The sequence below is a fragment of the Saccoglossus kowalevskii genome, chromosome 19, assembly GCF_978046115.1.
Source record: "Saccoglossus kowalevskii chromosome 19, keSacKowa6.1, whole genome shotgun sequence".
NCBI classification, from domain to species: domain Eukaryota; kingdom Metazoa; phylum Hemichordata; class Enteropneusta; family Harrimaniidae; genus Saccoglossus; species Saccoglossus kowalevskii.
In genome coordinates, this window is record NC_140659.1 from 20,281,222 (window position 1) to 20,402,350 (window position 121,129).

At 35.1% G+C, this 121,129-nt stretch overlaps 3 protein-coding genes and 1 long non-coding RNA gene across 6 annotated transcripts; 2 read left to right on the forward strand and 2 right to left on the reverse strand.

Annotated features, from left to right (window-relative positions):
* Positions 1-20,588: 20,588 nt before the first annotated feature.
* LOC100373451 (uncharacterized) lies at positions 20,589-32,905 on the reverse strand. Its single transcript, XM_002741800.4, has 15 exons — positions 32,825-32,905; positions 31,745-31,924; positions 31,121-31,261; positions 30,646-30,706; positions 30,303-30,468; positions 29,263-29,466; positions 28,847-29,114; positions 26,779-26,972; positions 26,079-26,247; positions 25,296-25,450; positions 24,447-24,657; positions 23,661-24,154; positions 22,813-22,961; positions 21,843-22,047; positions 20,589-21,199 (listed from the first exon to the last, which is right to left on the reverse strand). The coding sequence occupies exons 2-15, from the start codon at positions 31,863-31,865 to the stop codon at positions 20,948-20,950; spliced, it is 2,790 nt and encodes a 929-aa protein (XP_002741846.1). The 5' UTR covers positions 31,866-31,924; positions 32,825-32,905; the 3' UTR covers positions 20,589-20,947.
* A 958-nt stretch (positions 32,906-33,863) lies between these two features.
* LOC100373897 (RNA-binding protein Musashi homolog 1-like) lies at positions 33,864-117,258 on the forward strand. Of its 3 annotated transcripts, none has more exons than XM_002741803.4 (10): positions 33,864-34,164; positions 88,241-88,281; positions 104,672-104,799; positions 106,080-106,241; positions 108,621-108,752; positions 109,496-109,628; positions 111,557-111,586; positions 112,099-112,404; positions 113,588-113,694; positions 116,731-117,258. In XM_002741803.4, exons 1-9 carry the CDS (start codon positions 33,917-33,919, stop codon positions 113,653-113,655), a joined length of 1,248 nt encoding a protein of 415 aa, XP_002741849.1. In that variant the 5' UTR covers positions 33,864-33,916; the 3' UTR covers positions 113,656-113,694; positions 116,731-117,258. The 3 variants fall into 3 exon arrangements, with proteins under 3 accessions (XP_002741849.1, XP_006825377.1, XP_085350081.1); XM_006825314.3 differs by having other exon boundaries at positions 109,496-109,607; XM_085493955.1 differs by lacking the exon at positions 113,588-113,694.
* Positions 93,629-96,004, forward strand: LOC144356317 (zinc finger protein 862-like). Its single transcript, XM_078011180.2, has 2 exons — positions 93,629-93,697; positions 93,848-96,004. Exon 2 carries the CDS (start codon positions 93,848-93,850, stop codon positions 96,002-96,004), a length of 2,157 nt encoding a protein of 718 aa, XP_077867306.2. The 5' UTR covers positions 93,629-93,697.
* Positions 101,948-102,782, reverse strand: LOC146730618 (uncharacterized). The gene is made up of 2 exons (XR_014927429.1): positions 102,619-102,782; positions 101,948-102,126 (listed from the first exon to the last, which is right to left on the reverse strand). It is a non-coding gene; the product is annotated as an uncharacterized LOC146730618 (long non-coding RNA).
* Positions 117,259-121,129: the final 3,871 nt, after the last annotated feature.

The window sequence follows — 121,129 nt, forward strand, 5'->3', positions numbered from 1 at the left end:
CACGTTAATGTAACTTGAGATTGCCCGTGAATGTAGACTTGTCACATGTGTGAGTCAAGGCTAACACGAGGCAGTAGTGTTTAGACCACGGAATAAAGTAGTCATCCTTTTCAACTCGAAGTAACTGACTTGTTATCTGATTCTGTAAAAGATCCTATACCCCACAGCGATCAATAACGCATTGTGACGATCAATAACCAATTTCAGCAATCAATAACGTATTGCGATGACCAATAACGCATTGCGACGACCAATGACGCATTGCGACGACCAATGACCAACTTTGACGAATACTTACACAAGCTGTAGTTCGTGGACGAACGGAGTTAACTCCATGGCGGACGCCATTGAAGTGTGCAAAGCGTTGTGGGTCCATCCTTTAAAATAAATCGCTGAAGTTGGTCATTGGTCGTCTCAATGTGTTATTGGCAATCGCAATGCGTTATTGATCGTCGTAATACGCTATTGATCCCTGAAATTGGTTATTGATCGTCACAATGCGTTATTGATCGCCGCAATGCGTCATTGATTGTCGCAATGCGTTACTGATCGTCGCAATGCGTCATTGATTGTCGCAATGCGTTATTGATCGTCGCAATGTGTTATTGATCGCCGCAATTTGGTTATTGATCGACGCAATGCGTTATTGATCGCCGCAATGCGTTACTGATCGTCGCAATGCGTTATTGATCGTCGCAATGCGTTATTGATCGTCGCAATGTGTTATTGATCGCCGCAATTTGGTTATTGATCGACGCAATGCGTTATTGATCGCCGCAATTTGGTTATTGATCGACGCAATGCGTTATTGATCGTCGTAATTGGATATTGATCGTCGCAATGCGTTACTGATCGTCGCAATGCGTCATTGATTGTCGCAATGCGTTATTGATCGTCGCAATGTGTTATTGATCGCCGCAATTTGGTTATTGATCGACGCAATGCGTTATTGATCGCCGCAATTTGGTTATTGATCGACGCAATGCGTTATTGATCGTCGTAATTGGATATTGATCGTCGCTATGCGTTATTGATCGCCGCAGTGCGTTATTGGTCGTCGCAATGCGTCATGGTTACATTGAGGTGAGATGCATTTTGGAGTCAGACTCTAATAAAAATACTAGTAGTAGCTGGCACATTTTACGGAGTCCCTGCCATGAAAACCTCGGACGAATCCCACCCTACCCCAAAATGGCCCATTCCTTAATTTCGTGAAAACTCGTGTTTGATTCAGTTGTTTTGAATAATACTCCCAACTAATATACGGATATCGGTGGTGTTATCAGGGGTTATTTCTGCAGTGTAAACCATTAGGTATATCGGCCAAGGACAACTGTTTATTTTTTGAGCAGTTGTTGTTTTGACTTAATTGTGAAACGTAGTCAACCATATCAAATAAATTATTATGTTTTGGCTCTAAAATAGTATTCAGAAACTCCGAGTTATATAAGATGGCGATAAGTGACAAAAAGCTTACTTCGAGAACCGACCCGGTCAAGTTACAAGAGCTGTCAAAATGGATGATTATTAAGGGCGAGCCTCGCCATGGCCTACTTTCCAAGTGTGTCCCGAGGGCATGGTTGCTATGGTAACACTGTAATAAGTAAGGGAGAGCGTAATAAGCATGATAAGTAAACTAAATAATCAATGTTATCGGAGCTTTTCGCTCGAACACCATCGCTTTTTTTTTCTTGGAGAGATAGAGAGAGGTTTAAATTCCAAATTAGTGAGATTATCCAGTAAGTTGACAAAGTGTTTTTGTCACCAATTCGCTGTAATCTAACCACAGGGGTCTAACAATCTATTCGTGTGATTGGTATGACTATGGCCCGGTAGAGGACCTAATTCTTGCTCAAAATACTAGAAATGATAGAGTTGGGAATGTTATGCAAGCATATGCATATGTATCACTAAATTTAATCATCTGCGCTCCTCAACCTCCAAAATACATGTTTCTGGCTATTGATTGTGTCACCTAACGGTCAAACCAATCAAAATGCAACTTGGTTGTTGACAGGTTTTATCGAGATATCAAATTCTGCCTAGTGTACAAGTAACCTGTAGAATGCTGTGTGGGTAATATTTTTATATTGATTTTTGTTGCACTTACAGTTACCAAACAATGAGAAATCTATAGGATTGGATATACCTCTTAGCTGGTTCCACGTGCATGGTTCAAACCTGCCTAACTGGTGCTCATACCAGGATTTAGTTACAGCACCTAGACGGTCTGTGGTTACAGCTTCATCTTCCGAGTAATCGCAGGAAATTGACATTACAATAGAAAATAAAAGACTGGCACTCCCATGCAATTAATAGCAAGTGAAATTTTGAAGTCACTGGTGTAAGCAATGAATAACTTCAAGTTGGCATAAAGACGGGGTAGTGCTGAACTAGAGGCGGAAATTATAATTACCCTGAAGTTCGTTGTCATATAATTTGTTTATTTCAATTTCTCCAGAAGTCAAATATAATACACTAGTGAAAGGATGTTTGGGGTGTAGTGTATATGAAGGGTAGGGGTGGGTGTAATTTGTTCATTTCCAACTCTCATGAAGTCACATAGAATTTCACTTAATTTATTTTCGCTGAACATTTTTCAAGCATTACATGTGGATTTAATTTTCACTTTGCTGTGTCAAGTCTCAATAGAGCATGAGGGAAATGGCATTTTCACTGGAATTTCTTTTAGCGGAAAAATTTTTTCAGTAAAAATGAAGTATTCCACATTAGTACATATGTACTGCAGTTTATTTTAATTCGTCTCAGAAATCAAAATCGGTATTTGCCGTTGCCATAGCAACAGCCAAACAACTGTTTTTAGATAGTTTCGCGCCAAATGTATCTCCTCCTACAAATTTAGGATAAAACACCTCAGACATAGCTCATTTTACTCAGCTTGATTGTGGGCACAAAGTTACTATTTGAATTTTTGATATCTTTTTTTCATCATGATTAGTGAGACATTTGACTCAACAGTTGGGGTAACTGTTCACCAGGAATGGCTTCTTAGCTCTTCTGTGATTTTTTTGGCTGGCCCGATTTGGTTCAAACTTAGCAGGTAAGTCACACCTTTACTCTAGTTAGGTTGTAAAATCTGAAAACAAATTCTGACCCACCGTTTCCATGGCAATAAGAAAATAATGATTTTTTGAATACCTTCGCGCCAAATGTGTTACATCCTACATTTCTACGATTAAACAGCATAGACGTAGCTCATTCTACTCAGCTTGAGTGTTGGCAAAAATTTACTGTTTTTTATGTCTATTTTCATTATCGAGAAAATTTACCTTAAACTGGGGTAACTTTTCACCAGCAACGGTTTTTATCTCCTCTGTGATTTTTTTTTTGGCTTGGCTGATTTTGTTCATACTTGACAGGCAGGTCGTAGCGTCACTAATTGAAAAAAAAAACAATCCTGGCCCACCGCTACCATGGCAACAGCCAAAACTGTTTTTTTTTTTTTTAATTTGTTTGTCCCAAATTTATTACCTCCTACCAGTCTTGTGATAGCAGTGTTCAAATGATCACGCCTTTTATTTTGGCTACGTTGCACACTGTTAAGAAATCACCGGCGCCGACATTGTTATACTGCATCAACTAATCCCAACGCAACTTTGAACTTTGAATGAACTGTAAATGCTGCCTTCAATCACAGTCCCTCTAAAAATTATGGCTAAAATAAGATGAAAAAACTCTCGGGAAGAATCATTAAACGTACTTACCAGAAAGAATTACTCTTCGTAATGGTAGAAATACTTCTATATTGATTATAACAGGTGAGATTGGGCTCAGACCACTAATTTAGTGGTCTGGGGATTGGGTTAAAAAACGTTGGAGAACAAGACAAGGCGAATATTGGCAGGAACTAAACTGACAATTGACGCGATGCTTATTTAATAGCTATGCTTCGCGGAACGCCGTACGCGGTTGGTCCCAGGGGGATAAGCCGTTTCACACCTAAAACAATAGTCGTTGCCAGACCGATGATAGAGGGAGTGTTCTTCAATCTAGAAAATACTATTTCAAAACGGTTGGAATGTTTTGCGAACTTCTTATATGGTGCCCGGTTTTAAGTTATAAACCGGCGTTAGCATCACGTTCATGTCCTACCACAGCAATAGCCGAAAACATGTTGCTTGTTTTTTGAGCGGAGGGGATTGCTAACCAGCCTGCCGGCTTGTTTGCATTGGCAACCGAACTATTTTTATTTTGTAAACAAATTTTCGTCTGCTATTTTTATCCGGTTCAAATCGTTCAGCAATATTTTTTGGTATATTAGGTGTACACTACATGGAACACTACGACTGAGAGGACTTGATGTATGTTGAGTTTTATAAACCTTGAAGGGCTCTCCAAAGATCCACCCACAGTAAAATGCCGTGGAGGCGCAACCATCAACATCAAAGTACCTGGAGGTTTCTGCTGGCAGAAAATGGGAGTGGGAGTGAAACAAGTTCGAATTTGCTATTAAAAAATAGGGGTGTTTTCAGCAAAAACCGAATAACCCTGGAAGGCACACAATACACTGAGTTTCAGAACAAATGTTGCATTAGTTACAGCATCAGAATACCACAGAAATATCAGACGAAACATGAAAAGACTATATATTGTATTTCGGCCTGAACCCTCTCTATTGCAATTCCAGGAATTACCCCCATATATGCAACCATTTTCCACCTTGGTATCACCCACCCTGAAAACAATCTCTTAATACCACGCTGAAGCGTTTGGTAATAAGCGTCGATTCAACTGGTATTTAGGCGACTATGCGATACGCATGAGTATCACGGGTAAATCATCAACTTTCAATGTATCCCGACATCCTTTGCGCGAAACGAGTTTGATACTTGATACGGATAGCGTATTCCTATGGCTATATGCTGATAGGAATAAATAAATATAACTAATCACCCCAGGAAACATCTTTCTCTCAGCTCAAACGACCCACGTGTAAATTTACTGAGCACATAGATTAATCTTTATATGGAATATACTACCGGTAGTATAGTGAACAAATAACATGAAAACACGAAAATCTCATACAGAGAACAAATTAGCAAAGCGTGGTGTTAGTACGTCAGGTTCTGTGTCATTCAAACAAACTGTGGTTTGTGGTAATTTGGTAATGTGGTAATTTGAAGCTTCCTAGCATACTAAACTAGTCACCAAATTTAATAATTGTTTCTGGCTTTTACACTGTAGTCTGCATGAGCGTAGTCAAGTAGTCTAAATAGGTTTCGATTGCATACAGGGCCACCAATGGCTATTCCAAGCATCCACACTGTCCCAGCCTCATATAAACACATACGGTGGTTGTCGCGCCGCGCCGCGCATGTGCGACATTTGTGTTGATAAACATCGATTTTGCCACAATAAAATGCGTGCTTCTAATGAGTTCGAGTTTTGACCAGTGGCGGATTCATATCATCTGGATTGCGCATAGCCTATTTGCGATTTACGCTCCATATATTTTAAGCTGAGCTTGGACCATTTTGCTGGATCCGCCACTGGTTTTGACCTGGGCGCGACTTGCACCAATTACCACCGGTGATTCTTTCGATACCTTCCAATCGCCTAAAAATACCTAATTGTCCCAGTTTGCACTCGTTGATACGCGCAACAGTCAAAATCGCTATCTACAGAGGGACTGTGCGCTATCTTTGCTTACACGAGACCAATATATCGCGCATGCGCGGTGGAACCGCGTTTTAAAGCGCGGTAGTCGTCGCGCTGCGCATGTTCGACATTTGTGTTGATAAACATTGATTTTCCCACAATCCAATGCGCTCTTCAAATGGGAATCACAAGTATGAGGTTTGACCTGGGCACGACTTGCACTGATTACCGCCAGTGACACCTTCGATACCTTCCAATCACATGAAAACTACCCAATTAAAGCTTGGAAACGTGTCAGTTCGTATTCGTCTGCGCAACAGTCAAAGTCGCCATCTTTGTTTATATGAGAGCCATATATCTCGCACATGCGCAGCGCGACGACTACCGCGCTTTAAAAAAACAGATGTGAACATTACTGTGAAAACAAATTAGTGTTGATGACATTCAGTGACAGTGAATTTACCAGATGACCAGTCAATGCCAAGTGAATTATCATTTATAGTTGGCTCCATGTTTTAGCCAAGTTCAACAGTAATCGTAAACTATTAACTCTGGCATAATTTCTAGTTTCAACGCACTCAGTGTTAAACCCACACCCATACAATTCAGTAGTTTAAATGGATGTAGCTAAAAATAGGATATCGTTTTTTAATCCCATGATGCCACAACTGTTGATTTGAAATTCAACTTGGGAAACGTGTATGCAAACCACAGTGTAAATTGATACCAGCTATTCAAATATATAGCGCTGAGAATGAATGCGAAAACGAGACATACCAAATTCAAGCCCAGTCCGGACGCTCCGTGACCTCACCAGAACGGCAATCAAAGTTGTGTTACACTTACAGGACCGAAGCTCAATTGATCACAAGATATGACTGCACATTGCAATCAACTTTAGATGTGAGGGCGCATCTCATCGAACGTTAAACTTAAAACACTACTATTATCGCAGTCCCTCTATAGAGGGTCTGTGCTATTATGTTTTTGTAGAATGGAAACTTTTTGAGGTCAACCACCCCACCCCCAAACTAAAGCAAATCATTTTTTTATCCGACATCGATCTTTTGACGATGTCCCTTACTGCATCCTTCCCTGAGCGAATAACAAACCGTGCACGAAGATGATGATTTATAACATTGATATCATGTAAACAATTGCCGCTCCTAATCTCGAGTTTATTGTTTCTGGTAGTAGATGAAAAACAGAACGCGATAAACATGAACTTCGGCGAGTGATAGTTAAATCGCCCCCTCAAATAGTTCAAATACCACGAAAGTAGGTTGCCTGATACAGTACTTAACCTTCAAATTGTTGAGTGACATGTGGTATTTAAGTTGCAGAAATGCTGCGACAGATGCGGGATTTTTGGGATAGTCGCATTGTAATATGTGACATGAATATATGAGTAACGACGTTTTTTGTGTGTGGTTATATTCCACTCTAAATCCGCTACTGAGCTAAAAAGTCATACAAAAATATGCAATATGCACGACAATATGTAGTTTATTATATTACGTTTTTTATACCGATTGTTGATGAATATATTTGATATTAAAGCGGGAGGGTCGTCACCTGCGCACGCGCGGGAATTGAGTCCCAAGCGACGATAACAACCACGTGGATAACAACACGCTAAAACGCAAAGGTTCATGGGTAGACGCTTGTTTGTAAACAATGGCACGCTATAGCCTTCTGGCGCATGCGTAGGTGACGACACTCCCGCTTTAATTTATCATAATCTAAAAACGTTATTCCCACAGTATTCGTTCATTAAAACAAATCCAATTTCTAATACGCATGTGCAAAAATTGTTACGGTGCATACAATTTAAAGTCTCTTTACCCATGAGTATTAGCCGTGTGTGTACAACAGAAATACGTCACAACATAATCCAAATTGGGTTCGACAGTATCAAAATATAACATTACAAAAAATGTAATTTCGTGCCTACATTGCACCTTCCTCGCAAAGACCTTTAACACTTTAGGGAGTCTCGGGTTTCGTTGATTTTAGTGACGAATACCTGAATCATTTGTTACATTTCCCTCACCTCCTTGGTACATCGAAAGACTTTATCTCAGATCATTGAATCTTTAAGTGGTATGTGCTTGAATTGCGGATTAAAGGGTGGTAGTCGTCGTGTCGCGTCCTGTTCGATACATTGTTTATTTACATGAAATTTTAACACGCGCTGCGCGACGACCACCGCTCTTTAAAAGTACAGATAAAACTGTAAAACGGATGAATGCGATTTCCACTGGAGGTCACGAGTCAATAATCGACTTGTCAGAATATGTGAAACAATAGGCATTGTCTTATTTATTTGTACTCATGGTACAGATCGAAGCAAAGACTATAGTCTTTGATCGAAGTCATTAAAAACATTAACGCACAGAGTTGCCTTGGTTACAGATTGGCTCCAGTTGATGTGACATGTCTTGGTACTACCCACTTTTTCACGACAAAAAACAACAACAAAGCAGCTTCAGCCGCGGTCTTTGTGGCCAAAATCATCATATAATCGATTTACAAACGCAGCACACATTGACAAACCACTATGTACTAGTAATTTTGATTAATTTAGTTTAGTTACGATTTATTACCCCTCGCTTCCAAAAAACAGTCATTATACTTGACCCATTAATCACGTGTCGTTGTGATGTTCAATCTCATCCATGATTGGCATATTGCAATATTCAGCGGGGTGTGTCAACGTTTTTTTTTTATGGGGGGGGGGGGTCTGTTATCCGTTGTTTTATGCAGAAATAACACCAGCAACATTAAACATGCGATGTTGTTGGATGTATGACGAAAAAAAGCCAAGCATTCTAGTCTTACGTCATGGTACAGGGATCGTTCGAATAAAAAGTGTAACTGCCACAGACCCCGGCCTAGACTTTCAGACAGTCTGAGTCACACATAATATATTCAAATGGATGGTGTCGTATAGAGGTTACTATGTGTGATCATGGAGGGCACTAACGTTAGTACCTTCCATGGTGTAATATTGAGTCAGTAGTTTGGCGCCTATAACACTGAGTTACAAACTGATCATTGATTATTGAAATATTTTATTGCATTGCAGAACATAATCCAGCCACAAAAATCAAAAACATACATAAAAGGAATGAATTCAACTGTAAATTGAAATCGCGTGTAAACATCCCGCGAAATGGATATTTTCTAAACGACAGCCCAGATGTCCAGATTAAACAAGAAAGCTGCATTTTCTTTGTACACATGAATATCTGTGATAGCAACATTTCGCGGCATAAAACACCACATGGTGACGAGGGGTACAGCACCCACCAACAGGGAATGTGAGCTGGGTTAGACCGTCGTGAGACAGGTTAGTTTTACCCTACTGATGAGTAAGGAATGACTACCATCGCGTATCATGACTTGCATGTATAAAGCCAAAAAACAACAACTTATGATGCCCTCAAGTCGGAAAATTGAAAAATTGGATCGGTCGGTCGGATTTTTTTTTAAACTCGTGAAAACTAAAGGTATCGTAAATAGCCGAGGTATACGTGAAAAAAACGCGACCCGATATTTCATGTTTTTCGGTCGGTCGCCGAGGGTAACAAAACAATTTTTTGGCCTAATGTTCGTTGTAGCGTACCGTTACAGCGTTTGGAAGTAAGGAATGACTGTTATAATCACATTGATTGACGATGCCATAAATCAGTCCATGGATAGTCATGGTACCATCCTACAAAGGCAATAAACATTCCACTAGTTGCGGTCTTATCTTTCCTGAAGACTAGTAGCTTCGCGGTGAGTGGCTTTCGCGGTAAGTGGGTTTCGTATCTGGTGGGTTTCGCGGGGAGTAGGGTTTTGTCTCAGTAACTGGTCCTTTCATCCTTGTTGAGAATTAAAGTTTTATGTTTCTTTAACAACTGGCGCTATTCTGGGAATATCATCCTGGCAGGAGTTCCAAAATAAGACCCATGTTCTGATAATGCCTCTCGTTTCAAAGACCAATAAGCGTTATTACCATTATGATCTTATTGGTGTTGCAAAGGATAACCCCATAACCGTTCTCTAATATAGGTAAATTGTAGCACGCGACAAACTGTATAACTCAGTCTCAACAATGAAATAAAGGAATATATTTATATATATATATATATATATATATATATATATATATATATATATATATATATATATATATATATATATATATATATATATATATATATATATATATATATATATATATATATATATATATTTACACTATTACTGCAATACAACTAATTCAAATTGAAAGAAATGGTAATATAAAATATTCCATCAGTAATACTTCTCAAAGGCGTATTACGCAGTCAGTGTTATTTACGAAAATATTTGTTTATAATTTTATAAACTTGCTTGGCAATACCCACCTCAATTAGATATAATGTGTACCTATTTTAATAAATAAAGTTATACAAACAAAAATGAAATATTAATTATTTCAGGACAGAAGTACAGGACAACGACGATAAAATAATCAAGAACCAACACAGAGCACGTACCTAAGCGGCCATCCCCCAGCAAATAATTAAGCCAACGCCTTTTCGATATTGTGATCAGAGATCTCTCCGTTTTTACACAATCTGGGAAGTTCGAATTACTAAACGAACTACAAGACGACGAAGAGATTAAATATCCAAGAACCAACACATACCAAAAAATATATCTCAAAAGTGAATATTCGTGGTGAATTTGTAATTTGTAAATATCCAAACATATATTAGGTAGTAATGAAGTATGTTTTAAATTAAAATTGTTTGAAACATTTTGAGAATCATTCTTAAATACTTTTGACTACAGTCACTGACTGATACGTCCCACTTAACATTCTAATAGTCACCGATGACATTGAACTTGTCAACGTCACACAATCAATCATAGTTCATGACGTCAGAGACGATAATTGCCAGTTACATTCGAATGGGTTTTCCCACGGTGACTTGATGTGAACTTAAGTCTCGGTGATTAGTTCAGTCGATGTTTGAATTGAATGTTAATGGATCACAACTAAATCAAAATGTAATCAAATGCTGTGGTTGACGCCTGGTAGATACTCAGTAGAGTTACCGTCAAACAGGCAGGAAAATATATTTAAAGGGCGGTGGTCGTCGCGCAGCGAGTGGTCGAATATTTCATGTAAACAAACACTGTAATTTACGCGCGTTGTATACGTCGCTATGAGTCTCATATCGAACAGGACGCGGCTCGACGACCACCGCCCTTTAAATTTAGTGCGACAAATCTATTTCCATACAATTGATTGATTCTTTTCTTTGAGCGAACCTGTGCCCATTCCGGGTGGTGTCTACTGAAACGAAGTCGTCTATGAATTCCTGAGAACCAATAGACTACAAAGTGCAGGACTGAAGTTTTACCCACTTGCAACAAAACTGTGTATACCCTTTGCATTCACATACAACGTATCGGTAATCCAAAGCACAGTTTTATTTGGTATACTTCGTCATGTCGGATATTATTTGTGTCACCAAATTAAAATATCAATCCCCTAATAATGTATCAGACGTGTTATATGCCAGGTGTGTATCGCAAAGGATCACTGTGAATCGACATAACTTGGCCTCGTTGAATGGAAAAATGATTTATTACTATCGCGGAGTTAATCACCTCTTGTTTTAGGTCATTGACCAGTGAAGATAGAGTGCTGAAATCGATACACGTCACTTTCGTCGAAAAATAATATGCAATATGTGCCCGTTAGAAGGCGCTCACACTGTTACATCTGTTAGATACATAACAGCAGATACATTTGTTTTGTTGGCGTTTCAATGGCTATGTTAGCGGAATCACAGTCGCTCACTGGTCATCGAAGATTTGAACAACAGGTTTGAAAAAAAAACAAAAAACAATTAATAAATTATATACGGGTATGGGTTGAACATGTCTACTACATTTTGAAAAAACAATCATAAATTTGAAATAGTTTATAAATAGTTACTTTTAAACTTGAAAACGCAATATTAATGAGAACATTTCAATTTTACTATTGTTGTTGACACTGCATGTTGATGAATAAATTGGACTACGATTAATCTTAACATGAAACGCTGTTCTTGTTGTACACACCCGCCCTTTTTTCGAAGAAACAATGAAATTAATTATTACGAATGTTGTTTTGGTACGTACAATATCATTCTTTGCACATGTATAAAAATAGATGATATCGTACAAATATCATCTTGAGAAAAGTCGTTCAATGTTGACAGGTTTTTTGTACTATGTCGTCTGTGTGATAAACCTGAATAACAAGAAAGTAGGAATAAACAACTTGAAGTTTTTGGAGCATAGATCTATTTTAACGAATCACCGGAAATCGACGACGTGGCCAGGAGTCACTCCCCCGAGGGTCACTAGTAGAAACTTACCAACGGGTATATGAGGCATCCAAGGGTTCTGTGATTTAGGTTTGAAAATTGCAAAGAGGTACACTTTTGACATTTCCAAGGGTCAATGAGTCCTTTTTTGAATTGTTTAGGAATCAAAGCTGTGTTTATATCACTTGAAGAGGTGGATTTTCCTTGAAAACTAGTTTCAAAGGGTAAACTTTTAAAGAATTTGGCTTTTCGAGCAGTGATTTTCACCAAAAGTTGGTGCCTCGCATCCCCGTATAAAAATAATATAAATGATCCTCCCGGGGGTCACTTATGTTGGTCAGCTGTTATCCTCGGGGGCGGAGCTACGTCACAAGACGTTCCACGTTGCTAAGACGCGCACCACTGTACCATGCATTTCTATGGGCTCTTTGCGCACTGCTGTGGAACGCCGGTCGAGCCGGTGAAAATTCGAGAAAACAACACAAACTCAACTTTGAAGTAATCCCGAACAACCAAATTTATATATGTTACACACGTAGGGCTAATCTTGTTACACTGTTCAGAGGAGTCTCAACAATCACCCCCAAAGTACCGTTTTCTGCGAGTTTTGAGCCTTTGTTTTCACCGCCGCGGGTTGCCAGGCGGTGAAAATGCCCGGATGTCCGCCCCCGAGGATATGTATATGCGATGGTAACTGTGGGGAGTGGGTAACTGACGGGTAATCTCAGCCATCCTCAGTACAGTTGTTTAATATGACAAAAACACAGATAGGTATGTGTGCCCTTAGTCTGGAGCCTGGTACCGTTTTGTTCCACCTCCGTCTTGTACCTTAGTAGATCGGTATTCAAATCTGACTTAAGGTAGCGAGAAGGGAAATTTTCACTTTTTTCTTGATTTTTCAACAATTGATAAAACGGTTACTTTAGACCTTGATACATCACCCCAGGTTTACAAAAGATCGAAATTGCGAAATAACGTTGCTCAAATTTGTGTGTTAAAACACTAGCAGAAAAGACTACAACTGCCGTTTCGTGGATATTTGCATAGTGTTTATCTTTGGAAGGAATTAAATGATAACATCTTATCTGTATACTCTGTTGTTGACGATTCTGATATAACGGGTGATAAGCTTCCAGTTGCAAACAATGTGTGTTTATCTAACGTCCATCGTCAGCATTATTGTCAGTCGAGACTTCGTCGGAGCAGGGAGCTGTAATGGTCGGAGAAACATGGTCATACAGTACTCATTTCGCCCAACCTTCCGCTTTTACATCGACCGCTTATTGCTTAATTTCCGACCATGCGGTCTTGTCCGACCGGAAACCGACCGCATGTTAATCGCGTTTTTTTTTCGCTCGCTCGCTCATTGAAAACATTGACCGCTCGCCCAAACACTGAAAACTGGCACATGGGTGGTCGAAATGGTGGTTTTGATAGTAAAGTGTGAACATACAACTAGTATTAACTATTATTACATTCTGAACGACACTTCAAATCTAATAGCTGTATTACACTTGTATCGTGAAAGCAACTGAACTGGAACTTCTTGTTACGTGTTTTGGGTGCTTGTTCTAGATGTAATATTTTTATTTTTATTTTAATGAGACAGTTACGTGAAAAAAAGCCTAGGTAACTCCTTTTGACAGAGCAGAGAAACGAGGATATGTTAGTGATTAATTCCAAAAATAACGATATCGAATCCACGTCGGTCCACGTCTGGTAAAATTTGACATTCAATTTTTAAAATTAAGTCACGATCATTGAATGAGCTCGGTCTATACCGTATACGTACCGCAAAAGTGTTCCCACAAAAAATATTTTCGACTAAAAACGGCCACATGCCCTGAACAAATCGAACAGAGCTTGACTTGTATGAATAATTTATTGGGCTTAAATGAAAAACGTGTCAAATTTTAGTTATAGCCATAACTATTTGGTGGCCAGTCGATGAACAATTCAAAGTCCTTCAGGGCTGAAAATCATCGACGCTACTCTGGTTTACTTTATTTCACAACTTGCAGAGAAAACTGATTCGCGTGAGCTCTAATGTATCTTAGCCTAGTATTTTCTTTTTGAACTAAGGTCAAATTCCATCAGTTTGTCAAAATATATGTTTTTCAGCGAATAATTTTGAAGCCTGTCACAGCACAAACAACTATGTAAATCGACGCCGGTGATTGGATTGTACGACGACCCTTCAATTAGCGTCAAATATGCTTTGTTACAACATCATTGATTGGCTGAGAGTCACCTGATCGGAGCACGAACTGGGTCACAGAACCTTATTTGTCCGTATTATCAACAGGACTTTGTGAAATAACCACACCCACATTTTCAATCATTTTTAGCGCGGAAGTTGCCAACAAATGTAAAAAAAATCGTGAATTTCATTGATTCGAATAAAATAAAGCAAGCGATTGATAAGGATGATTATTAATATTTTCCTCGATGCTCTTCGAATTTTTATTTTTTTTATTTCAAGGTAAGAAATGGCTAGCTGAAGTTGCATCGTCTTCAATGCGGTTGTTTCACCGCGAACAACTCTAGCTCTGTTTTGGGCATGGTTTAGTTTTGCGATGTAAAATAAAATATATATTAAAATAATAATACTTGATTAATTATTTGGGGTTTCAGCCCACAAATTACGGACATGATCTCCATGAATTACGGTCAATGTTTGTCTTCTCTCGGCTGATTGTCACGGTGTTGATCGACGCCCTTCCTAAACTCAGTATGGAGAAACCAACGGGGATCGACATTCCAAACAAACAATCGAAATTATCAACGAAAGACGAGATTTTTCTAGATATTTACAAACACACTGTCATGACAAACATATATAAAATTAACAAATACACAAAGAGGTGTAATATTAGGTTTTATTTTAGGCTTAGAAATATTTTCTTTCACTCAGCCCATGCATGTAACTGCCATTTAGCTTTACGGTCCTTCAGCATCGGGGGAAAACAACAATAATTATACAAAACACATTGCGAAGACTCAGCAATCAGGAAAGAAACCCCAGACAACCCTGTCGTACTTGTGTTGAAATACATTTTGTATTTCACGTCAGAATATTGTTTAAAATAAAATATTCAGTCCAAGCCAAATCGAGGTCAAATGGTCAGGTTGCGTGCATATAATTATATATAGTTAAAACAAAAAGTATTTGAACTTTTGTCAGCTGTTCAACATCTATAAAAACCAGAAAGACAATTATAAGACAATTATTCTGTTAGTCACGGTCCGAATTTTAAATGCGCGCGAGCGAGCAGGTGGGCGGTGATATTTCGGGGTTTGCGCGGTCGAAAATAAAGCGGAAATTGTTCGGTCGAATTCAACAAGCGGTCGCAAAAGCGAGAGAAAAAGGTGATTGGAAAGCGAAAGCGGGCGGGAGGTTGTGCGAAAGGAGTACTGTAACATTGCACAACTTTCTTTTAAATCGTTTTATTTTCCAAGTCAATATTCTATTTTACTAATAATTTTTTTTTCTAACGCAATGGCGAAGAAAAGAAAGAAAGCGTTGACAGACGAGGCAAAGAAAAATCTGCCACTCAGTGTCGCACTCTGACACAGCAATTTTTTTTCAAACATCGGCCATTTTATTTCACCATGAAAACCGTTTTATTAGATGTCTTATCTGAGACACTTGAAGGATTAGCTTGTTTGTAAACTGTCAGCGTGTACGATGGGACAGTAATGTTTGTCAGATAATTATCCCTCGTTGTTCGTTTGCATAACAATGGAAACCCGAACGTTCCTGGAGTACGGACTCAAATGCCAGCAGTTTTCTTCATTTTTCGCGCTCGAGCTTGAAATTATTCATTATCTAACACTCTTTATGAGTTCTATGATATCAGTGGTTAATATGTTTGGCCATTTTTAGTGTATATTTATAATAATGCAGTGAATCTACAGTGTTTTATTAACCAAAACTGTTTTTCGCGTTTTTCTCGAGTTGAATTTTGATCGAGAACGACTCATTGGGACCGCCGCCAAATCAAGTGCGTTCGGACTAGGACATTCAAACTCGCAGTTATCGTTCAAAAGATAATGATGGTGCGAAATATGTCTGGGTTTTTAAAGAAAATGCTTTGTCACAGAATAATAGTCTGTTAAAGGTGCCAAGTATGAAATAATTTGGGGACAAAAAAACAAACCTGCATAGAAATCGGAATAATAGGTCTTTTGATTATCGGAGACGCATTTCAATGGACTTGATTACGGACAATGCATAACTTAAATTTCACCAGGAAATTCCGCAGTGTGCTCTCGCAATCGCGTACTTAGTCATTTTTACAAGGTTCGCCATTTTTGATGTCACGTGATAATTATGTAAACAATGTCTGTCCAGTTTGTGCGAACTTGCACCTCTATACTTAGTCTTTTGATATATATAACCTAAATTACTGTTCTGAACGAGACAACAGACAGAGAATGTTTTATTTAAAAACGTCACAAAACCTTCTCGCTACCTGTTTTTACCCTGTAATTCACACTGCCCGAGCTAAGGATCATGTCAGCACCGAATCCTACTAATACAGTATTTACTAGTGTGTTATATAGATGTTATGCCAAGTGTTGTTTAATGGGAATGACAGTACATGCCCAGCATTTCCACATGTAATTGGGTTATAGATATTCAGTACCGTCGTCTGTCAGAATTTGGTTCCAACTTTATTTATGTTCGGATAAATTTACCTGCAATAAAGTGGCCTCGACCAGGCGATAGAGGGCAGTAGTCGTGATTGCTGTAAAACATGTTTGAATAGCGATATTTTAGCGATTTGACTCCATGCATGAATTAACTGAATCTTAAAGTGCGGTGGTCGTCGCGCAGCGCGTGTTCGAATTTCATGTAAATAAACAATGTAGTTTACACGCGTTGTATACGTCGTTATGAGTCCCATATCGAACAGAACGCGGCGCGACGACTGCCGCCCTTTAATTTAGCTAAAGTGCCAACAATCTCATTGTGAAAATATACTTTATTTTAAATTAGCTACATCTTGAATAAGCGTAATTACAGATTAGCTAAATTAGCTAAAAAGACATGTTTTACAGTATTTAGTTTGTATGCCAGGTATATGGTTAGTATTGCTCTTGTAGTTCTAAAAAGGTAACACACGCTGATGTGTATGTGGTATGACATATCATATCATAACATACAGAAAGCTTGAAAATAAATATATATTTTTGTTCATCTGACTAGGCGTTATTTGCAAGTGTTTATTTGGTAAGACTTCCTAGTGGATTAAAAAAAACGAAACCCTGTGCATTGAAGACGATGCTATTTATAATATAACTATCAGAACTGAAGTGAAAACTTTGAGATCGTAGATTTGGAACATGTGAGTGAAATGTCTCCCACTTTTTGGCATTTCTGTGTGATTACAACGACTCAATACACGTTTGTAATGATTAGCGCCATCTAACGATGAAGTGCTTCTTTGATGTTAAAATTACGGAGATGGTGTGAGCGATGAGATGTCATCTAATATACGATTGTATCGCTTAGAATATAAGAAATTTCTGACAACGTTTTTTTTTTTAAATATTGACTAATGACAACAGATGAAAAAAAACTATTGATCCTGTGAATAATTCTCACCTCCTCATTTACGACACAGAGGCACTTCATCGCTAGCGGGCGCGACTCATTCATCCGATGTGGGGACCTAAAATTTGGCGCCTTCAATGACATCAAAACCAAAAACATTGCAATTTTTTTTATTTTTACATATGTTGCACTGAATTCAACTTCCATCATCATTGCAACATGACAAGAAATACACATCAATACACATTTAAAATACAAAATGGGGAACTGATTAGAAATAGATGTTCGATATTGAGTGAAAATGGCAAGGTTTGTTTCGGACATTTTCCATTTTCTCTACAGTAAAGAAATATCTAAAAACTCGCATGGGTGTTGTGCCGGGAGCAACAAATCCTATAAGTTGTCCTACGAGGTATAGATTGATGTCAAAATGTATTACAGAATTAAAACTATTTTGAGTAATTTTCTTTTACTAAAATCCACCATGCCTACGGACGCCAAAAACTGTTGATCAAACAAGATAGCTGTCTTGTCAAGATAATTGTGATAGCTGACTACCTAATGTTCTCTTAGGCTATCTTGGCCATGAATAAATGGTCACGTCATAGTATTCTCCTAGGCTATCTGGCCATTGCACCATAATATTATCTTAGGCTACCTTGGCCATGAATAAAGGGTCACGTCATAGTATTCTCCTAGGCTATCTGGCCATTGCATCATAATATTATCTTAGGCTATCTTAGCCATGGATGGAGGGTCACGTCATAGTATTCTCCTAGGCTATCTGGCCATTGCACCATAATATTATCTTAGGCTACCTTGGCCATGAATAAAGGGTCACGTCATAGTATTCTCCTAGGCTATCTGGCCATTGCATCATAATATTATCTTAGGCTATCTTAGCCATGGATGGAGGGTTGAACCATAATGTTCTCTTAGGCTATCTTGGCAGAGAATGGAGGGTTGCGCCATAATATTATCTTAGGCTACCTTGGCCATGAATAAAGGGTCACGTCATAGTATTCTCCTAGGCTATCTGGCCATTGCATCATAATATTATCTTAGGCTATCTTAGCCATGGATGGAGGGTCACGTCATAGTATTCTCCTAGGCTATTTGGCCATTGCATCATAATATTATCTTAGACTATCTTAGCCATGGATGGAGGGTTGAACCATAATGTTCTCTTAGGCTATCTTGGCAGAGAATGGAGGGTTGCACCATAATATTATCTTAGGCTACCTTGGCCATGAATAAAGGGTCACGTCATAGTATTCTCCTAGGCTATCTGGCCATTGCATCATAATATTATCTTAGGCTATCTTAGCCATGGATGGAGGGTCACGTCATAGTATTCTCCTAGGCTATTTGGCCATTGCACCATAATATTATCTTAGGCTATCTTAGCCATGGATGGAGGGTCGCACCATAATGTTCTCTAAGGCTATCTTGGCCATGAATAAAGGGTCACGTCATAGTATTCTCCTAGGCTATCTGGCCATTGCATCATAATATTATCTTAGGCTATCTTAGCCATGGATGGAGGGTTGCACCATAATGTTCTCTTAGGCTATCTTGGCCATGAATAAAGGGTCACGTCATAGTATTCTCCTAGGCTATCTGGTCATTGCATCATAATATTATCTTAGGCTATCTTAGTCATGGATGGAGGGTTGCACCACAATGTTCTCTAAGGCTATCTTAGTCATGGATGGAGGGTTGCACCATAATGTTCTCTTAGGCTATCTTGGCCATGAATAAAGGGTCACGTCATAGTATTCTCCTAGGCTATCTGGCCATTGCATCATAATATTATCTTAGGCTATCTTAGCCATGGATGGAGGGTTGCACCATAATGTTCTCTTAGGCTATCTTGGCCATGAATAAAGGGTCACATCATAGTATTCTCCTAGGCTATCTGGTCATTGCATCTTAATATTATCTTAGGCTATCTTAGTCATGGATGGAGGGTTGCACCATAATGTTCTCTAAGGCTATCTTAGTCATGGATGGAGGGTTGCACCATAATGTTCTCTTAGGCTATCTTGACCATGAATGGAGGGTCACGTCATAGTATTCTCCTAGGCTATCTGGCCATTGCATCATAATATTATCTTAGGCTATCTTAGTCATGGATGGAGGGTTGCACCATAATGTTCTCTTAGGCTATCTTGGCCATGAATGGAGGGTCACGTCATAGTATTCTCCTAGGCTATCTGGCCATTGCATCATAATATTATCTTAGGCTATCTTAGTCATGGATGGAGGGTTGCACCATAATGTTCTCTTAGGCTATCTGGCCATTGCACCATAATATTATCTTAGGCTACCTTGGCCATGAATAAAGGGTCACGTCATAGTATTCTCCTAGGCTATCTGGCCATTGCATCATAATATTATCTTAGGCTATCTTAGCCATGGATGGAGGGTTGCACCATAATGTTCTCTTAGGCTATCTTGGCAGAGAATGGAGGGTCACGTCATAGTATTCTCCTAGGCTATCTGGCCATTGCATCATAATATTATCTTAGGCTATCTTGGCAGAGAATGGAGGGTCACGTCATAGTATTCTCCTAGGCTATCTGGCCATTGCATCTTAATATTATCTTAGGCTATCTTTGCCATGAATGGAGGGTTGCACCATAATGTTCTCTAAGGCTATCTTGGCCATGAATAGAGGGTCACGTCATAGTATTCTCCTAGGCTATCTGGCCATTGCATCATAATATTATCTTAGGCTATCTTAGCCATGGATGGAGGGTCGCACCATAACATTCTCTTAGGCTAAAGTAGCCATGAATGAAGAGTTGTATCATGATCTTGACCATGAATTGAATGTCGCATTCGCATCAAATACCATACGACCTAACAGATTATGGAACATAACAATACAAAACATCAGACATGTGAAAATACTTTTTTTTTTATCATTCATTGACAGGAAGCCTGGAGGGTAGGGTGGTGCTGTAATTCTCAATCAAATTGATGGAAGCAAAAGAAACTACAGATAATTGCCAATCTCAATTTAACTGTAACTAGACAAAAATTGATGCATTTAAATTTTTATTAAAACTTTATTATGAATACTTTGACATTTACACTTTTTTTGTAATTGATAACAAATGTCACTGTTTTTAGATTAAAATATGTACATTGTTCATTCTTCATTATATCAAACTTGCATCATATACAGTTAATCTTTTTTCTATACATACTTCAAACAATTACAATAAGAAAAAAAAACCTTAATGATGTGAACGGTATATGCATTATGTGATGTAGGAAAGTCTTGTAACATCAGAAAAACAACTTCTTGAGAAATATTCAATTTAAATTACTAAACCAGAAGACAAAATATACACCAGTTTTACAAGATTTCATTTTTTTCTCCATGCATAAGGATCATAGTTTATGGTTTTCTCCATTCGAAATGTGCAAGCTCATAGATATTGTCACAGAATGCGATGTAATTGACATCATCCTTATCGCCGATCTTCACGTCATATTTTTTGTAAAGAATTTGGAACTCTCTCTCATTAACCATGGAGCTGAGTTCTAGTTCGGTGAGAACTCTGCGGAACTGGGATCTTGACACGGTACCATTGTGCACTCTGTCGTAGTCTTCAAATAGAGGGAAAAGCTGCATGCGCCTCATACGTACCTAATGATGAGAGCAATTAAAAAGTGATTAGACAAGAACAATACTTTTGTTTAAGGGGTGTATCATTATTTTTACTCAGGGTGGCTGGGTGTGAATTATCTTACATTACAGCACTTGCTGTCACTTTGTTAAAAACAGCATGTACAATAGGGGCAGATATGTTTATTTGCTCCAAAAACATCTTTTTTTAATCTCGCAGAAATTTGTTTCACCTCTCAAATTTCAACCTTAAAATTGATTAATAACTGAAGTAACAGTGTACTAAAGACTATGGATTAAAACAGGGTAAGAGGAAAATAAAAAATCGAGCATGCTATATATACTGTATATATTGTTGGTGAGATTTTTATTTACAGGTTTCTAACATGTTTATGATCATTAATATTCATGAGTGACCAACATTCCCATGGGTGAGATTCTTGTCACAGACATAATTTAATCTTTCAGAATTTCACTATTACCGATAACCTCACCACAAGTAAGTATGTTATTAACAGTATCAGAGGGAATTCCAAAACAGAAGTTAAAATTAAATCTGTACAAGACTCTTGCAATCTACAAGGAAATGTTATGATATGACACATACGATTTGATTCATGGAAATAGCCCAGCCACTTTAGAATAATAAATATCACACTCTAACCTTCTCAGACAATTTTTCCATTGTTTTATTGTAGACTGGTTCCTCTACATCAGTGAGCACATTCTGGTCAATCTCAATGGGAACTGAGAACTGCTTTGGCGTGACCAGCGGATCTTTTTCTAGATTCTTTATCGTAAAGATGCTTTCAATTTCATCGTTGAATAGCAAATATTCAACATAACCTGGATCTCTCTGTGATTCAAATCTACAGAAAAAAAACACAAAAAAAACAGAATTACTTTTGTGTCAATCTTTCAGAAATGGCTAGATTTTTGAAAAAAAATGTAGGGAATTAATGTAGATATAAATATTACATGTAAAGCCAAGTCTCCCACATAACCTCACAAACAATATGGATTCCAAAAACAGAGTTCAACATAAGTTTCTTTAAGAATCTTTTGACTTATTAATTTACTCATAGTGTTAACCTACTCTGGCAGCCAATTTAATTGTAAATTGGTTAAAGCGGGAGGGTCGTCATCTGCACACGTGCAGGATCTGAGTCCCAAGCGACGATAACACACGCTAAAAATGCAGACTCATGGATAGATGCTTGTTTGTAAACAATGACACGCTATGGCCATCTGACGCATGCACAGGTGACGACTCTCTCGCTTTAAATACCGGTAATAATATACTTTTATGTTTCATTCAAAAAATTCGTTATGGTACTCAGTTATAGACAATAATTTAGCCAAGTTACAGGATATTCTTGGCTCAAAAGTGTGTTAGCCACTCCCATGTATGCGTACTTCTAGTTTGTCTATTTCACTTTCTGTGGATAAAATCTCCAGACATGCACAACTCAAGTATTCATAATAAATCACTACTGTAATATTCATAGTTACATGTGGCTATGTACCAACCTAAAAGTCAATTTAAAGCGACTTGATGGGAGCTGCTTACAAGGGGCCTTTAAAATGCGCTACAAATGCAACAATTACCATAAATGACGCAGAGGTTGACTTACGCATTTTCCAATATAGACACTTCCGAACCTTTGAGGCCGAGATTGGCTGGATCCAACGCACGACGGAACGTCTCTTTCTTCATGCGACCAGTACGTAGTTTGTCATAATCGCGCAGGAATTCCAAAATACGAATTCTTTTTTTCATCACCTGTGACATCAGTGAAAGCGAGTTGCATTAGAATACATAATATAAATAAAAGTAAATAAATTTATGTCTGGCACCCTCTAGTGGCAGAGTTGTTTCCTTCTTGGCACAGAAAATGTATTTTTGGGTTATTACCTCAAAACACTGAATTATCACAGATTATAAAATTGTGAAAATCTTCTTGGCCAATTCAGACAGTTTGAACAAATTTTATTTTGTAAATTTTCTATATGAACATTTTACTGGGTTTGATTAAAAATAATGAAAATAAATCATATACTGTTAAATACTTGCTTACTCGCTTGGAATTAATTTTCGCTGAAGAAATGCAGTGATTCAGTGAAAATAAAATCCAGCGAATATACTTTTTTTCCTATATTTTACATTCAACTTACCAAAAATCAGTGAAAAAAAATTCCATACAAAACACCCAAAATGTTTTTTCAGCAAAACTAATTACAGCTAAAATAAAGTATTTACAGTAGTATGGAACCATAAAATGTAATACGCAGTCACCATGCTGTGTTGTAATCAGTATGAGTCCCATGTAACATACTAGTATACAACGCATGAGATGTACATCGTTTGTGTAGACAACATATGCTGTATGATTGTGGCACTTAACAGAAAGTGGAGAAAGTTTATTGATAAAATATTCATAATTGATTCAATTTCAATCTCACTTTTGTTTCAGTGACTGACCTGTGATTTGATTTTTGTGAGGACTGCGTCAAGATCTGTACATGAATTCTTTTCCAATGAAAACACACGATTGTTAACAAGCTCCAACTCCTTCAACCGAGTCTGGTATTTCATTTCTGGCTTCTCTGACGGCTGGAGATCTTCTAGAAATCGGAGATAGTTAAACCCAGCCTGGTCGAAATATTTTTTCTGTAACACTGCAGCCTCTTGCTCGGTAGCTGACAAACTGAGATACGTCAGACACTGGCGGAACTGTGACCCGGTGACGTAACCACGGTTATGGCGGTCAAAATCTTGAAAACATGGTTTCGCAAGTACCCTCCTCTGCATGGCACGTTGGCGCATGCGGTCCATTACAGCCTCAACGAGCTGGTTTTCTTCATCAGTCACCCTCCGCCAGTCCAAAGTACCTGGTTTTGACACCATGAAGCTCTCTGGCGATGGCACTTGCACGGTTGGGGTCTTTTCTAGGTTTGGTTTCACCTGGGTAAAAACTGAAAACAAAACATTGTAACCTATATGACAAGGGAAATATCTTTTTTTGCCTGAATAGAGGCCGAATACCCAGAACAAATATAATCAATCACATACAAAATGTATGGAACGCATGAACAAAATTGCACAAATATTTTGGGGGCAAAAGGTTGATAACAAAATCAACACTGAAATAGGCATGTGTTTTAAAATCACCAAAATACATGTTTGTTTCATTGTATTTAAGTGCAACATATACTTAGAACTACTCAGAGCTATGCCAATAAGGGCAATAAATAGAAATCAACTCACCTGTTTCAATTTCAACCATGAAATCCTGCCAAAGGACGTTACCAGGTTTGTTGGGATCAGAGTAGTGATAAGCCAATGCCAGGAAGTCAGAGTCGGTCAGGTTCAGTTGTCCAATAGCGCTGAGACCCATGGCGCTGAGACCCATGCGGAAACGAGTTTGAGAGATGGATCCAGTACGCAGCTGATCAAAGTCTTGGAAATATTCATTCACCTATCAGAAAATAATAAACTGAATTAGATATTTTGACATGGAAAGGTAACCATATTTGTGGCCATCATTAGTTTGTTTGCATTCAACCAAAACATGGTACTGGTAGTCATGGTGATATGTCAGCTGTCATCATGGCTTCATGATTTTTTTCATTTTTTCACAGTTCGACAACCACGGTTTTGATATGAAATATTACAAACCAGCTGTCAGGTACTGTAGAATTTGGGGTCTATCTTTTACATACTAAAATTATGGATATATTATAGATATCATGGATAAAAAACGTATTTAATAAAGGTTTTTTTTTAACTGTTACATGCACAGAATAAATGTAACTTTGCGTTAATTACAGAAAATTTGACCTAAACATTTAAACTTCAGCAGTGTAATACTAATAACAGGAAATACTAGTAACTTTGTTCCAACATGCCAAGATTAATTCTTGTTTTTAATGACCTACAGTAATTAATAAACAAGGGCTGGCATATCTTTAAATACTTAATAATGAATCTCGGTCAGTTGAATTAATATAATATAATATACAAGTACAAAATTTACATATTGATTTTCACAAGCAAATATTATTATGCTTTATGCTCAATCAAAGACATAGACATCCACCAGAACATTACACTTACCCTAATTCTATTGACGAGTACGTGGTGTCGTATTTTACCAGTGAGTTCGGGAATGCTGATTTTACTTATATCGACAGGTTTCATGTTGATAGGCGTCTTGGGTCGTTCAGCTAGCTTTGGTGCATCATTCGAGTCGATGGTGAAACCAACAAACTCTACGAAGAGTGAGACAAGGGTGACAAGATTAAAATAAGCACACATTCTGGGAAATCATTTGCATTTTTGTATAATTTATGTAGTTTGAACCAAACTAAAATATTGCTCTACTGAGAATGTTACTCCACATATATGCAATGCATTATGGGAGAAAACTTCCCATTGTATATAATGGAAATCATATTGGAAACTCGCTAAATTATGTAAATTTTTTGACATTTTTAAAAATACTGGGATTCGTAAAAATAATAATATATGATTTTTTCATTCCATTTCACCAAACCAAATTTTGAAATATGAAGAAATAACTTCACTATAGGCATCAGAGCAAATATGCTACTTTTGACAATTTTCCTTGACATTTCAGACATTTCCAGTGACACCAATTTGTTTTTTCAATTTTGGTATCCTGATGGCATTACTCATAACAATGAAAATAAGACAAAAATTACTTATTTTCTAAAATTAGACTCAAGTTTTATGGTAACGGTAACAGGTCATTTATATATTGTTCATGGTAGATCTTTGTAGTGTTTTGGGGAGATGCAGCAACTCCTTAGTAGTCAAAACAATCTTTCCTGACACTTTGCAAAATCAAAGCAGTAGTTCATCAACCCAAGAACTCACCTCTGTCCACAGCCTGCACAAAAGCTGGATAGTTGACGTCACCGCGACGTTCAGGGTCCTCAAATTTACGACACAGTAGTTTGAAATCTTCACTCTGAACGTGGAGACTCAAGAAGTGAAGAATACGACCAAACTGAGCGAACGTGATGTTTCTGGTATACGCCTTGCTCTGTGGTAAACAAGATACATATAATGTATTATTATCAGGATTCAGTTAGAGAAAAAAGTACATTTTGACTTATATATTACTGATCTTATTTGATAGCGAATTACAGCGGTTCTGAGAATTATTCAAACAGTCAGTCAGTCAGCAAGCTGGCTTGCACCTTTGCGAAACACTTGGCTTTTGCTTGAAAGCTCTGTTTGACTGATATTCAATAACTAGCCGTGAATGTCTACAGTGCATGTGATTCAAGAATGAAAAAACAAATCAAAATAACATGTTCTTATATTCTTATGAATGCACATCATTTTGAAAAACTACACTTAAGCCACGTTTACTTCGATAATGGACTGTACGTGTGTCGATTGAACGGCACCATCTAGATTGAGAAGAAGTTGCAAGTCATCATGCTAATTGATTGTCCGAATAATTCTCAGAACCGCTGTAACTCAAGGTTGAGCAACTAAAGTGAAACTTTCTGGTGAAATAAAAAACAAAAACATTTATTTCTCTCAGGTGAAGCACAGTTTGACATACCCTATCATAGTCTTTGAAATAAGCATACATCATAAGTCGTCGCTTTTGGCAAGTTTCTGACATCTCTTGTAAAATGACGGCCACCCTCGCCTCCTCCTCATCATTCAATGGATTGAGATATCTTGATAACGCTCCTTTAGCTGGTCTCTGCACGTCAAGAGTTGGGTTTTTTTCTAGACCAGGCTCGTTGAAAGCTATAATAAAGAATAAAAATAATTAGTTATTTGTACTGGGAGTATTGCTGATAGATGGTGAAGCAAGTAAATAACACAGAATACGTAGCAATTTAGGTAAATACTACCCTATGTAAATAAAAGTAAACAAGTTCACGTATGCCAGCAAAAGCCGAGCTACATGTCAAACTTTCCCTTGGCTACTAGGTAATAATTTCAATGACCTCTTTGAATGCTATTTTTCCTATCAGCATTTTGATCCAACATTTGCACAATTATGTAGGTTAATTTTAACTTTTTTAAAAAAGATGAATTAAATGAGTTAGTTGGATCCATAACATTACATAAATCTTGTGGTTCAGCGAGAAAGAGTAATCGATACAACCCTGAGAAAAAAAGCCAATTATAAAAGCTTAAATTGGACAAGCCGACATGCAGGAAATAGAGTAAGGAAATTCTGACAACAGCCATTTGATTTAATCACGGAGAAAACACAGGCCTGCACTTTGAAAAAAAAAATGTTCTGTGTTTGGATTATCTGACCATGAAACAAAAATACCTGTAATCTAATTCCTTTTTAATGAAATCAGAATGGCTGTGGCAGAGATCGATTTAATAGGATGGCAATGACAGGTCGTAATGCGATTATTGATGAACTCTCTTATCTTGATTTACGATTGCGACTATTTGCTTTGAATATCAGTGTGACACAAAATGAGAACACAGTCCTGAGTGAGTCACTGAATGGTAAACAGTTATGGAGAAAAACTAATCGTCAGTTGTAACATCTGATCACCAACTTTTGTTGCTTTTCAAAAAATAAACCATTTTTTCCATATTTAAAAAAAAAGTTGATCAAGATGTATAACTGATGAGGAATTATGTAAATTTTGCCAAAAAAAATGTAGTTTTCCAAAACTTCAGTAGAAAGTTGCTCATGTTCTTCATATTCAAAATTCATCAATAGACGATTTATTTAAGTGAAATTCTACAAAATAGAAAATAGTATCATAATGGACATATAAATAACCCCACTAAATTCTGGAATTACTAAGGAACACCCCTTATGAAATTTAATGCAAGGATTAGGTCAATGACCCCATCGTGCATCTTGCCACAAGAGTGCACTGGTAATTTAATTGAGGAGTAAATTGAAATTCATTGTAGAATTTTTTTTTTTACTAATATGACTTGAAAACTTACAACACTACTATTTCAGGACAAATTTACACATATTCTCTCTTCATATATTCATACATTTCTTAAATTTTAATGAATTTTGAGTAATTGGCCAGAACTTTTTACCGCAGTGGGTTTTGAGGTTTGCATACAGGTAATAACATAAAAGTTTTAAAGTAAGTGGCACCTTAAAGGGGAGCAGAGCTGTGGCTTTTGACACTTAGTTTTAACTCATACAATATTTATTCACTCACTGTTTACTATAGCCAGAACGCTGTACGTGTCTTCACTTTCAGGTTAGTTCTTCTGCCGATTTCTCGCAACCAACAACGTGATTTTTTATTTGAGATTTCGAGAAACATAACATGAATCGTTATGGCATTCATAACACAACACTTCGCCATGTTTCAAGTTTTAAGTTGTCAGTTAACAAGGTCTTTCATAGTAGCATAGTAGCATTTCAATTATCAGTGTTTGACTGGCCCTCTAGAGGCGAAATGACGCCAGGCAAAGCAGGAGTTTGTCGTCTGCTTCACAGTCTGTTTTATACCCGATATTTAAGGCATTTCGCAGCACATACAAGTTGTTTTCATCGACAGAATTCATTCATAGATCTCAAATTTCATGTACAGAGTGTCAAAACCCACAGCTCTGCTCCCCTTTAAGACTCAGGGAAAATAAAAAAATAAGTAAAACAAATAAAGTATAAAGTTTACCATTTTCCATGAGGTCGCAGAATTCCTTGTAACGAACTCTACCGTCTGGAATTTTATAGAAATCCACCACTTTCTGTATGTCGCTACGAGACAACTGAGCCTCCTTGCCAACAGCTAATGACAGACCACATATAAACTGATTTTCTGTGATGATGTAACTGCGCAACTTGTCGTGGTCACGGAAAAACTCGGTTGTTCGAATTCCATTCTTGTAAACTGCGACTCGAATTTTATCAAAGACGTCTTCAAGTGAGCGGGGCTCTGCAGTCTTCAAAAAAAATTTGTGAACAAAACAATTTTGTCAGAAATAAATAAATTTAATAATGTGATTCCCAAAAAAAACTTATTTCACGATGAGACCATGGAATCTGTGCATTCAGATATGTTAGGGTCCTCCCTGATTTGGCTGTACATACCTTGCCTGGAATATTATATCCTGTCGATGGTGGACTAGTCTGGTACTCAAAGTCTTCTACCATTTGGGATTTCAAGGCTTCAACATCATTATGAAAATTAAGATAATTACACAAACTAGCTTTACTTGGATCAAGATACTTAGAAGCCAGTATTCTCATTTCTTGTTCTGTCACATCTGGTGGACCTGGGAAACTACGATAGAACTAGAGAGGAAAAAGAGAAAGTTGAGAATTCCATGATAAAAATATTTTACATTATTAGTCCAGCAAAACTAAAATATTGAGCAATTTTCGTTTTACATATCACATCAAAGATTTAGAACTTTGTTAAACACTTTTATCTTGCAAAAAGGAGTTGAATGGGACTATTTTGTGGAAGGAGACAAAAGTAATGTGAGTGAACGGTTATTTAAATTAAAAAATTTGACATAGAGGCTGCAATCTTAGATTTCTAAAGCTTTATTGGGACTACGATGTGACATATTGACAGAATTTGCGAGAAATATTCAATTTCTCAATAAGTTATTTGTTTGAATTTTATTACTTCATGCTTTGAATAGTGTTTCAATGTGAGTGGATTCATGAAGTTTTAGCTCTGTTTCAAAATACTCCTGCTTACAGTAATTCAGAGCAATTACGATCCGTAATATTTCTCAACTTTTGCATGTGTTCATAACTATCCACTGTGTCAAGATTCAAATCAAGCTTCATAAAAGATTTCAGTAAGCTATAACCCAATGAACACTATCATTTTCTTTTCCTGTACTTTCTTTTGGATTAAAATATTTGGAAAAAATATGCAGTTAATTACGCTGGTTTATTCTGTGAAAAACACTGAAAGATGGAGATGACGTTCAAAGGGTTAGCATCCATTGTCATCTCACAATAATATGATAGTGTTGTGCATGTGCAAAGAACTATGTACATTTTTCACAAAAATCATGAGCTGTTTTAGTTCCATATACGTATCTTTAAACTTGACAAATGTCAACAAATTTCATCGCCTTCAATGAATAGAACTCACTGTCATCCGTTCTTACCTGACTTTCGGTGACTAGACCATTATGGTGTCTGTCGAAATCTTCATAGCAAGTTCGAATATTGATACCGTGGTATTTATAGAAGGGTATCATTCGGTGTAATATCGCGTCACACTGTGATTGGGTAGTTGGACTTAAGAGACGCACTGATCTCTGGGTACCCAAGCTATACAGAAAATAAAATACAAAATAATTAAGCGACTTTCAACGAATTTAAACATGGACACGTTGACACTGTCACACATATACCTTATTAATTTATAAATTTAACACTGAAAATTTAATTTTAGTAGAGACGATTTTCCATGACTTTTTGGAAAACAAATTGAATATATATACTCACTATGGAGCTGGTTCCACAGTCTTGGCCATGGGATTAGTTTTCAGATCATTCGGTTGAAATGCTGTAAAATAGAACAAGACATTTGTGAGGTTTTTGGGACTACTTTATTGCATGCATCAGAATACATACTTTTGTAATGTTATATGTCACCTGATCAACCCAAGTGTATTGCTATGTAAAAAGTAGTGCTGTTGGTGTAACTGAAAATGACAGAATAAAGAAGGAGTTAAACATGGAAGCTCCATGGTTTCTTTGATGTTTCATGTGTTCATGAGTCAACAAATCACAACGTTGAACAGGTGAGGTCTTGTTATAAACACACCCTAATCAAATGATAATGATAAAGTGTTTTTTAGGGCCTTAAAAAACGCCAAGCCTTGAAACACCTTCTCATCAGTACATCATGTCACAAACTCACACAAAACTACACAACCTCAACATCTCAAGAAAAAATAAGTGCGTGAAATTAACTTACAGGCTTCAATAACTTCTGAGAAGTAACGATAGTTGACTGTCCCATCGTTTTTATCAGCATACTTATCCAACAAACATTGTTCATCTTCTGGTCCGAGCTGAATTCCAAAACTTTGGTCAAGAACTCGCTTGAACTGAGATACTGATAAAAAGAATTGAAAACAAATCAGTTTGATGTTTGCAAAATTTGTAAATAAATAATTAATTGAAAGACAACAATTATGAACATGTATTGAAATCCATCAGACAAATAGCAACAATAGATGTTCTAATTTCATTTTCACGTGTTATATTTTAAAGCGTGGTGGTTGTCACATTGCATCAATATTGTAAACAATGAATTTTAGATGTGTGCCATACAATGAATGAGCCCCATATCAAACACAACCTGTTGATACTACCATACAATTTGTATGATATAGAGGTCATCTTTGAATCCCACAGTGTTCAAATTATGTGTTTTAATTCTGGTATTTAACATATAACATGGCAAGAAATGGTACAACCCTCAAACCATAAATTATGAATATGGATTAAATTAAACACCAGATTCTTAATATTTATAGATATCGAGGGTTGTACTAATTCCCAGATACCATTGTACTAAAATGCATGAACAACTTACTGGTCATGTAACCAGATCGAAGACGATCATAGTCTTTGAAGAACTCAGTTACACGCACACGTTTTGATAGAAGCTGTGTCCGTATCTGGTCCTCTAAATGAGTAACCGATCTTGCAGGCATGATTGAAGAAAGATGTGCTTACTGGCACTCTTCTCTGCTGACTGATGCTTATCAATTATCTGTTGGAATGAATTACAGGTTACAGAATTAATGATCTTAATTTTAATCCACAGGAAAAAACAGATAATCTGATTGGTCAGACCAAAATGTGATATATGATAAAGTTGGCTGAGATTAGAAAAGTCAAGTCAGTATACATAATCAAATATCTTCATACATCTAAATGTGCGTTGATACAAGTAAATGTTGGCTGCAGGCTTATAGCGGATTCATCACAGTTAATATTTGCATAGCTGTGGTGAGAATATTGTACTCATTTCTGTGATTTTCAATGTTTCGATGCTAATACCGAAATCACTTTAGCAATTGTCATGGCTGCATGCAGTGTGAAATGATGGGTCCATTTTTGTTATGTGCTGCAAATATTGGATTTATTTTGGTGATTTTCAGTACAGTGGTGCAAATAGTGGATTCATTTTGGAGATTTTCATTGCTGAGGTGTGAATGGTGGATTTCTTTCTGTTATTAGTACTGTGACAATAATTAATATTATTTAAAAAATTTAATTTTACAACATGATAATATTGACAGGAGAGCAACTTCAAATATGGGATGACACAGGTCATGTCAAAAACAAAGACGTGACCAGTAATTACATGATTGTTGCAACAACAAGTATTAAAATAAAATGTGTAGATTCGAAAGCGACAGGTCGTATCCTTCGTATTTGTATAAAAAAGACGTGATCGCTGGGCAACATCAGATTTGTAAACATGGCAGCCATGATTGACAAAAACATCCACAACCGCAGCCCAATCGGCCTCTGATGCCTGAATGAAAATTAGAAACAGAAAAGTCCATTCTGCCGAGTTTTGACGCAAGAGAGTGCTGGTTTAGCTGGTTGTGTGAAATCGTATGTTATACGTATGGATCGTGGTCTTAATTTTAACCGAAATTACCTGTTATCGCCGGGAATCGCTCTCACTGTAGACTTCGGAGCCTCTTTGCTTGAACCTCGATTAAGGCAAATCAACTGTTTTAGCTTGTTGCATAGCAACTGGAACAGCAGCTCCAACTGCGCATGTCCACTGTCTGCTCACGCCAGGTCTCGCATTTCACGAGAATTCGTCTGCACGTGCAAAACGCGCCACATTCGGAAAATCAAAATAAATAGTTGTTCATTTCCATCAAAAGTTATTTTGTATAGAACCATGACGTCGTCCTGGGACGCAGAAGAGCCTAAGTAAGTATTGTTTTATCAAATATTCAATATCAACTTATTCTTACTGAAGTTTTCTTGGGATTGCTCGCTGTGATGTTGTTTTATCGAATGATGAACACGATTTCTATGAAATATACAAAGTGTACGGAAGACGTGTATTAGTTTGATATATCTGAAACGGAATATCGGTGTGTGGATGAATTACCGCTTTCGTATTATTGGATCGACACATTTGTAAAATATCGACGGTGGTAGCAGACGGGAAAGTATATGCGCGCCATCGCCTGATCGGGATGTGGTGATGCTGATAGGTCATTGTGTTGTAAAAACGTGTGGTAATATTTTTGAACTTAGTGTCTCATATTTTAGTGTTATTCGTCCATTTTGGGAATTGCTGAAAACTTGTTCCGCAAGTATATGTCACGGAATGCATCGAACCCGTGTTACTTTGTTTTTACGATAAAACGCTATTCAAGGTGTTGATGGCGCTAGTCATTCACATGTATTTACCTGATTTGTGAGACATGAACTTTTGATCACGTGAATAAGAAAACCAATCACCGCGAGTTCAGCCTACGACCGCGAAATCACCGTAAAATTGAGTCAGACATAATCATTTCCTGGTTACCGCCTAAGAATCGCCATTTTCCACCGACTTTTTCGTTAAATTTGACTGAAATAATAGGCGATTAGCTCTGATATTGCTAGTGTCGTCGTTGTTTTGGTTCGTAGAACGACCACGTGATGAGTATTGACTGTATCATTTGTATGTAAATATATGTAAATGAGCTGGCGTGGCGTGTAGGTGATTTTACGCTGAGTGACAAAAATGGCGGAGGCTGAGTTAGCAGTGAATTTCTGTGGCGCGCCAAGAAGTACTGAAACTTTCCTTATTCCAACACAAGGAACACTTCTCAACAGTCAGCACGTTCTGAAACCAGTTATTAACGGCGAACCACCACACAATGGTGATCAACAAGCTATGATATCACAACTTATCGAGGCGAAAGGGGAGGACGACTACGAGTGCGCACCAGGCGAGCGGATAAATGCGTCGAAAAACCAGGACGACGACGGGTATATATTTATATTTTATTTTTTCCCCATTCAACTCAACAATTTTCCCATTTTAGCCGCTACTTACTTGCTAAGTACAATTTTCCCCAGGAACGGAGAAAAGCAACATTTGAACGCATAGTTTTATTTTGTGCTTAATGAATGGATGAGTTGTGGAAGTGAATGGGGGTGGGTAGCAAATTACCACCCCATTTCACTATCCACACATACGCATTGCTTGTTATTGATTTCTTGCAAAGACCCTCAGTTCGAACCTTTGTTTTGTTTCTCATGGATATATAACCTGTTCCCACGAAGAATATGTCCACAATAAAATGGCCTCATAAAACTGTATATGTTCCAACTCTACGAACTACGCACATTTCGGAATGCCTGGAGCCAGTTTGTTTTCGGTATATTCAAACGGACTTTCTATTGGCTTCCATGTGTATTTTAAAACCCCTACTGCGTTGTGCTGTTGGTCTGAATATAAAAAAAAATGCCCTTTATACACCTTTTGAAGTTACTGAAAACCGCAAAATTGTGGGCAGTGAACTATGTTAATTTATTTCACAATTTTACTCTGTTTATACCTGCTTGTTCATCCCCTATTCCCTGATTTAGGTTAAATGCAAAAATTAGCATATTTTTAAAAGACTTCCCAAAGTTTATTGTTCACTATTTCCAAAGATATCATCCGTTGAAAAGACCCTACCACAGTGAGCAAACTAATCGCCTTTTGTGTTTTAGAAAGTTCCTTTTTCTGAAATGTGCCCTTTAGTCAACATCTAACTTCGCCAGAATGCCTGCACCCACAAGTAATTCATTGTAATTTCCATCAAGGGTGCCTGACTGGGGAATAAAAAACTTTCTGGGTCTGCATTGAATTGGTGTACATCAACACTCATTGACAATATGAAACACCCTCCCCTCTACTTCCACACCCGTGTCACCTGATATATAAACATTTCTCGCCGATTAAATTGTAGTAATTTGAACAACATTTTGATAAGAGTAGGATTGGATGTTATAACCACTAGGCAGCGGAAACTATGGGATACCGCTGCAAATTGGTCATTAAATTTAGCCATGGTCTAACTAATTGCTGCACAAGTGGTGTGCCCAATATGTTGTTGAGACTCACTGGAGTGTGTCACTATAAACATTGCAAAACTGACACAAAATAATACATGTTATCATAAAAGACCCTGTGAATTATCGACCTAGTGGTGAAATAATCCATTGTAAGTTTTAACCGTCAATGATTTAGTGTTAAACGCCCTGTCCTCTATTGTGATAATTAAATTGAGTTTTTGTTTTCATTATTAGTAGTATATTGTTCTTCCAAAATTAGTCTTCTGGTCATTAGTGTACTTGTCACTTAAAATGAATTTGTGACAATGTTTTACCCGAATTACACATTCAAATTAAATTAATACTCCTAGAATATTGATGTAATTTATTGAATATATTGTATTATTATAAATTGTGAAATCCAATATTTAAATGTTTTTTTTAATCTGGAAAAATACAGTACTGTTTTGTCTAAAAAAAAATTATTTTGAGCATTTAGGTCTGGTAATGATAATATAGTTATATAAAATATTTATCGATCACGTCTGGAAAAACATAACTGTCATATTCCCCATTCCAGCACATCAAGCTAGTTGGTGCCCTTCAGATGAAAGGCATGTTAGCGTTGTGTAAAGATATTCCATTGACGTTAGCCAAGTCCCTATTAGAGGTTTCTCAGTCAGATGGCTGGCAAGAGCAATTAATCACGTTGCGTAAGGAATACTAAAGCAACTGACAAAGTTCAATTACCATTACTAATTTTACTGGCACTAGTTCACATTATCAATTTATGTGTTTTTAATATCAGTAATTGGTTGGCCTTAATTGAGAATTTGGCTCACCTTCAGGTTTACTCGCACAGCATTGATGAATTATTTCAAAGCAAAATGTTAGGATTTATTTAACAGTTTAGGGAAAATAAAACACGTTCTCATGATGATATATGTAATCAATGTCATTTTGCATTGCTTCTTTTCACAGTTGGGTGGGCTTTTAACTGTATTGCTGTTACAGCTTGAATGGCAGAATAGTGTAAATTTATAGTTGTAGTCACTAATACTATCACTAATGTATTCTCAAGAGCTTTTCCATTTCATACAGGTATTTATTAAAAAGATTACGAGACATTCATTATGATTACAATGTTTGCTACAATGGCCGAGGTAACCTTAGTTAAAAAACAACCACCCTGTTTTGATGTTTGTGCCAACGAAGGTTAAAATACATAGTGATCATGTTTGTATCTAATAACAAATAATCTGAGTTTAGTATGCAGTTGTCTGGTCCTTAATATGGTTGTGGCATTTATCATTCACACCTCGTTGTGGAAGCATTTATACTTCTCGGGATTGATTTGCTTTCAATTCTAATGAAACTATTGCATTCTGAATAAACATGCCTAACTGTCAACATGTTTTGAATGGAAAGTGCTGCTAAAAATTCAAGTTTTCATAAAGATTTTTAACTGTAGGTTACTCCTGTAATAGCAATTATTTTCACTTGTATTTTATTTCACTTGTTCAATATCAAACAGGTTTTAATATATCTGGTGAAATGAGTAGTTTTTTTATTAATATTTATATGTTCATGTGGATTTAATTTAGCGGTTCTTTCTTATCTGTGAAAATGATGAATTTAAAACCCAGGGAATAATTTATGCATTTACTAATGGAACTCGTGTCTGGCAATAAAAAAAATTTCTAATTTCTAATTTAAACATTTCCATTGCTGTCTGCAGATTGCTACTTGATTTTAATGTCAAATTTTGTAAAAACTATCGTTAATAAAAAATATACGTTGTAGTGCGTAATTGCATTATTATAGGATAAATAAAATGTTTTCTCATATTATCCGTATTACTGACTAAATATGATCCCATTTCAGAAAATAAATTCTATAAAATATGCTGGCATTATTTACCTTTGTGCAAGTCACCTTACCCGGGATAGATCATTTTGATATGCGGCACACTAAATTACATTAAAAAATATTCTCTGCGAACAGGATTTGTGGAATTTGATCAGTTTAATTTCATTGTATTGCTCAATGTAAAGATTCTTATGAATTTTACTTATGAATAGAGCATGAAAATGATCACTTCAGCCTGTGCCACTGAATGAAACCAACTTAGAATAATAATTGTATTTACTTCATACATTGATTAAAATTTGAAATAAAACCTTGCTGTAAAAAAAAGCAACATGAAAGGATGGAGATATCAAATATTTTGTGTCATTCTGAGTTGATGAATTGCATTATATTTGTCAATTCTCGTGTGATTTAAACTGATTCGTCTAAATTCTGAAAATAGCTTCATATGGGAATTGGTTTGAGAGCAGGTTTTACGCTTTAAGTGAGACTTTCCTGGGTTGGTTATAATCTTTGCTGTCTGTGTGTGGAAATATAACAAATCCTCTTTTCCCATGCCACACGCACACAGATGTTTTTTAGTGACTAAGGTAAAATAAACCTCCGCTGTAAATTGGCCAGCAGAACTGATTTGATTGTAACTTCCCCATGTTGGATTATACATTTTTTTCAGTACTTTTTATTCATGTAGCTTATTATGTTAATCTGCTGGAAACCCTGATGCCATAGTGCATTTCATGTAGCATATTGCTGAAGCTTGCCACTGTTGTTTTATTCACATCACTGGGGGGGGGGGGGGGGGGGCAATGCACAGGTAGTGCATTTTAATGTTTTCTCCGTTACACTGTTACTGAAAGTTGGAATTTAAATCAGAAAACAATTTCGCTAGACATGTCATTGTGGATGGCCTTGTTAAAATATTGATCTGTATTGAATTATTTGTCCGTTCCTCAATCAAATTTGTCTTGCATTCCCGGCTTTATTGAAGTATTTGTTTTTTTATAAAGCACTGGTAGCTGCGAGTTCAGTCTGTATTAATACACAGATGTTACAGTGTATTCAGAGATTTCGCTCACTGGCACATGGAAATGAAATCTTTGCAAGCTGTGTACACCACAGCTAAATACATTGCAAATATTCTTGTTTTCATATTCCCATTGCTTCCACTGGAGAATTAGTTTTTTTTTGTCTTTTACTTCGTTCTCTTCGTGATAGGGAAAAAAAACGTGCTACCTGCTAATCAGAGGTTTTTGTGATGCTCGGCAAACCTTTTTATGCTCTTTGTGCTTCCATGGCGACATTTTGAATAATACAGTCTAACATAAATATGATTTCTTAGAATCTGAATGAGACGTATTAAAATTTAAAGAATTTGTATTGAGTTCTTTTTATGACCATTCCTCTTCATTAATCAAGGCACACCATGTCGTTATGCAGTTGAATGACAAATCAATAGTTTACATTGCTAGTGTTTTAATGTTAACATTTCATTTCATTTCTTGCAATAAAATTTTACATCATTTAACTAATACATTTTACGATGCTATCTTTTCAATGCAGTTGCTATTGAAACATCAATAAACATGTTTATGCTGTAAAACACATCCCCTGTGACAAGATTTAAATAATCTGAAAGGTGCCTGTACTGCAGCGGGAAAATACAGCATATGATCAATATTATTTCACTTATTGAATTTTTTTTTGATGCAACTTCAAGCTCACAATGAGAATAAATACAGCACATTTGAAAAAAAGATAAAACAATTTCCAGTTTTTTAGCCCAAGTTTTAAAATATTTTCTTGTATATTTAATCTAATGATTTGTTGTAATCCAATTTAAAGACTGTCATGTCTGTTGTCCATACACAACTGTGCATGTTTGAGAGAGCCTACCTGTATTTCTTTTTCTACTCTACACTAAAGAGCTATTTTAACACTTCATTATGTATGTAAATAGTTCTCCACTTCTAACCTGTTGTTTTACGACCTTGTACCACCTGACCCTTTGGTGTGTTAGTTGTATTGCCTGGTATAACATTTCACTAGTATTTTGTGTACTGCGACTTAAATCATTTCACAAAAACACTAAAGTGGACACAATTTTTTATATGCCAGTTGTGTATTGTGCGAATAATCATGACAAAGAGCTTTAAAATGCATCTTCATGTTTATTTATGTGATATTAAATGTATGTATCCATTCATGTATGGAAATTATTTGGGGAAAGGATAGCGTGCTTGAAAACATTCTTTCAATCCATTCACTATACAAGCTCAATTCATTTACAAGCTAAATTCATTTTCCTCCAAGCAATACAAATCAGAAGTTTTCTTTTTCATGTATTTAGCTACACATTGTTTTGTCTAGGTAACTTGCTGTAGCATGTTCTGAAGGAGTTTGTTCTATTATTGCATGAAAAAATTTCTCCTTTCCCGGTTTGAGGGTAATTATTTTGAAAGGTTTATTATTATAAAGATCGTTAAATACAGGCTTGACCAAGTATTTTACAAAAGTTGTATCCAAACGGCGATTATATTGCCTTTAACGTATTTTATTATCTCATTGTGATGCTGTGCAGGTTGGATAAATAGTGTTCTTTACTGGCTATGGACAATACTTTCTATGCATCCACTTAATATCACTGACATCAACTGTGCTATTATCTACACATGTACCCCTATTTATATAGTAATAAAACACCCCCCTCCTCCCCCAAACCTTGGAGCTTTTGCTAGACATTGTTACAATTTTGCGTGATGGTGCGTAGTTTTGAGATGGATACTGACTGCTGTCCCTCAAGTAATAAAAAAAGCATGACTGATGTATTGTCTAGCTTGTCAGTCTTGTTTATTATTTTCCTGGCAGGCCCCCAAGTTTATTTATTCACATGTCAAGTTCTTGTTGCCGACAATAGCAAGTTTATAGACTTAGCCCTGTGTTGTTTTTTTCATTTGTTTATTTGATTTGTGTGTGGCATTGAGGTGAAGCCTGCTACATCAGAGAGCAAAGAGAAAGCATATGGACCATTGAAAAGATCTTGCATGAATTATTTTTTTTTTTTTTTGAAAGTCCGGCATCCGTAAATTGTCAATTATGTGTCCCTAGATATTGAAACCTTGAACTTTTACCAATTGTTAATTTTTAAATTAATGCTCTCTGAAATGTGTATTTGTATACTGCCAGCTTTACATATCCCAATGTAAACATGCCCAGTAGTTTGCAAACTGGAATGTATGCAGTTATCTTGGTTGAAAACTGTTGATTTTGGTGAGAGTTTGCTTTCTTACATGTTTTACCTGTCAACCAGGTGCTTGGTTCAGCTAACACAGAGTGTTTGTTTTTTCTGGAAGCCTGACATGTGTAGAAAACTTTTACTGTTTCTATTATATCCAATATGATGATTGATGCTATAACAATGGATGATGTATTTTCAAAATTTGTGTACAGCATGGCATCAATTGCAAATCAAATCAGGCTGAACATGACTTAAATCCTGCAACGACTCTTGGGATTTTTGTTTTCAATCGCTAATTCTCCACTATAATTAATGTAATCCTTCTGTAAAATCTAGTCTCCCATATGCACTATCGATAGTATCCGCCACAATAATGCTGTAACTAAACCTAGGGATGTGTATTTGCATTGAATGAGGGCACAGAATTAACTCAGATAAGGTTTTAGCAAAAGAAATTCAGTTATAACAATATTTGATTTCTATTCTCCAAAGTATACATTAATAGTTTATGCGTTTTATTATGTCTTCAAGTTTTAGAGGTCACATTTGCCATATTTACTTTGTTTGTTTTCTTAATTCCTGACATCATTAGTGAGTTTGTTTGGCAATCTAAGACCCTGAGAATTTAAATATGACAGTTAAAATTTGATCCTTCCTAATCCTACTGTTAAAGGCCAATTAACTAATCACATTAATTAATTAGACTGTGATTAGATAATACACCCATGCATTTTCATTTGTAGTTGACATATGTTCTAGTGCAAGGATTATGTGACTGCATGTACATACGGCAGCTAAACTGAAATAATATTAATAAGAGCTTGATGATAATCTAGCAACCTATAAACCTTGTGGAAAGCTGGTTCTGAAAGTGAAATAATCTGTGAGAAATAGTCTCTGCCCTATGGATACTGTTATTAAATTACGTTAGACTTCATGGCAGCCTTTTGAATAAAATTCACTGCACTATTTAGTTTGTATGTTCATTCTTTCTAACCTCATCAGTAATAGTGACATATAGAACGTATGCCTCATATCCCTCTGTGATGATGAAATAACCAAGCTGGAAACATTCCTTTCGTTTACAATTCACATTTAATAAAAGAATTACCAGCCGTTCAGATGTCCCTGGAGTTTGTAATCGCAATGTGTCCTTATGGTATTGGTTGTATGCAACGTTTTTGCATTTTTAATCGAATGTATACCTTTTAATATTTTATCGTTTCTTTTTCTGTGCTGGGTTGTTTTTATTATAATCAATATTTCATGAGTTTCATTCAGCCACAACTCAACACATACTTGATAATACAGGCTTCTTATCTGCCTCAGTTGTCAGTTAATACTTCTTAAATGACCCGACACCACTGTTTTATAAGATGACATTCCACTCCAGCTGATACAACTCGTAAATTTTGTTCCCAAAGTAGTCTTTATAATATAAATGTCAAGATTTTAATGTCATAAGTAGTATGGTATAATAATAGGAAAAAAAGAAAGGGTGGTTGATAATGAGAGGGACAGGAGGTTTTTTTTTTTTTTACAGATTGCTGGGCCACACATGGATTTTAACACCATTCAAATGATTCAGTGCCTATTAATTGATGTTGATTTATGCTGTGCTCTGATCTTACCAGTAATGCCTCAGTTTTTCAGCTGTCTCTTTCCTCAACCTAATACCAAACTAACTTAAATACATTCTGTAGCATATAAATCAAAATTCATGCTGCAGACGCCCAGACCCAGGTGCTGTGTATATTATTTATAAGTTCAGTGATCCCTATCAATGTTTGCTGATGCATAGTACAGTTTAAAATGTGATTTCCCTCACAAGCGCCATAAAACTTGGTACAATTTAACAGTCAGTAACACCTGTAATGGTGTATAAAGATGTTACTTTTGCAAGTTGTCAATGGGATGATTAATAATATATCTGGATGCCTAGTGTAGACCATCAGCTACTTACAAGTTGTAGACATAATGCCACGTATCCGACTCCACCCCCTCCATGCCTCCTTCAGGCAAGGTTATCTCATGTGAAGTACATTGAAAGGAGCCGGAGTGAAATTATTTCCAGCTTCATCCAGATTGCTTTCTCAACAGATTTTCTAAAGCTTTGCAGTCACTATTCAATAACGCAGTAACAAAATCTGATAAGTCCGTAAGTGTTTCAGCAGCTCAAATCAGTCTTGTGTTTGCTTGATTAAAAATACCATTCACTGCCTCCAAAAATATATAAACATTACAAAGGTAGATATTAAAATGAAATATTTGAGTTGTGGTAAGCTTCAGCACTACACTTTTTCTCTGGTGATGCATTGTGGGAGACTGCTTTGAAAATAATATTATTATTTTGGTAAGCTTGGTGTGGTGGTTTCCCTTCCTACAGAAACTCTGTGGACTGCCACTATTGAAAATATAAGTAATTTACTTTTGATTTGTTTTTGGATAATTGGCTAGCTGTAGGTAATTGAAACCAGACAGTACCTTTGACATTGTACCGGTGCTTCAAGTACCACTAACAGGGCTAGCAAATTTAGTATTTTTATAAACGCCAACTGTGGTTGTTTATTTCTTGATCTCCAGTCACCCCAGATATAAATTACACCAGGAGATGAGGTCGTTTCTCAGACTGTAACTTAATCTCAACTCTGGAGTGGTCCTGAGTAGTGCATGATATGGTGAGAACATGAGTAGTCTACCATCCTTTTGTAGAGTATCTACTCCCATCCTTTCTAATCCTATACCAGTTACTGATTGGTATATGATTCACCCAATTACTTATCCTTGCCTGGTTGTGGTTTAATAGTAAATCAATCTCTGCATCATCTTCAGCATACATTTTGTTGAAAATTACTACAAGTCGTATTGTTTTTTTGAGAAAAATAAATAAATAAAAGTTAAAAAAAAAAAAAAAATGAAAAATAATGAAATGATCACAAAAACACCAATAACTTGCATTCCCGGCATTGCTTCCACAGCTGCATGGACCAGTGACCAGTTTCTTACCAGTGAGGTACTTTGCGTAGCTAGGATCTATTTCTGGAATATCCAATTTAAAACAATCGAAAACTATGTGACGTTTGACAGAAAAAAAAATATGTTTTCCATTTCAACTTGTTCAATTCACGATGTCAGTGTTACTGTGTCATTGAGTTGGCAATGGAAATAACAAGCTACATAAAACTCATCGATCGTTGGTAGGTTTGGTTTGGCTGCGCACCACAGTGTGTGCAGCCAAACCAAACCAAATGGCCATGTGATATGCAAATTGCAGCTTGTGAATTACAATAGCTTCTCAACTTTACAAAAGATGCAATTCTTTTGTTTTTTTGCAATCACTCTCCACGATGTTAGCCATTTTCATCTTTTTTGTCGAAAAAACATTATTGCGACTTTGAAGCAAGTCTACTAAGATGAGTAAATAACTAAACATGAATTGACCCCCATTTTACATATTATAATTTCAATTCACCATCAATCCATGAGAATGAATTTTTTGTTATACTTACACTTCACTGGATTGACGCTTTCAGTGAAAATAACATAAATCTGCTGACTAGTGATCTATTTTGACTGACTGCCATTATATGATCTGAAATTTCTGTTTTATGTGTGAAACTGTTTTGCGAAACAGCTTTCAATAAGCTGTGTGGATAACCTTTTAGGACTAGCGTGATCAACACGCCTAAATTAAGTAGTGTTTCGCTGAACCCAAGGTTATAAATGGATTTGGAATGAAATATTACATACCTATGTTAGAACAGTGCTAAGGTCCTTTGTTTACCATTCAAGATTGTTAGAAAAGATATAACATATGATAAGACCCACTGACAGGTTAGAAAATAACAATGCAGATTTATCTTATTATCAGTGACCTTTGTGAATTTCAATCACTCTATAGCAAAATACTTCCAAACCAACTTGTTTTAGCCTGCCATATTATTAATATGTAAATGCTGTGCATTGCCATGACAATGCGCTTGAACAGTGTTAGTTTTGAAGTGTTTTTTCTCCTATGTTTATTTTAGGGGGAGTTTAAGGGGAGGGGCTGTTTAAGATATTATTTTGTTATTTTTCTTGTTATATCAGTCTTTGTACATTTGTTATATCAGTCTTTGTATCCGTGTGATCTATGGTATAATTTGATATTTATTTATCCACTAACATGTCATTCAGACACATTGCAATTTTCTATGTAGTGTATCAGCCCTAGCTAGTGCAGTGTGAGCTTTTAAATAAAAGAAATTGTTTGACTCGGGATTTAGAATATCCCAGGTGATATTGTCATGAAATTGAATTAAACTTACTGACGTAAAGCAATTCTTTTCATCATTCAAATTATAATTCAAGTAAATGTATTTTATATACTGTGGAATACTTTATTTTTGCTGGAATTAATTTTCGCTGAAAAGGCTTTTTGGGCGTTTTGTATGGAATTTATTTTCACTGATTTTTGATGAGTTGAATGTGAAATATAGAAAAAAAAGTATATTCGCTGGATTTTATTTTCACGGAATCATTCCTTCAGCGAAAATAGCGAAAATAAATTCCAAGCGAAAATAAAGTATTCTACAGTAATTCATTCAGTCATCTTTATACATGCTTTTTAGTTGCAAGTTAAAACATGTGACACCACCTTCCTTTTATTTATTGTCACAGATGTTTTATAAATTGCTAGTTTACTGATATATCCCATAATAGTATACTTCAGTTATTCTGGTGTAATTAACTTGGTAACCTAGGAAACATATCGGTAAATAATACTAAATAAAAACAGTGTACATACATCGATGCGATCATAATAATTATCAATAAAAAAAGGTAAATAATTATATTTTGAGATGAATGCTTCAATGGCTTTATAATTTAGTTTTCTGATGGAGCATTTTGATTTGGTTTTTTCTAAAATTAAGTGATTAGCATCTGTTAGGCACCATCTGAACTTTGTTCAAGTGATAATGAATAGTGTTGAGGTTTATCACCCTCTCTAGCTGTGAACTGGATTTGCAATTCTGAAAACAAATTGGCAGTTGGAATTGCAATCCTAAAAACATTTGGCATGTGAATCTTGATACAAGCCAATATGGTGGTGTTGAACACGACAGGATACTGCCTTGTTTAATGGTATCTGTATACACAGTAATCAATAGTTGATAACATTAGAATGTATTATAAAAGTTGACCTATTCAGGTTGCTGCTTTATTGACCATGAACCAGATATGCTGCCTTTCCACTCCACATATAACATCAAAGTTTAATTTGCAAATAATTAGCCTCTTGTATTGACTGTATGTATGATGTCTTTAGATGCGTGTCGCTATGTATACATGCTTCTACCATCTACGTGCATTTGTACAAATTACCCAACTTTATTCTGCTATGTACTTTGCTTGACCTGTGAATGCATGTATTGATGTAGTCCACAATGTGTTATTTTCTCCTTTTTTTGTGTCGAGCTATAGAAATATTGACTATACAAAACTGCAAGTGTTTCAGTTCTCATAGTTAATCAAACTACAATTTATTTGCATTGTTATTTTCTTGCCATTTTGTGAGGCTTTTTTGTACCCACTGTTCTTTTACCAGACATGCACTTGCAACTTTGAACTTGAGCCGCTGGAAAGTGTTTGAAGTAAATTTGATTCAAAATAGTTTTAACTCTATCATATTATTTTGGTATGCTTAAAATGTATGTGTACCGGTAATTTATATATCTGCAATGACAAGGTATGTAAATGTACAGTTTAAGGAAATTTATTGTTTTTTTTAACTAACTTGCTAAACTGTTGTTACATGAAACCTGATTGGAGTTCAGCCGTAAATATGTCATGTGTTGGTGTACAAGAATTTGATTTAGTGGGTAGTAAAGTGATTAGTGGATGTATATGAAGTTTATGGCCTCAATTTAAGGTAAAATAAAATAGACTATAAAACCGCCTTAGACAATCAGTAAGGTCAGTCTTATCGATTGACACCTGGGTTGTTGTTTTCATGCATTGTCATAAGACCCGGTTTTTATGTTTGCTACACATACTTGTATGTTGGCTCTTAATACTGCAGTGCTGCTCTCCAATGTCACACATATCGGAGGCACTTGTTGTGGCCTTTCTCTCTTTTCTTTACAATAACAGAAGGTGTCCATTGTGCGACCTGTTCTATGTAAAGCTTAAAACGAGTGCTGTTAAACACTGTTGGCGTGAGTGGAGATTTAGTCAAGAACACAAGTTATTGTTTATACCTCCACACATGACAACATACCCCATCTGATTGAATTTCACCCCTCTTTGTGCCTTACCATATACAATTTCCACATCTGTTTCGTTCATTGAACATTCCCTGCAGTGCTAAATCATGTTGATTGAAACAGACAAAATCATTTTTATTTGCTTTGAACTTTCAACTTGTGTTTCAAAAAAAAGGTTGAAAATTGTTTTGCAATGGCATTGCTAGAAATTGCATTTATATTATGTTACAGAATGCTCCTGCACAATATTTTTTATTTTCACTGGATGTTAAAATGCCACCTCAATCTGCCATGAAATAGAGACAATGCAGTTGATAAATCTGAAGCCTCTAGATATACGGTATAGATTGCTGTGAGAACTGAGAGTGGGAACAGAGCACATTGATACCAATTGCGAGCCCCGGGTATCAACAACTAGTCAAGGGATATTGAAATGAAAATAACACTTCAATAGTTATCCCTCTGGCATAGGATCGCTGTACTGAATGTCTCGTATTTCTCTCGTATCAGATGGCAACATCGGTTTGTCAGTAAGAATGTACTTCCTCCTCAACTTTATCCTGTCTTGGTTTATCTGTGCTGGCTGCCTTAGATAAGGGTTCATTGATTGGTTTCCCAGCAGGCTCTACCGTACCTCAGCAGGGCTCTATTTATGTTTCCTGCTATCTGATGAAAAAACTGCATATTCTGAAATTCTGTTTAAATAATAATTTAGGGATATTACTTCTTGTTTAATTTGATGGTTGGCATATAATAGTAAAATGAAACAAGGTTTCACTGTGCTTGTCGATTCTCTGTTTGTGCATTTTGAGTTTTTCAGTAGCGTATTAACTATGGTTTGAGTCAATATTGCTACACCTGAAATACTTTCTTCACTTATGTATCTAAGGCATAAAGTACTTTACTGTGGTGACTTTGCTATGGAATGAAGGTAGAGCTACTGTAATATATACGCATAACTACGTTATATATAAATTTTTGGATTTGGGCTCAATCTTCTAAATTATGCCGAAAATATTGACAATCTCATTGTATTAAGCGTTAGTTCGCTAAATAAACAAAAATTAATTCACCTGAGAATGTGTTTTTAAACAAACTTGTGTTTTTATAATATTAAAGTTTGGAAAAATCTGTTTACTTTTTTCTAGTTGATTCATGTCAGTGATGACGCATGGTTTGAATCCATTTCATTTGAATATTCCTGTGTCCTCGGGTAAGACTTATAATGAGGTCAGAAACAGGTAAAGAAACCTGTTGTTTGCAATATTTCACCAAACTTGCCCCTCCCTGTGATCAAGCCAAAAGGTCGCACCAAAGGCTATGGCATTATTTGCTGGCTCATAAGCTCATTGTTACAGGACTGTTTTGAGGTTTTCCGACCTGTACCTGTGCTTTTTAAGTACTATTCAGTTGTTTAGTCTGGATAGTAGAAGGAGTCTGGATAGTAAAGCTCACACTTTGTGATGTACATAACAATGATGGGCAATACACCTGCAATGAATGCTCTTTAATTGCATGTACATTAAACTCCAAATAGCCCAGTGTCTCTTATCAGACAGGAACTTAGTATTCAGTGCATAGGACTTCGGTGTATAGTTACTTCCTGTGTGGGTGACTGAACACTCGCCATTTTGATAGTGAAATATGTACTCTTTCATTGCAAATGTTATCGATATAAATTTGTTGACCTCAAACAGCAAAATATTATTGAGTGGAATTTTAATCGAATTAATAAAAATAACTTTTTGTATGAAATAAAACAAACCTTTTGATAACTAGATTTTAATGCCTAACTTGACAGAAAGGTAATTATGCTCTAAACTTGCCTTAACCTCAAAAATTGTAATTTTCTTTTGTAACACTGATGTACGGTGATGTGAAAATGTTGACTACAAAGGGTGTAATGTGAAATTCAGTGAAAGGTAAGATAGCTTGGTGATCCATGCAACCATGTTGTCTAAAAGGGACCTATTGTATCACAATCCTTTCCAATGATTATACAAAAGGGGAAATCGCTGAAGGGGATTCCATTGTAATGTTGACGAAAACGCAGCTTGCCTGGTTGTGCTTTTTAGGCGTTAAGGAATGCATGAAATGAAAAAAAAAAGACAATTTTTCGAGGAGTCGGTTTTGTTACCATCTAATTTGCCATGTTTACCAATACTCTACCTATCCACTGCATGGAATACACATTGATTTCAAGTGGGACATCTCATTGTTCATTTGAGGGATTGTTGGTAGGTTTTTTGAGGGACGTGACAATGTGGCAATATGTTGCATTTTAACAGTTGTTTCTTTCCTGATATAAAATTTAAAAAAAACAGATGGAGATAAAATTAATGGAAATGTTATTTGTAGTTAATAAATTTTTAATGAAAATGAAGGATTATTAGAATTCAAAATGCATCATATCTTACCAATGTTATCTATGTTTAGTAGCCTGTTTATTGACTGAAACAAGACCTTTCTCCAAATTGATTAATTAAAATATATAGTGCAACATTCACATGTTTGCTAAATTGATTTTTTTCCACTTTGTATCAAAAAATCCATCGTAAGGAAAGAAAATTCAGATGACTAAAATGTGAACTTTTCATGACATTTCAAAACAAATGTTCTTGTTTCAAAAAAACATTAGATAAAAATTAATATCTTATCCAGGATGTTGATGTTATGAAAGTATATATACTGTGAAATACTTTATTTTAGCTGGAATTAATTTTTGCTGAAAAGGCATTTTGGGTGTTTTGTATGGAATTTATTTTCACTGATTTTTTGACGAGTTGAATGTGAAATATAGGGGAAAAAGTATATTCGCTGGATTTAATTTTCACGGAATCATCCTTATAGCGAAATAAATTACAAGCGAAAATAAAGTATTCTACAGTATTTGCATGAGGTCATATACAAAACTGACGTGAAGAACTCCAATGATTCAAAAAGATGCCAGTATTATTTTACAAAATGGTTCGTACATTGTGTAATGTCATCCATGTGACCTGAAATGAGGGCCTTTGTTGTTGTATACATAATGATCGACTTGATGATTAGCTGTTGGGTAGTCAGTCCAACAGTATTTGTTGTCTTTCGTTGCTGGGACATGTCTGAATTTGTGATGACAAATCTGGCTATTTTTCTGTGAGCGGCATTGCATGTATTGGGTCAGCAATCGGTGTGCATTTGTATCTGATCTTAGCACTGCGTTTATAAATAATAACATTAATGGTCAAATTTGAATTTCTACTGCAACCCCAGTATATGAACTTAGAATTAGTTTTCTATGAAAGTGTTTTTCAATCAGCTCACGTAGTATCATTAAAATGATCCAGGAAATTATTTTACCTTGCGGGAGTACTGAATAATTATATACAACTGTCGCTTTGATGAAGGTATATAATAACACAAATAACGGTGAATTAGCCATCGTCTGTAGTTTTTGCATTTTATAACCATAAACAGTGAGGATATTGCATCAGTTGTCCTCTTGGCATTGTTAATTTGAGTCAGTCACCCAGCACTTGATGGATGTGCTTTTGACGGTAGACTACGCTATTACTTAAGTCTGTGAAACGCATGTATGTATATATTCCCAACATGTTTTCATCGTAAAATAACGATCACAACTCAGGCAGATTTTAATGCTATTTGTATGCATGCTGAGTGTCAAAACAGCATAAATTATCCGTTTTGTGTGCATGACGAAAACGCGTTAGGTACTGCATATGAAAATAGATGACTCCATTGACGTGCTAGTAGTCTCAGCTCATTAGATAACTGCTCACTAGTTAATAGCTTATAGACAACATTACAAGCGGAGTGCCATAACCCTTCCTATCCTATATTATATTTATATCTACCTTATTTTGTGCTGAAACAACTGCTTCTAGGCATGGTACACATTACACTAAAATGTAATTCCGAGCGATCTACGCTTGGATTTAAAACTTCTAAATGTGATAAGTGCACTCTAAGATCATTCATAAAGCTTTATGGAAATATTTGATGGTCTGAATCTGTGAAGTGCAAGTAATAACTAAACATTAAAATTTCAATGATATTCAGTATGTCGAAATATTGGCGATGACAGCTTCCCTTTCCCAGTTTAATTTTCAACACCTTTTAAATTATGTTCCACTGCGTGTGGATTCATAAAGATTCATCTGTTTCGAATTACTGCCCTCAATACTAAAGAACAAGTTCAAATCCTCAAATATTTTAGGTAATTCACAAATATAGTCTATCAAACATAATGGTTCAAAGACACAAATGAAAAAAAAAACAGGATTTATTTTGTGTGCAACTTTAAGATAACCATAGCACCAATGCTGCTCATAACATGTGCAGTATTTGCATGGCTTGTGAGGAATTTTGAGCATGATTTTATTGCATGGAATTTAATTCTGCTAAATGCATCCCTTCAGAATGGCTTCTTTGACTCTGGATTGTTGAAGGGCAATCTGTTGATGACCTCTTCAGAGTTCTAGCATATGTAACACGACAAAAAGGAACAGATTAAAAACGGAAGTCGATGCTTCAGTAATTTTATATGTGGTGATGAGTCCTGCAATTATTTTTATTTAAATGTAAATGTCATTACTCCCTGAAGATGTACAATCTCTTTTCTACATCTTGTGTTGCATTGTGGTACTCCCAGGATACCTTTCTTTTTTTATGAGCATTACTTTATTATATTGTGTAATGCAGAAGATTTTGCTCTGTTAGCTAAGTGCCGTAAACCACCTTAATTTCAGTAGACAAATTTTAACGAATTTTGCGAGTTAGTAAAATTTTTCTGGAAGTGACTTCAGGAATGCTAAATTGCAAAAGTTTCTGTCAGTGAAAATTGAGCAGTGTACAGTGTTTCTATCTTTCTGAGCATAGCACTATGCAGCTAATCCTTCAATTGTTTACATAAGTGAGATGCATCATGGGAGTACAACAAGGTTTCCTTTCATTACATTTTCTGGTGCAATCATTACATTACTAACCCTGCACACATGAGCATATAGCATTTATAGCAACTTACATTTATAGCTCTACCTACTGATATTAAGTTAATATTATTTGATGCTAAAATGTGTATAGCAAATATTTTCTTTGACTAATATCTCAGCCTGAATGGTGATTTTGTTTTTCTTTGCTATACTTGCTTGTATGAATTTGTTGCACAGGGTTGACAGCAATGTCTATTTACAATGAGTTTAAATGGCCTGTTTAGCATCTCGAGGGACAATCACAGAATCAAGTGAGATCTTTCTTTATGTGCACTCTCTCACCACTTTGATTCACTTTGTCAGAATTGTGCATTGTCAAATTGCATTTCTCAGTTTCATCCCCTAGTTTTCGAGCTTGATCATTCATGCTGTGATCTCTCATCATTGTATATAATGCTTGCTCCTCTTTCAACCCACCATTTGTTTGCTTATATTGATCAATCTAGATTTTACAGTGTAATTCCTTCCATTGTGAAAATCAGGTTGCCTCCTCACTTCCTAATCCCGAGCTGTCTAAAAAATATATCAAGATTTCCACAACACTCTTACCCTTCTTACTGCTGCAGTGATACCATTTACAAAGAAACTGCTCGTAGAGATGCCACACACTATTCTAAAATTCTAATTAATTGATTGCCAGCTTGTGTTTAATTCTTACTAATGGGAAAACGATATCATCCCATCTCTCTAAGTGGTCTTTCCTGACTTTCATTATTTGTTTATTTCTGATGATTGACATCTTTCAAATTACTATCTGTGTAGCTGTAACCGAACACTAATTGTTTGGTATGATACATTTGTATGATTGGATTAGACTGCTGTAATATTAATTTATTTTATTGTCATCACCCCCCCCCCCCCCACCCCATTCCGCTGCAGTTGATTTCCAGAAAAGAAAAACTAGATCAGATTTCTATGTTTGGATGTGCACTGTCACATTTATTTCTGCTCATGTCTCAGTAATGAAATGGCTTTTCGTGTTTTTGTGTTCTGCATTCAATTGCCCTATGCTGACCTTGTGAATAAAAACCAGTTCCAATCAAAGCTAGGGTTTTGTTAATGTAATAGTTTTTTTTAGATTGAAAGAATTTATTTTTAATAGTTATCCAAATAAATTTAAATTGACATTTAAATATTACGAGAGACAAATCATTGTGAACTTCACAAGATTGTGAGAAAATCTTGAAATTCTGTGGCAGTGAACATTTCATTGAAATTTTGAATCACAGCGACTCTTGGGAAATGTTCTCTGGAACCAAATATTCATATCAGGAAATCCTAACAGCAAATATTTTATGTTTTACTGTTTTACTTGAGTGAAATATTGTCATTGTTTCGTCATGTGCAAATACACACACTTTGCTATGTCTGTCAGCAACACCCCTAACAATGTCTAGCCCAAGTAAAATATTAACAAAAGTATGAAAAATAAATGTGAAATGAGTTGAGCTTTGCCCTTGTGTTCTTACTTGAACTATGTCTTGTATTTTTAAGTTTAGCTGGATGGAGCACTGCTGGGTTACTCTATAAATTAGTCGAGTGATTTGGCAATCATGTAATTCACCGAATAAACATTTTGATTTGTGGTGAACATAACGTCACATCAACCTTATAGGTTCGTTTATCGGTCATTCATAATGATTCACGATTGCTAAGATTTGTCAGCATTTTATGGTTCTTCAAATCATCCTAAATTGACTATTTCAATAATTATAACACCACAAGCTGGGGAAATGGTGCACTTGACAACAACTACAACCCTGAACCCTTCAAATAGTCTATTATTTCAAAACAATATTTTCATAGTCAGTAGACATACCATGGCAGTGGTTAGCACTCCCATTATTAATTCTCTCTATCTTTCTGTAATGAGTAGTTTTAAAGCAATCATATTTACTTCTGCTTGACTACACCACCAATGTGCTTTAGACAGTGAGTAGTCTCTGTCTTTGGAACGTGGCCAACCTTATCTGCTCTGCACCCCTATCATTGTCCAATATATTAAACTACCTGACAAGTAGTGACATGACGATTGCTGAGGGCTCAGTCAGTCCAGAGCTTGTTTTTAACTTCAAAACATTTTAAAGCCTTCCTTGTATTGATCTTTGTCTTGGGGGTTAATGTGTATTGTATAAAGGTCACCTGATATATTTTATACTTGGCAAATTAGCCACCGATTTATGTTGGCATTGTTTACGTGTAATCAATCATGGCTGTCTTTTTTGATTTCATAGATAACGTTGGATTGATTTTTTTTTTTTGCCTGACAAGATTGGCCGGAATATATGTACCACTAATCAAGCTTGTACATGATTCAGATTGTGGGCATGTGAAGGGATTTATTTCCATTAACTAATTGACTGGGTTTGAATTGAAGATGATTTCATTGAATGTTTTATTCCCATTCATCTAGAAATATTCAATAGGTATTCTTGATTTGAGGTGTAATTACCTAAAAAAATTCAGCATTGGTTTTCAGAATTCTTAAGTGTATTGATCTAACATTTATTGATTGAATGAAGCTCGTCCTCTTGATTGCAGAACTTTGACTTGTAAATTGTGGTTTAATTTACATCATAAATCGTACTGTTCTAGTATGATGTCAAAGACATTTCAAGTCGAGCAAAGCAATTAATCCTTTGATGTTTACCGCTAATACTGGGAATATTTTTCATTCGAGAGTCTTTCTTAAATTTTACTGGCTGGCAGTTGTCGGTGTATGACATCTCTGAAAGGAATAATGTTTATAAATATCTGACTTTATTGTTGCCCATTTGAATTCCTTTGCAGTTTAGTGTCTACAGTATATGCAATAATAAATTTTTTACAGCACCAAACTTTATATGCGTGTTGCGGCCTGTCAAGTCATTCATTAATTTTAACTTTAATCCAAAGATAGTATGAAAGTTGATCTCAGTAATAACAAGATCGTAATAACAGACAAATAACAGGTGGCCAGAACAAGTCGTATTTGAAGGATATACAATAAATAAATTTTAGAGATGTGATTGTAATAGATCTATAGAAGTAATAATTTACCATGAATATGATACAAACAAGTAATTTATACATTTCCTGTTAAAATAAATTGTTTAGTTCTGTAAATAATTATTAAGAATGCAGGAGTTTTATATGGTGATCGTTAAACCAGCTCCAGATTATGGAGGACACCTTCCCATGAACCATAGGGAATGAGGTCAGAAAAGTTCACATAGTTGCAACACTTGGCTGCGTTTGTAACGTAGATCAAAACATCCGGGACTGCGAAGACTTTATATCAATTTAGCTGATGAAAATTGAAACCCAAATACAATGCTTATACTGTACATGTAGGATCATATATCTCTCATCTTTTGGTGTTTGTTTTCTCCATCACCCTTCTCTCAAATTTTGCTATTGCCACACTCATCTCTTCTGTTTCGTTCAATGAATGTGATAGTTACGAAATAAAACCATATACCATATTTGCTCTATTAGTATCGCATACATGTGCTTCTAGTAGAGCAAATACAGTAAATTTTTATAACATTTGTAAAATGTGCTTACCGTATTACCCCGGGCACGTGCCCCTCCCTGGGCAAGCGCCCACCCCCTGTTTTCACAAAAGTTACATGTTGGGGACATCCTCGGTTAAACACCCAGGGTGATTTTTAGCCAAGAACGGGGTCAACAATAAAGTTTTATTTGTCAAAAACGAACGCGTTTGATTTATTTAAATAGTGTGTTTGTTACGGTAGTTCTCTTTTTGGAGTGTGTGGTGGCCCTGAAAAGGGCCGCTTTGTTTGTGTTTTTACGTAAAAACTCATTGGAACTTAACGACGTAAGATGAACCACGCAGCACGTGGCGCACACGTTCTGCTTTCTCTTCATTCACGATGAATCCAATATTGCAATATTGCAACGATCCATACCTTGGTGAGTGGTTTGAAGCACTTAGCCTTGGTTTCAAAATGTAGTATTTCGCTGACTGTGAATCCATAACGGGAGCTAGCACTTTTGAGACATCACGTCGTAAACTAGCTACTTTCTTTCCATCCTTCATCACAGCTATGGCATTACGGTCATGTGGATTATTTTTCTGTCGTTGAAGAAAAAAACATTTTGCCGACCTCAAGTCCATCACGATAACCATAATGAGGCATGCCGACGATGGGAACTTGTTGCATCATCGTTATTTTTGTAATTTTGTCACGTGTGTGGGTGCGTGAATAAATCATGTTAATGAGGTCGACCAGAGTTTATTTTCATTCTGTTTTTTATGTATCGCCATTTGGATATGTTTATGTATTCACAATAGTTTGTAAACATTTCACATCAGTAATAAAAGGTTTATTTGTTTCATAACCCTGTCTGCTATTCTTCAGTAATTACGATGCGATGTATCAATACGTGCGTGAACAAAATTATGCTAATGAGGTCATCGCCATCTTGGATTACAAGCGGTAGTTTTTCCCGGCCGTTTCGACTTGCATGCACTGATCACGGTTACTAAAAAAGTAACCGTGCATTGATTACAATACTTGCCATACTTTGTAACCAATTTCAGTGAGTAATACAACTTCATTCGCTGACATAAAACAATTTTTATTCTTGAAATTCGACCCCGTTTATTGAAACCTTGCATAAATCAAGAAATAAGTACGTGTACAAAGTGTACGAAAGCATTCCTTTATTTGACCTTATCATACGATCACAAAAGCGCCCACCCCCATTTTTCCCCCGATTTTGTATGTTCAGGCCCCTGGGCGCGTGCCCGAGGTAATACGGTAATTAGCACCAAAACTTTACTGGATGTTAACACAGCCAGTACAGTACAATTTGGAAAGAAAAAAAAAAAAGCATGCGAGAAAACCGTGACATTCAATGTTCGGAGTTGTCATCGGGCACAAAAATATTATTATAAAAATAATACAACCAGTTTCTACCACAATGGTTGTAAAATTCACAACCACCTTGGGTACTATAAATTAGATTATCATTAAAGCATTGAGTGCCGCAGTGTGAATGAATTAATTTACTGTGATGATGATGTAAGTGATAAATTTCTGAAGTTGTCTAAAAATACGAAAGTACCATAATTCAACCGAACACTGACATTTACTTTGTCTGCATTCTCAGCTAAGAGATGTGAATCTTGTATTTTATTTACGACATAGAGCAGGGTGTCAGTAAACAGTGTATGTGACTAGAATACACTGATGTAGATTTGTGGAATACTCGCCAGCATGATTAACAAATCTTAGATTGTGACACACTGTACGAGTGAGGGGAAAAAAAAGTTGTGCGACTCTCTCACTCTTAACAAGATCTCTGTAGCAATTTGTTTCTAAGGCCTATTCTAATATTCAATTAAATACCACTGATCAAAAACAGTATACCTGTGTAGCCCATTTATTCACCAATATTCCAAAGCAGTTTTCAAAGTTTCAAGACTACAGGCTACCACAGTACTAAGATGGCCTCAGCTAAATCGTAAAGCTTCATCACATTCATGTCAGATCACAAACACTAATGATATTCAAGCCATTTTACACATAACTAGAAATTGTAAAATACTTTAATCTGACTTGGATTCCACTTATCTATTTTCTGAAAAAGCTTTGTCCAATTTAGTATCTTGTCCGGAAGCAAACGGCATTTTTATTAGTCATCTTGTTCCTCTAAATATGTTGGCGTTTCAGTTTTTCCTCCCATTACATGACGTAGCATCGCTGTGTAAGTGGTAGATGATTAATTTAAAAAAATGATTATGGTATTCAAAGGGCATTCTGTGACCTGAAGGTCACATCCTATAAATTGCACGGCCAAGAATTGCAAGTTCCTCTTGGTTAATTGATTTAACAATTTTTTTTAATTTAAAAAGAAACAAAGCATGAACAATTATTTTCTGTATTTTTCATTCTATAAACTAATCACTTCAAAATCTTTGAAAAAATATCTGTTGAAATTGTAATATATTATAAACTTTATTAACTGACCAGTACCTAAATTTGATAGTTGTTTGTTTTTTCCTATAAATATGCATTTCCTTCCTTACTTAGAATAATGGAACACTTACTTGCAGTAGTCTCTGTGGCGTCAACAGCTTGATGAGATCAGTATTCATTATTGTTTTTTCCTGCGATATTATCAGTGTTCTCTCCATTTTGCTTTTCTATCCAAAGCTAGCGTTTGTTATTAGGCTCGGGAATATACAGAAAAGATCTTCTGATACTGCTACTACCTGTGTTTTATATGCGCATAGGTAATGTCTTCAGCTATGGATAACAAATCAAATTGGTTTTCTGAAGGTACCCAATTTGAAGACTAAAGATGCCTAATTGGTGTGAGAAATATTTGGAAGGGCACTACATTTAGGACTTTTGAGTTGGGGAATTGTAAATAGCTCCTTGAATTGAGCCCCAGTATTATTTTCAGTTGTCCAATTAGTGAAACTATTTTCCATATATCTAAGATATCTATTTGAATTTGAAACATGGTCAATCTAATGTGGCAATTGTTTGTGATTGATGAGAAAGTTGCATCTTTCTGAGTTCCTCAAATCCATTATGGCGGTCTTTGATGCTCCCAAAATACTGTTTACTGTTTTAATTTCATGTCTGGTTAATTGGAAAATTTTGTAGCAATACACATTTGTGTCGTAACTGCCCCTGTAAATTTTGGGATATTTCACATAACAAAATTTACATCAAATAGAAAAGCCATGGAATTTTATATATGTATGTTTTTAGTCTTAACGAGAAGCCTCAATTTAATTGATCTCAAACAATTTGCAAAAACGGAAATAAAACCAACCAATTCGGTTAAAATAATAAACAGTATCGATTGATTGGACTAGAGTGTACCCGCTGTTCCAGGTTTGAGCTTATATGACCTAGCTCTCTCAAGTAACAGTCTGTGATTAAGCTGTAAGGCTGTTAACTATGTATGTAATGTGAATGTTGCTGAATAGCCATACATGGCACGTCATTTAGGTTTAATGATGCAAGTTAGAGTTATGTTAACTATGGTTCCGTGTTCATCAATCATACCGTCATTACTATACCATGTTATTACTTTTCTATTTCTACACTTAGATAAAACAAATTGAAAAGTGTTATCTTCATGTGCACTTTTCTCCCTTGTTGTTCACATCTAACCAACTGATTTGAGTTTATTCAGTGTCTTAACGATGCTACATCCTTTGATATCCTGGGAATCCCAAAGATAGATTGCTTCCAGCTATGAGACGAGCCTGTCCTCGGCTTTAAAAAAAAAAAAATCTGGCAATGCATAATATAATGATGCCAAAACACTAATAGTAGTACTGATGGAAAATGTTTTTTCAATAGTTTGTGTATAATTGTATTCCTCGGTATGTATAATTAGTTTGCTTTGAATAAGTAAAATTGTATTATGCATTCATATTGTATTGATAATACTATTTGATATCTTCAATCTTCTGAGAAACGAAGGATCGTCATTAATTATTTATAATCTGTATCCTTGGTTATTTCCAAAGAAATCACTGTTTTATTCATTCTTGAGTTGTCATTGTAATTGGTCAATTTCATGCCTTTGTAGATGAGGGATCTTTGATTAATTAAATTGTCATTAAACTGGGGTATGTCAGAATGAATTTGCTGATTCGAAAAGTGAACTTGGTGAAGGTAATCTAAGACTCACAGTTGACTGAACATTGCTATTACAGATTCCCTGTGTGAACAAATAGATCTATGGTTTTCTTGATAAAAATACAATTTTGTTCCTACCCTTCAAAAACCCTATTTGAATTTTCAAAACCTGTCTTGTGAAAACTGGCAAAAATTCATTTCTACATTAACTGCTGGTGGTCAGCCAGTTATCAACGAGGTGCATGCCTCAGACTCTAGTATAAGCCAGTAATGTCATAGATGGGTCACATAATTCCACCGTTCCTATTTCACAATGTAAAGTATGATTTACTGTAAGAAGTAATTCATGTTGGAACATGTCATGACATTGCATAGGATGTGCTAGCGTGATGGTGTGGCAGCCTACTTGTAACATTCCACCCCTAGTGCCCTTACGATTAGCATTTGCCCATATGAAACGTGTTCAGTTTCAATATTTAATACATGAAAATATTATTAGCTGATATATAGTTCTATATAGTTTTCCCAGACATTGATAAACATATTCCTTCTTTGTCAAGTGCTTTTGGTATTTGTATGATTAAGTATACCAACTGGGGAGCATACTGATAATTGGCGGCTACTTTTCCCTCCTGTGTGCACATATTATATCCCTTTTAAGTAGTCTGCCGTAACTTGTCCTCATCTGTTTTACTCTCACGCAAGTTACACCAGCCTATTATAAAAAAAGGACACAAAAAACAGATGTGATTATGGTAGTATTCACCCTAGTTGTTCAGTTGTTGACCAATGTGACTTTAGTGTCCTTGAACTGGCCCTAGATAGGAGTGCTGGATCATGATTTCGTGGGGGTTTCTCAAGTGGACTACTGGTATGTGGTAATATGACGATGACCTGACCTATATACATAGCTGTAGTAAAGCTCAGAATTATTTCATATATCCATGTCAATATTAGTTTGTCACAATTACAAGATCTTTGTAAAAGTAGAAATGGCGTAACCATGTGACATAATCTTGAAAATCATCGCAAATGCAGACATTGTGTACAGACAATAACGGCAACTCTGATGCGGCTTTTTGGTGATTTGAGAACCCCCAAAATTCTCACATTTATAAAAAGCCTGTCGTTATCCTAGTTTTGTTTCTGGTTCATTTGACTAAGATGACCCAATGCATATTCATAAGAAGATAATGACGTGACTAGTATAAATTCTATTAAGATTGCCAGGAATAGCAATTAAAATAATAATAATATCAGGGTATTTGAATGGCACATTGTAATAATATTTGATAGTATTTTATAAATTTGGTAATGGATATGTTTCACACAGAGTACAAAACAAAATTTATTACTACTTTTTCCCTTCTTTGTGCAGCTATGTAAAAAATAATGCCTAATGAAAAAAAAAATGTAATCTGAATTTACATAGTAATGCCATTAATTCCTAAGGGAAATTATGAATGAAATACACTGGCTACATCAGTAATCAGAGTGCACTAGCGACTTTAAAAATGAGTAATATCTCGAAATGTGGATGCATTTAGAAAAACACTTGCACCATTTCTATCCATTTAAAGTATGTTTAGTGGTCTCCAAGGCTAGCATAAAGGCCAATAATGATTTGCGTTTTTATTGTCAGGTCATAATTGACTCGTCATATTTCCATTTCACTGCCTGCCGCGTTTTGAGGTAAAATGTACTTTCATTTTACAATGTTGCTATCCATATGGTTTGGTTTGAGCTTTGTCAGTCTGTATACTGTAATCGCATTTTGTTATTCGCCGATTTTTAATTTCGTTATTTTTCCTGACCATATTAAAGCCCTGTGAACATATAATAAAACAATATAACTCATTGTTTTCCTGCCAAGTTTGAGAACTCTGAACTAGTGAAATAGTTCAAAACATCTAAATAGTGAAATTAAATGTCAGTAAAAATAAATGGTGGACAGTAAATAATATAATAATGGAGATTTGATACAAGTATGTTGCAGGGTAAATACCACTATTCCCCAAAATTGTTTTTAGTTCATATACTCTAGATTTATCTTTTGTTTCCCCCATTGAATTTTAGATCCTAAAGGTGTAGCAAATGACATTATCCACTGTTTAAGCTCTATACAATTGTTTGCATTAGTTTGCTTTCTCTAGCTATGACAACATTCGTTGGCCATCAGTAATAAAATAATTGCTCTCCTCAAATAGAAACGCAAAGGTTTGTCTCTATGGCAACAGTCTTAAACATTTTCAAGATGAAATATGATTTGAGTCGGTAAGAAAATTTAACCTTAAACTGTTATTTCCTCAATAACAAAAATGTCTTTGAAATTACTAAAGCCAAAATTCAGATGTTTTCTCCGTTTATTAGTCCCCTGATATGGATTATTTGTCAAATTTGCGTTGTGATTACCGTTTTATTGTCTTGAATTATTCAAAAGGCCAGGACTTTAAAAATAGGTAGAACGAGAGAATCATTAAATTTCCCATTAACGTTGAAAATTTTTTTTTTATTTGTAGGCTTATAATACATCTTATTTAGGCTAGTCATATTGTGTTTCTGGAGTGTAAAAGAAATAGATATGTATAAATGATATACATGTATCCATTCTAGAGGATACTGAGAAGTACAGGATTTTTTTAAAAGAAATATCAGTACTGCATTTACTCTATTTGAAGCTCATCGATAAAAATGCGGATAAACTAAAAATTGCATTTATTTTATCCTGAATTATTAAAAATATGACTCATTTTGTCCATAGCAGACATGCCTCTATCATTTATGTAAGTGCTTGTATTACTAATGAGCCAATATGGTAATTGCCTTAATTTTCTGGGAATACACGGATAATTAGGACATTTTATCGTTGGAACATTTCACTGGGGCTTCACAAGATGCTCTTGCTGCAATCTGATGTATTTATATTTGACATAAGCATTCTGATTGGATGTTGAAAATTGCGAGTTTTGAATGAGACTTCTTATAGAAGATCGACATGTATGGCATTCACAATAAAGCAAAATGACACTGTATTAAAATTAAAATAAAGAAAGACAATTTTTAATTAGGTTGGAGTTTCAGGACATTTATGAAATTCAGTCGAAGTTAAGGTTCGAAAATCATGAAAATTTGTAAAAGCAACAATTCAGCTTAACAGTTTACCAACTTAATCATTGTGTATTATTACCATGTCTTTCTAATAGAATACAGCAGTACCAGCATTTTTAATAAACATTATACCCATTTATTTAAGAGATTTCTGTAAACATAATAATAACGTTATTAGCCTAAGCCATATTTACTCTGTATTGTGGAATATGCAATATTTGCTACTAGTATATCAGGAGCGCATTTAATATAAACCAAAAAATTTCGTTTGTTGTATACTTGGTTTTTAAAAAAATTGCTTTTTTTTAACCATAGAAACTTACCTGTAATTTACATAAAGGCAAATACTGTATGCACTATATTGTGGATATTTATATGCGTTTGGGAAGGGTGGCAATGAATAACAGATATCTTTGGTATTATTATCTTCCATTCACTATGTTGAGTTAAATTATAATGTCCAGTATTATTGATCTAGAGGAGTGATGATGAATATAAAAAAATTGTTGAAGCTCATTATTAGTCTGAACAGGGACTTGTAGATTATCAATTCAACCAAGGTCTCAGCGTGCATGGACTGATTATGTTCAAACTCATTTTGCACATTTCATGAGGAATATACTTGGATTTCTATTCATCTTGCCATCTGGGTCAAGACGGCCATTTTAGATGTAAAAATATATTCAAAATTAAACATTTTTGTTCATACATACATATATTTTTTGCGCGTGTGGTCATTGCACTGCACAGCATAGTACATACACACCATACCTATAGTTTAACTGTGATAATTTTACTATGAAAACTTGAAAGATTGTTTTTTTAAAAACATGACTTGTCGATTAAATGCATGAATTATGGTAAAGACTGTGAAATCTTGTTTTCTTCAATCAGGATTTGATCACTAATAATTCCCTTGTAACAAACAAATATAGACCCTGAGTTGGGACATGGATCACTGATTTTCCTGCCATCATATGCTGCCAGTCATTTCAACTGGGCCTAATATATTAAGCAATGACCCATATATTGTATTAGTAACCATTATAAATAACATAATGTATATGGTAAAGTAAGTCAGTATAATGAATCTAGTATTTTTATAATAAATGCAACTGTTTTGTTTAAGCTTCTTTCTCTTGAAAATGTACTTCTGATACTATAGAGCCATATGGTAAATGTGTTCTCCCTGGGGTACAACACTGTGCTGTACCGTCACAGTGCTTTGTTTTTACCGCCACACTGGTTCAAGACAGTCATTATCCTGACTGTCCCAACCACTCATATATAGTTGTAACTTTATCAATAATAGTTTCGTAAAAGTGAATAACTGTATTTTCAATGACTATGTTATCATTACAATAACTGTTTGGAATAATTATGCGAGTCATATGCAAATGTTATGCAAATCAGCGATTAAATTTGTACCATCACAGTATTTCCAATTTCTGGAGAGAACACCGTTTTAAGCAAATTCAGTACATCTCTATGTAACCCTCATATTATTCTGTAAGTGCACCAACCCCATACAGTCAACATAGAACATGGCATTTTCATTTGGTGTAAACATTTCTTAAAGAGCAAAACTAGTATAATGCATCTTTCTATTGTATGAATTTTATGTACAGCACATGTCTGGCACCGCTGATTATAATACTATATTTTATACGTCTAAAACCCAACATCAAATAATTGTCAATTTTACAACCGCCATATCCAGGTGATTACTGATTACTTTTTGATGGAAGTGTCATATATTGACTATGAGTAACCGTTTGAAATGTGCTGTCACTTTTAAATAATAAATTCCACAAGGGCACACTAGGAAATGAATTATATGAAACTAATGAAATTGAGAAAAATAATGGTTATAGAAGTGTAATAATAACTATGGAAAGATATTATGAAGTCCTGGTGGAATCGATATGTATTGGCATTCACGCTGGAAAGGTCTTTAATTATTTAGTGACGTGTTTTAGATTGCCATTCATTAATTTTAATGAATTATTTTCTGGAGATTATGAGGACATTGGTTAGGGGACTGTATCAACCAAGGATGCATAGTAATAAAAATATATCAATTTTACTGTAGTGCAGAGTTGTAGAAAGATGCATAATCTTTATGCTTGTAATTCAAGACCCTTAGAACATGTCATGTCAAGTAAAACAGCTGCTTATTATTCATGTATAATATTGAAACTTCATTGCTATTCAGTTGATTCCACTTCGTCATCCACTTCAACTTTTTACTTTTTCGACTTCTACTTAAAAACCGCATGTCCGATTGCTTTGATACCCCATGCATATGTATCTTGTGTTAGACCTCTCTTATATTTGTTCATTTCGTGATATTTGCAATTCTCAAATTGAAATAAACCAGCAAGAGGCTGCTTCTTTTTAAAATGAAGCTACATTTAAAGATTATGCTAATGAAGATGAAAGTTAGATGGATTTCCGTCCCATCATTGCATTCCCACAAAATACTGTGTTTGCTCTATGCATGAACCAGATTCTGTGTCTTTACGACTTAGTTTGATAATAGACACACTTTTGTCTTTAATGTAAAACTCATACACTGCTGACAAGACACGAGAGCTGTGAATCGGTGATTATAGCAGTGATAATTTTTCCGAGTGATTTTCATCACTAATACTATAAATTCATTCTAATAATCACAAAAAATAAGTGGTTCACAGTACACATGTAAGGTAGATTAGGTTAGGTTGGTGTAAGCAAAATTATGTCTATAAATGTAGCTATATACTGACATAGAATAAATCTTCTATATTCATTTACACAGCAAAATAATATCAAACTAAAACATGAAATGTGTATTTTTAATACAAATGTAGGTCTGTATTCAGTTATTGATTGTGCTTCCCTTAGTTAATGTATATCAGTACCTAGAAAAATGTGCTTCCACATGACATTTGTTTGTAGTTCTGCGCCATTTGAAGCAATATACATTTTTTTGAACCCAAGAAAGCATTAAGCCACCACTTCTCATGCATCATTGCCGTTATGTTAGTGTAGACCACATTTTGTGAGATTCTTCTAAATTACAAGCCTTATAATCTTCTCAATACATCTCTGAATCTCTGTCATCATCAACCAATCTTTCTTGACTGCCTTGGGCAAAGTTACTCTTGCATTTACTATTCCCTGTACTTCATCAGTTTTAAAGTCTCCAAGGTTTTGATATTGAATATGGATTTTCCAATCTACAAACTTTCAAAAATTGAGTAATGAGCTGGGAGGGAGCGTACAGTGATTGATTTGCAAATAATGTAAAGCTGTGTCTACAAAGTAGAATCATATATTTTCTTGCTTCACTGGTTGATTTAACGATAGATCATAAATTATTCTTTTATAAGAGCAAATGTTGCAGGAAACAACAGAAAATAGTCTTCTATGTTTGTCCTTACAAATTTATGTTTGATGTTCTTTGATTATTAAAATGGATGGTGAAGAAAATGTGTTTTATCGGCAATTTCATTAAAGTGTTGCCAGTTGGGACATTGACTTGTCAGAATAAATCCAGTGTGATGGTTTCCAAATTATATACACTGATTGAACAGTTCATAGTGAAGCAGAATAGTTAACTACATGTAGTAATGATGTGCCTTATTAATGCGATTTTATTGATTTATTATGAAAACGATAATTATCATCTTGTTTTGCTCAGACCAGCAGCTTGAACAGATGTGTTTTTATAGTCTTAAAGAAAGAGGGAAAAAGGATCCCAAATTGAGATCTCGTAATGAAGCAGTAATTTGAATTCCATAAAGTTATCCCTGCACACTGAACAGATGCTTTTCACTAACCTGCCTTCCAATATTAAAGCAGTCTGTTTTGAAGATAGATTGTGTAATATTTGGTATACTTGCATACATTCCAAGAAATCTTTTGAACAACTGCATCATACATGTTATAAACAACTGGGTATAAAATCAATATTGTTTCCTATCAACACTGGTACATGCTTTGAAATGAGCATCCAGGAACTTTGACAGCGCATACTCTTCTAGCATATTCTCATTTGGTACTTGCATTCATTGATTTCCTTAACTCCTATGGTTTGTATGTTCAGGGCAGATAGGATCCTGACGCTCCCTAGGATCTTTTTATGCTCCCTACTTGTAAGACAGTGTTGGATTACATTTGACTTTTAAAAAAATTGTTACCGTCAGGCGTTTTAAAAGTAGTAAATGATTGAATGTGTCTCAGTTTTCAAATTTGAATGTCAGAGTGAAGTTGTGATGAATATGAAATCAATAATTATGCTACGAGATCTCTGCCTGTGTCGAAGTTTGTTAATTCTTTGTTTGTTAAGAGATAGTGTGGCTGCAAACATGTTCAGTGAGGAATTCGCGAAATAGCAAATTGTGTGTAATTTTGGCAGAGCTGAATCCTGGCTCTCTATCAGGAATGGGATAATTTTTTTCCTGGCACATTCTAACTTTGACCCCACATATTCAGACTGTTTCTATACTCTCCACATGCTAAGATCTCTAACATGAACGCAACCAATGTCTGAAGAAGGTAGAACTAAATGATTATATCAGTGGTGTTATAACATGTTATCAAATGCTGTGAAATGATACAGAGATGGCAAAGCTTAGACAGGTGTTGAGTGACGTGGCGCATTGACATTTCTGGCTGTAATGGTAGTCAAGACTTTTAGTCTGGGGCTTATACTTCATATTCTGAGGACACTTAGTTCAAGGTCAGATCCTTTGAAAATGCTTTGGAGTGACTAATTAAACTGTCTGGAAATTCATGACTACTTAGAAGTGAATCATTCAGATGGTGTACCAAGGCAATGGCCTTCCTTATATTTGAATCCTGTTAGTCAGGTTTGAAGTTTCAGACACCAAGGTGACCACAAATTTCGACTGGATTCACTTGATATTCAACAGTTACTACAATTGGTTGCAGCAAATATACAGGAGCTGAGTGAGTATTTATAAGCCGAATATTCACTTGTGCAATAAAGCAAAACTGAACTTGTATTTTCAAATTGTACAACTTCGTTTTAAAATTGCATGGAAAATTACTAGTTATTTCGTATGTACTGTCATTTGCCTCAATTGCTGGAGTAAAAGCTCTGTATGGTTATTAAATATTCACTCGTTAAAAAAATAGGTATCCAGTGCACAGTCGATATTCTGTGGTTCACAGCAAATGTTACGTCCATTTTATACTCTACATTGATGCAAATACAGCATCTGGTAATCAGAAATGCTGTTATCCATAAATTGTTGTCCTCTTCTTTCTGGAGCCTTTGTTATCTAGAACTAAGGGAAGCCAAATATAAACTAAAAAGCCCAGTGCAAGCCTGCAATGAAACTTAAGTCAATCAGTAATATCAACTGTACTTCCAGTCATTGGAAATGTCATCTTTTTTTGTAACCTATGCTGACAGTACAGTTTCATATTAAGGCATGCACTTTTACTATGGTAGGGCAAATTATATAAAGGAATTATTTAATTTGTATTCCTTAGTGTTTTTGTAGTCTTTCTTCCAAACAACATATGTTATCTTCATCAATTTTGTGTAATTTTTTGAATTCCACATGTCTGGTTTGTACTGTAGTGTTACTTTGTAAGGTTTTAATCAATATTGAATGTACCATAGCTGAGTGAGTCATTGTTAGTAAAATAATTTTCTTTTTACTGTACCAGTATTTATAAGCCGAATATTCACTTGTGTAATAAAGCAAAACTGAACTTGTATTTTCAAATTGTACAACTTCGTTTTACAATTGCATGGAAAATTACTAGTTATTTCGTATGTACTGTCATTTGCCTCAATTGCTGGAGTAAAAGCTCTGTATGGTTATTAAATATTCACTCGTTAAAAAAAATAGGTATCCAGTGCACAGTCAATATTCTGTGGTTCACAGCAAATGTTACGTCCATTTTATACTCTACATTGATGCAAATCAATGTTCTCTGCAGTGTAGGAAAGATCAACTTGTTCCTGTCAATACACCCTTGATTAAGATTGTCTATATATACATGTACCGATGCATTCAAAACTTGGCCTGCACTATATTACATTTATAAGTAATTACTGGTTCATACCGTATATGTGTAGTCCTCCCGCAACATCCTGTTTTTGATCACAGCCTGACCTAACCACTGCTTTAACTCTGTGTTATAAATGGTGTTTGATGAGAGGCTTCAAATGACAACTAGCATTTATAATGAAATGGGGAAATTAATGGTCTATGACACGAAAAGCTCTATAATAAATGAACAACATGTAGACGAAAAAAAGGAGAAAAGTGCTTGAAGGCAAATTGAATGGTGTGAATGTGTTTCAAGAGCTCAGTGTTGATGATGCGATGATGTGAATTCGATTCAGATGAATGGAAATAGATGTTATAATTACGATTTTCAGACAGTTTTAATAATATTTATCATTACATCGCACATTTCTCTTGAATTTCCTTTTACTGTAAATTACATGTGTAGATACACACGATTGGCTTCTCTCTACTAAAAGGATTGCTTCTTTCCTCTAAAAAGGATTAGTACATCTTGGTTAATTGTGCGGTACCAGTCTTTAATGTGCCTGTGAAAAGCCAGGTTCCTCACTATCAAAATACCCAGATAAGGTATTTTCAGTCTGAAATAGAAAGTTTTATTCCCCATTTTGGTACTTCACAGTTCCAAGGTCATTTGCTTCCAGAATGCTGTTACTACCCCGGTACATAAACATTACGCATAGCATTTCAATGAAGTACTTTCTGAAAAAGCACCAGATTTTGAATGCTTTAGTGTGCATCACTGCCATTTTTTATTGCAACCGTTTATCATATCTTCAATGACCTGATACATGGAATTTGGTTTCATTTGTTATTATTGTGCAAAAATCAAACGAAAAATGAAAGTTTTCACTAATTCGTGTAAAGTACTTGGGAACTTGAATCTTCATATAGATTCACCTCTTTTTCTGATGTTTGGTGGTGCAGTTTAACATTGGAATGAGATTGAAAGGCAGGAAACAAATCTTGCGTGACTGGACGTGACATTTCTCGCCTTCCTTGTCACTCAGTTGGTGTGAATTCTTGATTGTTTTGCTGTCAAATATTAGATAAATTCATGAAAGATCATGTATTATAATAAAATTTATAATAAAATTCTGTATCTGTAAATATCCTTTTATTGTCCACTGTGTTTCAATCTAAATGTATTAAGAGAATCGTCGTGCTACTGTATACATAAGATGTCATTCTAGTCGGGGACTTGAGCTGAAAATAATGACAATGTCAAAAGTTCTTTACTGGTTCATCTGATTGGCTATCCAGCCATAGTACATAATTATCTAGCCAATCAGACTTGATTTCTGGGTATGACGAGAGACTTTAGCTTACAATTACTTGACTGATGCTTAGAGTTTTTCGTTTTAATCCATTAGCAAATGTGAAGATTCTTTATGTTCGGTTTAATTAGTGGAAAGTAGAACTGGTATTTATAGCAGCATTCAGGCATGGCTGGTTCGGTTTCAATCTTGATAATACTAAATTGCTGCTGCTAACCTCTTGTAATGGTCTACTCTTGATTCAATCATCAGACACTTGTGTTCATGTATACTTTTATCACAACCTGATATGTAAAATACACAGATCCTTGACTATTAAATTGCAGTGTTGTGGTATACAACCATCTTTTGTTCTTGTGTACAGGACCTGAATGATTAATACAGTTTATAATTTATTAAAATTTATTATAAAGCTTTACAGATCTTTAAAATTTTGTGTGTGAACTAAACTCAATTTTGGTTGTATTTCGAACGAATAATTTTGTTCTTTTAGTGTGCAAGTTTTTGTCAGGATATTAATTCACATAGAAAAGGTTAACAAATATAAGTATAGTTGTAAGTTACTTCAGTGACAAATATGTAAATCTGTTAAATGTACTGTTAAGAATTCAAATCTGGGCATGTTTGTATTTTGGTTGAAACTGCACAATATGGAAATTTATATGCAGTGTATGTCATCAGGCGAGTGTCTAGTGTTGATTTTTTATGTGCGCAACAATGATCGAATATAGATGAGATAAAAATCTTATGTTGATAGTTTAATAATATAATATACTATAATATATATATATATATATATATATATATATATATATATATATATATATATATATATATATATATATATATATAGGCTGCAATGTTGTCTCTTTTGTACCGATACATCAGTATCATTTCTTATCAGGCTTTCCGACCTCGCTATCAAACTGTACTTCATTTCCCACTGCTGCTTTTTTTCTCTCTCTTCAGCTCTTCTGGGCCCAGACTAATATTGATTAATGCATGAACAAATCTGGCAGACTCTGTTTTCCTGTGATGTAAACCGATAGCTATATTGAAGGAGAAGCTGCTTTCTGCTTTAACCTGTTTTGAAATCTGCACAATTATATGTGCATCCTATGAATAAGTCTTGCAGAATATCTGAATTAAAGAGCATCTAGTGTATAAATTGAAATCGAAACTTGACGAACAAGAATGAGCGTACCGAGAGGTTTATGGTGATGCAAAATGCATTATAAGCAAACATTTAAAATAACAAAAAATTCTAAAAATAGTACATTGTGCTATCAAAACAAAATGCAGCTTTCAATTCTCTGATACAAAATGTTTTTGATACAAATAACAAATTATGTATAATTCATATTTCATTATAATTTAATGAGTAGAGAGAAGTCTGGTCTGATCTTTGTGAAAGGTCAGAATAAAGAGGTTTGTGTTTAATAGTGAAGCCTAATGGGAAATATCAGTACTGAATCATCCCATCATATCCTCAGAGAGATGTATTGACTGTTCTAGCTGAACAACATATAAGCATGTAGGAAAAATATGTTCTGATAATGTCAGTAAAAACTGTCAATGTAAAATACAAGAAAAAAGGTATATTCACTGTATTTAATTTTCATTGAATCGTCCCTCAAGTGAAAATAAAGTATTTCACAATACTAATTTTTTTAGTGGCAGACTAGCAATGCCAACCATTTTAATTGCTCTTCAAAACATAAATAAATGAAATGTATGCGTGTCAATATTGTGCTATGCTACGAAAATATAACTGCATTATGAATGGTGAAATATGTACATTCAAATACAAGTTAAAAAAAATGTGAACTTGCAAAATATTACCATGTGCATTCTATGCTTCAGTGAAATAAATTAGATCAGGACCATTGCAGGTTTGATTCTGACAAAAAAAATGTTTTCAATCTTCTGGCTATAATCCTTTTATTTTTTTATTTTTGGCCATTCTATCTGTTTCTTCTAATTTTTTGCTTGTCACCAATGGTAAATTACATTTAAATTTGACTGTATTACAGATTATGTTACTTTCGTCACCGATGGCCAAGTCTAATTTGAAACAATGAATTATTCTGACAAAATTGTAACCCCGCAAAGATAAATTTAACCTTTTCATACCGTCTTTCTCACCCCAATGTTCCTGCACTTTTTTCTCATTACAATATATTACACAAATCTACGATAATTTTGTTAACCCCCCCCCCTTCCTCTTCAATCATCTATGAAAAACATTGTCGTATTAGCCACTGTGGCTAAACTATTTCATCCATAGTGGAATTTCAAGCTTGTATATTCAGTGCACAGTAAATTTGTGCTAGTAGCTTGATATTATATGCTCATTAATATTTAGTTTGGTCGACGTTAGTCTGTGGTAGATTTAAATGTTAACAATCTTGTATAGTCTGCCTGTTAGGAATTTTACAGTGTACCTGGTTATATCAAGTTAGCAAGTTTTTGAAACCTAGACGAGAACTTAATCATATTGAGAGTCTCTGAAGACTCCGGGATGTAAAATATTCATGTGTTCAACCTTTAATCGATATGTGTATTCATCAAATTTTAATTCCAGCATGTCTTCGGTTACTATATCTTTGATGCATAATTTGACAATTGGTGTCTCTTCCAATTTTGTTTCTTTAATTCTCTCATCAAATGTTATTTTTTTATTTTCATAAAATTTTAACCTCTTTGTATTATTTTATAGTCGGCTCATAACAACCTCGCTTTAATACAAGGAGTTTTCCCAAATAAAGAAAAGCTGTTCTAATTTGCTTTATAATCATTACTGTCATGATTCAATATTACAGTATCATTATCAGTCAGTTGTGCAAGTTGATACAGGCTGTACATCATATGGTAGAAATCTCATCCCAAATCTGACACGAGTTGACTATAAAGAAAATCACTGTAGCTTGCATTGCTGAAACTTTTGTTGAAATCCTTGATTTTTTGGGGGGAAATAATTGTAATCAGTAACTTGTTGCACAATGTCCTGTCAGTAATTAAATTCATTCATTCATTACTTTACATCATATCACTTCTAAATATGAAATACTGTATTTCAATACTGTATATTAATAAAAGATTGTATTGACTATTGTATGAGATGGGAATTAAAGATGGGAACAAAAAAATTAAATTAATACAAAATGAGTTTGAAAATTGATCAAGATTCCATGCATATTGGGCACCTATAGGGAGTTTTTAATTCATTCATGTTTTTGCAATCATTGATTATTTTTCAATCTTATTCTGTATATTGCCTTTTATTGGCATTCAACCCTTTCACGTTCTTGGTTAGCTCATGGTACACCTTGACATAACTGCCAAACTAGTAGCAATTTTAGTGGAGTTTAGAAATGAAAATCTAAATTCATGCAATTCTAATCTTAGTAAGTTAAATTGACTCATGGAATCCATGGAGTTGTGAATGAATTTGCTGAAATTACGACTATTGAGTACGTTGATCTCAATTTTCTTGCTCTTGTCCATAGTGTGTAAATCACTTGGCTGAACTGCATCTCATTCCCAATTTGTGTCCTATTTTTAATGCCAAGGTCAATGATCTGATGTTGTACAACATACTTTAGTATTTATATACTGCAGCAAGTCCTTGAATTTTAGTTTAAAGGCTGCTCATTCAATATTTGAATGGAGACTGATTAGAAGCTTAAACGTAATTTTGATTTTTCTAATGAATTGGACATACCAAGGCAAAAAAAAGTGGCATTTTCAATTCCTTTGAAGCATTTTATTTGAATGTTTCTTTGATGGGCAAGTCAAAAATGATTGCATGTTCAGTGGTATTATGATCATTTTATGTAGTGAAGCTGAAGGCGTTTGGTTTCAGATGCAATCAAAGATTGACAAATATGGAATCGCGTGCTACTTTTAATATCAGATGTTCTGTTAAATGAAGCAGCATAATTGCTTTGCCATACTCAGGATAATTTGAGTTATGTCTCCAAGACGTTGCATTTTCATTCTTCTCAGTCTCGCTCTCGTCAGCAACGCCATGTTTAGTCAGTTTGAGCAATCCTCATGTTAACAAATGGAATGAAGACCTGTTTTCCATACTCTGTTCTCTATTTTGTATATTGACGAATGAGTGTTTCCTAATGATAGGTCGAAATTGCTTCTCTTCTTGATCTGATTTGCCCAATCTTGAATCTGTGATTACTATTGCAGGTATGGTAAGTGTTATGTTTCGGAAACCGTGCACCAACTTGTCTTGCACTGCTCACAAGAATAAATAATTCATACTTTCATCTGTTTCACGATGTGGCCACACAGTGTGTCTATTATTAACTTTTAGTGGGTGTAAAACTAATCTTCTAGTCTATAATCTCAAATGTTATGTACTGATTGTATGAGCTTTAAATGTCTAGATTTCAAAAGATGACTCCCACAAATCATGCTGATATCGATTCCTTGAAGTACCATAATGTTTACCAAGTTATGGTAGTTACCTTGAGACTGATTTGGGTCTTTGTCCCAACTTGTTTTTCCTTCTTGTTTTGATTACTTCTCTTCAGATGTGTTTATGGTCATCCTTTGGCTTGCTTTATATTTTTAAGTATGCTTGAAATGTAATAGGAAAATACTTGTGAGTCCATAAAATGCTGGATTTCATTCAAAAATCGCTACTTTGAGATTTTAATTATGCCAAGACTTCTAAAATATCTGATTTGATTTAATAGTGACAAACTGTTACATTTTGCCATTTTTTTAAAGTATTTTTCAATATTTTGTTGTGATATTTTGGACCAAATGGCTATACCGGTAATTTCTTATTGTCTTGATTAATATTTTTGAATTATTATTTGGATTTTAAATCTGTGAACTGTGATGAAAATTGACAGTGGAAATTTTACAGATGCCCTTGAACAGGGACTTTTGTCGTCAAATTGCCATCAGATGGTGAAATTTCTAGCAGTGAAAATTACAGCATGAATATAAAAAACGCATTGTTTATAACTGGCATTTTTATGGAAAATCACTGTTTAGCATGTTTCTTTCAATTTATTCAGAGAATTTCTCTTTAACTTATAAATTGTATGATAAAATTATTTTTAAATTTTTCACTGGTTGTGCTCCGCAACACAATAAAATAAACAGCGGAACTGTTTGCTTTGATGTGTGCAGCAGCGCAGTAAAAGACAGAATCAATAGCCGCTATAATCACTTTGGTCCACAGCTTTTATTAACGCAGCATATTTCAGCAAATAAAATAGCTTATTTCATTCAACCAATTTAAATTTTCATAATGAAAGGAGACATTTCTTGCGTGCGATTCTTTCAAATTTACTGCAATTGGGTTAAAATAGCACTACCTACAATGCGTAATATATAAAATGTATTGAACACAAAGAAAATAAACGTATTGAAAGATAATTTTTTTTTTTATGCAATCCTTTGTTTATTTATTTTTTTAGATCTCTGTTGGAATGTTTTTCTCTAATGCAGACTTGCGTCAGTGGGGGCGTAATGACTGTTTTACGAGGTGTAATAGGTCACCTATGTTTAAGTGCCCTGATATGGTGAATATTGAATAGAACAATAGACAATAAGTCATGTGTTGGAACAGAAATGAGTGCAGTACGTTGACCTGCAACATTCATCGTACCGATGCCCATAATCTGGTCGCATTCGGCTGAGGGTGTGTCGCCATTTCTATTTTTGTAAAACCTTTGATTTGTCCAAATGTTTTTAAAGCTATTACTCTGAAAAGTGTAGATATACATGTATATAATAACAGTTACTTAGACTAGCGTGTTCAGTAATTCAAGCATTCCTATTATAAAACTTAAAAAATATTAGTTTCTAAAAATCAATACAAATCCTACATTCGTTAGATTCTAAAATGTATACTACATTCACTATGATACAATAGCACCACTGATTTTAGAGACGTGATAAGACGCAATTTATTATCGCGTTTCTTTATAACTTGCTTTATAAAATGAACTCGGCAATTTTTCGAAAAATCTACTGATATCACGTTGTAGTGGTACATGTATGTAATTATTTGTTTATTTGGCTTGAAATTGTCCCTCCCCAATATATTGTTACAGTATTTACTCCAATAAAAGCGCACTTAAACCAAAAATTATATTGTTTGTATGCTGGATCATTAGATTATTTTGACCACAGATATTACCTCTGTGATTCACTTAAGTGCATACGCCACTAATATCCAGTAAATACTGTGTTCTATATCATTCTTGCATTATTCATGCATAGTGAAAGCTGGGTCAGTTGTGTGTATCTTTCTCTATTTTTATTGATCTGTCGCTTTTACTTTCTAACATTAATGAAGAATGTTAACTAGATTTGAAAGTAACAGAGATAACCGTCTGTCGCAATGAATCACCTTGCTTTCTTATCAAGGACATTTTATCAGTCAAAAGGTTGTGCTTATAATGCATTCCTTGAGGAGAGGAATCGTGACCGAGGTTGGAAAATTCAGCATGACTCACTCGGAGAGTGTTAACACATATGTCCAATATCGTTACATGTCCTGCTTAAGGAGGGAGCTGTTTATCTATGCTGACACCGTATCTTGTGTCTGCAGCGTTGATGTTAGTTTGAAGTATAGAAGCGTAATTCAACTTCTATTAATGTTCCAATGTCGTTTCCAAGCGTGGAATCATTTCCGATTACCCAGATTGTCCACGCTCAGGGATTTGTCACACATGCTGACTTTATCCTTAGGTCTAAGTTCTAATTTTGCTAATTTCAATCCGAGCAAATGTTTCCTGTCGGCAATATTTTCACTCTACTCTCTGTTACATCGCTGAGTTTCTCATTAAAATTTTCCATTTTGTAATTCACCCTATATTTAGTGAACTGTGGGGAGCTTAATTACTGTAAATACAGAGAAAGCTTAGTATGTAATTTCGTTTTAAAAGACTAAACATTATTTATATCAATAAAATCACATGCAATATGGACTGACATTAAGTTGTACAGTGTAATACAAATGTAAAAAGTCAAATTTGGATTAAACTCAATCTTATTGAAAATAATTTTAATAATTGAAAGAAAATTATTTCACAAACAAATTAAATGTACAAATACAGTGAAATGCATAAAGCTTAGAGATGTTATAAACATTTTATATACCATACTGACTGGTAGAATTCAAAATCAAGAAACGATATGGCGATATCATCACAAGTTCTAATTAATGTTAGTGAGCTAGTTCAACATCCAATCAGCCGTGGTTATTATGTCACTTGTAGGCTTGTACCAATCATCCTTAAATGAAGTTTCTCGACAAATAATTTATCCCAAATTGTAAAACGTTCATAGTCTAAAGTAGAAATGGAGAAAGCCATCTCGGTAGTCTTTCCTCATAACCTTTTTTTCATGTTTGTGCTCAAATAACGTCATTAGTTTTCTCAGCTTGCTTCACTCAATTTCCTAACATAAGAGCATCCTGTAGACCACTTTCCTCATACCGGTATAATGTCATTGTGTGATATTTGATAATACAAATTCTTGAGGCTTCCTCCATTGTACACAAGTCATTTTCTACTCTGTTTTAATAATAGATGTTTTCTATTTCCACCACTTGCTGTTTTCTGTTCTTTACTTGCTTAGATCCTGTATTATTGCACGCATGTTTTTAGAAAAGTCATGTAGCGAGGAATAAAATGTTTCATTCTTAAAATGTTGAATCATTGAACATGTACCGTACTCAATTCCAGCTGTTTCCCTGTACCATGCAGCGTTTCATCTTCATATTGAAATACTGTACTTGCTTTTTTCAAAGCACATATAAACCAAAAATCCCATATGTTGTGTGTTGTATTTGACATACAAATTTTGCCTGTAGAAACACACTTGTAAATGTACCGGTACATTGCGTCTCCAATAGAAGCATATATAAAACAAAAAGTGGAGGTGTATATACTGAATCATTAAAATATGACTTATTTATCAGTGTTATTTATTCACTTTGGAATATATATATATATATATATTTGGGGCAGAATTGTTCCTGAGCTTTAGAGTGTGTAGAGCTTCAGGCATATAATATGAGTACTGTAAAATCTGTATTAGAAGCCGCGGCTTCTATTAAAATGGTACAATGCAACAGAGGGGATGCGGCTTCTATTAGAGCATCTACACATATGAGAAATGATGAATTTTTAGTTCTCAATTATTCAAATAGTAGGGATGCAGCTTCTAATACAGATTTTACGGTAGTATGTTCTCTGTTATAGACTAGGAGGATAGTGTTCTCTCAAATGTACGATTTCATGAATTGTCTGTTGTGAATGACCTGGTAAAATGTTTGATATGAAAACAGGTTTGTTTCTTAGAATTTTCATTTTACATTTATAAATTCACATGTACATGTTAAAAAAATAAATATAAATCTAAAGCAAACATCTCATGTCGGATGAGAACACTGGTTGATCTAGTCCCACCCACCTGTCCCTGTAACAGGTGAGTGTGTGCCCAAGATGCCATTTCAGATTCAGTGAAGATTGCAAAAAAAGGTGTTTCAAACATAACAACAGAATGTCGTATCTAAGAATGTCGTTGATGTGATGAATAATAGATGGCCGAGAATGAGTTTGTGAGGCATTCATATGAGATACGTTGGTGAACAATAACGTTGATGGATTTTGTACTGTAACATTGATCAGAGTAAAAAGTATGTATACAATTCATTTCTTAGTGACCTCATTTCATCTATTCATCATGTCATCCCCATGATCCTTGTTTTTCGAAGGTGTTCTTTTGTCAGATAATCTATTGTCGGGTTTCAACTGAATAAAGGAACATTGTGTAAACAGAGGCATCTTTGTCATGCAGTTAATTAGAAATTAGTTGTGTACTTAAACTTGGTCTTTTGTGTTATTTGTTGTACATTCATTGTATGAAGATACAAATTGCTTGAAGTTTGATTTGAATGATTTTTAGCACATTTGAAATGGCCAATTGTTTTCACCTTTCTATTTTATTCTTTACTAGTTCAAATTTAGGCTTTTTAATAATGTCCTGGTGGGCATGGAATCACAATTTCAGGACTACTGCTATATACCCACAATCATTTGGAAAACTGACGAATCTACAATTATTTCTTACAATTTGCACATTGATATCATCAAATATGTTGCATAAATAGTCATTCTAAACACCCATAAACCGAAAATGTATTGCATCTCATAGTACGTACAACTTTAATCAGCTGCCGCTTGATAGTACTGCTAGAAATTACTGAAGATGCCCACAGGTATGGTTAGAATAGGGAGAACCACAATGCATTACTTTAGAAACTCAATTCTTCCATAGTTTTGCTTATCCAAAGCACAACCTTCTTTTCACTGCCTTTTACAATGCTACCAAAAATAGAATTCCTGTCTCTGTATATCAAGTATTAAAGTAACCTGACATTTGTTTACAAACATTTGCATTAGCAGTGTTTACACATGTTAACTTGGGTACAGGTAGTAGCTAACTGTCAATAGTGAACAATATCTCACTTCTACCATCAAACTCAGACTGCTATCAAGTTACATGTACTTGAGTTACTGGTACTTTGAAATTGCAGTTAACTTGCTCTTTTGGTGAACAAATAAAATTTATGTATTCCCAACGACATTATTTTTAATCCACTCTGATATTAAACTGTCTTCCCTTTTATAGACTTTATTAATGAGTGACTTTCACTGCTTGTTCTTTCGATATCATACAAAATCTGCTATAGTCCTGGTCATGCACAGAAATTCTCTTATTTCATTCAATTTTATGTGTAGGTTTTCATTTGAGAGTTTATCTCCCCTTCCTGACTATAGTCTAGTACTACTTCATCTCAATTACTGCTAATAAAATTTTATTTCAAATGCCGTAATTGGTGATTCTCATGTCTGTTTGTTTTCCCGTGCTGTTATGTGTATTAGTTTGGCTTATTAGAGAAAATATATACATATATCTTCAATGGTTGCCTTTGAACAACAAAGATACAAGTCTGAATGGAGAAACAAATTTGTATTGGTTAAAGAATTATGAGCATAATGTAACCAGATGGTATAGAAATAAGTCTGCTTTGAAACATGCCATGCATGTCATCTTGCATAATTCATAGATGCCAAAACTGAAGACTTGAGTAGCCATGTTTATCTTGCATAACTAATATTGTATGCATTTTAGTTTTTTCTCTGAAATCGGACAAACAAAATCATGCTTCATGAAGTTGAATTTGTGTGCGATAAATTAGACTATTGGCAAATTATAATGGAAAGGATTTGTACAGTTTTGTGTCAGTATCTCCCCTCTCCTCTAACTCGGGCCTAAGATTTGAAATATGGTGAAAATATCAAATTATTACATGTTTTATCCAGACCTAATGTAGTGTGGGTACAAATTCTCATTCCCCCATCAGTCTAGTACGATCTCTCCTGTATGTATTTTAGTGTTACTATGTGACACAAGTGAAGTGCTTTGTGCTCAGAACTTGAACAGGTGGAAGGATCATTATGTTAGTGGTTCTTGTTTTATGGTTTGTTGTATTGAGAAATGAAAAAGAAATGCTTCACACTCATTGAGTACTTAGATTTTCATCCACTTAGAAATATGACTTTATAGGATCTTGGTGCAGGTTTGGAGGTGTGATCTGAGCCTGGTTTACTTTATCAAAAACGTATTATCATTCCTTTTTTGGAAAGTAAACATGTTTTGTACATTGTATGGATTCATAGATCCTAGAAGTACTGTAAAAATCTGTATTAGAAACAGCGACTTCTATTAAAATGGTACAGCCTTTATTAAAACATCTGCACATACAAGAAATAGTGAATGTTCTTAATTTTTTGAAAAGATTGGGTTTAGCTTCTCAAAGAGGTGCGGTTTCAAATAATGTTCCACTTCATATCTGCACTCTCTACTTTATAATTATCAAGTAGACATTGGGCCATTCCTGTTTATATCAGTCACCCCTTAGAAGCAAAATGCCAAAAATGTATTTCCTTGCATAAAAACATTCAAAATGAAACTTAGGAAAAGTAGAGCAGTGAGATTCTTGCTCCAATCTTGGCATTTGATTGGAAGAGTTTGAGAGATGTGTAATTTGGGAGTTAAAGGAGTACAGTCTTATGATTAATAGCCAATCCAGTGTCAGCAAGCTAATTAAAGTGTCAATGATAATATAATAGCATTGATATATGGGAGAAAGTGTCAGGTGCCTATGCTGTAGTAAAACTATTAACATGCTTGTAACAGTATGATAATGAACCCAATAATTGGTAGACTCTGAAAGGAAGTAAGGTCATCAGTGCAACTCTTATGATTGGCCAAATGGAAGAACAAATAGTCTGGGTTGCATTCATCAATAAATTCTTCTTGTGGCTGGCCTACTTTGATTGAGATGTACAACGTATCTGTGTTTTCTATTCCCAATGAGCTCGCATATGCTTCATGCATGGGTGAGCGGTTTTATGCTGCATACATTTAACATGGTGTAAAACTTGTATTTTTAGCTAATCTATAATTTTGCTAATTCTAGGTGTAGTCAATGAAATTACATGTATTAGCACTTTATCTAATTGAGGATTCTGATAATTCTTTCTTTGAGTCAAATTTGCTAAAATGGCATGTAGCTATTTTAACATTTTACTAGCTGCCCTTCTCTGGTTCATTATCACTTGTGAGAAAGACCAATTAGTCTAAATGCATGTTGGTGTGTAATTTGCTAGGAATAATGCAGCAGTGAGAATGTCTATCAGTAGTTTAAAAGACATGGTTTTAAACGTTGATTGACTTCAATTATATTCTACTTCAGTTTCTGACATGGTTTTCCAATTTTGTGGATGTTAATTGGATAGTTGTAGGTGACCACCCGGAGATGTCAAGGGAATGTTGACTGGTTTGTGCTGTGAAAGTTAACTTTATCCTTCAAAACTGAGGCCAAATTCAGCTTTTTAAAAAATTCTCTGCTATCCAGTCTACTTTACAAATAAGACTTGAACCATCTTTTTCTTTCCAGTGATCACTCTCGGGGTGAATCAGATTAAAATAATAATCCAATGTCATTTTGGGCATAGCTTAGTGTCTACTGATCCATAGTCATGTCTGGTATGCTAAGCAGCTGTGTGGTTTCTGTTCACATATTTGGCATCGCTAATTGGACAGTATGATCTGACATTGTCATTCACTGGGTAGGTACTAGGACTCTGACCTACTTTATGATGTCTCCATCCTGTGCTGCTCAGTTTAGTTGCAATAATAAACTGAAGGAAATAAGGAATGTTGATATAACTTTTTAGGTCTTGCTTGGAAGAGATATTGGTTTCCAGATTTTCTGTAATCTAAGGGTTTGTTGTTTTGCCTGTAAAGTAAATGTTCACACATGGCAGCAACATATTACTGAGACGGTTACTGACGGATTGTGTCACTCTTTAGGATCAAGATGGTAATGCAAATAAGTTGTTGTGATTCCGCTTAGTTTTAATGTGATTTTGTGGTACGTTCACCATATTGAAGGATGAGGTAATGCAGGCATTGTTGCTGCTCCCTGCAGTTGTGTATGCCCTAATTGTTACCCAAAACCTAGTGTTATCAGTGGAAGGATATAATATTTAAGGATAGTATATATGACAGTTCTATGTCTTGCTGCTGGATTCTATATTTAGGTATTAGTTTTAAGCTGTCTGCCATCTGTTAGCATGAATTCACCAGATTTCTGTTCAAGAAGTTTTCTCATTCCAGAAGTATCATTTTAAAAATATCTTTATTGATGAAATTCTTGTAAATTTGACTAATTAGCGAAGATAGGGACAAAAGGGAAGGAATCTTGTGATCTGAGAGAAGAGAAAAAAAGATGAACATGATGGGGTGCATACTGATGATGTATGTATCTTTTGCTAATTGGTATCCCAGTGTGTGGTGGTGGTGTTCAAACTGTGCTAACTATGTGATGTCGACTGCCACTTAGAAGCTCTAAATTGCAACATGTAGTGTGCATGGTCAGATTAGAGTACTGTCATTCACTCTAAGAGTACAGCAAGTGTATTGTAATTTCACATACTCAGAGGTTCACTTGTCTCAAAATTGGCTTAGGACATTTTGTCACCATGGCAACTAGTATCATGGGACATTTCTAATTATTTGCCATATATTTGAGTGTAAAACGGTAAATTTAACTGAAAACATTGTCTGAACAAAATTAGGACATTTTAAAAAATACCAGCAAATTATCCGAGGAGCATCTGACTTGCTGCATATTACAGATCAATCGAATTAGCTTCATAACTACGCTATTGACTTGATATATTAAATATTGTTTCACTTTAAGGAATATATAATGTTGCTCCCACCACTCAGTGTAGTAATTGCATAATATCATCTCTAGAAAATAACATTAATAAAATAGCACCAAAAGATGGTAAATAAACTTAAATTTTGTATTGACAGATTTATTAGTTGATTTAGAGGTTCCATTAATAAAAAATTCCCAGATTAATTATGAAGCAAATCTACTTCCTATATAATTAATCATACTCCTGTAATTGGGTGTAATATAATAACGAAACAAATTATAGATGTACATCTTTCCTTGTCAAGAGATTTCTGATAGTTCATATATTATCTATGTTTGGTCTCTAGCCAGTTACTTATCTAGGATCGTTATTTCTGGTTCTATCCCAAGTGATTTAATTAGGGAATCTGGAAGCAGTGTGCTTTGGCTTGGGAAATGTGGCTAATTTGTAAAAGAGCTCCAGGTCAGAGAGTAGATAGCCTGCTGAGACCACCATAATCTTGTGTAGTTTCTAGTTTGTTTTTATAAGATCTGAGATTGATGACTTGAAACATTGTGAAGGATGCAAATCTTTCCTCTTTACTTTATCATCTGTCATCTCTTAAAGTCTTCTGGTGATGTATTGATTTCTCATCTGACAAGTTTAGGCTGTGTTGAAGTCTTATCTGTAGTTCTCTGTCACTTTAAATCTCATCTTTCATGGGTTTCTCTTGACAAGTATCCCCAGGAGTCAAGCTTGGAGTTTGCTAGTTGCTATACTACTGAGTGTTTCTATGATGGCACCAGTTGAATTTATGATCAGATCTTTTCTACGAATGTTTGAACCGAAAAAACGGTTTATCGTAATATAGACGGCAGTGTTCAGGACTAAACTGAGTCAGGTATATTGAAAATTTAAGCGGAGAGTCGTCACTCATGCATGCATCAGGTGGCCATAGCGTGTCATTGCGTTCTTAGTGCGTGTTATCATCGTTTGGAACTCAATTCTTGTGCGTGCGCAGGTGACAACCCTCCCGCTTTAATAATGGTTACTGGTTTATTCATATGTTTTATTATACAAAGTCGATGCTATCACGTTGATTGTGTACTTCTAGATACCCATAAACTTGAAATGCAAAAGAAGTATCTTTATAAATGCAAGTTTGTGACTGGTTAGTGATGTGCGTTTCAAGATCTTTGTTATTGGACCAAGTTGGGTCAAACTATCATCAACAGGAAATGACTAACTAATACTGTGGGACTTGTTTAATACCAATACAAGATTTAATTTCCTTTCAATTTATTTGATTTAATCATATAAATTGCATATGACATTTAGAAAAGTTATCAAATACAAAATAAGCATGTAATAAGAACACATTCACTGGAGCTAATCTCGGGCATGGTCTAACAGCTAGTAAATATAGTTGTTGTGACACTTGGGGTAATCAATTCGTTGCATTCCCTGTACATTCTCTATATTTTTTTTATTTTGATTATGGCTGGTCTTGTTTGGCAATCGTCTTGTTCATTCGAGTTATTTGAAAGTTACCTGTTTCAATCCTATAGAAACAATGTACTCTTCAAATGAGGAAACTAGTATACTGCATGCATACATGCAATCAGCACACTAAAGTAAAATAGTTTGATCCGACCAGTTTTTTAAAGTCTTTGCTATCTTGTGACACCATTGCAAATTGTTTTTTTGGTGTTGAAAACTGTATTGCAATAATAGAGATGAAGAGACTTGTTTCTTTGATGAAAGAAAGTATTTTATACATGTTGTGGTATTTCTAGTTGGCTGTGGAGTAGGGGATTATTTTGAGTGCAGAAAGAATGCGATTGTAACCTTAAAATAGCTCAACGTACACACAGCTGAAATTGATCTGGAGTAGTAAAGCAGTTTGCAAGTCTCTGAATTGAAATCACATTTTGTAAATTCAGGTTTTGTCTGAGTGCATGCACGTCTGATACTTACATGCTGCTGTCAGCACTTGGTTTAAAACTCTGCATCCAGGTCATTGACAATTTCATTTTAACAATCGGAGGTGATCTGTTTTACATTTGTAACTGGATAATACGATTTTTTGTTGATTCCATTTAAATTCACCCCCCTAACCTACTGAAAAAATAAAAAATACTGAACAAAAAAAGAAATGACATCAGGAAGTGGACATATGTGGTTTTCATGACTTGGCGTACATCCATTTACTAAAACACTGCTGCAAGACATCCATCTAGCTAAGTAACTGAGTTGAGTTTTCTTATCCTGTGCTGGAGGCATGGATTGCCCATCTGTGCACTCTGAGGTCACTGGAAACATAAACAAAATTGAATGTTTGTTTACATTTTGAGGACAGAACCGTTTTATGCATGGAAGTGAAAAATTTAATTTGCCTATAGATGCTGTTCTCAACATGGCTCAGTGTGTGAGATCATGCTTGTGTTCTATTACAGAGGGGGTGGGGAATAGGTTAGTAAAAATTGTTATTTAGAATTGTTATTTAGAATTACATCTCGCCATGCTGCAATAAATAAATTATGTACAAATATTTTGGTTTTTTGGTTTTTTCCTGAAAAAGTAATTATAATCGTGTCAAAATTTTCCTTCGAATATACTTCTCTCAAAGGATAGAAAACTGGTACCATTCTCTGCTCTCTCCCCAAAAAGACAACATAGACTAAACAAGCTATGTAAGAAATACTACACTGTGGGTAAGCTGTAACCCTTGGCCCCAGTAACCAGCTAACTGTTCTTGGATGGTCCTTGTGTTTCTCAAATCTCATCTTGGACGGTTTAAGTATTTTGTCTGAGAACTCCATCGCCGGACAAGTACCCTGGAGCTTTTTTTACCCTTAAGAGTGTTATGTGAAATGGAAAAACAACCAATCCTGAGGTATTGTATTCTTGGTTACATTGCAGCGTAAATCGATCCATTCTAGTAGTTCGATTCAGTATGATGTTTTTCCACACGGTTAGTCATTTCAGGTCTTTCAAAGGATTTGTCTTGTGCATACCAAACATGCTGATTTTTGATCAGTATTCAATTTCGAATCTACAATATGAATTTCTTTTGATGCTGATTTTAATTTACATTGCTTCATGACTGGCTTTACGTTAATTGCACTCAATTAAAAATTTTAGAATATTTACATGTATGGTCTAGTTGCATGAATTTTGCATGACTTAACAATCATGTCACCTGATCTGATCACGTGACCATAGCTATCTCTGTTTGGACAAGTAGCACAGATTGTAGCACACTTGACCCTCCTGAGTTTAATGTAGCTGATTTGTATCATTTCCAATCAATGAACCAATTTAATCTGCGCCCTAATGACTGATTACTCAATTTGCTTTCTACATCATTGTCGTCGTAAGACAGCATCCTTTTGTAAAATGAACAGTAATATAAAAATCAGTTGCTTGTTAAATTACATAGTAGAATAAGTTTGGGACATGTATACAAGTTAAGTAGTTTGAGGGCGCTGTGCATATTGCCTTTTTTGTTCCTAGGTCCAAAAATCCTAGATCTTTGTGTGTCTACAGACAGTTGCCCTATGGAAATATCCTCAATGAAAAGACAGAAAGCAATTCCATCCTTGTCAAGATCATGGATATCAGCTGTCATTTTTAACAAAATTAGCTTTGTCACCTTTTGAAAACATTAATAAGCAATTACATCATGTGTGCAGAAGGATGAAAAAAAAAAAATGACTATCATTTAAAAAATAGAGTTGAAGTTAATGGTAAAATGGTTGTAAGGTTCAGACTGTGTCGTGATTGATAATGAGTTGTGTGATACCCCTAAGATGTATTAAAGATTGTCTTGTCACTGCTTAATACATCACTGCAGGCTTCAGTCTGCCATTCGTTGCTCTTTCACTCATCAAATCCCCCAAATGCAATGTAAATGTTCAATTAACATTACTGTGTTGTCATGACCATGTTAGAATATTTTAGAAACAAGAATAAATTATCAATTATCGACACCTTTTTTGTATATACAAGTTGTCTGGAATAGGTTATAAATTTTTGTTGGGAAGACTACATTGGTTAGTGCCAATTGCTGTATTACAATCCCTTGTGACATAAAATGAAATCTTGGTTAAGAGTGTGAATAATTAATGTTCTTGACTTCGTGCTGTCAGAAATAATACTATATGATGTACCAAAATGATTTATGTCAAAAATGTAAAGAGATTTCTCAGATTGTGTAATGTGGTGAACAGTGTCAAGGTTTGCTTTTAGAGCAGTTTGGATGTCCTATTTCATTAGTAATGAGTCATTAGTCATTAAAAATTTATAATGAAACTTCTTTATTGTGTTATCTGTCCTAGTTTAATACAGTGCTTACAGTAATGCAGACAAAGTACTTTTATAGTGTTTATTTTTAGCTGATCCACTGTACATACATTGTAACTAGCCTTCCCTGCAAGATTTCTCATCTTGTTTGATAAAAGTAAATATATCATGATATGCCGTTAGACGCTACGCGTTGGTTGATACTCAGCTGTACTGTCATTGTGCATACTTTGAAATATTCTTGCAATAACCTCATATTATCGAATGGCTAAAAAATTCAAATGGTTGACTTGTAGTTCACCTTGAAATTGTATACATTTTGTGTTAAATCAAGATATTTTGGAACATCAATATTGTCCTCTGAGTGCTCAATTCTCTAGACTTTGTTTTAGCTACGAGTGAAATGTTTCCATTAGGAACAAAAAAAGTACCAGGATGAATGACCTTTAGCGGGTCATGAAAGTGGTTTATAGACCACCATTTGTATATACACGCATATACATTTGCTTACAGTAAGGGACTGTTGCCACCGTGTGCTGCCAGGGTTTTTATTTTCTAAATTCAATAAGTGAAAAAAAAAAAGACTTTTAGGATTTAAATATTGATATAAAATGTAGAGCTGTTCAGAATGGGACACAGCATAGTCAATACAATCAGGATTGTAATATCTTGCAGCTGGTGTGGCAAGACATGGGCCTTTATGGACTAGTACTGTTAAGCCTAATCTTCTAGCAAATCTATTTACTGGATTAAAATTTGGAAAACAAATAGCAGATCAGTAAACAATATAAACAACATGTCCAACAACTCCCTGGGTATTGCAGGGATTGACGGCTTCACCAGTAAATATTTTATAGACTGGGTGATGTTTATAAATATAATTTTGCTTTTTGTCCACTTGTAATGCCATCATTTTCTCTGTTTGACATGCTTTCTGTTGTTTTCAGTCTGTTGAACTGCGCTTGTCACAACTAATCAAATTATTACACATTTCTTCATTCATTATTTCGTTAGAGTTCATCACTTACCTGGAATTTCTTTTTCTCTTGTATCTTGCAGAAAACTTTTTGTTGGCGGGCTTAGCTGGGAAACAACACAAAGTAAGTATTCCTCTCGTATGGTCACCAGTATGGGTCAAGTGCAATAAGTACTGCTTTCAGACCAGGTTTGTCCTGGAAACTGCATGTCAAAGGAGGCCAACATTGCAATTGGATTTAGTTTGTGTTAAAGTGGTTGCACCATAACAATGTAAACAAAGTAAAATTTAATCCACAACTAGGCTGTTTCTACACTAATACTGTAAACTGCTTAGTTTTAACTGCTAACAATTGTTGGTGATTTCAGGATTTGTGAATACTAAACTAAAAGTATGACAGTCCAGGCTGTTGTAGGACCCCAGAGAAATTTTCACTGCTACAGAATTTTTGCTGCGAAATTGAAGTGGTTTACAGTATTTACCATGTGCATTGTGGTACTCCCATGATGCATCTTCTATGTAAACAATCATGGGCTTACTGAGCCCACTTTCTAGAAGCATTTGATGTCATTCTGTGTTTCGGTGCTAATGGTTCTTTTGTGTGCCTTTCATTTGATTATAATTTTCAATTTTACAAACACATTTATTTATTATGACCATTCATGATAGTGACGTTATCAGGGTCACGTAGCGATTGAAAAGATGGACCAACCCCGCGAAAACAAACCTGTTTATAATTGAAAACGGCATATCTTCTAATTTTCAAGTTGAGTGTTTTGTAAAGCGATTCTGTTGGCCACGCAATTTAATATTTTATCAGCTATTGCCTCCAATATATAAAGTATTAAAATTTGAATACAAGTTTTAACCTGAGGAAGTACACCAACTGTATATTTGAAACTTTCTTCCATGCTTTAATTTTCTCTCCAGCCGAAAAATTGTTCAATTTGCATTGCTAAAAATAATAAGGATCTGATTATCTGAGATATATCACGCAAGTCCTGCCTGAAGAACTCTGATTTTGAGTGTTGCAAAATTCATGATTTTAAGAAAAAAAATAGAGTAGATCACATTATTTTGTTGGATGTTAAAGTACGTCTCGTGTTTCAGCTGCAACATGTGCGAGTTACAACCTGGGAAAGAAAAAACACTGAATTACTAGTTTTTTTTAATTATAATCAATGATTATATAAATGAACCCATATATTTAACTCAACATAAATTATGTGCATTCTGATTTTGACTGAAATGTTTAATTATCTGAGTATTTCAAGTCATTTTGGGCCATGTGGTATTTATAGCTTTATGGCGGTTTCATTTCATTTTGCTCTTTCACTCAAAAATTAAAATGCATTAATGCCGACATGCTTTGAAAGCTCTACAACCTGTTGCCATCTGGTGAATCTATTTGCATTTTGAAAGCAGTTTAATGGAATCCCCTGACCTGAAAATTTATGGTTAGTCATCACTTGTGTTTTCTATGTTGACCATCAATGGTCCCTACATGATGGATAGTTGAAAGTTGCTGAATGTAACCCTGAATTTGTCAAGTGATTCAAATACCAGAACAATGCTGCTTGGAGTCACTTGGAGCTTGTATCGTAGCCTGACTTTGCATGGATTATTCCGACTTGATCATCAATTTTATATATATATATATACCCCACAGGGTTTTCTCTTCTTACCAATGAGACAAATGGCTGATTTGATTTAATCTTTATTTAAACTTGATAAATTCAGAGGTAAGAGTACCTCTTTTCATGAAGGTGGAGTGTAAGAAAAGTACTGTTGAATTAATTTTCACTGAAAAGACATTTTGGGTGTTTTGTATGCAATTTATTTTCACTGATATTTGACAAGTTGAATGTAAAATATAGGAAAAAAGGTATATTCACTGGATTTTATTTTCACTGAATCATTCCTAGAGCGAAAATAGTGGAAATTAATTTCACGTGAAAGTAAAGTATTTTACAGTATTACATGTCATTAAAATAACAAATACACGACTAAAAATTTATAATATTCATTATAATATTTAAAAAAAAAAATTAGGTTAAGAGTTATGAGAATTTCCTTCAATTAGTCCATGAGTTACTTTATGGGGAGGGGGGGGGGTGTTAAAAAAAAAGCTCTAGTGCTGCAGATAGCAATTGACAACTCAAAATCTTAAATGCAGCAGTCTGTCTGTCTGTAGTATGAATCTAATAAGTGCATTGCTTTTAAACAACTGAATTTTTGCACCCGCTTAAGGCTAATTACAAATCTCTCGGCGAGTTCTTAGTATTTTAAAAACCTCAATATGACATTGTCTTATCTTAGAAGCCTGTAGATGTTTTAGTAGCTATCTGCTGCATGTTTTTATCGCTGTGTGATGCTGCTGACAAAAACTTGTTATCTCAGTCCTGGGGAAAGTATATACATGTAATTACTCCCACCAGTGTTTTTTTTTTTTTTGATAAAGGCTGAACAAAATGTCTTGACTATTACAAGCTTGGTTTCTGCCAATGGCGAAATAATTCTAGATCCGACCAAAACCAATGTCACTTTCACCATCAATAGCCGAGACAAAACAAAACAATAGCAGAGACAAAATTATTCTCATTTTTTGAAAGTCATCAGCTTTTCAAACATGGTATACCTCACTGAAAAGAATAATGTAATTGATACTACAAGCAAATAAGTCTTTCTGTTAGAATGTTTCTATTTGCTACATCAAATTCCATAATGTTATCTTTCGTTTGCCAAGTCACTAAAACGAGATGAAAATTGGCTTGGAGAAACAACGTAGTATTAGTTACCATGGATACAACTATTTTATTGCTAGCGAAAACCCAGACAAGTGTACAGCATACAGCTTATAATGCAGTGTAGTTGTTTCAGCCCCCCCCCCCCCCACAAGATGTTACCAGTACTTCATCTTTTGCTTGCAGCATGCTGTTCTGCATTGGTTTAAATCCCGCAAACTCGTTTTTATGCCTTTTGCGATTTCTATTACGACACAATTATAGAAGTCGAATAATTTTGAAAATGATCAAAATGTACGCAAATTGTGTGATGTATTGTAAGCAGTAAGACTATTGTAGTAACAAAAAAAAGTGTTTAAGCTTTTAATCATACAATAGCCATATTCCGAAAAGAGCGGGCAGCGAATTAACCAAGAAAATTTTTCATTGTACATAGCCTACGAAAAAAGGGATTTCATGTCCAATTCTGCTCTGTGTAGATTGGTGAAAAAAAAGCCATTCACACCATTGCTAACAAATTTGTCTGTGTCAATAAAACTTCATTTGAGGGATTTCATGTCCAATTCTGCTCTGTGTAGATTGGTGAAAAAAAAAGCCGTTCACACCATTGCTAACAAATTTGTCTGTGTCAATAAAACTGCATTTGAGGGATTTGTTGTACTGAATGACAAGATTACACAAGCGAAACTGTATTAACGTTTTATTTCTACACCTCTGCAGCAATTCATCGCTAAGTCGTTGAAAGGTGTATTTCTGTGTTTCTTTCTCATTGGGATTTGCTGCACAGAAACGCAAACTTGCATGCCAGATATTTGATATTTATCTGTGGAGATGAGACTAGAAAATTATATTCATGTTTCGCAGACTCAGAGAAATATGTTGGGCTCCAAGAAGGAGGTTTATGATGTAAATGATATCCCTTGTCATGATTGACACTTGGATGGTTTCCTGAAAGCTACTAGTGATCAAATGAGATAGCTGTATAGGATATGAATCTAGTTTTTTGTCTGCAGGGTCACCATATGTTGCAGTTCTAATGCTGTGTGATCATAGTCCGAGATTCTGTTTGATGAACTTCCCTGAATTCTGTTAGATGAAATTCCCTGAATTTCAATATTGTACTTTCATATTGATACTACCGGTACTATTGTTGCCGCTTGTTTTGGAGCTTGCTTTCCTGTATCAGTGTTTGTAGGTATATGATGAGATAATCTTTCATGATCAGATTTGGTTTTCAATTCGTCCAGACAGGCACGACTCCTTGCACACACTGCCTGTAACGTAAAGTATTCTATTTCTACGCACATTTTGCTTCTTAACCAAGAAATTACAGATTAAAGTGCCATTATAATTGATGACAATGTTAATTCAAGAAACTCAAATCAATTATAAATTGAATGTTGTATTATAATTGGACATTGCGGTTCTGTACTGAAACCAGTTCTCTGGAGACTATAAAATAACCTAGGACTTCACTTGGGAATACATTATCTTACTAAAAAATGTTGACCTACTAACTTTTATAAAAAAGACGAGATCCCTACAACTATGAAAGTAAAATGCTTGTCATAAGTAATTTGGATTACAAGTAGAAAAAGTAGTGCAATTCTCCTGTGTGTGGTCTATTACATAGAGATGTGAATGTGTAGCACTTTTGAACTGGTAACATTTGTCGCTTGTTGATCTTGTTTGATAGCTTCTCTGAAGAACTTAAGGTAAAAATTTGTGAAATTGTGTGGAAATATCTACCTAAGAGCAGCATCGAAAATTCAGGTGGGGCATCAGGCATTTGCCTTCATGGCCCTGTGTTTCCGCTGTCGCTCGTTTTTTTCGTACTTTCAGAAAAAATAGAAGAAAATACGAAAATATTTAATATATTTATCGTGTATTTTACGAACATATTTGGCTGTCAAAATCGACGAAATTATTTATCAATACCTTCGTACTTATTATGATTTCACTGATTGAGACTTGTTTATAATTTTTTTCTTTTCAAAATCTGGGCAAATCTGTTTTTTATTGTAAAATGATCGCTGAATACGAGCCGCAGACACGAGTATAAGCAAATCAGTCAGTACGTATGCAGCACGTAATAAATGGGGTCAAATGTACTAAGGTCACTTCGTAGCAGGCGTGTCGTGTGCAACAAATTCACGTGAAATACCCAATGGTGGCAGCGTTGGGTATAGTGTGTTTGTGTTTGTCTCATTTGAATTCCGCGATGGCGAAACGAAAAGCTGAACAGGATGGAAAGTTTGGATACGACATCCGTAATTTCATTTCACCAGGCAAAACTGGGGACAAAAAAGTAGTACCAAAAGATTTACATTCCGAAGGTAATTTACACGATCGTTTCGAAGTACTACAAGACACGGCGCCTGTGCTACAAGATGGCGCCAAGTCGTGCAGTGATGGTGAATTGGCCTCTAGTGAAATAGGCGCAACTCAAAGCAATATTCAAAATGGGAATGGTAGCAAGCGACAACGAAAATTCAAATATCACCCAGAATGGGAGGTAAGTACCAAATTGTTTGTCCCCATACCGATTTAAAATTTAAATTTTGAAAGCGAGTTTACGTTAGCTTACGGTGTTAATTTATAAGCAAATTACGTATTTAACAAATCAATTTGCTTTTTGACTTGTGCAATATATTTGTTAATTTTTTTCTTTTTTTTTTATGTTAGTTGTTTTGCAGTTTTTAATTGTTAATCAACTATTTATGTTTCAGCGACAAGTACTAAGGAAAATGTGATTCATTGATGTGGTCTTGCTGTACTTTGCGCTGAAAGTGTCAGGTATAATATAATTATTGTATTAAATTTAGTGTTTGCATGTGTTAAAACTAATTATTAGTAGGGTTTGTTGCTGTATAATTAATGTTTACTTTGGTAAAATAGTGTTTTTTATACTATCCATTGACTTTTGTTATTCCTTGTTCTTTTTAGATGACATACCAGTGGTTAACTTACGATGCTACAAAAAAAGTGATGGTTTGTGTTTGGTGCAAAGAAGCTGGAAAAGTAAATGCTTTTACTAATCCAGGGTGTCCATACATGGTAAAAGATGATTGCAGAAAACATTCTGATACCAAACAACACCAAGCAGTAAGAGATGCAAGGATGACTTCTGCTCCAAGGTTTCAGGCAACCATAACAAATTTATATCGAAAAGAAGAAGAAACCATACAATCAGCGATGAAAAATGTTTATTATATGGCCAAAAAAAATCATGCTAACTCATCATTCAAGGACATGAACTGGTTACTAATCATGCAAGGGTGTGATACTCTACAGGGACTTAAAGTAGATGCACACACTTCATATGAACATTCGGACTCCATTCATGACTTTCAGAATAGTATGAAATTAGTCATTGATGAGCAAATTATATCTGAATTAGATAGTGCTGGATATTTTGCCATATTGATAGATGAAATGTCTGATGTTTCTATGGATAAAACTATGATAATTTATCTGAGATATGTATTAGCTGGTAAAATAGTTGTCAGATTTTTTGAAGTTATTGGTCTTGCAGGGTGTAATGCTGATGACATATATCAGGCCCTGGTCAGTGTACTTGAATGCAAGGGTGTTCATGTGAAAAACATGTTTGCAGCAGGTACAGATGGGGCGTCAGTTATGGTAGGAAAACATGCAGGTGTTACTACAAAGTTAAAAACAAATATCAATCCTTATATGATCAGTGTACACTGTATAGCCCATAGATTAGCACTTGCATCAGCTCAGGCTGCTCACAAAGTGAAGCGTATTGATAAATTTGAAATTAGAATGAACCAAATATTCAATTATTTTCACTATTCTACTAAACACATGTCCAAAATAAAACAAATCTATCAGGTAGGGGGTAATGCAATGCATCGCAATTTTGTGAGGCCATGTGATACAAGGTGGCTTTCAGTTAGAGGGGCTGTTGAAGCAGTACTTATCAATCTTAAAGCAATGTTCTACTGCTTGCAAAGTGATGCTGAAAGTGGAGATAGTACAGCTAGAGGAATGCTCAATGAAATGGCTACTTTTGATTTTTTGGCCATATTGCATCTTATGGCAGATGTATTGTATTATCTTGGGCAGTTAAGTTGTGTTTTTCAGAAAACTTACCTAGATTTATCATCTGTTGATGGGCATATCAAAGCTGTTGTCAATGTACTTAAAAATATGAAGGATGACCCAGGGCGCAGACTGAAATCATTTCTTAGTTCAGTCCCAGAAACTCCCAGTGAATTATACATGAAAGTAGCAGCTGCCAATCTTACAGGTGATATTGAGTTTGTTACAAGTAAATCTTCAAGTGATGAAGCCATGATTACCATCAAAGATAATTCCAACTTAAGAAAGTGGTTTGTTTCTTGCAAATCAGAATTTTTAGACAAGCTTGTTGATAATTTAGAAACAAGATTTCCTGAATCTAATTTTCTCAAGGCTTTTCATATATTTATCCCATCTCATTTACCTAAAGCAACATCTCCAGAATACAAGCAATATGGTTTTGATGAAATTGAAACTTTGTGTAGTTTTTATGGGACACCCAAAACCACAAATGATGGTATGCAACATGCACCTGTTATTGATTCTGATAAGCTAAAAGATGAGTGGCCAGTGGTGAAGGAAATCTTGAGAAATAATTATATGCAATGTAATTTTCAAGATACTTGGGGATCTTTACTGGGACCACAAGCTTGCTTACCTACTCTTTATCCAAATATTGCTAAACTGGTCACAATTTCACTTATAATACCTGTTAATACTGCAGACTGTGAGCGTGGCTTTTCTAGATACAATTTAATCAAAACCAAGGGGAGAGCTAGATTAAAAGTTTCTTCAGTGAGTGCTTTGATGTCTATTGCCTTGGGCACACCACCTCTGAAAGAAATGCTGTCCTTCAATTTTAGGAGGGCATTTCAAATATGGTGTTCTATGAAACAAAGAAGAATAATAGACACTTCTAAGTCTATTCAGCCAGCAAGTACTGTGAAAAACATAAATGATTGCATGCTAAAACTGATTGACAGTGTTAAACAGCTGACAAAATTAGACCGAGAAATTGACTGTTTTGGTGATTCTGATGACTGTATAGATGAATAGAAGGTCAAACATGTTTGGTAAATAATACCAGATTATTGTATGTCAAAGATTTATTAATAAATCTGATTATCTGCAGGAATATATTGTCATTGTGAATGATTTGGTTGTGTGACAATTTCAGTAAGAAATTTGTTGGAACCCAATTCTGACTTTTAAGAATTTTTTTACACTTTTCAGAAACTTTTTTGTACCACATTCTGACTTTTCAGAATTTTTTTCATAGACCCAGAGGAAACACAGTGGCCTTTGAATTTTAGGCCCTGATTATCATTCTTTTTTTATAGCAATGACTTTGCGGTCAATCAACTATAAAAAAATAACAATTGAGTGATTACCATTTAATTTATTTCTATGTAGGTGTGATGAGTGACAAAGCCTTTACTGTCACTGCCATATTGTTTCAAACTTTAAACTAGTAAAATTGCCAGCTGAGTTGCAATACAAATCTACCGTATAAGTAAGACCTGACATCAGTAATCACATTATTACTCTTGTGGTATACTAATGCAGTTGATTATATCGCCATTCCCTCATGAAATGAACATGTCATTTGAAATTATTGACATCGCGTGAAAGGTTGAAGAACCCATGCAATTAGATTATCTGACCACTGGCTTATTACAGTCAGGGTGTCCATTGTGTTTGTGATTTGGTACGATAGGTTCCAAGTTCAAATTCTATGTGTGGGTGAGTGTGGCAAACCTACTGGCTAAGATTTATCAAATAACAGATGTTACTGTGCTGCCATAGTGTTTGTATTCATCAGGGCTTATTTGATGTCGCCCGCTGCATAAATGTTAAGGAAAAAACTTGCCATCCGGTTTGCCACTTGATTAATTAGTCCCCGTTCGGACGCAGTCCGAAAACGGGGACTTATGTTTTGCCCTGTGTGCGTCCGTCCGTCCGTCCGTCCGTCCGTCCGTCCGTGCGTCCGTCCGTGCGTCCGTGATCACCTGTATCTCGAACATGCATGGACCGATTAAGTTCAAACTTCACTCATACATCACACATTATATGGGACATATGCACATGCATTTTTAGCTCCGCTGTCGACTTTGTCGAGCGGAGCTTATCATATGAGTGATTGTCCGTCGTCGTCGTCCGTCGTCGTCGTCCGTGTCAATGTTTTACTTTTTCGACTTCTTCTTGAAAACTGCAAGCCTGAATGCTTTGATACTTGGTGTATATGTACCTTGGGTAGACCTCTCTCAGATTTGTTCATTTCATGATGATATCTTCAATTCTCTAATTTTGGTGAATATTTTTGTCATTTTTAGTAAAAAGTGATATTTTCGACTTCTTGTTGAAAACCGCAAGTGCAATTGCTTTGATATTACATATATAGGTACTACATGTGGACCTCTCTCAGATTTGTTCATTTTGTAATGATATCTTTAATTCTCTAATTTTGGTGAATATTTTTGTCATTTTTGGTAAAAAGTGATATTTTCGACTTCTTGTTGAAAACCGCAAGTCCAATTGCTTTGATATTTACATATATAGGTACTATATGTCGACCTCTCTCAGATTTGTTCATTTTGTAATGATATCTTCAATTCTCTAATTTTGGTGAATATTTTTGTAATTTTTGGTAAAAAGTGATATTTTCGACCTCTTGTTGAAAACCGCAAGTCCAATTGCTTTGATATTACATATATAGGTACTACATGTGGACCTCTCTCAGATTTGTTCATTTTGTAATGATATCTTTAATTCTCTAATTTTGATGAATATTTTTGTAATTTTTCGTAAAAAGTGATATTTTCGACTTCTTGTTGAAAACCGCAAGTCCAATTGCTTTGATATATTATACATATAGGTACTACATGTGGACCTCTCTCAGATTTGTTAATTTTCTAATGATATCTTCTGTTCTTTAATTGCCATGTGCATTGCTAACAGCGGAGCTATCTCAGCCGACAGGCTGCTTGTTTTCATGATCCGATTAACGATAGCCGAATAGCGGCCATTTTAAGGCCGAAAATGCATCAAAATCGCACATTTTCACCATTCCGGACCCGGATCTCAGTTATGCATGGACGGATTTTGTTCAAATTTGGTACATACATTAAACATAATAGGACCTTGATGCTAGTCATTTTTTTTTGGATCGAGTTCGAAATGGCCGACTGGCGGCCATTTTGTTTTAAAGAATTCAGTTCTGGATCCGTATCTGAGACATGCTTGGATTGATCGAGTTCAAACTTCACACACACAAGGTACATCATGTCACAAATATGTATGTGCATTTGTTTCATGATCTCATTAACGATAGCCAAATGGCGGCCGCTTTAAGGCCGAAAATGCATTGAAATCGCACATTTTCACCATTCCGGACCCGGATCTCAGTTATGCATGGATGGATTTTGTTCAAATTTAGCACAATGTGTTGTACATATGCAGGTGCATTTCGGTCATGATCTGCTTTGAATGTATATGTCACTCAAATATGAACGGAACGGGGACGTGTCATTGACAATGACTTGTTTCAACTAGTCTAGGGAGTCCAGTAACTGATGTACCCGGTGCTCTATATTTTAAATTCAAAGACTTTGTAAATCAACCATTTTAATAAACATTTAATATCAATTATCAAGTTTGCAATAATTTCATTTATAAAATTTATAACTAAAATGTTTCTATTTATAGAATGATGTATCAGTATGTATGATGATGCCTGATTTAGTATTAGTTTGTAGTTAAACATGTAATGAATTAATGATTTTAGTGTGCTGTGATAATTTGATTCCTGGCGAAACTAATACAGATACCAATACACCTTGTGCACAACTTTGTAAAGGTGTAAGCCCTTGTATATTCTGGGTGTACAGATCCACTATCAAATTTTTCAATTACGTCCTTTGTATTGAGACTTTACAGGATGATAAATCCAATCTATCTATTGGCTACTACAAGAAATGCTCTCAAATTATTGATAAAAATGGTCGGAACGAGAAGTGAATATGCATGTGCACAAACGTGCGAACTTAAGGGGCTTTGTTTTGAGAAAGGTTGTTTGTATGTCTTCAGTCTAGCTTGTGAAATATTTATTGCAAAATGTTTTTGATATTTAAATCAATATTATCAATGCATTAACTTGACACATTTCAATGATTATTGATGTCCTTAATAGTGAAAGCCAATACAAATATTTTTTTACTCTTTATTTTCCTACATGAGTGGTTTTAATGCATTTATTCTTGATTTCCTATTTATGTTTAATGGTTAGCAACATGGATACATAATTATGACAAATCCATCGCCAAGTTTCCCTTCAATGTTTACAGGGTAAATATTGTACATTAGTATCGCATCTTTATTAAAAGTACTTGTATTGAAGCCAAAAATCACCTCAATAAGATATGACTTTATATTTTAACCGCAAACGTGTCTCATTTATGTTAGCGTATACACTACTAATAGAGCAAATATGGTCAGCCATATTGGAATTTGTTGTTGAGACATACCGGAGGAATTACTAATAACAGTTGTCACCGGGCGAAGCAATTCAATTGCATTTAGTTTGCATGCATTTCTGTAATATGGAGAGAGAATATGCAAATTACATCTGTGCATTGGCCGTGTGCATTTAAAGAACCCTATTGGTGCTGATCAGTCCATGCGTACAACGTTGATATCATGATTACTGTGCATATAGCGGTATTCACTCAGTCAAACTTTATTTTATTACTCTATGCATCATCAGTTGTAGCATTGACTTTTTAGATCCAATTCCATCGGTGTAGCAAAGATGCCGCTATCATCTCACAATTTGTAAAGCATTATTCTGTTTACTGAATCAAAATTGTGAAAACTGGTTAACGTTTTTAATCAAATTTAATGTCTGAGCGCTGCACTCGGAACAAGAGCTTTTACTCGGATGGGTTTCTGATGTTCTTCTATGTAATTTTGTGTGCACTTTAATGGAGGTAACATGTTGAAGCTATATGTCAATTTCATTTATCTGATTTGTCCTATTTGACTGTCTGCTTGCCTCCAGACAGACGTAGGCAGGCAGCCATAGATGCTATGTACCACCTACAGATGTACTTGAAGATTCTGTGTGCCACACCCAACCATTCCACAGGCACTGCCAACTGCTTAGATTCCATCTGTGACACATGTACTGGATTTGCTCTTACAGTAGCGCCATGCACTTTAATATTAAGGTTCTCTGACTTGGTTTCATCAGAGCCCAACTCCTAAATCTCCTGTGGTGCCACACCTTATTATGTAAATTTTTGCAGTACTCATTTTCGCCTGCAGACTTGGCTTGCTGAAAACCAATGATTTCATTTTCATAGAATGAAATATCTTATGACAATATGTAAAGGACAAAGGTGTCTGTTCTCATAATACATATTTGAATGTTCCTGTACACAATACATGGAATTGAGTCCAGTGCTTAGATCCATGCTAAAGACAACAAAATATATATTATAAATTAATTGAAAATTGTCAGCAACACAACAATTCATATATTCTGTCTTACTGATGTTATAATATCATTTAAACTAAAATTGCTGTGTCAAGAGAAATTTGTTCCTGTAATATTGATTGCGCTTGTTTGCAATCAATTCTTTATTGCAATAATGTCAACAGAAGTCTGAAGCCTGATAAGATTTTTGTGAGATTGTTTAGAATTTATTCTCAGTTATTTAAAAGGTAGTTGCTATTGTTGTATCCCTGTTTTAATAAATATTCTTATTAGTTCCCATTCAAACCAGTGTTTTTGGCATTTGTAAAACTAGATTCAGCATTAATGGACCAACAGGAGGCAGATAAAATATAATGATTATCTCCTGATATTACCATGTAAAAACAGTATCATGCTGATACCTTGAAGATTAAATTGAATGTCTGTCACAATAAACATGGGACAATTTTCACTGTAAATATTAGTGTTAGTATAACTATATGTCAATTCATCCGAACAATCTAGCCTGATTTAAAAAACAAAACAAAACCATGTTAGGTATAAGCTTCAGCTGTTGCCGGTGCACATGGTCTCACACGATATCTGACCCTAAATGAATATGCAAATTGCATTCAGGTAGCTCCCCTCTGGTGGGATTTAGAGTCAGTTTAAAGTTACTTTAAAGATTGTACCTGATTGGCTACCCAATGCCAACATAAAAGAGTCGGGCCAATCAGAGAGCAGCTTGTTAATCAACAAATTTTTAAGATCTATAAAATTTTGTTTCTACTGGGATTTGTTTCACTGGAGAGATTTCTATTGTACTAGTTTGGGTTTGGTTGTTGGTTATACACAACATGAAAGTTCTTGAAAGTCTTCCGTGAGATCACAGTCCCTCTATCCAGGTCTGGAAACTGCTGAATTACCCCCAATGCTTAGACAGCCCTGGGTATGGCTTTCTGCAAAGCATAGTCTCTTGATAGCAGAGCATTCCGTTGAGATGATCGATTCATTGTTCCCTGCATATTCTAGTTTTTACAACCGATATAGATCATATATTTGGATATTTTTTATAAATTTAGGAGCTCAACACAATTCTTTAGCCGGCAAGTCCTTCTATAGTGGCATATTGACATAATTATTCATGAATATCGCACCTAAATTTGATCGCAACTTGGAACACTTCTAACAACCTTGATCAGTTGGCCCCTTCTCAATCTGATTAAAATCTGATGTAGTGTACGGGCTTTAATTATTTTAGCTATAAACTTATTTTAATTTTATTACTTTTGTTATTAATGCCCTTTTATTTTATTATTTTACTTTGATTTTGATTTTTTTTAATTCCGCCCTACCTACATCTGATCCGACGCCTATGTAAGTCCCGTTCAAATCTCGCGTAAGTAACAGCCAATCACAGCCCTCCTTTTATACAGGCTGTCGGTTGCTTACTTTTCAGTGTAGCGACACTCTACGGGCAATCTTTTTGTACACTATATTTTGCCCACTTGAATAAACCATTAATAGAAAATTGCTAGTATATTTTTATTTGCAAAAGAAATTCCACAGCATTTTACAATTTTTGTCATTACATTGAATATTTTTTTCACTTCCAACAAATGTGTACACTTCCAGATACATCTTCGCCAGCCAAGGTTCGTTCATTCAGTCATCGCTTCAATTTTACATCACTGAGCATAATTATCTAGAATGGAAGCAAAAAAATAAGTAAATCGTAATGATTAGAACACTGTAAACAGCTATAGTAAACAATGCAAACTGATTTTAAATTGTATAACGGTCACCGGCCCACGGCATCGACGCAGAAAATTGGAGCAAAAAATATTTCCTGATCAATTGCGTTGTGTTCCAATAAAAAATATTTTATTCCAGTCCAAATCAGCTCAATTACTTTAATAAAGAGTTATTGCATAATGTACAAAATGTTGATACAATTTGATGAATATTTACAGCTCTGCTTCAATGCTGTAGACGATGTTGGCCCGATCGTCAACAAAACATCACCCGTCTCCAGGGCAGGCGACTGGAAAAAAACACTGGTGTTCGGTCGAAACGGTGGAAACAAAATCGTCACTCCCAGAATAACTATGCAAAATAACGATCTAAAGTCGAACCATTCGAGCCACAATTTTAACATAAAAATGACTTTCGTTGCATTTGACAATGATAAACTTACCGAAAAGCCGTGTTATTCTCGGTCGCTAACGTCAGTATAATCCGCCATTTTATTTGAGTGTGTTTGCCACCCGACTCCGCCCGGTGACGTCATCATGTGCGCTATAGAAGGAGGTCTGTGATTCGTTGACTGAAATCGTCGATAGTGGGTCTCATTGAAATCTCGTTACATAGGCGTCGGATCAGATGTAGGTAGGGCGGAATTAAAAAAAAAATCACAAAATCAAAATCAAAGTAAAATAATAAAATAAAAGGGCATTAATAACAAAAGTAATAAAAAATAAAATTAAAATAACACTACATCAGATTTTAATCAGATTGGCCCCTTCTATTCGGCACGTGTTTTAGAAAGATTGATGTTTTTTCATTTATTGGATAGCTTAAACCTAGTTGTAGTTGGTGGATTGGTTTATTGTGCTTGTTTTATTATATTATATACAGTATACGTATATTTAGGCATTCACTTTTTCTGTTCAAAATAAAGATGGCCTCTCACCAACTCATTGCCATTCAAATTTTCATGTCATTATTTTTGTTTTCAAGCATATATTTGGAATGTTATTTACAATTCTGGTGACATGTCTCTAAGAATAATATCCTGCAGTATCAATTCTTTAGCACTGCCAGGAATTGAGTAGGGAGACTTTTTTTTGTGCCATTTTTTTTTTAGCTCCGCTGTCGACTTTGTCGAGCGGAGCTTATCATATGAGTGATTGTCCGTCGGCGTCCGTCGGCGTCGTCGTCCGTGTCAATGTTTTACTTTTTCGACTTCTTCTTGAAAACTACAAGCCTGAATGCTTTGATACTTGGTGTATATGTACCTTGGGTAGACCTCTCTTAGGTTTGTTCATTTCATGTTGATATCTTCAATTCTCTAATTTTGGTGAATATTTTTGTCATTTTTGGTAAAAAGTGATATTTTCGACTTCTTGTTAAAAACTGCAAGTGCAATTACTTTGATATTACATATATAGGTACTACATGTGGACCTCTCTCAGATTTGTTCATTTTGTAATGATATCTTTAATTCTCTAATTTTGGTGAATATTTTTGTAATTTTTGGTAAAAAGTGATATTTTCGACTTCTTGTTAAAAACCAAAAGTTCATTTGCTTTGATATTACATATATAGATACTACATGTAGACCTTTCTCAGATTTGTTCATTTCGTGATGATATCTTCAATTCTCTAATTTTGGTGAATATTTTTGTCATTTTTGGTAGAAAGTGATATTTTCGACTTCTTGTTAAAAACTGCAAGTCTGATACTATACATATTGTTCATTTTCTAATGATGTCTTCTGTTCTTTAATTGAAATGTGCATTGCTAACAGCGGAGCTATCTCAGCCGACAGGCTGCTTGTTTTTTTATGTACTTGAACTTACTTGATGCGTTGTCAGCGAGTTGGCCCCTTTTATAGTAAAAAAATAGCATTCAACTATAATATTTGTTTTTCATGTGAAAAGATGTGTACATTTACTTTTTGGTGATGTGGTTAGTTTTTCTCTCGGATGTTCGCATTTTGATAAATCACGGTAATATGTTCAGTTCTGTTTGCACTGCTTAAATTTGTATACACTCAGCTTTGTGGCTAATTGTCCAAGGTGTGAACGATTCATTTACCCACAACCAGTTCAGGGACAATAGACAGCCAAGCGTTTCCAGACAGAGGATAGAGGGACTGTGGTGAGATGTAATGTCTACCATTGGCGGCCATTTACTGAAACGCAACACACCTGCTTCTGATTTCAATTAGATTATGTGCAAGGATGATCTTCAAAACTAGCACTATTCTCACCCAGTGAGATTGCTTTTTGTGACTTGAAGTGTAATTGACAGGTTTCAAATCAAATTCGTGACAGGAAACAAAAAGACATGCATACATTATTGCCAAAGGCCACAACCAACAGTTGTCTAGATGGGAAGAACGAAAAAGTTTTCGAACAAAGTAAAGTATTTCTTGCATTTGCAAAAATTTAATGAAAAAGAAATCAAATATGGTAAAAAAAAGCACAAGATAAAATAAATGTGTATTTGCATATTGTTTTTTACAGAAGATTTAAAAGAATATTTTAAGAAATTTGGTCCAGTGGTAGACTGCACAATCAAGATAGATCCTGTCACAGGCAGGTCAAGAGGGTTTGGTTTTGTATTATTTGCTGATGGCGCCAGCGTTGAAAAGGTAATGTCATATATTTATTTTATTAGTCCTCTCTTTTAACCTAAAGTTTTCAGGACAATTGCATCATTTCTGACATAGCGATGATACATTTCTGACAAAACATTAGTATTGCTTTGATTTGTTGTCAGTCTATAATTTGAATAAGAAAATAGCGTGTTTATGAGATTTGTATTTTTAATAACAATCTACTTCACAACCAGTCTGCCCTCGAATATAGGCGATTTTGTAAGGATCCTTAGATCCTTAGTAAAAAATGGAATCATCCCCAAAATCAGGCTTGTTGACTGCCGAGGAAAGGTTTTCAAGAAAAAAATAAAGTTGTATGTGACTGTGTAGGTGACTCGAGACAAAAATAAAATGGAAATGTAATTTTACCAAATTACAAATCCAATAACTATAACAGTGTTGCACACAACTAGTTGCATCACAGCAAATCTTTGTACGTCAGTGGTGTGTCAAATCCGCTTACAGGGCACACTGTTCACAACTAAGTAATATTTGACAGAAATTACTGACGTCATTAGTTTTTGAGAGGTAGATTACATTTTAGACTCTAGATCCAGATTAATTTAAACCCTTCCAATGAGTGCAAGCAGTTGTCATTGAATTTTCAAAAACAGTTTAATATGACAAGAAATTGATGTGTAATATTTATCATGGATATATCCTATTGACGTAGATCAACCACTCATAGTGTTATTGCAAGTATTACGACATAATAAACAACCTTGGAGATCTAGTACAGGATACCTGCTCGTCAAACTACTCGTTTAAATCTAGGGAAATACTACTGTTAGTCGAAAATCCTTGCAGCGCTTCGCTTAGTCTTTGTGACTTTCCTAGCGCTGCAAGCTGCTGCTGATAAATTTGATTGGTTATTTTGTAACGTTTCAACATGGGCTGCCAGCGACCTTGAGACTTTGTGATTACAGGGAATTCCATGTATTTGGCTTTCATATCAGACATTGAATGAAACATCCCATAGCTCATATTTGGTATTATTAGCATCATATGTAAGTGAGGCATTGATGGTGTGAGATGTCGTGAGTGGAATACTGCAAAGACTTGTGCAACTATACTCAAAATCTAAGTTAATAAAACGTATGATATGCGTCATAAAGCATATTCTAAATTACACAGAATACACTTCGGTCTAAAGTTGCGAAAAATTATATGATCTGTATTGCTTCAAATTCATTATATTCCAAGTCATGTTTGGGCGTTTCTTAAATGCCGTAAACTGCTAGATGTGTGAAAGTAATGTTATTCATATATTTCAGGTTTTACAGCCACAAGAACATAAATTAGACGGTAGAATTATCGATCCTAAAAGGGCTAAAGCAAGGGGAGGTCAGCCTCCTATCACAAAAATATTTGTCGGAGGCTTAAATCCCGAATATCCAGAAAATGAACTCAGGGACTATTTTACTAAGTTTGGAGCAGTAAGTATGATTTTGTTCTTTATCAAGTTGTGTTGATGATTATTCTGAAATCTGATTCTCAACTACACATGTACACATAAATAATTCTGTCCTCTTATAAATAAAATGGCATTTTTCTCTATGCCTAATGAAATTTATATTCAAACTGAAAACAGAAGACTTTATTGTTGCAAGAAATGGCCTTCTCCTGATTTCTCTCATTGCTGTCTCTGGGTTTCAAAGATTTCCCTTGAATAGGATTGATTTGTCATTAAGCTCACTCAATCATATTCTGTAGCCAATGTTTTGTATTTGTTAATTGAAAAATTCTTATTGTCAATACATCTTGCTATATCATCTGGCATCTCTTGTTTTGTCATATTGATTTACATATATTAAAGGAAATATTTCAATTGACTGCTACTATGTTCCACCGTTTCAACTATAATCAATAATTTTCTCGGAAAATTCAGTGCTTTTGTGTTGTCATAATTGTGACTTTACATGTGAAAAGAAGTAATTTCAACTAATTTTATTCGCACAAGACAATTTGGATGCCAACTTTGTGTGCATGCATGCTTGTGTCTTCATCTGTGCGTGCGTGCATGCATGCATGCGCGTGTTATATCCGCCTGTGTCCGTTTTTCAGAATTGCATATCCAGCCTAAAATTATCTACTGTACCTAACCCATATTACATTTTAGAGTTGATCTTGTACCTTGCACAAACCAGAGATGACGCTAGTCTTGTTTCTAGATAAGAATGCAAAGTTGACCATGTTGCTTTTATGATACATGGGCTAAATATTAGATTTCTCAAACATACACGTCTAATAAATCTGATATTACACTGACACTTGTATGATTACATCTATTTTTTTTCCAATTTAACCCTTTAAAAATAAAACACCAGCTATTGATACATCGATTGTGAATCACACAATGACAGTTGTCAGAATGAAATCATATTCTTTTAGACCCTTGGCCAATTTCCTTTCCAGAAATGATATCTTAACATGTACCGTATTTGCTCTATTACAAGTGCATTCAAATAAGTGTACACAAACCAACAATTGTATTTAATGCTGCTTTATAAAAATAATGTATTGACTCGTCATTCACCAAAGGTACGAGTAGAGCAAATACGATAGGTGTTCATCAAGATTTGAAAAAGGCAAACTCTCCCACCTATTATGTAAGACTTGTTCTATCTTAATAGTGAAAAAAAATAGAATTTCAATATATTGTGTGGTTAAACAGATTTATTCATCCTTTCCAGAGTTCCCATTTGTCTAATCTGTTTTAGTGGAAATCCACACCATTATATCTATACAGTCCACTTGTCTTTCAATTCCGCCCTTTATACTCACTTACAACCTTATCAACCCCTGTCCACATGTGCACAGGGGGCAATCCTTCAAACATGTGTCAAGTAAATATCACTGCGACCATATACAGCGGTGTGATTTAATTTATTTGGAAGTTCTTTAAAAGAAATCCAACCGTATTTTGCTCTCAAGGTTGGAGTTGACTTGCGGGAGCCGCTGCCAATGAGAGTTTGGTATTAGTCAAGAGTGAAGCATCACAGAGGTATGGGGTGGTCAGTACAGAACCAATAAACTAACCCAAAAAAATAACAATATAATGTAATTTGATCCGTATATAATAAGTGGGGTAGTAGTGATATATATATATATTATAAAATGCTTTATTTTGCATGCACCTTCCCTTATACTCCAAGTCATCTGTTCAATGTGAAATGGTTTTTAATCCAAACTTGATTATAATCAGCTTTCTTTTGTTCCATATCACAGTTTTTGCACCAAGTTCATTCACTGACCAAAACATAAATCAGTAAAATTTCATGGCCATGCTCACAAATTTACTTTTTTTTTGTTTCTTATATATTTATTTTTATATAACATATAAAAATGCGTAAAGTATTGAAAGTTAATTAAAAATAATTAAGTGTAATTAATTAGTATCTTTGCTAGGTGACCATGTCCTTTGTGATAATGTAGATGTGCTTTTTTTATTGATTTTTAATTTTCATTTATTTAGGATTATTAACACATCATCCTGTTAACTGGTTCTCGGCGTCTCATGTTATCGGCAAGAACAAATTAAGTAACCCTTGATCTTGCCAGGGCAGTGCTGGGGCAATATCAGTGTAATTTTTTTTCAAAAGATCTGCCATCATGTCTTAAATTTATAAGATTTGATGACATTGTGACCTCTGAAATTTTCATTGTTATAAAATTTCATGGTTTTGACAAATAGTACTTGTTGTGTAAAGCCCCAGTTTTGTTTTCTTGCTTGTTGGACGAGATGCCGAGAAAGAACATAGTCAGTCAGTTGATAGTTATCCTTTTTTGACAGTTAATGGTCTGTTTTTTTATAGATCAAGGAGGTAGAACTTCCGATAGATAGAGCTACAAATAAAAGAAGAGGCTTCTGTTTTATAGAATTTGAAAAAGAAGATTCAGTCGAAGAAATATGTAAACAACAGTTCCATCTTCTAGGGAATAACAAAGTAAGTATTGATGTGGGAATTTGTCAACTATTGTTATGTACATTCACACTCGCTATTTTGATATAACCAGTTACTGTATAATACTTTATTTTTGCTTGGAATTTATTTGTTATTTTCGCTAAAGGGATGATATAGTAAAAGTAAAATCAAGCGAATATATCTTTTTTCCTCGGTGAAAAGAAAATTCATAAAAAACTCATTTTCGTCTTTTCATCAAAAATTAAATCCAGTTTAAAATAAAGTATTTTACAGTATAGCATTATAAATCCTGAACCATTACTTGAGGATGCTTAGAATGCTGTACTGTAAACTGTTTTTCTCTGCTGGACATTATCATGATTTGATTATTTTATGGCAGTGGGTGAAGGCAAAATTTCCTGAAAGTCACTGACCAACTTAAGAAGAAAACGCAAGGAGAAATTTTTACTGCTGCAAAATTTCAGGCTTTTCACTTCCTCAGAGATTGGCAAAAATTTGTGTTTCATGAAATTAAAGCATGCCCTTGGCTGGATTGATGCAAGTGTTCAGTCTAGTCGCAAGCTCTGAACAGTTTCATATCTAGTTGGACACAGCAATTCTTGGATCAATTCAAAGCATCTACACACGTTTTCTAGATATCTAGTTGGGTACAATGAATCTTCGATCGATTCAAAATGTTTGCACTCATTTTCTAGATGGATTCAGACCTGCGAGCGCCACTGGTGTTTACACTGACAATTTACTTTGTTTTTCCCCCCTGACAGTGCGAAGTTAAGAAAGCCACACCGAAAGACCAGAATACAAAACAAGCAGTGACGGCGGCTGTGATACCAGGTGCAAGTGCAGCAGCTGCAGCCGCAGCAGCCTATGCCGCTGGTACGGGTTTGGGAAGGGGAGGTACTTATGCCTGCTTTGCTCCTATCTTTATTAATGCTTGGCACATTTGTTTCCTAATGCTTGTCGTACCTCAAACACAAATACCATCCAATTATTGCACTGATGACCATACACATTATTCATATACCCATGATAACATACTTAACCAATCACATTGTATAGTGTGCAGTGTTCTGACCAGATTCTATTGAACTTGATTGATAAATGTTGTGATGACACTATGAAAAGTACTCCACATTTAAATAATACAATTTTTCTTGCCTGAAATTTGAGTTCATTTGGAAAACAAACCCCTCCTGGTTAGAACACTGTATGCAAGTAATCCCAAGGCATGCTACTACAAAATACAACTCTCTCCATTTACATCTTGAAAAAACTTCCTAATTTTTTTATACAATTGCTTGTGATTTAATTACAATGATCTCTTCATCACAAATAGACGTTTGCAAATGGCCGGATAGTTCTCGTCAAGAGTCACAAGACTAGTTTTTGTCCCTCCTTGTCTACCATCATGTTCACTGTTCTGCTGATGTATGTAACATGGTATTTTGCATAGGGTGCTATGGCTCTAACGTTAAAGCTTTGTAAAGCAGATAGAAGTCGCATTCCCTCGTTTTTTTGCATCCATTTGAGCTTTAAAGTTTCCATGCAGATTCGACTCTGTTTGTTACAAAATCTGTAACAGTAAACAATCAATAAAAATTGAGGGGAAAACGTGATTACATCAGCATTGAATGGTTTATTCTATTTTGTATCATGATTATAAAACAAAACTTGCAGTACTTGTGTATTGTCCTTATTTTGTTCAGTTAAGATAAAAAACTTCCATAACTGTTAAGTGAATGTATGTATTGTTCTCTTTCTACTTAATTCTTCTCCTATCTTGAATCAGTCACTATGTAATAGATAAAATAATGACCACTGCTATGTTTTAAATGCTGCTTGAATGACCCTTTGCTTTCAAGTTGTGATGCTATAATATGCAAGATTTATCACTGCCTTGGCTGTATGTCATAATGTTAATCTTGGGCAAGCAGGCATACAAAAAGAAGCTTTTTAGTTTCTTTGATATTTTTGTCAAGTTTTATAGCATAATCATCTCGTGTTTCTTACTTTGAGACTTTAAGTATGACAGCGTAAAAGCCATACAAACTAAAAAGTACAGAGACCCACAACTATACATCATAGGAAATAGACTGGTTTCTTTTGCGAGTCCTACGATCCAATTACGAGATAGTTTACTCCTTTTCCTGTGGCTTGTTTATCATTCTTCGAATAATAGTACTTTTATCAGCATGTTATCAAATGTGGTTGCTAAAGTTTATACCTCAAGCATTAGACATGTCTTTACAATTTTATCCATGAGTGTTTGATATCATTTACAATTTCAAGGATGGACATTACATCAAAGAAAATACTGCAGTTGTGGTTGTCCCTGCTCTTTCTAATGTCTCTGGAGCTACTGTATCACTTACTGTCGTAATTGAAACAAAAAAAGTCACATTTAAATTTGAACCAATATGCATAAAAACATATAATTTTGGTCCATTATTCAGTTGATTTTCTCTTTATCTATCCAAATTAGTTAATTATTTATATAAATATAACTCTGATTTCAGCTCATCCCACTATATATTTTGGTGAACATCATATCAGTTTCAGTTTGATGTAAAAACCAATAACAATAGGTTCACCTAAAAATTCTCTAACAAGTCTAGTGATATAGCAACTTTTTTTGGATTACAACATTTACATGAGGAGGAAGAACTAGGCTCTGAACCCTGAAGTTATTCTAGTTCTGTGTGCTTTGACGCAGCTTGCAAAGTATTTTGACAAGCTACCAACATGATCATCTTCAGGAGTCTTCTAAAGTGTGTCCTAACTTCCCTAAAAAAGTTTTGTTTCTAATTGCTGATTTTTATTTTCAGTTCCAAATGCATATCCAGCCTTCTATGCAGGTGAGTGAAATTTACACACTACTACTCTGTACAGTCACAGTGACTTATTCCTGATTCTGGAATAAACCAGGCTCTATACTTTAATGTACCTGTGGGGTTGAGTGTATGACCTCTCTCCTTTAAAAAGGATAGAGAGCATCCAGTTCCAACATTTAAAAAAAAAATGTCTTGCACTGCTTGAAATGTGAAGGAAATATTTGATTATTTTTAAGGCTGGGTTTCAGTCTTAAAATGAACTGAGGACATTTTGTCCATAATGGTAAACTAGCATCAGGAGATATTTATATTTATTTGCCATATTTTGGATGTAAATTTAGATCCTTTGCTAGGAATGATTGCTAGTTTTCTCCAGTTTGATGTTAGTGCTCTTAAATGCTCCACTAGTTGTGTGATGAATGGTACTTTTTCACTAAAAACGCATACCAGGTGTTTGTGTAGACACATGTGGTATTGCCGATCCTGGCTCAAATTTTATGTTGCAGTCTGACTTGAATGGGGTACTTTGTTTTCAGCTCCCACGAGTATAGCTGGACTAAGTCCAGGTTATTCAACGTACTCGTATGGTGGCTACTCTGCACCTATGTCGCCATATGCAGCAGCAGGATATCCACCTGGATTTGCCGCAGCGGTACCACCAGGGGCAGCAGCACAACCTGCACCGACTTCTATCCAAGCTGCAGCATCTGCGTATGTAGGAGCAGCTTCCCCAGCAGCACCTTTGCCAGCTGGATACCCAGGCGCACCAGCGCCGTCACCATACACATATCCTGGATACGAATATGCGTTACGAGACCCGTATGGAGTGGGATTCGCGACAGGTGAGTTCAGTGTTTACTAACAAACAAAGTTAAAATCTGGTTTGCTACTCATCATGTGTTAGCATTACAGAAGTAAAGAGACAAAGTCATCTTTGTCGTCCCTCATCTTGATAGTGATTGATTATGTCTGTTTTGTGAATTACTCAGTCCTGTCTTTCTGAACTTTGAGTGTCTTTTGAGTATTCCTGTATAGGAAAGCAGCATCCAGCCAGCAAGATGCAATTCTTAGAAGTGCTGCTTTGTGTTGGTCTTCATTTGCACAATTCTAGTTTTTTTTTCACTAGTTAGAGCACTCTAGTTTGTTTTACCTGTTTAGCACTCTGCAAGTCTGCACTATAGTGAATTGTATTATTAAATGGGTTGCTTTATTTTCACAACACTAGCATTAGATTGTGTCTGCTGTATTCTAGACAGATTGAATCAGTCTCTATAATGGGGTACTGTCAGAAGATTTATTGTTAATTAATAAAATTTACTTACTGTTTACTTGGGATTCATGAATAAATAAATTGTGTTGATTTCTGCATTTACACGGGTTTCACGGGTTGTGTATCAAATTATTGGAAATGAATTTAGTACAACGATCTTTGAACTAAAATGTATATATGCGCATGTGGTTCACAATATACCAACATGAATTGCATTATTGAAATTTTCAAACATGAATCAAGACAGTACTGCTTTTAAACAGGGATAGGGGACTGTCTGTCTTTGTGTGTCTGTATGTATGTGTGCACATAAAAAGTGGGTGCATTGTTTCATGGAATATTAAGCGCGAGTGTGTTGAGACATGGTACTGTTGAAGCTTGATCATTTGTGTTTGGTGTCAGTAAAATAGACTCTTTAAAACAAATCCTTGAGTATTACTGTTAACTGTTAAGGGTTTGGGTGTAATTGTAGTAATGCTTTGTTAATTTGTCTTTAATAATAGCCCTACTACTCAGGCTGTGCTTGTATAACTAACTCACCTAACCTCATCACAATATGCCTGCTGATTTCCCAGACTCCCTTTAAGTAACAAAAAAATAAATAAAAAGCTTGAAACCATCATCACCATCACCTTCCTACTGACTTGTTTAAAAAATACGTTTCCTGACATCAACAGTAGCACCCTCCCTTAATACCTATAATGCTAATAATACTATTAAACAAGTAATTTGCACTGTTATGTGGATTTTTTCAGCTGCTACATACGGTAAGGCACCTCCACCTAGAAAGGCTCATATAGCATATCATCCGTATACACGCTGACAATGGGTGTCAGGCAATCAAGTTGCCAACATATATCAGGTAGGCATGCTGTTTCTCTATGATTTCTCCTTCTAATGCACTTACTTATATACAAATGCTTTTGGGTGTGCATGTATGTTCATTATTAAATATTGCTCTCAAGGATTTTTTGTTTTAATAACCATGCTTCAATGTTTGACCCTTGTTTGTGTAGCATGAGTCGTAAGGTTTACTTTCAACCGGTCTGCAAACTAGTTGTTTTGCATACAACATGTCATGTCTGTCAATCATGTGGTGTGTATTGTCGGGTGTTCTCCACGCCTCTTTGCTGTCCAGTTGGTTGTCACAAAACATTGATAAATCAATTGCAGACGTATAGGTCTGCGTCTTTCAGTGCATCTGCCGAAACTCGTCCTCCCAGCATCTGTTCCTGTCTTCCAATCTTTTTTAATTTCAACTCTATTCAGATGGGATTGCAAAGGTTGAAATGTAATATTGACTGAATTTCTTGAGCATAGCTGGGAAAGATCGAAAAAAACTAGTCGAAATTTAGGTGAAATCTTGTCAGCTAAAATGGTTGATTAACTCCAGAATTGCTTAGTTTTAGCACCTAATAGGGAAACACAATATGCATGAATGTATTGAGTATTTCTTTATAAGCTTCTTTTTTTGAAAAAAAACAACATCCAGTTGTATGTCTTGTATCTTAATTCCGTTTATAAGATTTATCCCAGCTATGCAGATTTTCAAAAATGTGTCCCTCTGATTGTACAGCCTGATTTTACTTCAAGAATAGCTTCAATTCAGATTTCCTCCCTTTTCAGTTAGCATAAAATGCAATGATATTTGCAATGCAAACAGTGATAGTGCAGGAATGCATTACTGATTCACTTGCTGGGTTTGTTTCACCAGGAAATTGTTATATTTATAACTTCGTGAAACTGCCCAAAATAATGTAAATTGAACAATTTTCTGTCATGTTTTATTTAGTATCTGTAATTCTACCTAAGATACTGTAAAAAGTTCAATTAATTATTTATTATTTTTATTTTGTAAAAATAATTATTAACGGAAATTTCTGTGGAAGCTATATCTTGTTGATAAAATCACTTGCTTTGTATAATGTCAAGCAAGGGCAGCACAAACTTAGGGAAGAGCGTTGTCTTGTTATTTTTCATCATTTTTAAAGTATAAATGATTGCTCACTGTGGGTTTTTGTTTTTGATATCTTCAGAGATTTTATGTTTTCATGTCAAAGCCAAGTAACCGTTGATTGTCCTTCCTTTTACGGCAGGCTGAAATCTCAGACACTTTTGTAAACCGGAATTAGGTGTTCTGCTTGTACGGATTGAGCAGAAATGTCCGGTAACCATGGTGACAGAACTGAAAGGTTGAAAATATGTCCATTTTGACGTTGCTTATCATAGGGTCTTAAGGATTCTTTTAGGTCAAATGAGGTTACTCACAGGAGATCTTTATTGTAGGGGTATTTGATTTGATTTGGGATTACTTAATTTAAATACTGGAACTACACAGGCATGCCGCCTGAAAGCCTAGTTTTTGCACTGCTGTTTTTGATTTAAATTCATCAATGATTGAAATTGTTTTTTGTGTTCCAATTATTCTAAAATCGATTTGAAGTTGAACATTGTTGTCAGCACTTGGTTCCTGTGTACCGCTATTACCTGAAATCAAATACTCGCTGAGTAAGATCTCCTGTGGTCGTCAACCCTGTCTTACATGTAAAAGTAAAGGGAAAAGGTTTCCTTCCACAAAATTCCTGAAATTATTGAGTTCAGTCGTCTTTCTGCTGTGAATTTGCTGTAAAACTACTTGAAAAATTAACCTTATTTTGGCAAAAGTAATGCTAATGACATGCACCCTCATCTTAGATGGCCAAGACAAGTAGATAAGGGAAGATAAAACAGCAGGTTTATTAAGGTATAACAGATTACATATAGGAGATAAAAAATAAAAACCGCCATAATTTACTCATTTTTTTTTTTTTTCTGATAAATGAAATGTTCTTCCATTTTGTAAAATTTTGACAGGTGTAGGTGCCGTTTACAGTGCTCTGTGTTACAATAGTGTTGTCTATGCTGGTTGTGTATTTAGTGGTTTATTACACAAGTTTTATTTTCCACACATCTGGCTACATTCACATGAACTCAAAGAGCACACATTGAAAGATTGATGTTGGCCATGCTCAGCTGTCTGTTTTGTCATGTTGCATTGGTATGCTACATAATGTTCCACTCACATGTACATTTACTAACGTGTTGTTACTCAAAGACCACACATTGAAAGTTTAATGTCGCCCAAGCTCTGCTGCGTCCTGTCCTGTCACAGTGCATTAATAGAAACCTTTCATTTGAAGTGCTGGAGAATTGAAAGTATCAATTGTTCGTAATAAACAAAAAAAAATGTTCTTCTGACCATCCATTCTTACAAAAGCACAGACCAATTTTACTGCTGCAAGTATGTTGACATTTCTGTGAGGGCACATAAGTTCTCTATTTTGTTGTACACGTGTCCCACACTTGGGGTAATACTGGTATTTCCATTTCACATATTCCATTGAACGATTGAACAAATTAGAAGGCCAAAGTTACTTAATATGATTATGATACGATTATGAATCAAGATTTTAATAAGTCTTCATGTGCTGTAGGCAGGAAGCTATTCTTCTTTCGTCTGTGTTGTGCGCACTTTATTAAAATTTCTATTTGGTTCATGTTCAGTCTGGAAAATGTAATTGAACATAGAAAGAGAGTTTCCAGCATTTTGTTTCAGAGAAGTGTAGAATGAGGTGAAGTTCTCCAGTGTTGATAATAAACTGAAGTTTACTTGGGCCTGTTTAGTGTTGAAGAAAGTATTTGCACACAAGCACTGCAACGTCACCTGGATGTAAAGATAGTGCAAGTTGGGAGAATTGTCTTTGTATTATTATTTTTATTTTAAATAAAATTATTTTCTTGGGGCTACTAACATTATAATGTTAAATAAGCATTTGTTGCACCTATATGACAACACGTCTACTAATGTTTTTGTCGGAGTTGGATTTTCTGATCAACACTCTTTTCTTTTTACTTGCAGGAAACTAGACTATCAGCTGACATGTCAGCCAGCATGTGCAGTATTTCAACATCTTGCGATGACAAGGAGACTGAGGGGAAAAAATTACAAAACAAACAAAAATAGGAATTTACTGTTAAAATTTTAATTTCTGGATATCACATTTTAAATCTATAATTTTTCATAGTTTTTTTTTGTTTAGTATTTGATGGGCAAACATTGGATTTCTTTATCATCATGCATTTTTAAAGAAAAAGTATGAAAACTCGTCAAAAAAAAAAAGTACAGAAGGGTAAAAATTGTGCTCTTGACAATCGTTTTTTCCTTTGCTCATTGATTGATCTTTTTTTTTCTCTTCTGACAAACACATGACAGCATGTTTACATGTATGTTTGTTGGCAATGAACTTTTACAGAGTTGAACTTTTGTTTTAAACATAAACAAAGATGGTGCAATGTTGTATGAGAATTCAATTAATAGTATACAAAAAGTAAAATGAAAGAAAATATATATTTTTCCTACAACTTAAGAAAAAAAAAGCGAAATAAACACGCTTGTATGGTTTTCTTTTTGTTGGTGGGTGGGTTGTGGAGTGGATGTTACTTAATCAATGGGATCCCCCAAAAGTGTGGTTGTCATGGAAACCGATCGTCTATGAAACATTCTGCATAATCTTAAATTTCCTCTTTGCTACCCCAACTCATTCAGTGTTTGGTACAAAGCAATATTCACCAAAATGTGCACAGCTATGTAGTAGTAGCGTTTATATAGCTTTCATTTTTAATTATTACTTCAAAGTGAAAAAAAAAAAAAATTCATATACAACACATGCTTGCTCTTTTCCATGCCTCAGTTTGATTGTTTATTTTTTAATCGTTTAATTTATTCATGTATTATTTCCCTTCATGATAGAAATCTTTGTTAAAACTTTACAAAGTAGAAGGTGTGTTATTCTTTGTATTGTATGTTATATATAATAGAATCGACAAAACTGCACTAACTTTCATAATATTAATCCGTTAACAGTAATAACAGTTCCATTTTGCATGTATGTATGTGCAGACTTTTCTATTAACTCAATGCATGATGGTAAGAACCTTTGACTTTTGACCTTTGATTGGGTCAATAAGTGCCAATATAATCATATCTTTCAAGTGCAGTATTCATAGTAGTTGTAGTAGTTTATTAAGGTGTTTGCTAGTTAAATCGCTGCCGGTCAATGTTTGCAGGCACTTATATTATAATTCATGTAAATAACTTTTTCCCATGTTTTTGTCAAGAAATCACATCTCAGTCCCTGTAAATGCTTTCACACCTTGTTGTCTTTCTTTTATTATTAATTAACATCGGTGACTTTTCAGCACACACTCACTTTGACTCTCTGGGACCTTATCATTACAACCCCCCCCCCCCTCCCTGGCCTCAATATTCTTGCATATTATTTGACACCCCCCCCCCCCCCATCTCTTCCGGTAATAGCACCAGGATCTTAACTGACTTTTTTCCTGCTTCTTCTGTTTGTGGCCGAGAAATTTCTTGATAACATGCTTTTGCTTTAGTAAAGGTTTGTTGCACTCATGAGTTTGTGATGGCTATCTTGCACATCAAGTTGTATTGTCTTTCGTAAACTGATGACAGATGTAACGGTGTAATCATAGATGTATACCAGAAGACCATGTTTTATTAGATCATGCAAACCTATTATAATTATTATAGTCGTAACTATATATTGTCGCAATCGTCTTGGGTTAGTGACATTTTCGCTTCATCTGTCATAAACTGTGATAATTGCTTTTGGTTTGTTATTCAATCCGAATGCATTTCATAGTTTTGGGTTTTCAAGTAATTGTTTTTCTAAATTGGCAGTACATCAATTCATGCAATTTGTTCAGACATCAGAAAAATCTGTCCAAAATGTGATGGGAGATTTCCCATGACTGTTGCCATGCAGATGAAAAACAGATAGAACTGCAACTCTATGACATGTTTTTGTTCATTTTGCTACCATGGTGATAATCAGTGTTTATTTTGGCATTTCTAAAAATAAAATTCAAATTGCTCAGTAATGGAATAAGTGATACATGATACTTGTACTGGTGGAAAGCGAGTGTGAATGTGTCCCAAATGCTGTGAAACAAGTTGTATTAAGCTGTGTACTCAAAACAAGCTTAATGCTGTATTCCATCTATTCACACTGGGTTTCTGGTATTAATCTCGCCAACAACATCGTGTCTGGTACTGATGACAGCTGTTGCACACCCATGTTAAAGTTGCATGTGTTATAATAGCAGTTTATAGATACAGACAATACAACATGCTTGCTGCTTTGTAGCCTATCGATAAAACTAAGTATATGAAGGACATGGCAATTGGTTGAATTGTATTCTCAGTTTTGGTTTTCATGCAAGCATCAAATTTCCAAGGGACGGATTGTGGCAGAATGTCGGTTTCGTGTATTTTGCAACTTAATATCGGATTACAAACATTAAGATTCATAGTTTTTTTTTTTAATTTTATATAAAAAGGAAAAAGTGAATGCTTTATTTTTTTTGATTAGTCAAATTGTGGTGAAAATGGAATTAATAATTTTTTTTTTTCTTATCTATGTGAATTGATCCACATCTTGGTCCAATTTTGTAACTTAAATATGAACACAAACTGTACGAACAATTTTATTGTTTTGTATTTTGCATCATGAGAGGGCGTCTAACTGTAATTTGTAACCATATATACAATTTAGTATAGGGTCTGTTTTTGGATACCTTGTTTGTCTGGCAACTTAAGTGTCCAGTTTGGTAATTGGCAGTTGTCATGTGATTTTAGAACTGTGGTAGAATACACTGAAGTATCTTTTTTGCTGCAAAATCTTTGTAAAATCGCAAGGAAACAAGTCAAATATGAGAAGAGGCATTTTGCCCCCTCAACTTTAAAACATTTAATCTGAATATGCAACTTTAAGTGGTTCGCTACCATTCAAAAAAAAAATCCACAGAATCTTTGAAGTCCAACAAGAATGGATGAATTTTACCCCCCATGTTTTAATGGTAGCCAACTACCTTAATGTACTGGTTTGAGCTGATTAATGAAAATTTCTTGTGACGTTTCTCTATGATGCAATGTGGGAAAACAATTCAATGTCATGTATGTTCGTATTTAAGATGATGAAAATAGACTATTTTCCGTTCACTGGGAGGTTATGCATGAAATCGAATCTGTGTTGCTATGACGTCGAAACGTTGTACGAGATTCTACAAATGTGACAATGTGCCATACACATTTGATGATGGTCAATTTTGCTGAAGTACATATCCGTACTATATTAGCCTCTGAGAGCTTGGCATTTGAAATCAAATCATTCGTTTTTCGCAGATGTGCCTCTGATGCATTATGTGAGATCTCGCAGTGAACAGAAAACCGCCTAATGTTAGTTCACCCATACATATGTATCAACATTCCAAGGTTGTATTTTGTGTAAATAGTATTTTATCTACATCATACTAGTACATGTTGCATAGAACCAATATCGAACACTCTCACCTTTACTCTCGGTTTAGTTCATACAGCGCTCATAAATTAATGAACCCAGTCTTAATCCATACAGGGAAAAGGGTACACTTAATGGGAAATGTCAGTTAAGATCCATGGCCTGCTTACTGAGCCTGACGAGTTGTTACACTATCATGGCTGTCATTCTGCATGGCCACTGCACCTCACAACATGAACCCTCTCCCCTGTCCTAAATATTAGAAATATGATGAAGAGAGTAAATGTTACATTGCATGTTCTTGCTGTGAAGAGAAATTCATGGGGGTGTAGCTTTGTCACAGAACATTACCCCCAGTACTTTGACATGTGGATGCCAGTACTTTGACATGTGGATGCCAGTACTTTGACATGTGGATGCCAGTCAGAGCTGGTGAAAATGGCTAAAATAGATAAAACAGTACAAACTCAAATTTGAGACAATCCTAAACAACCAAATTTAAGTCTTGACAAGCCCAAAGTACAGTTTTTCATTAGCTGTGGTTGCCAAGTGATGAAAATGCCTGAATGTTCACTCCTGAGAAAACTGGGCCCTGTGAAAGGAGTCTCATATTACCTTGCCAGAATCTCACCTCCAACACACTGAATTCCCTTTGGTAAATGTTTACTTTCATTACCAAGTGGAAAACATTCCCAAAATACAGTGTTGCTTGTATGCAGTTGAAGTGTGCAAAGAGAGCAGTACCAGAGTATACATAAGAGGTAAGGTGAATGTCTGAAGACTGATGGCAATGAGAAGTTTAAGAAAAAGCTTACCATTCAAACTGAATATGTAATCAATGATGATCTGAAATGTTCTTCCTATAGCTATGTGAGCAGTTTGCATCTCTTAAATTTGACTGTCTGGCGCCCTCAATTGGCATGGAGATGAGATCGA

Excerpts from the sequence above, each read along its gene's own strand:
- LOC100373451 (XM_002741800.4), bottom strand. The coding sequence starts at position 31,865 with ATGCCTGCAAGATCGGTTACTCATTTAGAGGACCAGATACGGACACAG. Across the intron at positions 29,115-29,262 it reads GATATAATATTCCAGGCAAG|ACTGCAGAGCCCCGCTCACT; the intron begins GTATGTACAGCC and ends TTTTTTTTGAAG. Across the intron at positions 26,973-28,846 it reads CTGCGACCTCATGGAAAATG|CTTTCAACGAGCCTGGTCTA; the intron begins GTAAACTTTATA and ends TCTTTATTATAG.
- LOC100373897 (XM_002741803.4), top strand. The coding sequence starts at position 33,917 with ATGGCGGAGGCTGAGTTAGCAGTGAATTTCTGTGGCGCGCCAAGAAGT. Across the intron at positions 34,165-88,240 it reads AAAAACCAGGACGACGACGG|AAAACTTTTTGTTGGCGGGC; the intron begins GTATATATTTAT and ends TGTATCTTGCAG. Across the intron at positions 88,282-104,671 it reads TAGCTGGGAAACAACACAAA|AAGATTTAAAAGAATATTTT; the intron begins GTAAGTATTCCT and ends TGTTTTTTACAG.
- LOC144356317 (XM_078011180.2), top strand. The coding sequence starts at position 93,848 with ATGACATACCAGTGGTTAACTTACGATGCTACAAAAAAAGTGATGGTT.